The 144179-nt window shown below is 32.0% G+C and overlaps 1 protein-coding gene across 3 annotated transcripts; it reads right to left on the bottom strand.

Annotated features, from left to right (window-relative positions):
* Positions 1 to 30251: 30251 nt before the first annotated feature.
* On the bottom strand, positions 30252 to 119149 carry LOC146993127 (UPF0462 protein C4orf33 homolog). 3 transcript variants are annotated; one of them, XM_085808119.1, is made up of 7 exons: positions 118994 to 119148; positions 110044 to 110225; positions 74688 to 74745; positions 55385 to 55436; positions 49541 to 49731; positions 49353 to 49407; positions 30252 to 30318 (listed from the first exon to the last, which is right to left on the bottom strand). In XM_085808119.1, exons 2-6 carry the CDS (start codon positions 110222 to 110224, stop codon positions 49362 to 49364), a joined length of 528 nt encoding a protein of 175 aa, XP_085664245.1. In that variant the 5' UTR covers position 110225; positions 118994 to 119148; the 3' UTR covers positions 30252 to 30318; positions 49353 to 49361. The 3 variants fall into 3 exon arrangements, with proteins under 3 accessions (XP_085664245.1, XP_085664244.1, XP_085664246.1); XM_085808118.1 differs by having other exon boundaries at positions 49353 to 49456; XM_085808120.1 differs by lacking the exon at positions 49541 to 49731 and having other exon boundaries at positions 118994 to 119149.
* Between the last annotated feature and the right edge of the window lie 25030 nt (positions 119150 to 144179).

The following is a 144179-nucleotide window of genomic DNA, read 5'->3' on the forward strand; positions in this document are numbered from 1 at the left end:
AACTTTTGATACAATTGGTATGAAAATCAAGAGTAGCGCCTGCCAAAGAAGTGACTATTCCTAGATTAGAGTTGCTTGGAGTACTTATAGCTACTCGGCTGTATCGTCAAGTCATTGATGTTCTCAAATTGACAAAGTGCCAAGTGTACCTTTGGAGTGACTCGTCTGAAGTTCTGACATGGATAAAAAAAGACTCCCACTGGAGTGTTTTGGTGACAAAATCATGTAGCTGAAATAAGGAGATGCACAAATCCGGACGACTGGCATTATGTACCATACTCAAGCAATCCAGCTGATCTTAACTCTAGAGGGTGCGATACCAAAATGTTGCTACAGAGCAGATGGTGGAAGTAGCCGGATTGGCTTAAAAAGGAGCCGGATAAATGGCCTCTCTATGAAGAATCAGAGCTAGAAACTGATGAACTGAGTAGAGAATATGTTGCAATTTCCTAAAATTGCAAGGTGGGAGGATGTTCAGGAACGTGCACGAACTCAGTTAATACACAATAATTTAATATGTTCATTATAATGTAGATTTTTTGTGGCAACAGTGATGTTTTGTTATATATTACTTTGAGCGTGATAACGCATGGAATATTATTTCTTTTTATATGTTTAGAATGCTAAATAAATAAGTTCGTTGTTAATTAAAAAGGTTTCCTCTGCTAAATATATTACCATTCGTCCGAAATTATTAAATAAGTCAAGAAATTGATTAATTTCAAACAACCGCCCTCCAAATTAACTTTTGGGGGATTTCTCAACAACTTAGAGTTTAGACAAGTAAAAAAAAATTTAACTCCCCCTGCAACCACTCAAGGTCCGAAAATGTGATCGTGGCTCATGTCAATCAATGTTATTGAACACGTTATGATTCTCTAAGCAAGTATTTGGCTAGGGAATAAGTCATAAAAGTGGCATACAAGAATGTTAGTTGGGAAAAAAAAAATCGCTTTTATGCAATCTGCCCTCCCCCCTTTTTTTAGTAATATATTTCCCATTCCTGGACTGAAAAAAAAGATGGTTTAGGTATTAGATTAATGGATTTTGTACTGTAGTTAATAAATTTTGCTATGTGCTTTCACAGTGTTATTAGATAGCAACTTCTGATTCGTTAGCAGCGTTGGCATATGCAAACTTGTCAAAAATAATTGGCAATGTATCATATCAACTACAAAGTAAGGTGATAATAGAAAGTTATTGACTTTTCTACCAATAACTTTATGTAACATAGTGTCAGTTTTATATTATATGAAATGTATGTTGATTTTTGCCTTAATTTCATATATATTAGTGTTCCCAAGTAACAGTATATATATTATTTCATAAATAGTCCAAGATTCTCATTATTAAATCTAGATTACTGAAGAAATGGTTTCTTGCTTCAAAAGGAGATAATTTTAGCATTTTGAAGCAGGATGTTTTCGGAATCACGATATGAGATGTCTAAAGAAAAGATCTGTTCCATCAGTATCACAGTGGTAACAATGAAAGGATTTTGAGTCATTTGTGAGTAATAAATTTAGTGGTGAAATATTTATAATTAAAAGTGTATGAGCTATTCTTTATACTTAACACCCATCTCAGGGTGAATTTTGTCCATTTTAATATATATGTAAGCAAAACATATTCTGTGATTAATTATGGAAAGGATTTAGTTTCTTATCATCGTATTGAAATTTTAGACTTAATTTGATTGCAGAATGATTTTCAAAGAAGTCTGATTCTTTTCATCATGGAAATCTGAAGTTAAAGGATGGGTTTAAGCTTACATTTGTTGATATGAAATGACTTAAAAATTAATGGCTCATTAATTATGCTTTATAATAATGCTTAATAAGTTAAATGAATTTTGACTTTCCTGAAATATTAGTGGTCTGTATTTAAGTGATTGGAAACTGTACTTAATCATTATTTAACTTACTTTTAGTATGCACTTGGAGAATGTTTCTACAAATGCTGATCAAAACCACTTCCACTGTTACAGAAGTTGAAAATTTCTGCTCTGGAAAATGGAGCAATATTTGGACATTAAAAATGTTTCAGTGTAGCAAGGAAATTTTATTTCTGTTGTTACTAGAACCACTGCTGTGGAATTTGGAAATTCCTTTGCTAAAAAGGAACCCTTTTTAAGGCTGTTCAAGTTCCAGTAGAGCAAAGAAACTTTAAAATTCTGTAGCAAGTAAATCAAATAATAATTCTCTTATTAAAACAAATTGCGTTAAAAAATAACATTATTGCAACAAAAGCCAAAACAAACAAGATGCTAAAATTGAAAACCTTGAAAATCTCTTATGCATTGCAGTATGTAAGATGAAACTTCCTGCATGTTAGGATACAGTCCTAATTATGAAGGAAAATACTTCATGTTTCTACTCTCAAAATTCATATAATTGTATATACAGATCTTCTTATGTAATGCATTCTGACACAATCCACAGTTTGGCATCCTCTGTTGACTGTGAACCTGGTTTTCGAAGAGGAATCTTTTTAAATCTTACTGTTTACTGTTTCATTATCAGATCAATAACATTAAAGAGATAAAACTCATAATAAATATTTTGGATAAGTTGATTATATCAGTTTAATGGATGGTAAAGATGATTCTTCAGCTTCAGTTTTTTATATTTTCCAACAAAATGTTTCAAATCTCCTATAGTATATTTTCTACTCAAAAAAATTAATTTAACTGCAATCTGTGAATTCTTTGATAAAGCTGGCTGATACAGGTACCCATATTTCGCCAATTACAGCCGTTAGAGCTCCTTTTGCAATCCAGATATACCTAAATACATCCAATATTAGATATAATGCATACATTTGAATTGCTTAAGTGTAAACCAATGGGTTGTAAAAATTACAGTGTAACAAAAACATATTTTTTGCACCCTAAATTTAATATACTAATTTACGTAATGATGTATGCATGCCATAAATCATTACAAAATTAGCTCACAACACTAGCAGAAAAGAAATTATATACTTGCCAACCTATGACACTCAAAAATAAGGAGATTTTTCACAATGTTAAAAAGACTTTTTAAATGATAAAAATATAGTTTTTCATAATGAATTAACTCTAAATAGTTACTAATTCTTAAATGCAAGCAACACAAAAATACTTTACACATAAAAAACATTTTTATTACTTGCATCATTTAAGGGGGGGAAGACACTTTAATCAGTTTTCATACAAATGTTATGAACAGTGGCAGATTTTGCTTTCATTAAGAAAGAAACTTCATAATTTTGTTCATTGCTTTCCCTAATAAAAGCTTTTCTAATGTGTTATCACTAATATCAGATCTAAATTCAGTCTTTGTTTTCGCAACAACACTGAAAATCCTCTCACACTCTGCATTACTATGGGGAACGGTCAAGATGGCCAACATAATTCTAGACAGTTCACTATATTTTAAAATTCCATCAGCACCTTTCAGTTTTCCAATTAAACTCCACTGGGTGTCAATCCTAGCTGATTTTATAACTTCATCCAAGTTTTCTAATTGTAAACTGAAAAATTGTGACTGCAGTATATCAGTAGCAACATCAATATCATCTTTCATGACTAAATGAAGTAACACAGGAAATCTGTTCAAAAAGTACCTAATATCAGAAAAAGATGCATTTGCTAGAGCAGAAACATCAGCAACTTTAGCATGTAAAATCACTTCATTGTTGACTTCAAATTTATGTAGTATGTAATCACATACTCGACAGAAGTAACTTCTAACATGAAAATAAAACTTATTTTTGTCTTCTTCTGAAAGTTCTTCCACTACTTTTGTAGTTGCAGCTCCTATTACCAAATCTTCATCTTGCTTCTGATTTTCTATTTCACCATAAATCACATCATATATAGAATTACAAGACAAAACACAGATTGGTTTTTATAAACTTTGATAAAATGTCTTTAAAAAGATCATAAATCATTGATTGCAAAATATGAATTAATGGAATTATGCTTTGTAGAACTGCGTTAAGAACATCAAATGATGGCAAAATGAACTGTAGAAAAAGCAAAAAGCTTTGTTAAGGTCCGAAGAAAAAAACATAAATATTCCTTCTTCACAAGATAAACTTACAGTAATCAGAAAATGTACTCACATAATTCAGGACAAGATGAGCATAATAACTAAAGAAAATCCATATAACAGCCTTGAGTTTGCTTTGTGCTCCTTAGCTAATAAATACCAGATGACAGGCAGTGGAGCTCGATGCCCACTGGAGAACTGGAGAACGACGTTTCTGGATACGTATGCTCTCACTCACAAAGCAGAAATTCTCATCTGATTCGCAAGGTTTTGATTTAGATATAATATACAGAAAATTCAATTACTTTCACACATCCAAAATCACATTCTTTTTGTTCACATAACGAAGTATTAGGCCAAGTTCCATAAAAATCATGAGAAATTTTAAGAATAAAAAAAAGTCAGAAATATATTGTAAATCGGGTTGGCAGGAGAGCGGTCGAAAATTGGGAGAATTGGCAACTCTGAAATTTATATCTTCAAATGGTGGAACCATAAAATGGGATTTTATAATCAAATTGCATCTAATTTAAGGGCACTTTTGTTTCAAGCCATATACATACTCAAAAATTCTTAGACAATTATCTTAAGCATCTGGGGATGTTCCCCTTTATAACTATACTTGCATTTTAAGTATTTCATATCATCGATTTTCACTTAATATCCAATTACAGATTGTTTCTTAACTCAGCGGGCGGCTCGCATTCAAATCTATTTACGTCTCGAAAACTGCAGTAAAAATTAACCATGTTTACAATTTTTTTTTTTTTTCATTTAGAGAGAACCAAAATTGTCCTGAAAATGGCCCTTGTTAGATTTTCTTCCCCCCCTCCTTGTAGCATGGAGGTAGGAAAGGGAGGAGGGGCCATTCCGCGCTAGAAGTGAAGCACTGCTTTGAAGCTTGGGTCACCAGATGGGGTGTTTTTTGTTTATATTCAGAAGCTCGCTTGACAAAATTCTGATAGTATTTCGACACACGACAGTTCCATAGAAGTTGACTACCTCCATGCCTTGCAGGGCGATCAACAAGTCGTTTCACTTAAGTGATGGTTTCCTACTGTCCTTTGATTACTGCCTAGAGGCGATTAAGCAGATGGGCTGGTTTTGTCCTTACGAAGGAAGGAACACGTTTTGTGTCCATGCTTTGGTTAGACGAAAAAAGATATTTTTTTCTGGAAATCCAAAACAGAAAAGGGAGTTTTGTATTGCCTTGTTACTAATTTTGTGCATATTTCTGATCTTATTTGCCTATCACAGCCGTGCCAAGATATTTTTTCACCTGAGGCAGAATGGTAAATGCGCGTCCATATAAATATAACTACATTTGTATTAAGCAAAAGTAATTGTATTAAATCAAAATATCATAATTCTTATAGCATAATTATACCATAATTCTTAAAGTATTTTTTAATCATAGTTTTATAAATTCAGAAAAATAATGTACCCAATTATTTATAATTTTCAAATGAAAACGTTAAAAAATTCGTTTTTGATAAATAAGAAATAACACTGCAATGCATATTGCATTAATTTCCAGGTTTTCTTGCAATTTTTTTGGTTTGTTTTATTGATTTAAGTTTGATGAAGCCTATTTCCCCTAATAATTAAAGTAATTTTCGAATTCATATAGCCAATTTGGCGCCTCTTCTAGTGATTCACATGAGGCAAATGCCTCACTTGCCTGACCCTTTTCCCGGCTTTGTAGCTTATTAAGTATAAATGTTATCGATTTTGATTGCGTTTCGGTATTTTAATGTACATTTATAGAAAGTTAATTTGTTTTCATACGCATATTTCAGTAATATAATCTTACGACTAGTGAGACAGTGTAGTTTAACTAATTTTCTGCTTTTGATTCATGCTATCGAGCTTTAACGCTAAGAAAAAATTTATAAGAGGCTTAAAATGCCTAATTCCTGTTGAAAGCTACATGTAATTGATAATTAAATTACTATTAAAATAACAAACACATGCTCAGTGTCAGTCATTTCGACATAATGTTTGTAATTCATTTTACCACAAATTTATTTCGTTTATCTTGTTTCATATTTATAAAAGGAGAGTTTACTTTTATCGCATTTATTGGTTGATAGAAGTTATGAAATATTGAATATTTTGAAACAAATTTCACTCATAATAATCTTATTAAAAATTTTCTACATATAGACAAGATGTCACAGATACCTCTCAGTTTCTGAACTAAATTACATGGTACTGAAATTCGGTGCATTTTCATATGATTATTTTTGACAGATTACCTTATGTAAATCACAAAAAAACATTGTTTTCATTCTTAATTAAATATAGCACTTGTATTAAATTGCTAAAATTCATTGTTAGGAAAATCTCGCTCTAAAAAATTAGATACTTTTACCTTTCAAAGTGGAATTTTTTTGGTTTTTCCTGTGCATAATGTGGGCACGAGTAAGTTTTTCTTAGAATGTCCTCCACGGAGGCATTCCTCCCTTTAGGCAGATAGCTCTCGCGTGCTTCGAAGAAAAATAAAGCAAACCAAAACAAAAGCTTCAAAATTGGTGTTTAACATTTTTTGGGGGATTCAAATACGCAAATTACTTTGAGATCTCAATTCATATTATCAAATGTTATTATTTAAATAAATAAAAGCAAGCTGAGGATTTCCATTTAAATTGTTTGTTTTAAAATAAAAAATAAGAACAGTAAGTTTTGAATAAATCTTGTCAACATCAAGCAGGGATAGGAACATGCCAATGTAAAGTTTAATATTAGGCCAAAAAGAAACGCTTTGACGTAGCTTTTCGATAAAACTTGATCAAATTTGCAGGTAGTCAGAGACAGGCATTTCTTCAGTAGAGAGAAAAAAATGTTTCTGAAGTATTTGTGTATTTATTACATAAATGTTTTAATGCTTCCATAGCACTGCTAATCGATAAAATTTATTTGATGAAAAGTATGAAGTTTGCTCTTTTAAAATTCCGATTTTTCAACCGTTTTCAGTGCCATATGTAGCATCAAAAAACACGTCTGGCCAGGAGGCAGATTAATGGCTGAAAAATTCGTAGAATTTAAAGAGGCATCAAACAAGAAAATTTAGGAATGGCGTATTTTCTAAGAATATGGCACTTGACAACAAAAATTTATTGGACGGCATAAGTTTTAGAATGTAGAGAGCTACAGAATTTAGGCAGGGTAAAATATTTTAAATTTATAGAACATCGGTCAATAGAATTAAGATTCCACAGCGATTGCACTGAGAAGCAAAATGTCTAGCATTGACCTGCTTCTCGATTATGCGGATGGACGCAGATTAACTTGCGAAAGCCCAGTTTCAACATTTGGTTGAAATGCAAATTAAATAAATATTTACAAATGCAGAATATTAGATAGCTATTGATGATTTCGAGATTCAGTTTCTGAAATCCATTTCACGTGTCATTTCCTTTAAAAGGTGATACTGAAACCAACTTTCGAGGAGTAAAATGATTACTAGAAAAGAGTTTCCGAATTCTTTCATTCTTTTATTCCCATTATAAATTTATCCCGTAGTTCTTAGGACATTTTTCTATCCGTAAGTGATGATTTGCTTTCTGAGAAAATTTTCTGAAAGGAATAAATTACTTAGCCTTCAAACCATGCGAAAATCTTGCTATCGCCGGTACTTAATTCCCTTCATTTACCGAGATAACCTGCTTTGTTATAAGTATGGTACTTGTTTTCTGATTTTTACTGAATTTGCATGCTCAAAGCTATCTAAATAAAGAAACGCTATTGTGAATATCAGGGTATGATATTCACAATAGCGTTTCTTTATTTAGATAGCTTTGAGCATGCAAATTCACATATAAGAAAGGTTTATATAATTTTCAGAATTCCCCTATGAGCTGTTTATTCTTAGGGCAGAAAGAGGAAAAAGCTTGCATACATCGCCATTCCCGGAAACTAGACAGTATCGAAAACATTACTAGACAGTCCGGTTTACCAAACAACAGAGTTTATCTGATTCCTAGTTGTAAAAGCTGAGTTATAAATTGTTACGTTGATGGCGACCTTCAGAAGGCATCAAATTACTTTAAAAGTTCCGCTCCCTTTTCAAAACTCTCTTCTATTTGAGATGAATAAAATCATTTTGTACGTTTCTAAGTTTATTGGATAAAATAGGGCATGGAGTAAGACAGCATTTGTATACATAATAAATTTTGTTTTTACAAGTTTAAAAATTCCCATACCTGTATCTTGTGTACTTCGTATGAATTTATGAATAAGAAATAACTAAATCTTTTTGTGCAATACATTTTCAAAAATAACCCTGCAAATATAAAGTTAAACAATTTCCTGAAACAATATTCCTTTATAAAAATAGTGTGTTTAAGCAGATAAATAATAGCTGCAAAAATATCAGCATTTATATGACCATCGAACATATATGTGCAATCTATGCTCTGCGCATTCAGTAAATTTCAACAGCATCAGTACTTCTATTTCTATTGCTTTCATTGCATACAAATAGATAGTTAGATTTCAACACCGTATGAAAAAAGTTTTGTATCAATTGAAAAAAAAAATATGTACACAGATTTAAATGTTCTTATATAAGCTTAAAGAAAGTATTCAATAATTGGGTTATCCTTACCCAAAGCTAATTAATCAAACACAATCTAAGTTTCCGTAAGCAGATTTAAATATTTATCCTAATAATTTTACTATTAAAAAAGAAAGGCCCCCTAGATTCAACTGTTTAGTGTAATATTTTACCTCAGAATACTTCATACATTAACTTATTTGCGATTTCCTCAATTTCTATTTTAATTAAGTGCTGAAACTTGTACTCACACTTTACATTAAATAGCGATTCTTTTTATACTAGATAATAGAAATAAGGAAAAAATCGATATTACTGTGTTTCTAGCAATTAATTATTCTGTGCAATGTGATATTACGCAGTACACATTATTTACTTTATGAATGGGATTTCTGTAACAGAATGAATTATCTACATAACTGCATCACTTAAACTGAGTGCATAGAAGACCTACATAAGAGGAATTTAAGCTCTTCTTTCTTTTTTTTTTAAACTTCTATGGTAATATTAATTTACCATTCATCCCGAAGGTATTGCTATAGTATTAGTGATTTTATTTATCCATTGTTTATAACAAGATGAAAAAAAAAAGAGGTAGGATAGTTCACAGTTCAAATATAGGGGATGAAAAGGTAACTTATGCCAAACTTAGGTTTGTTCTTTGCTAACAGGTCAATTTTGGACTAAGGACCAAGACGTTTAAATCACAATTACATCCACGTAACCAAAAATAATTGAACAAATAATAGAGCAGAATTGCTAAGCCTGTATTCAAAGGAGTCATTCAGGTACATTTAAAGTAGAGATTTCATCTATCGAAGCGCGCAGCATACAAGGGGTAACCACTAATGGAAGTCGAGAGATAGAGCAGTTTTTCCTACTCTGTCACACATTGTTCTTAACAGCTGTAAGAACAGGCAGGGTATTCGTTGTTTAGGAACGTGTTTTTTGTACTTGTTCTCATGCTTTATCTAGCATTCTTTCTATTCCTATTATTGGTGCTTGAAAAAGCCGGAAACCACCTCCAGTGTTTCTCTGTTTTTCAATGAAACTGTAATTCCAGCCTGAGCTGGGCTGAAATCGGATATTTTACTTTATTATTTAACTTTTTGTAATTTATTTAATTTGCTAATATTTTTATTTATTTCTTAACATTTTATTTAATTTTAATCATTGATGTTTTATTATTTTATGTATGTATTTTTGTCATTATTCCGGAAGGTCTTCCATAGAGCTGTGAAATTTTAGAAATTAGACCCTGCGTAATAGGTAATGTTAAACTACGATATATAGATTTCCCTCTTCTTAAAATGCGAGGAAGGCACGAATTAGACCCGTGTATTACATCTTTCCATAAATCAAATAAAAATTTAGAAATATAATTATCGCTTTTAAGTAACTCAGTTTACTAAACTATTACAAATTAAATAAATTGAAAGGAAAATTAAAGATCTTAGACTGCAGAATGCTGCGTTTCTCAAGACGGCAGGAAGAAATACGCATGTTAGTGGAACGCAGTAGAATAAAATGAATGTAACAGTGAAAAATTTTTAGAAAGGCTCTATACTGAGGATGTTTCTAACAATAGAAATGCAGAACTAATGCTCGACCTTTTAATGCTATAATTTGTTTCGAGCTGATTTGTGTGTTAAGTAAATAGCAATGCAAATTTAGTTTTAGGAAGTAGACACTTGATATCATTTTTAATTAAAAGAAAAATAATATTAATAATAATAACAACTTTATGGCATTTCTAATTTAAAAATTATTTTAAAGATTCTAATTTTAAAAACTTTGATAGTAAAATTTTCATTGAGATATTATGCTATAAATTTTCAGACTGCAATTTTCTTCCTTTAAATTTTCGAAAATAATTATTTTTAAAGTATTTTTCGGTACTTATATTAATATTGATATAGATAATATAGAAAGCACCAAATGTAGCTATGATGTATTTCAATTTGGCCTTAGTATTTTCTCACATATAGTATTAAAACTTTGTCTACACGTTTCTAATGTTTCACCATAGTAAGGCTTCTCTTTCGGAATGTATTCACTTTCTTTTTCTTCTTCTTCTTTTTTTATTTTATTTATTTATTTATTTAATGTTACCATATCCTAAGTTTTACTCTAGCTATTACCATATCCTAAGTTTTACTCTAGCTATTAGCTAGAGTAGCTACTAGCTAGCATTCATTATAGTACATTCATTATATTTATATAGCTACTAGCTAGCATTCATTATAGTACAAAAACTAATATAGCTTGTCAATATCAACACATTTTTAACTTCAATAAAAATCCACTAATTCGATTGATGCTGTAAAAATTACAATTTAATACTTTAGCCAATTATTCTGATTATCGTGATTTAAATTCGATTTTAGGCAACATATGCATTCTTTCAGAAAACACGATATATTGAGCACCGCTGTTACAAGTAAATACTGTACATTCAACTATTTCCTAATATGTAAATGTAGCATAACTTCTTTTCGAGTGCTTGCACTGAGAGTCTCCTTCAAGTAAACCTTAATGGGACTTTATTTCATGAAAATTTAGAAGTATTATAAAAGCCTCAGAATTATTTCCATTGCAAACATTTATGAATTATGCAGAAAAATATATAAGAAAAACATCAATGAGAAAATATTATCGAATACACATTTCATGACAGTAGTAAAACATTTTTTCAGTACCGACGGTATTAAAAAGCTCAATATTGTGATAAGCTAAATAAAATAAAACGGTATTAAAAGTTTAATATTGTGATAAGTAAAAGTATACTAATCTATAACACTCATTTGATATTTTTGCCATTAGAACTATAATGTAATTCTAACCGTTAAAGTAACTGTTTGTATTAACTAGAATTATAATTGAAATTTCAATTAAATTTATCAGTACTCATTGTTTTCTGCACCTTGAGGGAGAAGCATTATTATTATTTTTTTTTCTATTATATAAAATACTGTCCTCGGAAAAAAAAATGTCTCTAGACATGATTCTGTCTCCAAAATTAATGGATGAGATGAACAGAAATAATCTTGGAACAGCCTTTGGGCAAGTGCTGCGAGTATGCGAAATGTAAGACTGTAATTAAACTCCATCCTGGAGACTACACTTTCTTAGAATATTGCCATTCGACAAATTATAAGACCTTCCATTTATCTTTAAAGCTTAAGCTATCTGTTATTGACTGAGAAAAGCTGGTAATTTATTGTAGTTACTTGGTAGTTAAAACTACAACTAATGCAGTTATAATTGTAATTGTGCCGCCCAGATGGTTTAGTGGTTAGGGAAGCCGACTGCGATACCGAAGGGCCTGGGTTCGAATCCCGGAGAAGGCATGGTTATAACTGCTCATTCTTTCATAGGAGGCGATGGTGCCTCCATAATAAAAAGACCACCCCATCTGGCCTTGTATAGACTAATGGACTGTGTTACACTGTAACTGTTCACAATCTGCCATTGGGGAAAAAAATAATAATAATAAAAAAAATGTAACAATGATTGTTCGAATTACAATATAACTTCAAAAGCAATTAGATTTTTCGCTCAGCAGAGTAATAAGTCAGCTTTTGAATACTACTAGTTCAAATCGGATACCAATTTTGGCAAACAATCTAAATGTTTAGATAGCCCCGTGGATTTCCTTATGTGTAACATGAATACAAATCATTTTATTTTAGAAAGTTCTCTATGAGTGCATCATTCTTCTTAAACGTTTCGTTGCATTCAATTAAATAAAGATCTTTTCCTGCTTTTATTAACGGGTGATGTGAACATGAGCCAATTTCCCTTAGAAAGTCCTCCACAGAAGCATCTTTGCATTCTTTACCGTAATCCAAATAATATAACAATCACAGGTGCATAAGAAAATTATACTTTTATTTGTTCTTACGTGAAACAATGATGGAAAATAGTTCATGTAAGTACTTTCCCTTGTAACTGAATAATGCATTTTAACTATTTATGGAAAATGTGTGTTATGTTGAAAAAAAGACCAATTTGTAAATTTTTTTTCCAATGGCAGGTAGTAGCCATTTATAGACATTGATCGCTACTAAGGCCGGTCATGTTATTAAGGAGGGAACTAATACGTGGGCCACTGTTGCAACCTATGAAGAGGACGAACAAATTACATTCATGCCCTATCCGGGATTCGAACCCAGGCTCTTCGGTACGGCAACCAGAGTCACGAACCACTTTACTGTCTGGGCGGTAATTCATAATAAATGGATTTAGTAAAATGTCTAGTACACACAGCAATTAAGCATACTGATTGCTGATCAGAATCCTTTTTTACCAGCTAAAGCAATAGGCTGGATAAAATTATGAGACTTGGTTTAGCCCTTGATGATCCCCTTTCTGAAAAGAAAAGGATAAATTTAATTTTTATGATTTATTTCTTGTGTAATGTAAACAAGACAAGCTTCCTGTAACAAATCCTTTGCGAAAACATCCCTTTGCACTGGCATAAACTCTTTGCTTGCTTTTCCTTAATCTTGTAATTTAAGTTCACATGTATATCGAAGATCATAAACATACATATTTGCTTATTAACGTTATGTGCATTTCGGTCTACATAAAATATTTCCCTTAAATAAACTCCAATTTATGCTGGTACCACAAACTACAATACATGTAAGATGATTCAGAAGACATGACAGAAAATATTAATATTTTTCTTATAAGTGATTATCCCCTTGTATTATTTAAAAACTCATTATCCAAAATGCAGAAACATTTCGAATATAATATTATTGACTGTAATTTTTAATATTATCACGACTTCCTTAGCCTATGTCACTGAAATTATAAGGGGCAGTTGTTTTTCTGATTAAATAGTTACAATCATCTGCTGCGCAATTTTAATTAAGAGGTCATTACAATTGCATTGTAATTTTTATTAGATTATATAATTACAGTTATACAGTTTATTCAATTAGATTTCACAATTAAAATGCATTTGCGTAAATTGTATATGTAATTAAAAATTGTTACATTGTAATTACAAAATAATTGCATAATATTATTACAATTACTATGTGTTTTCAATTGCATTCTACAATTACATTTGCAATTAAGATCATGATTTTCCTGGGCTACGTAACTGGTTTTATCAGAAACAATTGCTATCCTAATTACATTATTATAATTACTTACTGCAGTTACAATTACAGTGTTATTGCAATTAGATTATATGATTGCAGTTGCATTGAATATGAAATTGGATTTCACAAATATTGAGTAATTGTAATTTAAATGAAATTACATAAATTGTAATTGTAATTAAAAAAACAGCTACTTTTTAACTATAACTACTTAGTAATTGAATAATTTTATTACAATTGCATACTACACTTAGAATTACAATTATGATCATGATTTCACTAGGTTAAGTAATTCTAATTATCAGAAACAATTACTTTCCTAATTACATAGCTATAATTACCTACTGCAATTGCAGTTAAAATTATGTTGCAATTAGCTAATATTACCGTAGTTGTGATTAGATGCAATAAAATTTGTAATTGCAATTAGATTATATAATTATAATGTTTGTGATTATCATTGCATTGTAATGTAAGAATTAAGAATTAAAATGCAGTTACATACATTATTGCTGCATTTAAAAAGTACTTACTTTCTAACTGTAATTGCAAAGCTAATTACAATAGCAATATAATTGAAATCACATATTTCAAAATATTGTTGCAGTTTCTTGCAATTTTAATTTTAATTCCAATTACATTTTGCCAAACTGCATCTAAAATTTGGAGAATAATTAGGCTGGAAAATGAAAATTCTCTTTACGAACACATTTAAGTTTACTGTAGCTGGTATAAGCACAGAACAGCTGGAAGTTTTGAACGAGCTATTTATTCCGAGTTGTTATTGAAAACCTAACGATAAAACCCATTTGCCCCTAGCGAATAGATAGTTTCCTCTCCTCAATTACCTCCCGCAGAGAAAAATTATCACCTGTCAGTTTACATTAAGAGCAGAGAGAGGAGGGCACTCTGAGACAGGCCGTATATATGCTGCCTTGCCGCTATGAGGACCAAAATATTTGGACGCATATATGCTGCCTTACCGCTATGAGGACCAAAACATTTGGACGCATATATGCTGCCTTGCCGCTATGACAGCCATTATTTTTGAATGCATATATACGGCCTTGCCGCCTGGAGGGTTAACTGTCGTGCAACAATCTAAACATAAAATTCTTACATCTGATTATATCCTATATAGCTTAGCACATATAAGTTATGCATACTGTGTCATTTTTGGGTACTTGCAAATAAGAAAGAACCTTCATTCACCATTAAGGCGTAGTAATTGCATTCATGCTTATTCCAGATATAGCTGTTTTTTATATGTGTTAACTTTTCACATATCACATCAATAGGTTTTGCTCTCTTTTTGTGCATCACGTTTCCAACAATAGATTTTAACAGTTTTGTGTTTTATATTTTATTTCGCGCGTAAGCTGTTTTTTTCACCTTTCCATGTTAATATTTTAACAAATACTTCCATGTTAATATTTTAAAAAATACTGCATTGAACTATTTCTTGGAGCCACAGCTCCTGGTAACTTTTTAGCGATCTCACTACAATATTTCTTCCTATTATTTCATATTTTTGCAGCATTTTGCGCAAAAAATTTTTAAGAAAAATAGGTCTTACTACACATGATTTGTTAGCTTTATAATTTCTATTTCAATTTTATATACATATATATATATAATACTGTATCATCTTAAATTCATTTAGTGAGAGAACAAGTTACCACTACTTGCGCAATTGCTGCAAAGTAAGTTAATAATAATTTATTTACTAAAAAATATCAATCAATTGATTATATTATCTCCTAAGTTTAATTATAGTAGGATTATCTTAAAAGAGTGAGTCCATACTAGTAAGTTATATTTTAAGAGATGTTTTGAAGTAACTTGTAAGTAAAATGCTAAAAATGTTTTAACGGGGACTGGAATTAAATCATGAATAACAAAATTTTAATTGTAAAAGGAATAAATTAAAAGCAAGAATTAAATTAAATGCATGTAATCATTCTCATTGATCAGAAATTAGTTGACTTTTTAAGGGGAACAAACCAACTCCAGTTCAATGAACAATAATTAATAAATAAATACGAAGGTGTTTCGTCTTTACTCAAACAATAAGGCTAAGCCAAACCGGCAATTCAAGTCAGGCAAAATATTTTCGTGAATAGAAGGGATTATGAGCCAAATGCTGATATTCAAAGAACTTATTCCCATTAAGCATTTTAGCCAATTCAATTTTGAGTGAAAAGCAATTTCTGCAGTAAATTTCTATAAAGCTCGAGTAACCGTACCCCGACACCCTCGTGTTTATGCATTTGAGTTCAATATTATTTGTAAAAATTAAACATTGGAAATTGTCATTATGAAATATAATTCAAAGTAGTTGATATTAACATTAGGAAAATTACAAAATATAAGATAAGTAATGCAAACTTTGCAAAAACAAATCAAAAATAATATAAAACTAAAAAATATAATAATAAAAGTGAATGTACATGAAGATATAAGGGCCAGAAAAAGTATTAATTATCTTACGTTCTTTCTAGTGGGGAGTGGGCAAAGTGTTCTCTTCGTGTCTAACTCAGAAGTATAGTGTTTCCGAAAATTCTTAGCGGCAGCGGGGGCTTTGAATAATATCAGTTGGTAAGACTTGGGTAAAGTAATTTATGGTAGTGGGTGGGACTTGGAATTCTTGAGGGATGTATCCTGTGGAGTTCTAATTTGAGTGAAACCTTCTGTTAAAAATTTTTTGAAAATACTAGTGAATGGAAATTAATTAATTTCTGGCTAATTGTGTCGAAACGATTAAGAATTTAAGAAAGGAATTTTCACAGTCAAAGAGCTATTTGACAAACTAAAGATTATGAAATAGGCTTATTTTTTTAGTAACAGCAGAAGTCTGAAGACAATTAGCTTTTTACAATATATACAACTGAGTAATTACACTATATACAAATCCTTCAACTGATAGTCATCCAACTTATACTGCCTTAGGAACAAATTATCATATCATTTTAGGAACAAATTATCATATTCCTATCAGTTAAATGATTTAGAGTGAGTATTTAATGCCTGCTCTTTTAAGGCAATGGTTAATAAATTGATTGGGTATTAGATTATTTTTGAGAATTTTAATAAGGAGCAAAATTTCGCGTTGTAAATCTATTGTATATACAAATCCTTCAACTGACAGTCATTCAACTTATACCGCCTTCTCAGGTTTAGGAACAAATTACCATATCTCTATCAGTTAAATGATTTAGAGTGAGTATTTAACGCCTGCTCTTTTAAGGCAATGGTTGATAAATTGAATGGGAATTAGATTGTTTTTGAGAATTTTAATAAGGATCAAAATTTCGCGTTATAAATCTGTTGTATCTGTGCATATAATTTTAATTCGTTGTATTTGATTAATTATAGTATTGTTAATTACTTTTTTGGATATGTTGGAGTTCCAATTTATTAATTTGTTAGTATTGAAATTGAAGTTTCTTGTTTTGTCAAAAAGTAAAATTTTTTTGTAGTTAATGATTTGAAGATCTAGAAAGTCTATGCTATTTTGTGAGTTATTAGTTTTATTAAGTGTAAGACAATTCGGATAAATCTCGGAGTGTTCAATTTTACCTAAATTACTAATTGTAATAAGGTCATCAATATATCTGTAAGTGTGCTTGTAGTAATTTAAGTCTTGTGGTTGTAGATTTTTTTTGGAACTAGAATTCTTTGATAAATAAAAAGATATTACAGATCAAGGTGCTGGAAGGTAAGCCCATTGGCAGACCTCTGACTTGTTTAAAAAGTTGATTTTGAAATCTGATGTAGTTATGAAAGAGTGTGCATTTTAGGTAGGTTTTCCATTTGTTAAGAGACATAACTGTGAGCATATCAGGAAAGAGTTTAGGCAGATCTAGTAGATTAGTATAAATTTCTTCTAGAGGAAGGGAGGTATATAAGTTTTCAAAGTCATAGTAGTTAATGTTTTGGATGTTAATTGTCTGAATGGCATACTTGCCAACCTATGACACTCAAAAATAAGGAGATTTTTCACAATGCTAAAAAGACTTTTTAAATGATAAAAATATAGTTTTTATTAATGAATTAACTTTAAATAGTTACTAAGTTTTAAATGCAAGCAACACAAAAATACCTTAGATATAAAAAACACTTTTATTACTTGTATCGTTAAAAAAAAAAAAAAAAAAGAAAAAAAAAAAGAACACTTTAATCAGTTTTCGTACAAATGTTATGAACAGTGGCAGATTTTGCTTTCGTTAAGAAAGAAACTTCATAATTTTGTTCATAGCAATTGCCATGTAGGCCTGCTTTCACTAATAAAAGCTTTTCTAATGTGTCATCACTAATATTAGATCTAAATTTAGTTCTCGTTTTTACAACAACACTGCAAATCCTCTCACACTCCGCATTACTATGGGGAACTGTCAAGATGGCCAACATAATTCTAGACAGTTCACTATATTTTAAAATTCCATCAGCACCTTTCAGTTTTCCAATTAAACTCCACTAGGTGTCAATCCTAGCTGATTTTATAACTTCATACAAGTTTTCTAATTGTAAACTGCAAAATTGCGACTGCAGTATATCAGTAGCAACACCAACATCATCATCTTTCATGACTAAATGAAGTAACACAGGAAATCTGTTCAAAAAGTACCTAATATCAGAAAAAGATGCATTTGCTAGAGCAGAAACATAACAAACTTTAGCATGAAAAATCACTTCATCGTTGACTGGAAATTTATGTAGTATGTAATCACATACTCGACAGAAGTAACTTCTAACATGAAGATAAAGCTTATTTTTGTCTTCTTCTGAAAGTTCCACTACTTTTGTAGTTGCAGCTCCTATTACCAAATCTTCATCTTGCTTCTGATTTTCTATTTCACAATAAATCACATCATATATAGAATTACAAGACAAAATACACTGGTTTTACAAACTTTGATAAAATGTCTTTAAACAGATCATAAATCATTGATTGCAAAACATGAATTAATGGAATTCTGCTTTGTAGAATTGTGTTAAGAACATCGAATGATGGCAAAATGAATTGTAAAAAAAAGCAAAAAGCTTTGTTAAGGTCTGAAGAAAAAACATAAATTTTCGTTCGTCACAAGATAAACTTACAGTAATCGGAAAATGTTTTGTGTGTTGAGGAATTTTTTTATTTTGAGAGAAATTTGTATCAGCTATCAGTAATCGGAAAATTTTTTGTGTGTTGAAGAATTTTTTTATTTTGAGAGAAATTTGTATCAGCTTTACGCTTATATTTTGCAGTATTATTTTGAGAACTGCCAGTTGAATTGCTGAATGATGCAGAAATTACTTTATTTTCCTCAAACCTATTTTTAACAATGGAAGTAGTAACTACATCTCCATTTACTTTAGGTATTTTATAACTTTCAATAGAGCCTTTTATCTTAACTCTCGAAGCATTTACTTCTTCTTTAAAAAATGCAAGAAGTGGGTTCCATTGATCGAGGATTCTACATAAGCATTTCTTTAAAGACAGCCAGCGTGTACACACATGTTTCAAAATTTTTCTCATTTCAGTATTATGCAGCTGTTGGAACTGTTTCAATTTTTCCTTTCTTTTAGAACTCCTTTCAAGATAATAATAAATATTAGCAATGTGTTCATCCACATTTATTGGTAAAGAAGCTGCCCCTTTTTCAGCTGCTAAATTTAAAAGGTGACAGGTGCACCTCATAATCTGCAAATCTGAATTTTCCTTTCTTAAGATGCCTGCAACACCAGTCTTCAAGCCTACCAATACTGGTGCATTATCGGCACCATGCGCTAAGCAATTATCGAGAGGGACTACATTTTCTTTTAAAGTTTTAATAATTAGCTGTGCTATAGTAAAGCCTGTCAAATGTCCTTCTAAAGTGGGGACAGAAAGTAAACTGCATTCATTTTCTGAAGACTCTGGATTAAAAAAACAAACAACAATTGGATACAGTTTTGAATCGGTATTACTGCTTCCATCTGTAGAGAGGCAGAACGGAGCTATTTTAATGCAATCAATAACTGAAGATTTATTTTTCAAACCCATTTCTTTAACAATTGCACCTGTTTTGGTCCTTGCACTTGAGTATTTCTAAGCGATTTCATTATCGGGAAACATTTTTCTAAATAAAGCTGCAGCGTGATCCGATGCATTCATTGGCAGGTTATGCTCCAGAAAACACATTCTGCATTAATCACTTTTTGGTCTTTTGTTTCCGAAGAAAAATTTAATTTTTCTTTTTTCTTTTTTTTTCAAAACAACTCATGTTGTCCTTGTGTTTTTGCGTACGCACATGTTTGAGAATATCTGCCCTTCCACCATGCGAAATCGAAAAATCGCAACGACAGGCGGTACACATCGCAAATTTATTACATTTCCTTCAGGAAATAATAGAAGGAAAGTCAAATGTGTACGATTTTTGAAACGTGCATGAGTATTTCACCTTTCTCGCAGACATAACAAAAGATGATAATTTCTAAAACTATTTCCCGAAGGTACGTGCACTGACACAACTCAGGACAAGATGAATGAAATGACGAAAGAACATCCAAATAACGGCCTTGAGCTTGCTTTATGATCATTGGCTAATATATGCCAGATGACACACAGTGGAGCTCGATGCCCATTGGAGAACTGGAAAACGATGTTTCTGGATACGTATGCTGTCACTCACAAAGCAGAAATTCTCATCTGATTCGCAAGGTTTTGTTTTAGATATAATCTAGAGAAAATTCCATTGCTTTCAGACGTCCAAAATCACTTTTTTTTGTTCATATAACGAAGTATTAAGCACAGTTCCATAAAAATCGTGAGAAATATTAAGAATAAGAAGAAGTCGGGAGAAATATATTGTAAATCGGGTTGGCGGGAGAGCGGTAGAAAATCGAGAGAATTGGCAACTCTGGAATGGCATTAATGGCAGGAGTGTTGTTATGGATGATCCAGCAATAGTTATGATTAGTGTTACAATCATTGAAAATAAATTTACAGATTTTTTTTTAAGTTGAATTGAAAAATAACAGTCTACATTTTTCTTGTAATTATTAGTTTCATTAGCTATAGATCTGAATTTTAATGGTGTTTTATGGAATTTGGGAACTACATAAAGGTTAGTAAATCTGTTGTAGTTTGTATTTAAAGTAATATTGAGTTTTTTATGAAAAGTTTTAATTCTGTTTATTATAGATGTTTCTGTAAGGTTGGCTAATTGATAAGTAGTTGTGTTGAGAAGTTCTTTATGAATAATTTCTGCATAGAATTGTTTTCATATAATGCTAAAGTTATTATTTGCTTTATCTATTTTTGTAATAGTAAAAAGTTGTTTTAGTTTTTTAATATCTGATGTAAGTTGCGACCAATTCAATGCACTTTTAAACTTGAGGTGACTTATTTTGGTGGATATGCGTTGAAGAATTTTATCTTTCCATTTTAAAAAGGTATCTATAGGTAAATTCAGTTGATAGCTTTTAAATTCGTTGATGTTGTTTTCGAAAGTCTCGTAACAGTAATTTTTAGTTATGTTTCTGACTGGTCTAAATTTTGTACCATAACTCATTATTGTTTTCAGTTGTTGGTTTTGTATGATATTCAGGTTGCCAGTAATTATGTGCGGGTGATGAAAATCTACGTAATTGCTGTAAACTGGCGTCTTACAATGTCATTCTGCTGTTTCATCTATTTCATGGTGGTTAGGGAGCAAGTTGCTTTGATATTTAAATGCAACCATTGGTATTGTGTCTACTGCTGGGAAGTAAGCTTTACAATCGCTGATGATTCTTGAGAAATGAATATTGTCAAACTGCGGATGCAGAAAGTTGACTTTAAAATAAATTTTGCATTGAGTTAGACTATTAGAAAGTCTGAATAGACTAAAATCGAGAACCATGTCTTTCATGATTTGTATTTCGTCGTAGCTTTCTTGAATGAATTTTTTTAGTTTGATAAGGAATTTATTAGTACAAGAGTGTAACCAGTTGAGAAGTATCTTAGGGAAGTTGTCCGAGTCAAAAAAAACATTTCAATTGTTTTTTTTAATGCAAGTGTATCCAAAGTGGATAAAAATCTTGCGTTATTTTTAATTTGCTTCCTCTTTTTCCTCTTTGCGTTTTGTTGTTGTAAAGCTTAAAATGGCTGAAAATAGATTTTTTAGAAGTATCTCTATGACTATGTATATAAGTGTTAAGTCCATAGGGATAAAGTGGACGTTGTTTTAGTATATAGAGTGATTCCTGAAAAATTCGTGTTTTGTGATTGGGTATTATATCTAATATCTGAAGTTGAATAGAGTTGAAGTCATGGTGTTTAAAGTGCTCTAATTCTGCTACATTGAGTTGTGATGGTGTACTTATTTTAATGCTATTTTTTTGTGCGTTGAATTTTTTAATTTGAGCTCTATGGTTATTGATTCAAAAGTTAAGATTGTTTTTAGTCTGTCCTATATATTTAATATGTCAGGTGCCGAAGGTAATCATGTAAATACAGTTAAATGTTTTTCATAGAAACTGTTTTTTGGGGTTGCCCGTAGCAGGCATGGCGTTAAATTTTCAAGTTTGTTATCTAATGAAATGACATTTAATGATTTCAATTTGAGATAAACGAGCAAGATTTAAAAGTAAGGAGGCTGCTAACCATCAACACAGTAAAGTTTTTGTAGAACTTTAAAACTTAAAAATTAAAAATAAAAGGTGGAGATAATATATAAAGTAGGCACATTAGGAAAGAGATAAATAGCGCTAATAGCTGCTATTTAGCATATCAAATGTTGTATGATCTTAAATTCATTTAGTGCGAGAACAAGTTACCACTACTCGCGCAATTGCTGCAAAGTAAGTTAATAATTTATTTCTAAAAAATATTGATTAATAATTAATTCTTAAAAGAGTGAATCCATACTAGTAAGTTATATTTTGAAAGATGTTTTGAAGTAACGTGTAAGTAAAATGTTAAAAATGTTTTAACGGGTATATAATGCCATTTTTATGTTTCACATTTAATCAAAAATACTCCTAGTATTTGCACAAGTGATGAAGCTTTTTAACACTTTGTATACTTATTTTATGTTTTCAGCATATAAACCAGAATTCCCATGCTTCCTTTAGAATTCAAAAATGTTTATACTGAAGCAACTGTTATGACACTCATCTTAGCATTTCTGAATTTACATAAACTATTAAAGCATCTGTGCATATATACTAAATTCAAACTTTGCAGTTTGAAAATTTGACTATTATTGACAATTTTACTATTTTATGTTTTGGCATTTTGTTCAGCATTTTCAGAATTTCTCTTGCAACTGGCACTTTTCCCAATGTATATATAAGTGTTATGATAACAAGTACTTCATGTTGACTACTATTAAGAAGTATCTTTGCACTTTCAGATCCTTTTATAGTCATATAAAAATCTGAGCAATTTATCTTTTGAAATTACATTTGGATTAGCAGTTTGGATTATAACTGGTGTGTTAATTTTTGTTTCTTTCTAAAATATATTAAAATACTTACTAAATACTAAAAATATGAAACGTTACAACTGATATATTTGCCAAGGGATTTGGGACGGAACCTGGCGGCCAGAATTTCTCTCTCCGCGATGTGTACAGGAAATTGAGAAACACGTGTTAAGAAGAAACGCTCTTTGACAAAAAGAAAACTACGAAAATCCATTTTTAAAATTATTGCGAAAAATCCACGCAATAATTTTAAAAACGTATTTTCATAGTTTTTTTCCCACTGAAAATAACTAATCCATGAATTAATTTACTTGCGCCAAAAAATATTTTCTTTTCCTTTAGAGTTTAACCACTTGCGCTAAGACTAAACTTCACGGTTTAGTGCCGTGAAGTAATCAATGAGTGCGCTACAATATAAGTTAGTAATCAATGCCGTGCGCTACAATATAACAAGCGGTAAAGTGTCTCATTTACGCTGCTCCGCATCTGCGAGTGCAATCCAGAGCTGTAACTCGAGAAATAAACAATCTCGTTAGGCGACGTGTGCACCACGTTATTTTCATTTTTGCGATAAATGCTTATCAACGTGGTGTTCACGTCGCTCACGGTTTGAGACAAAAGCATCTTGACGTGCGTGGCACATCTTTTTAGCGCAAGTCGCTAAAGAAATTTTAAACTATATTCATTTTATGAACTCTTGATAACGTGACCTTCGAACTTCGACACCGGTTTCAAGCTTTGGCAACAGATATATCAGACACGCACAGCTGTTTCCCTCTATGATGGAACGGAGCCACATCTGTTGAAGAGAGGTTTTCCTTCTTTCCAATACATATTCTTTGATTCTAACCTCCATGGTACCGCATACTAGGATTAAACCCATTTTGTTTTATACGAGAACAGGTACTTTCTTTAGTTCATGCACTGCACATATGATTCTCGAGAATACTGGAAACCAAAAGTTGCGGGAAAGTTGCTTTGCCTTTCTAAAAGACAATCAAATTGGAGCTGCGAAAATTGGCTCTATGCCAGCTACCCGAATAACACTCACGTGATACATAATTTGCCAAAAAGTTATCTCTTCCGACGTCGGCGCAAAAATCGCTTTTTTTTGGCGGGATCGTTGTATGAACTTCCCTGACTTTTCCAGATTTTTGACAAAAATACTTAAATTCCCTGACTTTTCCCTGAATATTTTGGTCAATTTTCGAATTCCCTGACTTTTCCCGGTTCTCCTGGTTTTCCAGGTAGCGTGGCAACCCTGAGAAACACAGTAGAAAATTTTGCTACGTAAACTGCAAATTTAACTTCCCTCATTGGCCTGGACACTGCTTGACAGTGCCAGTGAAGCTAATGACTTTTTATGCCTTTAACAACTGTTATAGGTAAATCACTGTCCAAAACTCTCTTATACTCCTCTCAGCCTACCACAAACCTCTCCATAGGACTTTTGGAACACAAAATAACTCCACTACATAAAGACACTACAGTCACAAACATTTACGTTTTGCCTGCTATTTGAATCCAGGGCCGAAAGAGGATGCAGTCAGCCTCCACCGACCACCATATTGATGGGGGTCAGTTAGCTTAATTTATATAAATAAACTCATACACACATAGATTACACTAACATATGGAATGGGAAAATATTTATATAAAATGTTTACAATAAAATAATAAAAATATAAATGAGTTTGAGGATGATACAATGACTGTTTGAAGAACTTTCATGACAAATATAGGTTCAAATCCCACAAAACAACTGTTTTCTTTCTGAAAAAAAAAGATTACAAACAAATATGTTCAACACAGAGAAAATTTCTAAATTTTTAGTTCAATAAACTAAGTTCACAAAATAATAAAGACAGAACTAATTTTCTTTTTTGCAATAATGATATAAAACAAACAAAATAAAACACATATGAGAACTTTTTCTGTTCAAGATGTTTATTTCATGAAGATCGAAATATTTCCCTATTTTGTTTTCTCACTTCACAGCTTTGCAATACTCTTTTAGGAGATTCGTCCTTCTTTCTAAAAATATATTTTTTAATTATTTTTTAAAGAAATTCTTACTGAATGCACTTATTTCCCAAGAATGAACTATAAACAGAAGTCATAAATCTTATTTTCCCAGCAATGATAGCTTTGATTTATTGTAGTCAATGCCTCACGAATGACTACATGCTATTTGCAGTAACTGCACTAGTTAGAAAGATCCCTAGCTGACTAAGCCATTTAAAGCAGCTAAAAAAGCCTAGGTCCAATCTCTCCCCACCATTTTTTTTCCTCTAAATTAGTAAGGGGGTAAAGAAGTCTTAGAATAATGATGCAAACACTTTGCTCCATTTTTCTTTTCTATTTCCCTCAAAATGCTTTTGAGAAATTTCAGATACACTTCTACAAAAGATGCTTTTCTATTATATATTTTCTTCCACTTGTGAAGTGATAGGTTTTCCCTTTAAAACGTTTGTTTCAAAAATGACAGTGAAAAATATTAAAAGAAAAGCTATGACTATTGAGCATATTTTTAAAGTGGTGGATTAAAATTATTTCGGATTCAAACTGCAGATAAGTTACATTTAGCAGTCACTACTATAAATGGGATAGTTTGCTAAACTGAGATGTTATTTGTAGTTCAAAAAGGATAAAATCGAAGCAATTGTTAAAAATCAAAATGTGAAGAGAGAGGGGATAAACTGCTTAAACAAGCAAGATTAATGGAATTATCAAACAGAAAAATTGCTATGATATTTCAAAGAACTCGAGAACTAAAAAAACTCTATTATTGAACAGATAGATAGGCTTAAAAATGTCTGATTTAGTCTATTAATCCACAAACGGTGAATACAAAAGTGTAGAAACTAGCAATGCAAATAAATAGAAAATCAAGTTTTGCCAGTATATTTTTCTGGATATCAAGCAAAAGACATTTTTGACATAGATGAAATTAGATTTTCTCACATACTCCTTGCTATGAACCATTTCAGCTTTACATCCACAAAGGTGAAATATGCCATGGTGAAAGTCTAGCAAGAAACACTGGATTGTTTTGTTAGAATGTTATGTGAAAAACCCATTGATATTCACCAAATGCAAACAAATTTGGATAGAAGGCATTTGATTACATCAGAAAGTTGACATGGCAAGACTGCACTTTGTAAACAATGAGGAAGTATGTCATATAGACAAGTTTATCACAGGAAAGTGGATTGTCATGAAGCACATGTCAAACAGTTGCAATGAAAGCCGGCCTGCATCCGCAATGGTTTACGATTGTTCATGAACTTAAACAGGCTAAGATAAATACATTACATTTTTGTCATTGCTTTTAGCAATTCATTGATAAGAAGATGAGAATAACGGAGTATATGTGGTTTAGTGATGAGGTGTGCTTCCATTTATCTGGACTATTCATTCCACTTACATAAACTCCCAAAACACGTAGTGAAAGTGGTTTATGCACTGTTCGAGGAACCACTTCATTCACAAATTGTATGCACATTCTGTGCATTTTCACAGTGGTACATAATATAGCCTATTGTTTTACTCTGCTGTGTGAAAGAATAATGCCTCTCAAAATCACCAGATATGATACCACCTGAATTTTTTCTGAGGGGTAATCTTAAAGGAAAAGTCTATAAGGATAAACCACGTACCCTTGATGAGTTATGGAACAGCAGCTGCCACGAAATTCAGGCAGTGACATCTGAGGTTCAAACGGCAACATTCATACACTTGCAACATCAAACTGAACTGTGTCTAGAAGTGAGGGGAGGTTATTGACAGCATGTCTTTTGGTCTGCTTTCATTTCTTCCATATACAGGTAAACTGTGTTCAAAATATTGTTTTATTTGTTCTCCACTTGGCCATTTTACACAATAGTTTCTGGAGGCCCTTTCGAGTGGCGTACCCATTACATTCCAACAACTGTGATGAATTAAAAAAATAAATATTTCATATTTCTCTACACTGCTTTCTCTGTACCACATATTTATTTCCTCATATGTTTAAAAAAAATTGCAGAATAGTATATAAGCAGGTGTGAAAACTATTTAATGAGATATAAAATAATTGCATGTACATTCTAATTTGAAATATCTGATGCTGATAGCTCTATATATGAGAATTCATTATGCAACCATCAAAAATTTATCTAATTACTGTATTTAAAAATGCTGAAATAAGTACAAATTCTCATGAAAAGAATTCAAGAAATATTGTTCATGAAGTTTAGAAGATAAATTTTAAATCCAATTAAAAAATTTAAGACCTTGAAATGTATAAAAAGCTGTAATAAGATCAATAAATCACTTAAGATGCTTACATAAATTAGGCATAAAATATAAAATGCAAAACGAAAAATAAAAATTTTTTCAACAATTCTAAATGTGAACGTAGATTTCAACTAAGTTTGTAAACTAGACTGCTAAAAAATATGAAAGCACAATTTATGTATATCACTAATTAAAAATGTGCCATCGATTTCAAAGAATCACTGATATTTTCAGATGATATGTCTTCTTTTACATGAAATGGAAAACATTAATTTAATTAACAACGTAATTCATTTTTTTGTTAACTATCTAATATCTTCAGAAGACTGAGACTAGGAGCATGTTGACAAATCTAATGCTACAATAAAATAATTTCATAAACACCTTTCTGAGAAACAGTTTTTTTCCCCCCTTATGTTAGAAACTAAAGCATTCGGGAATGCAAAATTATAAATAACGAACACCTTTATGCATATCTATCTCTCTCCATGCTATGGATATGCTATGTTCTCTCTCTCTCTATATATATATACAACACCTATTTTAAACAGTTTTAGATCAAATTCTGAGGAATCATTTAAATTTTTTAATTTTAGCAATTTTTTGAAAAACTGTTGACTGATTATCAATTTTAGGAAAGCACACAAAGCCTATTTATGTTCAAGAAGGATTTCCAAATAAGAACTAGTTTATAGTGAAGTCAAACACACTAAACCATGAAAACCCCATATGCTGCTAGTACCAGACCAAAGTTATTATAAGCAATGATTTGTATTATGATTATGTTGTATGCTGTATATTACAGGCAAAAATGCACGAAGGTTAATGAAGAAACCATTCTTTTAAAAGAGGGTCAAAGCAAGAAAAGGATTGCAAATTCCTGATTTAGATTAACTAGTCTATAACATTATGAAAATAAAAATCTTTGACAAAAGACCTTACTTTTTCAGTACTATAAAACTGAACTGGAAGTCTAACATTTCAAGAAAAGTCTTAGCCAACACTATATTTAATCAAATCGTCAGAATTCGGAAAATCTACAGTGGCAATCAAAATATTTTGGAAGAAATCATTCTGATGCTTTCAGTAAGAAAGGCCCAGCTCCAATTTTGGTAGACTTTTAAGTCCCTGGGAAGTTTCTGCTGGAAAAAATTATTGTTTGCACTGGAGTAAAGAGAGCTCAGCTTGGAGTAGTAGTTTCAGAAAATCTCAAGAGATGGAGCTGGTATTTTTGTAGGCTTGGAGTAAAAAGGACTTATTTCCGAGTAGTAGTTTCTGAAAATCTCAAGCGATGGAGACTGTTGTACAGTTGAGCTGAACCGCTAAAGGTTAAGGTTTTGTTTACTTATTATGCTGTTTTATTTTTTCATGTGTTATAAACATTCTCTTTCATTTGCTAATAAACCTTCTCTCACAGGCATTGTCTCTTAAATTTTTATCACCCAAAAATAGGCAATTTAATGACCACTGGGGCAAGAATCCTAGCTACTAAATTTAAACAATACTGTAACCTAACAGAAGTCCCCATTCTGCTACAGTAATAGCCATTAAAAATCATTTTGAACAACGCTTTTAATAATGAAAAAAATTAGAACAAGTTAAAAAATTAGATTTTGAAATTTTTAAAAATTTTTCTGAAAATTTAAAAATGTGGAGCTGGGCCCTTCTTTTTACAGCTTTTCAATTGTTAATTAAAATATTTTAAAATATAAAATTAAATATAATTTTTTTGAAAAGCAGCTAGCCAAATTACATGTCCTTACACGATGCACTTTTACTATGATTTTCATGAAAGGTACAGATCCATCAGGGAGTATAGACTGGATTATTAATCAGTTGAATTAGACATTATATTCAACATTATTCATGTTTCACCATGTTCATCTAACCTTAGAAAGCTTTTCTTTACCTATACTGTAGATGGTAATAATAATGATCATTTTCACCTCTTACAAAGTCTGTATATTGTATACATATAAAGAATGAAATATACTTCTGAATAGCATAATGAATAACTGTTGATTAAGTTTTAATACTCTTACAATTCAAATAGATAATATTAAAAAATTTAATTAATTGCTGACCTCTGCATTCATAACAAAACCAAACTGAAAAACACAAAAGAAAAAGATGATACAAGAAAACAAATATTTCTTTTAAGGAAAAGATAACTTTTTTAACACATCAAACTGTGATAATTTCAATGTTATTACCATTATTTATAAAATTTAACATCACTAATACAAAATATTACAGCAATTATTAGAATCACAAATATAAAAAGACCAACAGCAGATATTGCAACATTCAGAAACACAACGAAACAATTATTTTGTTTCAACCTAAACTGCTAAATGCAAAGTATGAAGCGTAATATAAATAAGATACCTAGAATACTAAAATGAAATTTACGAGTTTAGGAAACTGAAAAAAGTGCAACAATAAAACACATTTTCGATGACATATAGTAATTAGCAGGCGATCGCTTAACAATTTAATATTATTTTTTAAAAAAGAGTTACTTTTTGAAGTTTAATAAAGCTGTTATTCATAAAGTTGAAATGACCAAGTATGCAATTATTTTTCTCCAGCATTAAATACCACGAATGCGATATTCATATAGTACAAGAAAGAGTAAATTATACAGGAAAGAAAAATACAGACTTTTTTCTCCATGAAAATTATCACTTTGCAACTTATGCTTCTTTTTCAGCAAGTTCTTCGCCTTACAGATACATATTAAACTAAGATATAAATGTCAAGAAAATTTTTAAATAGCAAATTTAAATAATGTAGCTGCAATAGCTATAGTGAACTAAAAAGAACTTACCTTACTGCACTTCAATGAACAAAAATACTTCATTTGGTATCACTAGCCTTGCAGCTTAACCCTTTTTCTGCAATAAAATGATACATTATACATTAATTAGAAATTTCAGCAAAAATAAATGCCCATCATTTACACTATGAAAGGGAAAAAAAAAATTAAATATCTTCAGGGTTCGTACACATTTCTGCGCACGGAAATTAAGTACTTTTTAAGAACCATTAATGAAAAAAATTGAGGACCTATGAGCAAATGGGAACTGAATAAATTCAATTAAAAATATTATTCTATGCCTGAATTTAACTTTTGTAATATCATCCTAAAAATAAAATTGATCCCTAAGTAGTATGCATTATTACTAAACATGAATTAATTAACATAATTATTAATAAGTTTGAAAATATAATAAACTTCATGCAGTTTATCAAATAGCATTAAATATTTTACGCTTATAATAGGTTGGAAATATTTGAAAGAAGATAAGTGACATTTACGTTTTACTAATAGTTAGCTTTACGTTCATTTTGTTATGTCTCATTTTGTCGCATACTTGATCAGTCTAGACCAGAGGTTCTCAACCGGTGGTAAGTGTACCACTGGTGGTACACAAGAAAAAATAGGTGGTACACAAAGAAGCAAAGTATTTCTAACTATTTATTTCAAAAATTAAAATTCCAACATCCTGATTGAGTTTTTTCTCTACCACTTGTAAATTTATGTGATCTGCCGCTTTGTTCAAGATTGGTGGTGGTAGTACTTTTTATAGTGGTGGTACTAAAGGTTTTCAATTTTTGTTTTGATGGTAAACGTAAAGGTTGAGAACTGCTGGTCTAGAGGTTTAATAAATAGCAGGAAGACTTTATGTCAAACAGCATATGCTAAAATGAGAAGTAAGATCATAATCAGCATGATTCATAAACAAAAGACAATATTATCACCGCTGCTGCTTGTCTAGAGAAAGACCTGCTGATTAGAACAAACTTGAAAGGCCTGATGTAGGCACAGTTAGAAAGTGTTGAAAGTTAGTCAGGCTCTGTTCGATGCAGTTAGTGTCATAGCTTTGTGCAGAATTCCAGGGGTTGTAACCCAGTTAATATACTTTCAGGTTCCAATAAGTAATTCAAGCACCAGAGGTGATAAGTTGTTTTGTATTATTTTAAGTCTCATTAAATGCAAAGAATAAGTTTTACTTGAATTTCTACATTTTTGTGTTTTATCTTGCGACCATAGTGAGTATTAATGAAAGGCAATAACTCACTTTAATATGTGGAGATAATTTTTAAGCGTAAGCAGTTAGTTATAAATAATAAAATTAGGTAAATAGATAACCTTAGTCATTATGGATTTACATGCTCACTATTAAATTTTATTTTTTTAACAATATTTTTAAAAAGCCCTATTAAAATCAAAATTTAATAAAATTTCATCAATCTAATAAATTTTCAAATCTAATAAAATTTTTCAGTTTAAAATGCATGTAATTTATAACACTGATTCTTAAATAATATTAGAATAATTACACATTAAAAGCTACAAAACATGTATGTTTGTAACAACAACAATCAACAAAATATTTATCCATCATTTTAATTTGAAGCCTTCTCAAACATTTTGGCTAGCTTATATTGATTTCCTTCTCTTTAAGCATCTTTTCTAACAATAATTAGAGATTTGCGTCAATATGCAAACCAATGCTCTCACTAGTTTCTGCATGCTTTATCTCCTAACTTATCAAACAGTCAAATTCAAACTAAAGATGTGGACTAGTGGTCAAAGATTATACAATTTAATTTAATCTGGCTCAGTAACCCTATCACATGAGGAAACTGAAATGGAAAATTATAGTAAACGCTGAAAGCATAAAAAATTGGGTAATTTACATAATAATGACTGCACATATCTTTGAAGAATAATTTTCTTTATGTATTCAGTTTCTTTCTTCAGCATGTTTCCTTTTCATTTTAGAATTTTTGGATTTAAATAAATATTTCTGTTTTTCTAAAAAACACTTTAAATGCATTTAGAATGTATAGAAAAAGTGACTAATTTAATTTCTTTAGTAATATGAAATTCAGAAGAAATATGAAATATATATGGTAAAGGCCATTTACAGAGCTGGTGCGGCAGAATTTTTAGAATTTAGTGACACACCAAACAACAAAGTCTATAAATGGCAAAACTTTTATAATTTAAAGCAGGCATAAGAAGCAGAATTTAGAAAGGTACTATGCAGTTGAATTTAGGATCTACAGAGATTGCATCAGAATGCTATCTCTGAAAATGCCTAGTGCCAGATCTGTGTATGATGCATTAAGACATATTAGATGGACCTTTTAAATTGTAAGTTTGCAATTTCTTTATTAATAAAAAAATCCCGTTCTATAATCTTTCCTTTCTTTCCAAGTAATTAGATTAGAAGCATCTTTGATATTTTCCATGCTGTGTCTAGTGAAAAGTAGAGAAAATAAAGGGAAGATAAACATGTTAAGAAAAAGATTCTAGTATCAGGAGTAAAACATTAAAATATTATGTCTTCATTGTTCTTCTAGACGTTCTCCAAAAAATAAGAAATTCATCGCAAACTTTCTGAAAAATACATCCATTACGTGTTGATACCATGGAGACATTTTTCATTTTGTCACATATTTCTCGAATCTTCTAGAATCGTGGATCTATAAAGCTTGCCTTCAAATCCTTCTAAATTTTCCACGCTGCAATGTAAAAAATACTAAAGAAAAGTTATCTCAACCAATTCTGTAACAGCAAAAAGTCAGAAAAATTTTGGATAAAAAAGGGGGGGGGAGAGAAAAAGTGTAAAATTAATTTTATCGAGAAAACTGATGCATATTCTGAGAATTTTGAATATTCTGAGACAATTACATGGGAAAAACGCTTACTATGAAAAATTAAAAAGAAGACTTTTTAATGAATTACATAGCTAATTTTGCTTTTGCTAAGAGCTGTTTTGTAAAATGTGCTTTATAGCATTATATATTGTTTATTTTTCAGATTTAAAATATTGTATAATAAGTTGCTAAAATGAAACTTTAAATTATAACAGCAAAAAATAAAAATGGTTTATTTTAATGTTATTTTTTAAAATGTAATTTCAATATATTACCATTATTTTAATGAAATTTATCAATGTTACGATGTTTAAAAAAATTCATCGAAAAATTCTCAGATTTTGAAATTAAAAATTTTCTATAGAAACTGATGTTAAAATCGCCAAATTTAGAACCATTTAAAAAAAGAATTCACATCCTCAAAAGCGAAAATTGTTTAAGAGCTCTTTATTACAAAAAAAAATGAATTTCGAAATGCTGATGTTTCACATCCTGCTTAAAAACTCGAGTATCCCATGAAACTCGAGTAAATATTAGAAATAGAAACAAATTACAACCCATGAACCCATTCAAAAGATAACCATATACGTCAGTGAATAGCCCAAAATATTCCTCCGAAATGCTAATTCACACTCAAAATGGCAGTCGTAAAAACAGACAGAAATTTCAAATGATTAAAATTAAGGACCTTCTACTGATTTTGGCCAAAATTAAGGACTTTTAAGGACCAAAAATCGATTCAAAAAAATTTAAGGACTTCTAAGGAATCTTAAGGACTGTACGAACCCTGTACCTTGTAAAATGTTGAACAAAATTCTCTTTACAACTATATTAATAAGTTCACAACATCAACTTATATTTACAAAAGCCTAAAATTAAAATAATAATAAATAAACTACTTGAGATCATGTAGAAGTTTGGTTTTATTTAATAAAGCAGGATTTAAAAAAAGTTTTATCATTGAAAAACTGTTCAAATATTTTTCAAGTATTTAAAAAGCATACAATTACTATATTTAAATCTGATGGTAAATCAGACTGAACAGTAAATTGTAGATATAATAATTACAGAACCATGGAAATGCTATTTGGATTAAAGTTTCTTTTTCTGAATGACAAGTACTAGTACTTTTTTTGGTTAGCTGCGCATCAGTTATTTATGTACCGATCTCTTTACTTCACCTCATGAGTAGCTATACAATGATTTCATTACACATAAGCAAGAAGAATGAACAACAACTTAGTAATTTTTCCTTAGACCAGTGGTTTACTCCATGCACCCCCTTTCACCATTGCTAGATCATCCCCCCTTCTTTCCAAAACTAGAAAAATACATGTACATTATTTATTTACATTGGGTGTTTTTATAAATTAAACAGAAAGTATAGAAAACATCGATAAACACCAAATAATGAATAAAGGTAGTTTTTACAATCATAAACTAAAACTAAATATTTAACAGCTAAATAAAAACATAAGCGTATCCCCCTCAAAACTATGAAATTTTTTCCTGGTTGATAGATTTTGCTTTAAACATTTCCAGTTAATTTCTTATTGCATACTCATTTAGAAGGGAAAAAAGGGATGAAGAATAAGTATGGATTATGCAATTTGATAAGTCCCAAATCACAAAGAATTATGATTAAATTATTCTAAGACCAAGTATTATCCATACAGAAAGACTTGAAAAGCATAAAATGTAACTATACTTTACCCGAGCACCGAAATGGCTCTGCAGCGAGGTATTATGCAAAGAAATGAAAGGTTTACATACTGGATGCTGGCCGATTCAAAGGTCTGTGCATTTCTTTTCTAATAGCTGTTCAGGTAAACTACTATACTATGTCAGCGCCGGTGACGTAAATAAGGGTATGCAAAGAATGCCGTCGCATAGGGACCAGAAGGCTTAGGATGCCCTTGAAAGTCCTGCTGAACTACATTTACATGTTTAAACTTAAAAGAAGACAGATTCTTTTATAAATACTACATATATGAATAGAATCCATCTTCTTTCAAGTTTCCATGGGGCATCTGCATCATGTGACGCAGTTAGGTGGCCCTTGGAAGCAGACAAAAAAGCTGAATTCAGTATTACATACTCTAAATCTTCCACTGACAAATACAAAGCAGAAAAGATGTATGCTTTTGTTTTGATTACCCTCCAGAAGAGTGCTTTCAAGTCATTAGTGATAAATAAGAACAGATTGTTGCTGGGCTTGTTGTGAGAACAAGTTCTGAATTTCTTGAAGCGAGCACATGATAAAGATGGCAAAATTGCAAGACTCTTAAAGTTCATTAGAATTACCAGAACTCCCCTTTTAGGAAACGATTTTGTACTGTAGCCACATGTCATTTTCTCGTAAATACGAAGAGTGATTTGGCTGGGGGTAAGAATTACTACTTTTTCTGGGCACTGTAGACCTTACACAAATTCTTGTTTAAAGTTTGATTATACAATTAATTTATTTGCGTAAATCTCATGATAATGGTTTAATCCCGAATAAAAGTTACAAACAAATCTAAAATTATCTCTCTTCTTCCTTTCTTTTCTGTTCATGTTTCTTACTTCTTTCACAGTTTTTCACATTTTTTTTTTTTTTCAGTTGTCAGGTTTAAATAGTTTATAACTCTGATGTGCATTATTTTCAATACTATTTTTTGTGTATATAATCTTATGATAATAAAATCTTGAATATTTAAAATATTTGTATTTAATTTTGTTTTACTTCAATTTACAAGTTTATATGCACAAATACAATACATGTTAATTATTAATTTTTTCCATCATTTTAAAACCATTTTGATGTATTAAAGCTTTCTTTCCCTACTCGTCATTTCCTTAGCATTAAAATGTAAGAATATCTGAAAAATAAGATGGCATGGAGATTCAATATCAGCGATACTACACAAGGCCGAAGACAACAAATCTTTTCTAAGCTAGCAACCTGGTAAGTGGCTTTGAGAGACAGAACACACTCTGTCTTATAATCTAAAGACGGAATTTAAATACATGTGAGCTAATTTGCATTCTGGCTTGGAAACGGTGGGGAAAAAGTGACAGGAAATGTATAAATCATAAAATAACTGATAAATTAATATTTCGCCATCATTGGTTGTAGTCATATCGCATTATAGACAAAATATTTTTCAGCAACGTCAAATAAAAAAAAAAAAAAAAAAAAAAAAAAAAGACAAATAACAAAATTTAACTTTTCACGTAGTCTCCTGGTTCCTATACTTACATCTGTTTTATACTTGTTATGAAAAAATATATAAAAAGTTTGACTCCCATATAAAAAAAACAGAGCGGCGGTATTTAAATCAAAATTTGCAATATTTGATTTCATTTTCAACTTGCCTCGAGGAATCAGTTAATTAATTTAGAATCATATGAGGAAATAAGTTTAAATGAAGAGCAGCAAAAATCGTGTATAACTCAATAGGCCATATAAGGAAGACATGTGGTGTCCATATCAGAGTTTTTAACTTTTAATGTAGATATGAAAAAAATCCCCATCAAAATGTTGGTTCCCGGAAACCTTGATTTGAGAGGGGATACTGAAAAGTTATTGGGCTCTGTGGTCGACTCTAACGATACAGCTCACTTTCTAGGTTGAGTCAACTGCAACAGTGAATGAAGCACTGTACAACTGTTGAATGGAATAACTACAGGCATTTTTATTTCTGAAGTTCCATATTTGTTTTTGTATTTATTTACGACTTTCAAAATATCCATTTCTTTCATGAAGCTGTTTATAATCGTTAAAGTCGCTATTCCTAATCTCTGGTTAGATTTCATACCAACATTTAACATTTGTTGCCAAATTTCACTCTCCTAACCAAAAAGTGCTGATCAGTTTATTTTGTCAAACCTGAATAATATCTGATGTTTTTCATGCATTTTTGCTTTCCTACAAACAAAGTATCTTTCATTTGTTCACTTTCAGTCAAATAAATAACGGGTTAATAGAGTGTACAATACATTAGATCCTTCCAACTGACTGATTTGAGAAGGGGACGAAAAAGAAAAAAAAAATAATAATTTTCATGCACAAACTTTACGACAATTCAACTAAAGTAACTTGGTTCCTAAATTGCATTGCCTAACTACACTAAAGTTAGGACATTTTAAGCAATATAGTTATAAAGTTTTAACATAATTGTATATAAATTTCACAATTACAGAAATAAACAAGTCATATCAATTTTAATAAAAATAATCATTACATGGGTAACTAAGATTAACCACTTTACCAACAAATCATAATATTGTCTAACATGAAAATGTAATAATAAATGCTACTGGAAATAACTGATGCTTAAATGATGGAATGTTTAAAAAGATTTTATAAATATTCATGCTACAAGAATTTACTAGTAAGTTGTACGTATATGAAAAACTTCTAACACATAATTACTGCTTATTGTCACATAACATTGAAGAGGCGATTTCAACAGATGTTAAGAAATATTAAAAAACATATGTGTATAATAAGCAGCAGAGATTTAATGATAATTTCACACAAGCCCAAATACATATTGTTACTTAAAATTCAAAATGATGTTCACATTAAGATGGAACAATCACTTAAATGACTCATATAATTTGGCTTGCATAAATCAAAACATCCTCATTAGGATTCAGAAAAGTAAGCAGGCACTGTTTCAACAAGCAAAAATGCAAATTAAAATAGTGAATTTCAGATAAGTACTAATTTAATAGCAATAAAATGACACAATACTATAGTCTATAGCCACAGCATTAAAAGTCTGAAAGCAATAAATTGTTATACACTTTCTATTTTTTACAAATGACCTTATAACGATCTATTTAGTTTTCTGTACCAACTGCCTTGATAGAAATAATTTGTTCTACAAACTAGTGCACAATGTGTCAAATATAAAATTGTGATTATGAATTTTCATCTTGGCAATAGAATATAAATTTGTGGTTATGAATTTTCAGCTTGGCAGTAGATATTATCTGCAAAGAAACTGTGATGTCATTTTTGCGCATATTTTTGTTGTTCACCTTTGGTGTTCATGAATAAACATTGGATAGAAAAATGCCATCTTTTTACTATTATTCCTTTGATACAGTCTGATTTAATATAGTCTTGTATATTTTCTTTATGGTGCCTACTTCCCAGGAATGCAACAAATCAAAATAATTGACACACTGAATATTTTGAAAACGAGGGTACGCTTGAATATTAGAAAAGGAAACAATCTGTTGTAAGGCAGTTAACAATAAAACAGTTAACCAAAGTCGAAATGAGTTTAGAAAATCATATTCCACAAAAGAAAAGAGATTGAGAATTTATACAAACAGTTAATTGAAAGAAATCAACAAACAGAAAAGTTTAGATTCAGAAATCAAAATATGAAACTGACTTTGGAGGAGACTGAAAATGAAGCTACACAAAATTAAGAATACTGAGATAAAACTGTAATAACGCAAGGAAGAATACAGTGATTTTTGAAAAAGGACTTCAGAATATTCTAGAATTGTAGTAATACATTAGAATGAAATGGCAAATGTTACATCAACAGAAGAAACAAAAGAAATGAAGCTACCATGTCTGCAAATTGAAACTCATTATGAAGACATATGTAAATGGTTGAACTTTTGCAGCAAGTATAAAAATCTGATTCACAATAGTGGACTGATGAAAACCGAAAAAAAACTGAAAAATGTGCATTCATAAAATCCTAATTTAGTGGTAATGCTTTAGTGCTTAATTTAGTGGTAATGCAATTTCAGTTTTGCTTTAAGTGATCAGAATTATGATTCAGCAATAGAAATACTGAAAGGATATCCTGGAAGACAAGGTGTAATCGTCACTTCGCATATGAATAAACTACTATCTCTTGAACTAGTGGGAAACATTTCAAATGTTAAACTACTGCATAAACTGTATGATGAATGTAAAGTCAACATCCGAAGTTGAGACTCGTTGAACTTTACTTCTGGAAGTTTTGGAAATATTCTCTGCTCTATAATTTTGCAAAAACTTCCAGCGGAATTAAATTTAGAATTTAACTAAAGTTGCAAAATAGAAGCAGAATTTGATATTAAAAAATAATCGAATTCTTAAAAATTGTTAATTGCCAAGAAGCTGCAAGTTTGGAAAAAAAATCAAGAAACAATAAATTTGTATAATTAACAACACACAATATCTTATCTGACTTATAAACTGAAAGTTCCGACTGCTTCAGGTTTGTTAACAATTGGCTACAAATGTATATTTTGTGATGAGGAGCATATGAAATACAGATGTACAGAACTGAACTCCAAAGACATGTAACTTTTTAAATGTACCAGAAAATGTTTGTTGTGTTCTGGATGTAACCAGGGCTTAATTTCTAAGATGAGAAGTGGCAAAGCTCTATGGAAGACCGTCAGCAAAGAGGAACAAGAGTAAAAAAATAAATAAAATGACTATTAAACACATTAATAATTTAAAAATTAAATAGTTAATTATTATCAAATTAATCAATAGCCATTTAATTAATGTTTACAAATTATTTAATCAATAATTATTATATAATTAATTATAATTTAATTCATAATTATCAGGTAATTAATTAATTATTTATTGAAATAATTAAAATTAAATAAATGTAAGGAGAAATTGAAATATAATAAGTGATTTTTAATATAATTTTACTATGAAAATAAAATTTTCGAGAGAAAATTTCTACTTAAATTGCTATTCAATTACATAAAAGAAGTGCTGCAGCATTCTTATTCAGGGCTCCGGTGCATTTCGGCTAGAATTATGATTTATTACAAAAATTGAGAAGTACCGGAGCCAAAATCCGGTGGGCTCCGGCCCAATTTAAGCTTTGATCATGGGGGGGGGGTGAGTTCTATTATCATCACAAACTAAATATGCTTAAAGTATAGCTGATGAAAATTCCGGGGCGAAACAGAATGAGGATATGAGTGGATGGAAACAAAAAATGAGGTGAATTTTCTTGAGAGAGACTGCGGCTCTCTGCTGATATAATTATAGCCATCAAGCAGATATATGTCAGGGGTTAAATGAGTCCTGAATTTGACTCCTAAGAATGAATGTAAAGTTGCTGGCTACGCTTCCCCCCATTAGTGGGTACTATGGGGAGACGATGTAAAGGTCGTGCTTGAGCAGTTTATCTCAGTATTTCACTCTTATTGTACTCGCTGTCACTTAACGCACATTTAAGAACACAAATTTTCCTTCCTGCGAGAATAACTAACTGTAAGCATTGGTATTGTTATCGATGCTCACCATACGATGGCATAGCGAGAATTTATGTGTTCCTAAACAAACTCCCACAAATTTATTGCATTACTTAGAGGAAAGGGTTTTCGCATGCGAGTGAGGGGACTTTACTTGAATGTCTCATGTTCTCGGATACCAGATTCAGAAATTAAGTCCAAACTCCAAACATTTGGCATTACTTTAACAGACCCCCAGCGGTGAAGACAGAATAAGTTAAGAGATTTCTGTTTAAATTGGCATGGATAATGTATGGAATATAGCAAGTGAAGAATTAAAAAGGATAAGCAGTTATGCAGTAGCAATGAAAACCTTGTTTGCTTGGTGTATACAAGGAAGATTTTCAGACTTTTAGTGCACGATGTGTGTTTAAACCTAAGTGTAGGTGTGAAGCTTTCAAGAAGCATCACATCATTTTGGGGCATTGAATCTATAGGAACAAAAAATATTTCTGATCAAGAACGAAATAAAAAAAATGGCTTTACAAATAATTGAAAACTCGATTACTCAAAGGGAGATAGATATGAAGGTAGACTTAAGTAGAAAGATGAAAATGTGACTTTAAATGATAATTTACTTCATGGGACAAATCTTTTTTCTGAGCTCTTGAAAGAGTTAATAAATTTTTGACTTCATCGAATTGCATTACCGTCAGATATTCAGAAGGTGTTTCTACAAATTTCTCTTGCTTCTGAAGATTGGAATGCTATGCGATTTTCATGGATTGACAAGAATTCAAGTTTGGTGAATGTAATTTCTGAAGCAAAATCAAGTCTACTTTTAAATTGCCTCCAAGTGGAACGGTGGCCCTACCCCTTGTAGAACTGTTGAAAAGTTTCGAATTATGACCAAAAAATAACCTGGTGATGATCTCGAAATTTTAATGAGTGGGATAAATTTTGTGAAGACAAGCATCGACGATGGTCTAGATTCAAGAAATTAAGGAAGAGGTGACATTCTCAAAATGCATCAGTTTTCGTCTTCCGCAATTTTCATCATGTAATTGACAGCTCGGAAACCTGCAGAAAGTTTATCAAGAGTTCTTGCATTGCGAATTTTTTCTATGAGCGTAACGACGTTTCTTAGGAAATCTTGCACTTTATCATCCATGCATCATTAAATCCAAGTAATTCATGAAAGGGATTGTTACAAAGTTGGAAGAAGTTTAGAAGATTACTAAAATCAATGTCAGTTGCAGACAAAATTCAACCTACAATATTTTCAAATAATTATTTTTCTCACTCTCATGATAAAGTACTTTATAGTGGTGTAAACAAAACTGTAATGCATGTAAGAGGGAAATTTGGATTTTAGATGCTAGACATTTTATAAAATCTGTGTTACATGATATTATTATTATAAATTATAAATTTTGTAAAAAAATATAATGCTGGAGTTGAACACAAGATATCGGCTCCTCTTCCTGCTGACTGAGTGGAGAACAATCAACAGTTTGAAATAAGTGGAGTAGATTTTGCTGGACATTTCTATTTAAAAGATGGTATAAAAGTGTATATTTCATTGTTTTCATTGTGTCCTTCTTTATCTTATAAAGAATTCTATTCTATTTAGTTGAGATGAAGCTGTAAGTAATTCTAGGTCAATAACTTGAGAATATAATGAACCAAATGAAACAGATCCTCTTCGTCCATCCTATTTTATAACTGTATCTAGATTGACTGTTTTACCTTCAGTTGAATCTAAACTAGAGTACACAAGATCTCAGTTGATTAAAAATTGGAAACATAGGCAGTTACTATTAGAGCATTTATAGAAAAGGTTCTGTAAAAAATATTTGCTAGAACTAAGATCAGTTATGTTTTCAAACACTCCAAAAATTTCTTACGCATTTAAAATTAATGATAATGTACATCATCATTAACTTTAAATGTGGAAACATTACCTCCTTATATAAATAAGGAGATAATGCAGAACGCTGTTATTGAAAGTTAGGTATGATTATAGAATTATTTTCTCGCTAAGACAGCAGAATTAGATCTTGTAAGATTCAGCTGGATAAGGAAGTTGTTTAAAGACCAACTGAAAAGATTTTATTACCTTGAATTTCAGTAAAATTGATGCATTCATTTACACATCCATGGAAGAAGTGTTAAATATAAGTTTGTGTTTATGTATTCTAAGCTTGCCGATACATGGTGATAGTACAGTCAAAAGTCGTTAATCCGGACTCGTCGGGACTTCAGCGATTCCGGATTATAGATCATCAGTTTAAATCTGGTAAGATGGCATGCAGAAATTACAAAATTATAAGTATGAAACCGTAATTTATGAAATAAAGAACAATTATGATCTAAAGGGTATCAAAATTTACAAAAAGAAAAAGCTTAATATTTATTTGTTTACTTTATTAAACATTTCTTTCAATGTAAGTTGCTTCGTTTCATGTGATAATACTTTCTCTTTAATTCTATTAAACAGACATAATTTCTTGTTTAGTTACAAAGTTCCGCTGTTCAAGTCCTATAATTGCTGTGTCGAGAATGCCGACTAATTTGTCAATCGAAATTTTTTCGTTTTTAATAACCTCTGTCACTTTCTACGCTATCGGAAGTGAATTATAATGACGAGGAATTTGATTTAAATCATATCAAAGACGGAGTACATCGAGGTGAAATACTACATTTAGTAAGGAATTATAAGCCAAATAAAATAAAAACATCTGTGCTGAAGATAAGGATAGTGCTGACAGATCAACTTCCAATTCACTGCGTGCCGCGGCGTTAAAGATAAACAAACGTTAAAGTTAGATAAACAAAGGATATGCCTTTATCCATTTTTTGCAGCAATTCCCCTTTTTGTTTAATAGACTTTGAAACATACTTTCGCTTTGTAGATCCTTTACATATTAGTAAATATATATCAGAAATTCTATTTGACATAATCGAAATTTCAAGCTTACTTTTATAAAATTGCTCTAACAGTCTGCAAAAAATAATAAGCCAAATCCAATTCAAAGATTAAGGAACAACGCAATCTGCAACATTAACTGAATTAGATAATTTTAGCTTAGCTTATACCATCCGTTATGCATTAAACGCACATTCGTAAACGTATTTTGCGCATGCGCACCTGCATATTCGCAGCCGTAAAGGTCTTACGCGCATGCGTCAACGCGATGCATGCGCAGAAAGTTTCTAACTTTGAGGTCCGGATTATAGATCATTCCGGATTATGGGTGTCCAAATTAACGACTTTTGACTGTATTTATTTGTAAGCGAAAGTGTGACATCATATTTGTATGTATGTAGCAGTTTGGTGTTCGTGTATAAACCTTGCAAAGAAAAATGCTCTCTGTTTACTATTATTCCTTTGATCCAGTCTGATTTAATGTAGACTTAGATATTTTCTTCATCATGATAATTATGATCATTATCATGCTACACAATTTCTGATTTCCTTCATAAATTACAATTAAATACAAGGTAGATAAAGCTGTTGCCATTTTTGATGTGGCATCTGATGAAGTGTTCATGGAAAGGAAACAAAGTTATTTGTGAATGCTATTCATATGCTGGAGGGTTACCTACCGACATAAATATAAGCACATTGCACATACACAATAACCAGCTTGCCCATAGCTGTTTACTGTAAAGTACACCTGTCCACAGCTGCATTAAGTTTAAAGTATGTTAGGCATAGCTGGTGGGGAAGCTATGAACGAATACACCACCAGGCACTGGGTCCAGAAGTTCAGGTCAGAAGGTCTGAGCTTTTTTGATGAAGCCTGCGATGGGCATGGATTGTCAGATAACAAGGCCCTAAAGACAGACACAGAGGAAGACAGAAGTCCAATATGTGGTGAACTTGTCAAATGCTTCAAGGTTTCCGAAGAAAAGTCAGACATTACTAATTGAGCAAGTGGGTATCCTATGCATTGTTGGCAGCCAAAAAGGAACAAGTGACAGCCTCTGCTTTCTTGGAACTGCAACACCTCCATATTTAATAGAATGCTCAAAGGTAATGAAAAGTGGTTAAATGACATTCCCAAACATACTAGACAGGTCATCACATGACCCTGTGCCTTACACCTCAAGACCACTTCTGCATCCATGTAAGATTATGCTGTATCTGGTGGACTAGTCCCAAGTTGTGCATTATGAGCTACTACCACCATGCCACATCATCACAGAGGGCCTGTACTCATAGCAGTTGTAACAAGTACAACATACATTGCAGAAGAGTCAGCATTGGTTAATTGCAAGGATATGTTTTGTCTTCGTGACATAGTAAGTCTACACGTGGTAAAGATGACCAAGAATACCATTCAAAGACTTGGCTGAGGAACACTGTACTCGCTAGACCTAGTACCTATAAATTACCACCTGTTCCACCGTGACCTTTGTGTGTCCAAGACTGACAATATTTACTGCCAGGGCATAAATTAGCTGCAGGAATGCTGACAGTGGTACTGGATGATGATAGAGATTATTTTGAAACTGAATGTTGAGTAGCATCTGCAGTAAAATTGTCTGTTTCTGATCTCTTTTAGTTACCTACGATTCTGCAATTCTTGCATAAATTTATAAATCAACATTTAAGAAACTGGCATTTTTACATTTTCAATAATAAGCTTAAGCAAAAATCATTTATGTCAGAAATAAAATATTAAATTTATGCATGAATAACATTGATAAGGTGGTTAAAAGCAGAACTCAAGGATGTAGAAAAGTCATATTTTTTGCCCATGGATCTTTACTAGAAAATCAGGAAACTAATTTGAAATCACGTTCTCTACAAATGTTGCAAATGCATGCAAGTCTTGGGTCTTACTGATATAAAAGAAGGGGGAAAGAGAATGAATTCAGTTCAGAAACAAAGGTTAAGAAGATCTTAATATATCATTTTTACTGCATTTAAAAGTAAGAATGATAGCCAAAAAAATTACATATTTATTTGTATTTTAGTTGCAAATTTACTGTAAATGCAAGAATTTTCAGTTACAGGCATTTTCTAACACATTCAGTATATTCAAATGACCTACAACAGTTTTTTTTTATTATTATTTATTTTTTAAAGAAAGCATTCACAGAACAGAAATTCTCAGTGAGGAAAAATTAACCAGCCACATCAAATGTTAGCTCATCAGGTCATTTCTTTTTTTACTGAAGATTTGGGAAAATTTAATCATAAAGCAAATTAAACATTTCACTCTTTAAAAAGAATATTTTTAGAGGCATGCTCTGTCTGCATTCGAGTTTTATACTAGTGAGAAATTATTGCACTCACTTAATGGTGAAAAGCATTCACGTTATCCTTTAACTGTGGAAACCTCATTACACCAAACTAAAGTGCTAAAATTATATACAATTAATGGGTGATTCTAAATTGCTTTTACGAATTAAGAGGGGTGATAGTATTCATCCAGATGAGCAATAATTACTATAGAACATAGGGTCGAATTCCATTCTGAGTGGCAGAAAAGGGGAATATTAGAATTCCAACCTGAACTTACATCAGTGATGGAAGAGCGAATGTATGAGACAAAAAGTTGTGCAATCAGTTTAGTGAAAAACTCGCAGAGAGTACACAAAACAGATAAAAGTGAAAACTTGGCGTTCGAGTGTTAATTCGAGCTCAGAGTTTGATGGCAAACACTCAGATGCATATCTCTGGTTCTCAAAGTCTCAACCTCGCAAAAGATTGCAAAAAGTTAATTCCCTAATCAAGGGCTGAATATTATCAATTAACTCTAACTTCTGCTGTATGCTGAGCATTTTATTCCTCCTTCGCCATCTTCTATTCTGTCCTCCTGGACTTACTGTACTGCACTCATTCCCCTTGAAGCGGACACGAGTTCTGACAGCCAGAACACAGCATTAACTTTTCATGCTAATCTCGGCATACAGCAGAAGTTGGAGTTTTGATAATATTCAGCCCTTGATTAGATAATTAACTTGTTGCAATCATTTACGAGGTTGAGACCTTGTGAAACAAAGATGTGCTTTTGAGTGTTTGCCATCAAAGTCTGAGCTCTAATTAACACTCGAACGGCAAGTTTTTTATTTTGTGCACATTCTGGGTATTTTCCGCTAAACCGATTATGCAACTTTTGGTCTCGTTCTTTCGCTTTCCGAATACTGTTGCACGCTTCAGGTTGGAATTCTAATATTCTTCTTTTCTGCCTCTCAGAGTGGAATGTGATCCTATGTTCTATGGTAATTATTGCTCATCTGGATGAGTACTATCACCCCTCTTAATTTGTAAAAATAATTTAGAATCACCCTGTATATGTGCATTCTTTTATTCATGCAGAGCAAAAGAAAAAAATGTATAATCTAGGAAAACACCCATGGTCCATTTGAAACCTGCAGATCACAGTTTGAGAACCCCTGACCTACATTAAGTATTTTTAATAGTACTTGAGTATTTAATTGTGTAGAAAGATGAATCACAATTTCGTTTACAATCAGTTATACCAGAATAAAAGTAGTATGAAAATGAGTATATGAACAGTACCACTGACAAGAAAATGCAGTTTTTCTACAACATTTAAATAGTTTTAAAAAATTATTCACTCACACGATAAAAAATAACAGTATTAAAATATTCTATAGAAAACAGGTACATGAATAAATACTCTAATCATCACAGACCTTTAAATAATTACTACAAATATTTCTACATCATGGTTAAGAATATTAGAAACATCATTGTGTAAAATAAAAAAAAAGGTATTTGCTAGAATGAGATCCAAATAAAGGGGTAAATTTCTTCACCATTAAATTTTTTTAAAAAATTAAACAGAAACATACTGATAAGAGATAAATTTGACCAATTCATGTGCAATGGGAATATTAAAGAGTTAATTGTAACCCCATTTCAGAAATCCTGAAAATTATTTGTAAAGATCCAGCACGATTTTAAATAATTTTATACGAGGGCCATCCAGGAAGTAGATTACGTTTCCGTCTGTGTCCGCTAGGGGCGGGGCTAGCGCGGCCATCTTGGGGTCAGAGCGTTGCGCAGCTCAGTCTGCATCTAGCCGTGCTAGTGACAGGTTCGTGCTGTGCTCCGTTCAGATACTGTGACGGTTTGAAATGTCTGCGTTAATTGAAAATCCCGCGAGCTGCGCTCAGTAATAAGGTTTCTGACTGCAAAAAACTGTAAACCGATAGAAATCTATCGGCAGCTTCGTGAAGTGTATGGGGACAACATTATCACTGAAGGTGGAGTGCGTCAGTGGGTCATAAGATTTCAAAATGGCCGAACCAATGTTCATGACGAAGATCGAAGTGGGAGACCCAGCATAGTGACCGCCGAACTTCTCGAAAAAGTCGATGCTAAAGTCCGTGAAAATCGAAATTTCACAATAACGGAACTTTCTTTGAGTTTTCCACAAATTTCGCGAAATTTGTTGCACGAAATCATCAGCGAAAAACTTGGTTACCACAAGTTTTGTGCAAGATGGAAGGCAAGAAGAGGTAACGAAGTGGTTGAAGGCGCAGGCGGCCGAATTTTTCGACGAAGGAATTTCCAAGCTCGTACATCGCTACGATAAATGCCTTAATTTGTATGGTGACTATGTAGAAAAGTAGTATTTGAGTGTGGCTTTCATCTGTATATAATAAAATTTGTTTCCTATACTTTGTTTATTTTTTTATTCCAAAACGTAATCTACTTTCTGGATAGCCCTCGTAAATGTGATACGTATACATACAATTATACACGAATATTTTCAAACAATTTCATAAGCTAGGCAAAAATATAATTTTCTTAACATATTACAAATTATGTTTCTACTGCATTATTTCCCAAAGCAACCAGCATTTTTGGCTTTTTTTATTTGATTATGGCAATGCACATTCTGGTATCTGAAGGGATGACCTGTGAAGGACTTTTGAGGGAAACTGGCTCGTATAAACGTTACACATGGAGAAAACCATGAAAATAAACATGCAGGCCAGTGTTTTCACTGGGATTCAAAACCCAGACTAAATTAATAACTGTTTAGCGATTTAATTACTTGGTGGACGCTAGTGGGCAACAATTTTAGTTTCCAACATTTATGCATATAAATGAAGTTTAGCTTCCTTTCTTTTAACGGGTGACTACAGCATTTACATTTTCCATTCTTAACAATTTAAAGTTCAGTATAGTCAGCAAAACATTTTAATGTAGATAATGGCTTTTCACTTTAACCTTTAGGAATAGATCAGAGCTTGAAGTATGCATATCAGCAGATGTTGGAGATAAGGTACTGCTAGAAAAAAACAGAATGACATATGGAGTATGAAGAATTTTGGTCAGCTATGCAGCTATTCCAAAAGTTATCTTATCAGAGGGACTGTATCCAATCAAAGGGATTTTCTGCCCTAAAAGCTTCGCACGTATTTTTATATATGAAAATAAATATTTTATGGCCTCCATAACAAGGCTAACACAATTGAAGCATGTTCATTCTTATCAGCGATATATTAAATGGGTCCATGGAATCAAGTTGAAACAAATGTAATCAATTTTGCCAATACTGGGTATTTCTGTTTTCAGTCTTTTCGCAGTCCAAAATATGAGTGGTTTGTATTTCTCTACAATTTAACTGTTTAAATTTCGATTTAATTGTCTAATATGGTGTTATATTTTTACATAGTCCATGAGTTTTCAATTTATGTAATCTCTGAATGATAAATTTTATCTAATACGAAATTTGAGAAAGATGATGATTGAACATTTAACAAATCTGGAAATTCCGGATTTGAGAATGTAAAAAATCCCTAATTCTGGCTATACACAGATCACAATAATCTCTGCATGAGCAAATTTCCTTCAGAAAGGTTCTTCATAAAGCATCCTTCACCTTAGTGTGCTGTGCCATAATTAACTAAGACAACGTTCATAATTCCATATAAATTTCTAAATCAATTCTAAGAAAAGTACTGTTGTAAAAAAAACGGTTTTATAAATCCCAAAAATTTATATGCATTTTTAAAATAAAAATCCAACCTTGAGATTTTAATTACTTTCTGTGCAACATACCATGATTTTCTACAGCTTCACGCCATACATCAGACAGGGTAAGGGCAGGATTAACCTGAAAAATTATCGAAAAATAAAGCTTCCCGAAGGCCCTTATTCTGTGCCTGAAATGCAAAATAACAACATTAATATAGGCTTTATCTAAACTGTTAAATAAGTAACCAGAAAATCCGAACAAAGAAGCTTACAAGTCTGGTTGCTTAAACCGATTTCTTGGCACCGGAAATAAAGCTTCGTAGTGACGACCTTCGCCTGATCCATGAAGAGCATACACATTAAAATGATATGTACGAAGAGGGAAGTAAGCTTTAGGAATTCTGGCAGTACCATGCCAGCGGTTACAGATGAACTGTACCTCATAAGTCATAGGCAGACCCATCTATTTAAAATTGAGCATTTAAGAGATATAAGAATTCTTCTTTACATAGACAAGTTTAAACTAGAAAATTAAAACAAGAGCAGAAATGATAATATTAAAGTACAGTGGCTTCCAAAAATTAAGCATACAATGCAAATCACCAGTTTCTGAAAGTTAGCAAAATTTAAGCGGCTACTAATCGCTGCAGATGTAGTTGGCAGTATGCAAATATTGTACATTACAGCCATATACTCGTTAGGCAGTAACTGAAGGTATTCTGAGGAATTTAAGGAGGTTCATTTATAAATGCTGATAAAGAGTGTTTATAACTTTTTTAAGATGATTTTTGATGCTATTTCATGTCTCTAAGGTTGAAAAAAGATATATGGCAGGCAGTATGCAGACATGCTATAAGATAAACCGAAGCAGGTCAGTCAAAGATGTCGCTCTTTTCTTTAGTGTTGAATATTGGCGACTTCTCGAATGTGGAAACAATTCTAACTGGTTGTCTGGATAATTGTGCCCGGTCAACCAAGGGTTGCCACCCTTTCTGAAGATGGGTGTCTTGCACCTGTAGCCAAGCAGAACTGTCATGTAACTACCACAACTGTTACATCCATGTTGCAGCATTACTTACACGATATCCGCCAGTACTTGCCACCGAAGGCTTCACGTGAAGATATTGTAAGCCTGACTACCACATTTTTAGGTTCCATTAACCATTCCAATCCAGAAGGGCAAGATTAAAGTTGTGTCATCACTATTTCAATTGGACTGTCTCAGATTGATGAAACCTCCTGTTCATAGACAAATCAAGATTCACCCTGGAATCAGATGATAAGAAGGTAAGGATCTGGACAGAATGAGACACATGAAATCAGACCCAGAACATCCCGCATTCAGAGATGACAGCATCGGGGTGTGAGCTGGTACTTCAGAGGGATATCACACCCAGCTGCACATCTTTAGAGAGTTCTGCGACAGCTGCATGGTATCAGGATGAAGTCTAGTGCTACATTTGTTTTTGCAATCCAACTATATGTTGCTACAAAATCATTCTTGCCATTGTGAGACAGTGCTGTATCAGTTGGTCCTAATTTCTTCCTTACAGAAGATAATGTCTCTCTGCATTGACACATCATTAATGAGCATCTGAACGGCAAAGGCATTTCTTGTATATGGAGTGGCTACAGTATTCTCCTGACCTTAAATTTATTAAAATCTTTGGGATACCCTCAGGCATGCTGTCTCTTCACTTCTACCTCCTCCAGCCAATCTCAAACAACTGCAAACTACTGCCATAACAGATGAATGCCATTACTAGCACCTCTGAAACTTTAACACCTAATTGAAAGCATTGGCAATCACTGTAAAGTTGGTCAGATACCTGTTTTGCAAGTTTTATTTCCTTGTTTTTAGTTTAAACCAGAGCTTACTAACCATTTCCCCCCCCAACCAAATCAACCCCTTCACATTTATATTTACTTGCTTTTAGCTTTAAACCAGGGATTCCTAACACTTTTTCTTGCAACCAAATCAACATCTATAGATTTTTCTTTATAATATATATCTTACAATGTAACAATACGAAGAACTGCACATAGGTAACTTACAGATTACAAACTAAGAATAAGATAAACACTTTTGAAAAAAAAAATGGTTAATTAGACTTATGTTTTATTATTTTTAATTTTACAAATATAAACAAGTTGTCAGACACAAAATTACAGATTCTAATTGCACAAATGTTCGATTTTCATTAATGTGATGGCTGTGCTTGATGTAATGAAACAAGTTTTTGAATATTTGGCAAAAATTCCTTAATGTAATTCTTAAATTGCCTTGTCCAGAAATATTCAACCTGTTTCTTGGTTTTTATGATAATTTATAGGTTTGACTAAAACCTGTTTCCAATTGGTAAGAGGGAAAAGTCAATAATTTTCGTGCAGTAACAATTTTTAGTTTGGGTTTAAAAATTCCAAAACTTAGCATACCCATGTTTTTTGAATCAGACTTCACTTATTTGTAGAATTAAGCTTTATATCAAAAACAGTTAATTATTAACTTTATTAATATGTATCATCTAATCAAATATTAAAAATTAAATCTTCATTATGCTGATGAATTGCCAATACATATTTGGCTATCCATGCCTTAATAATCCAGACCCCCTTTAAAATCTCATCAAACCCCAGAAGTGTATATCGAACCTGTAGTGAATTCCTGCTTTACACATTAATTTATTAATGACTCAAATATGACATCTTCATATAATTTGTAAAAATAAAACATAAAAATAATTCATCAAATCTTCATCATCATTCATATTCATCTTCAAACATATTGCTTGTTTTCTTTCATGCATAAGCACATTTGCAGCCTACATCAGGAATTTGGGGTTGATCAAAAGCTTTATTTTCCCAATTTTGTTGATTTTACTATAGCATGTTTAACTTTTGGAAGCTTGTGTATTTGCTTTAGGTCTTTCTAACAGTTAAGAGCAGCTAAGCTAATTGTTAACATTATTAGCAATTATATTAGTGAAGAACATGTTCGGATATTAAGTTTTTTAGTTTTTGATTTTACCATCGTATGCTTAACTTTTCGAGGCTAATGCAGTTGCTTTAAGTCTTTCCAAAATTTAGAAAGTAGCTATAAAATCTTAAGAATATCTTCAGAAATTAGTTTTTTAGTTTATCTTCAGAAAGTTATATTTTTACATAATGATGCTACATTTTCAATCATTTAAAAGTTCATTTGCATGTTTCTGTAAAACAGGATTATATAGTTTTAAGACGTATTACAAACAGATGTGATTCCACAAAAATTTAAACAAGCAGTGAACATACATAAAATCTCAGTTCTAATACAAATCCCACAACTATCATAATGACCATAAACAAATTCCAATCTAGTCACTCTAGCGCAGTTATACAATAAAAATACATTTTTTATTAAAAAAACAATACTGAAGCTGAGAGGTTACTTTTCAAACAGAATATTAAATCCGAGTGTTGATTTAAAATGGAAGATGCTTAAGTTCTACAAGGAGATACCATATCAGCACTGCTTAAACTTCTCTTCCTTCATGACCCATTTTAACATGAATATTTTTTGCGACCCCAAACATTAAAAATAAAATAAAGCTACAAAAATAAATATTTTTTCAAAATACTTATAACAAATACACATATGAAAAGAAGTAGTTTTAGGAGTTGTTTCAAGTATGCAAAAATTAGTGAAAGAAAATCATGTTTTAATGAGACAGATGCACTTCTGTTTTCCTACATAACAAATTAGACCTTGGTAACACTTGATGCTGCTTGATATAAAGCAGCTTCCAATGTTTTCCATTATTTAATGATATTTGGATTTACTAAGCATTAAAACCGAAAATGCAATTTCACATGTGTTTACTGAATGGCAGAAGAATATCTGCCATTTCAGAAACTTAAGGAAATTCATTTCTAGGTCCGATCTACAATTCGCACAAGGGTTATTGAGGAAATTCAAATTTTGAATCCTTCGATAGCTCAACAAATTCCTCTTGGGCTTTATATGGCAAGGGCTTAATCTCATCAATATCAATTCTAAAGTAGTTTTGAATCCAAGCTAACTTTTTTAAATCAAGATCAGATGTAAAAAATTTGCAAAACTTCATGAAGGCTTCTAATTGATCCATAATTATTTTTGCAATTTCAGCTTTACAATCATATTTTTCAGCTATAAAACACACAGTGTGTTGAGATATAAATGCCAAACTAAAACACATTAAAGTTTCACAACAAAGAACACAGATCTTATGTTTGAAAAGGCGAAATTAACGAGTTTTCGACAGCTAATCATAGTTGGGAATTTAATCACAATTTTGACTTCGAGTGTGCAAAAATAATACAGAAAACTTCTTCCATTGGTGAATTGGACTTTCTTGAAGCTATTCATATTCAGTAGCCAAATTACAAATTCAATTTTAATTAAATTATAATTTGAATTATAAATTTAAATGCCTTTTCCTGATTGCTAGTTCCTGCTTGAACAGACTTTGTAGCATTATCCCCTGCATCTTTCATTACCTCTGTTATTCAAGTTTAACCATTTACCATGTATAAAAAGTACTTTTTCTCTGAAATATCAATTAAATAACATATTTCATAATAATCATTCAAATGAATATCAACCTTAGTCACGTAAAACAGCAAAATACAATACTGTATAGTCATTGTGACATACACACTCGTTATAGAGAAACAGAAAAAACTGACAATCTACTCGAAAAGCTTTATCACTACACTAGTCATAGCAGTGGTGACCTTATTCCCCGCACACTGTATGGTGCAGAACATTATGTACTTTATGTTTCTGGCATATTTTGATTCTGAAATAACTAACACGTGAAAGTTGCAATGCAACACTGTTATGATGATGTGCTTATTGATATTTATCAATATACAAACATAATTTATAGCTCAATTTGGCAAGTTTATAATCTGGCAATATTATAGTTGGGCGTTTGGCAATTCTATAATTACACTATACAGAAAATGTAATACAGTCAAAAGTCGTTAATCCGGACATCCATAATCCGGACCTCCAAACTACAAACTTTCTGCGCATGCGTCAACGCATAATGCACAGACACATGCGCATATGCATTGACGCATGCGCATAATACGCTTATGCATGCGCATTTTATGTATAATGTGCGGTATAAGCTAAGCTAAAATTATCTATTTCGGTTAATGCTGCAGATTGCGTTGTTCCTTAATATCTTCGATTTGGATCTGGCTTATTATTTTTTGCAGACTGTTAGAGCAATTTTATAAGAGTAAGCTTGAACTTTCGATTATGTCAAATATAATTTACGATGCTGGAGCTGCCAAAGATCGACAAAGGGAAAGCATGTTTCGATGTCCATCAAACAAAAAGTGGAATTGAAAGAAATAAATAAAGGCTCCTTTCTTTCTCTAACCATTCCGAAATCTGTTTATCAATTTCACGCTGCTCTGCGCGGAGGGACGTCGCGGCGTGCAATGAACTAAGAGTTGATCTGTCAGCACTATTCTTATCTTCAGAGCAGATGTTTTTATTTTATTCGGCTTATAATTCCTTACTAAATGTAGTATTTCATCTCGATGTACTCCGTCTTTGATATGATTTAAATCAAATTCCTCGTCATTATAAATATCACGAATACAAATCAAATAGTTTTCTGGTTGCAATTTTCTAATTTCGACTATCCGTAATGTATGCTTTATGCATGCGCGCGTTGAAAGAAATGTTTAATAAAGTAAACAAATAAATATTAAGCTTTTTTTTTTTATAAAATTTCATACCCTTTAGATCATAATTGCTCTTTGTTTCATAAACTACGGTTTCATATTTTAAATTTTATAATTTCTGAAGGCCATCTTACCAGATTTAAAATGATTATCTATAATCCGGAAAAATCGATAATCCGGAATCGCCGAAGCCCCGACAAGTCCGGATTAAAGACTTTTTGACTGTATTTTAAATTAAAGATAAGGGATTGCAAACAATGTTTCTTTAAATTCATGCATCTAAGTTAAATTTTCACCATCATTATATTTTGCTTTGCGATCCCGTTTGGGGTTGTGAATCATAGTTTAAGAAATGCTGCCTTAGATTATGATATAAAATTATAAAAGTATACAACCTTAATAACATTTCTTCTGCCAGAAAGAAGCGATATTAGGTACTGTCCATGCCTAAAATAAAATTTAATATGGATAAAAGTTAAGGTTATGTAAATAAAATGATAAAGCACAGATTTGGAAAAGATAATACTTTTAAAACAGCTCTTTAAAAGTCTATAAAAATGAACATAGTGAAACAAATTTAGAACTAAAACAAAATAAATAAAGAAATTTGTCCTACATTTTAAATCCTTTAGTAATTCTCTAATATTCCTTTAGGAAACAATTTTCTTCTTCTTTTCAAATCTTCAGAAATGAATTCTTACACACAAAAAATCAAAATAAATACTGATACTTTACTTTTGATGATTGCACCAAAAGCCACAGTCAGAGGAAAACTGGCCTAGTCTCACTGGCACGGCCAATGTGAAAAAAGGTGATAGTAGTACCTTTTCCGTAATTGATCATTGTTTATGAAAGTATAGGGGTACCCCAACATAAGACCAAAGGTTCATGGCGCTCGTACGAAGTTCAGAATCAGTATCATGAAGATTATAACCTTAATGCTTGTATGAAACTCTTATTTTTTGCGAATAGTCTCAGATTTCCATAAAAGTGCAAGCATCTTTAAGACAAGACTTTGTTATGAAACTGTTGGGGGGTTGCAGGACATGAAAATTCCCTGTTTTTATGCTATGTAGTAAAGAATACGAAGCTGTTATGAATTTGTGATGAAATTAACATGATTAGTACATTCACAATTAGTTTATCTTTCGTTTTTTTTGGGGGGGGGAGGGGGCTATCATAAAATCTTTTTCTTTCAAAGAGTTTATTCTTTTTTGCAGCATGATTCTTAGAGTTATGATTAGTACTTAATCTGCTTTAAACCATCAGCAACAAGTAAAGAAGTGGTTCAATTCAACATACAGTGAAACAGAAAAGAATGAGTTAAGTTCTAAATTAGGAAGCCGAAGACTGATTGTTAGGTATAGAATATAAAAAAAATGAATTGAAAGTCATAGTGGCATTAAGATAGTGCAGGCAATAAAGCATGGTTTGAAAAAAAAGCAAGCAAAATAATAATAATGATGATGATGATGATGAAAATGGAGAATACTAAACATCACAAAATGCAGTTAAAAATCCAGAACAATGACATTTTGCATGCATTCTAAATACTTGTTAGAATTATTCAGGAACCATAAGTATATATCATAGACACCACTTAATGTGATAATGTTTGTCCATGACTATTTTCATAACATTAAGTAATGAGCAAAATGTAAATAGAATTAATTTACTACAGTATAAATATGAATAGAAACATATCAATACATTCACAGCATTTTTAATTAGGGGGTTGCCATTAATAGTGCTTGCCTGCATTTGTTAAGCAAAAGTTCCTTTATGAGCTGTTCATATACATAATGTGAATAAATGTTCCTGGAAATTATTTTATCAACACTGTACCCCTGATTTTAACACTTGTAGGGCAATCTTATCTCAGTATTTGTAAGAAATTCACTAATTTTCTCATCTTCTTCAGAAAGTTTATTATATGATGAGCTTGGATTTGTTTCAGAAAAGGACTGGCATATACCTTCTTCTGCCACTGATGCAGCATTTTAACTTTTTCATCAATATCCACCCAAGCATTAAATTCCTGTTAGTTGGAGACGTTTTATATCTTTTCCTTCCTCTATTTTATCATTTATTAAAACGTTGGCATGCTTAAAACTGTTCCAATACATGTTCAGAAAATGCAGCGCATCAAGAAAGCTAGTTTTCTTTATTAATTCACTTGCACTATATCCATATCATTTTTGTTATAAAGGGCACTCACTTCATGGTGATTAAGTTATTTCATTGTTCTAATTATACCTTGATCACATGGCTCAAGTATGGCTGCAGTGTTTCCTGGAAAATATATAACTACAATATGTTTAGAGTATGTACTACACAGTTATCAGTTCAAGACATCATTCTTAAGTTCATTATCCCATTTCAAAAGACATTCATTAAAAATTACTAATGTCATTCACACCTTTAAATTATACTTATAGTCCACTAGTAAACTCTTTACTTCTTTAAAGAGAGCTTTTGTTCTTTTTCTGACTACTAATTTTTTAACCCCAAATATTGATGCAGCATGAGAATCGTGTGATCTTTTGATAATTTACATCCTTTCAAACTTTCAGTTTCAAATAAACATGTATGTTGTGGCAATGTAGGATAATACAGTCCTGTTTTTTAATTATAAATGTTTCCTGGACAGTACTTCACAGACAATTTAGGCCATTCATTTGACAACCATGCTTCTGAAACAGGTAAATTAGCATCTTTTTCTTCACCATGAATGTATCTATAAATAACATTTTTACTTTTCTCTCATCATGAAACCAGCCATCTGCAGCTACAAAATTCTCTTTGCCAATTTTTACAACTAACACTTCAAATTTCTGCAGCATCAATGGACAATGACTGCCCCACCTTGGTCACAAAGATTTCCAACGCTTCCTCAACACTATGATCTCTTTCACTATGCATCGGTTTCATGTTTTCATCTGAATTTTGCTTTGTTTTGGTTGAGAAATATTCAAGTTAACAGCAACAACCCACTAACTCATTATTGGTATTTGCTCATAGTGGTTTGAAAAGTTGACACCTCTTAAAAAGTTGACATCTTCATGATAAAAATGATTAAACACATAAATGATATAAAGATGAGCATTTTCCAAACAGAATATTCAAAAAACTGTATAATTCAAAACAAGCAGATATTTTGGCATGAAAAAACAGTCATCTAGAATTCCACTCCATTAAATAGTTTAGTCTAGTCAATCTTGCCATTTTTGTAGACGGTTGCCTTAAATCAAAATCAAACTGTTTGGCAACTTAATCCCTTACAAGTCTGTCATTTGGAAATTTTTACAATCTATTTTGTGGCAATTTTATCTTTTGTTCAAATCTGGCAATCTGATCTTTTATTCTGAGACTTAACTTCAGATTAAAATCATTCTTCATCATCACACTTCAGATCATTCTATAATATTTGGATAACATTAACTCACTTGTTGATCTCAATAAGCGATGTATTTTCAATGTTTCTGTATAGAAATGTTTAGGACTTTGGTAATCCAATAACATTAATTGCGATCACATAACGCAGTGCCTCCTACAGCTAGTCAAATAACTATCATTACAGGATCATACTCTCTTTGGCCACATAAACTCTACTAGATCCTACTAAAGAATCTGGTGACTTCTCGCACAAGCATAAATGATAACAACATAGAAGAAGGGTAAAAATAACCCTTTATTATTATTATCAACTATGGAATGAAAAGCACGTACTTCGTGCTTTACAATAACACCAACAACTTGCAGTGGAACTTAAGAATCGTTACACAATAAATTCAAGGCTAAAGAGTAGTGCTGGACTAGCACTTTAAGTCAAGGCAAACTAGGTTGATTCGACAACTTACCCGGCGTGATAATTATTTAAATGGCCAAAAAAGGCTTAGCAGCACTTCGCGTAACAGCAAGGACAGACTCGTAATGTGCGCTGGCTAGCGAAAACTTGCTCTGAATAAACTCCAAGAGTCACCCATTTAAAAACTCACTTCACTTAACTTTAAATTTGCATCCTGGCGAAGAAATGCGAGGGAAAGTTGCGGAGTTTACATTACAAAAATTTGAATAATTGGTTAATTGGACTAAGGGAAACCCTACATCATAATGCAAATATAAAAGTAGTTCTTATCATAAGCACATAGCAAACTAATGTAGTAAGCATGTTTAAGAATAAATACTTCATAGGGATGGATGGATTCCTTTTACTTTTATAAAATTTGAATAAAGATAATCATGTATCATTTTAATAATGCATAATTTTAACACCATGCAGAGGAAAATACATTTTCTCAAAAAATTCGAAGGGAAGAAAAATAAACGATTTCAAAATCTAAAACGTTAGATCAAGTGTGCACACATTTGTAGAAAAAGAAAAGGATTCAAATATCCATCATTTTCTCACCCACCCTCCAGCCAAAAAATTCAGGAATCAAAAGAACATCATCCTGTCTGAAGGTCTTCCTTTACTTGAATATGTTATTCACACAGAACTTAAATGGATTTCAACAAAATGAAAACACCTCATAACCTCACCTTAAAAATAATTTTGTTGCACGACCAACACAAGAATTCATACCGGTACAAGACTGAGTCTTTGAACCCATATAAGTGACTAAGACTCCTTAATGCTGGTAGTTAAGGGCAGGTCTGGCTCCCAGTGACTGTACAGCCTGGCTGCAAGGGATTTTCAAGGCCCAGCATTTCAAGGTATCCTGCCTAGCATGAATATCAGCCAGTTTTTCTCTAAAGTCCTCTACGAAACGATTCCTCCTAGAGCTCATTTAATAGACTAAAGTTTTTCCTGCATAAATAACCAAATCATATCTTTAAATGGAATATTTCAGACATGGTTTATAAGAAATGTGCAATGAAAGGTTTGTAACTTTATGATCTGCTGCTGCAGAATAGTGACAGAAAAAATTTCATATGGACTGAACAATTAAAGAAATTATGCTGCGACAATTTCAGAATCTGAGTAGAGACACTTAGCAATCTAGTAACAATCCAGTGATAATAGTATAAAAATGATACTGTCGCAATCCACTTACCAGCTCTTGCATTTCAACAATTTTATAAGGTACTTTCTCCCTCCTTCCCACATGCCTTTGTGATGTAATGAGAAGCATACTGAACGCGTATTTGAGAGGTCCAGGGTTTGAGTCCTGGCAAGAGCACTGCAGACTTGCTTCAAAAAAAAAAAAAAAAAAAAAAAAAAAAAAAAACAACTAATGACGATACAACTTTAATTATCATAAAAGTGAGGTCTCGGTATAAAATGACTTGAGAATATTATCGGACATTTTAATTACGTAGGAACTACTATCTTCAAACTGTATATGCTGCATATTTAGCTAGAAAATTCACAATGCTTTGCCATGACTGCCAGCACTATACTGACATGAAAGCAGTTCTTTGTAATATCTAAATAATAGCATTTGCCTTGCCAAAGAACCTGAGTATTTATCCAAGATTTTGTTATAAATTTTACTGGTTAAAAAACTTTATAACTATTATGCTTCTTTCACTGTATGTAACTACCAGATGCTGCAGCTTTACTATCTTCTTAGTTAGAAACTGAATCATAAAGCTCAAAATTTGCATGGTGAAAATCAGAAATAAAAACCAAATAATGTTGGCTCTTCTATTTTACAAATTCTACTTTTACCATGAGCTTGATTGAAATTTAACTGCAACCAACACGTAAATGAAGTGACAGCATCTAATAAAATTATTTTTTCATACGGTCTTTATAAACTAGATACAATTGGACCAACAAATGACATTAACAGAACTGGGGAAATACGGTTTACCATTAATTGGTTCAAGGCCTGTTGACTTAAGTTTTCTCCAGAATCACTTACAAAAATTGTGTCAGGCATTACTTGTTACAAAACTTCTGCTTTTATTTAAAATCTGTCATTTAAAGTTATCTAGCAAAACAGAAAGCAACTCAAGCCAAACCATTTTCAATTTTCAGCCTTTCCTGGCGAACCTGTGGTGCATGTAACTACATAATTATTAATATTGGCAATAATTTTTTAAATTAGACTGATTTCAATTAAAATTACATAAAATTGTACAATTTTTAATGCCATTAATATGTAATTACATTGTTTTATTTTAATAAAGTTTATAATACTTTTATTTTGCAAGTCTACTGTCCCAATAAAATTATGTTATATTTGTCCCATCAGGCAGAGACTGTCATAGTTGCTGAGATAGATAACTTCTTTATTTTCTTTTAGAATGGCAAATCAATATATTTATAAATAATTTTCTGAAAAATAATTATAAATAATTTGTTATGATTTTAGGATGGCTCAAAAATGAGACTACTAACAAAAGAGATAGTTGTTCTCACAGCATGGCTAGTGAGGAGAAAAATAATTCTCTTTTCATGACACCAAAAAAGGGGGGGAAGACAACTCTGAATTTAATTTAGAGTCTAAGCATAATGATGCTTTTCCAGCAGCATGTACATCTATTATTAATAACAAGTAATGCCACAAGAATATGCATCTGGTACAGCAGAAAAATGAAATTGAAAGTGATTGTCATAGTAATGTTGAAGATGTTTCTGAAAATAATAGAAGTAATGTCTACAGAAATAACAAACATTTCTCGGATTGTAATACCTATGAAGGAGTGATATAATAACAACAGATATTTGAGATGCAAAAAATTAATTCCTGATAAACACAGAGTGCAATATAGATTCAGTATGATGCTCAAATCCACCAAATACAAAATATTTACAACACTATGTATTAATGTCAAATTAGTTATCCTTACTGTGAATAAAGTAATTATGCGTGAAAATCTGAACACTGATGAGACAGATATTGGGGAAATAATGATTGTTTTGGTTCCTTGGTGAGAAACTGCTGTAACAGAGTTCCAAATAAAAATTTTTACTGGTAAAAAAAATTCGGCATCAGGAAAAAAAGCAGTATTTTGAGAGAGACTCAAATGTTTGATATCTAAGTTGTATTTCCACAAATTTGAAAAACTTAAAAATGATTGTAAGCTAGTATCACACTGATGTAGGTAGAGATGTATATAAACTAGGAACATAAATTAAGACCTTTGCTGAAAATAAATTACTAAGAAATTTATTCAAAAGTGCATCTCACTTGGAAAAATTTGCTTAATATTTGTTTGGAAACGTAGCATAAATAAAATTTTTAAAAAAATGAAAGAACACATCATTAGAAATCCCCATTTTTACGTTTTTAAACTAAGCCTAAAAATGGCCTACCATAAAAAATACAATTTACTCTTCTTGGCATAAATAATGGCTTCAGTTTATGAATTTATTTTTTTTTAATGAGCCAATTTTTAACTGTTCCTGATTATTGTTTCTCTTTAGAATGCAGGTGAAAATTTGAAAAGCCTGTTAAGTTAGGATTTACTTGTCAATGACTAACAAAATCATTTTACAAAAAAGCACTAATTCAGAAGCTGCATCTGTAAAAGCAGAGGGTGTAAATGCGCATATACATTCTTTGTCACTAAAACTCAATTCAAATCAAAATATAAAGAAATTTCACTTATCTGTCAGACACATTTTCGCCTTTTATCTTTTTCTCTATATTTTATTGATGACACAATTAAATACATTTACAAAGAGAAGCACATATAAACTTTAGTTCGTGTTTCGCGTTCGTTTTACACCTTTCACAATCCTCAAAGTTCTGCACTAGTCCAAGGAATTCAAGCGCACACAGCGCCATCTGGTGCAATAGTTTCTACAGACTGCCCCCCGAATGACCAGGGGTTCATTCAAACACTAATACAAATTTAACAAAAGAAACTCTTACAATGTAAAGTTCAATTAATTCACATATTAAAGAAACTACACTTATTTACTATATAAACAAATCACTTATCTTTAAACAATTTGTAAAGTTATCTGCAATAAAGCATAATAAAGATAATAAGCTGGCAACTTAACACCAGCACATACATTAAAACTTTCATCACATATCTGTAATATTACTGTAACAATAATGCATATTAATACACATATAATAAACAATTAAATTTATTCATTCATTTCAAGATTATATAAATGCTGCACAGGTCTTTTAATAACTGATGTACCTGTTTTAATTTCACAAGACCTTACCTTTCCATCTCTGCCAGGAAATACTGTTACAACTCTTCCTAATTTCCAAAAATGTCTAGATAGCTTTTCATCATAAATTAATACAATATCATTAACTTTAATCAATAATTTTACCTGAAGGTTTAACATAATGAACAGATCTCAGCATTAATAGGTATTCATTTTTCCATTTATTCCAAAACATACTTACGAATCTTTCTCGATAATTAAATCTTTTAATTAGCATTTTCCTATTAACTAAATTAGAATCAAAATGAAGCCTGGCAGGAGGCAAACTATTAATCCTGTGCCCCAATAGCATATTAGCTGGAGTTAGAGGCATAGGTTTCTGTAATTCAGAATAAACATAAGTTAACAGACGAGAGTTAAGAACACTTTCAATTTCAATAATTAGAGTTTCTAACTCATCTAGAGATAAAGTAGTTTTTTTTGAGTTTTTCGTAAAGCAAGTTTTACAGATTTAATTAGTCTTTCATAGAAGCCACCACATCACGCAGCTTTCTCAGCGATGTAGCACCACTGGATTTTGTGGGAGGCATAAAAGTATTTTACTGATGGCTGACTAATGACAGTCCACAAATTTTTAAGTTCAAGCTCTGATCGTCTGAAAGTTTTAGCATTGCCTGTCAAAACCTGAGAACATAGACCTCGAAGAGCAATGAATCGTCGAAAAGCAAGAAGAAATGTTTCTGTGGTCATGCTGCCAACAAACTCTAAATGAAGAGCTCACGTTACTCCAGAAGTAAACAACACGATGTAGTTTTTCTCATCACTGTCTTTGGCATAAGGTGGTCCACCGAAATCTATACCTACTACAGAAAAAAGAAGGTAATGCTTCTGTTCTATTTACTGGTAAAGGAGCAGTAACTTGCACACCAGGAGAAGAATTAAATCATTTACACAGAATACATTTTCTTAAGATATTTTTAACAGTTTGTCTTCCTTTAATTATCCAGTACCTTTCGCGTATTTCTATAAAAGTTTCAGAATTTCCACCGTGAAACACTTTGCTGTGTGCATCCCACACTAATAAATTCACAAAGTGATGTTTTGAGGGCATAATAATTGGGTGTTTTTGAAGGTAAGAAAGTCTTGACTTCTGAAGTCTTCCACCAACATGCATTATCCCATCATTATTAAGAAAGGGATTCAGTTCTAGAATAGAGGAAGTCCTAGAAATTGTTTTACCCTGTCTCAAAGAGGACAGCTCTTCCGCAAAAGCTTCACTTTGAACAGTTTTCGTCCAGATAATTTCAGCCTCGTTAAGTTCTTCAGTGCTTAGTTCACCACATCGTTTAGTTTTAAATTTAAGGTTGTACATAAATCACAGTACCCAACTTGTAACATGGTATAATTTTCTTAAACTACTATATCTATTCAAATCCATTAAACGTGTCAAATTCGATTGCACTTTGCACACAAAAGACGATACTTCTTCCAGTTTACTTCTTTTTTCACGATATACTTCTGGAGAAATCTCTAGACGAATTTCAGAATTAGAGCCTTTTGGCCAATTCTTCAACCGAAGCCATTCTGGACCTTGCATCCAAATCGAACTGGACGTAAACGTTTCCACAGTAACTCCTCGAGATATGAAATCTGCAGGATTATCCTGCCCACTACAGTCGTTCTAATCAGCAGGATCAGTTCTAGACTGGATTTCGAATACACGGTTCGATACAAAAGGTTTCCATTTTGAAGCTTTCCCTTTAATCCAATGAAGAACGATTAAGGAATCTGTTAACATATATATATACCCTAGACACAGGAAATTTAAAATTTGTTTTCAAATATTGGTAAAGTCTAGAAGCAATAACAGCTCCCATCAGTTCAAGCCTCGGTAATGTCAACCTTTTAAGTGGTGCGATTCTAGATTTTGCAGTGATAAAACTTGTATAAATACAATCATCACTTGACACGTAACGGAACTATGCAACTGCTCCGAAAGCTTTAGGAGAAGCGTCAGAAAATATATGTAGGTCTAATTCTTTCACCAACTTCCATGGTATGGAGAAATATTTTCTTTCGATTGTCAAATCTTTCAACAGATAAATCTGAGAGCACCAATTATCCCATTTTTTTTTTCAAGTCAGTTGATAGCTCATTATCCCATCCTAAACCAAGTTCCCATATTTCTTGCATTAATAATTTTATGAGAACAATAAAAGGTGATGCAATTCCCATACGATCAAATAACTTCGAAGCTGTCTGAAGTACACTACGTTTTGAATTCTTCCTATCACAGACATGTTCAGTAGGGGTTTTGCATCTAACTTAAAAGTATCTTCGGTGTTCCATATTATGCCTAAAACATTCAAAGGACGTTCTTTAGTTTCTGTCACATCAGACAAACCTCGTTCACTCCATAAATTCCTCAACTCATCCGAATTAGTATTAAATTTTCTTAAATTCATGTTCGCATCTTTAAGAATTTTTACAGCGCTCTGTGAAAGTTCTAAAGTTTTCTCTATTGTATCTGCTCCGTAAAAAAGATCATCTATATAAAGTGCCGAGTCAAGCATTTCACAAGTTTCACTTTGTTCAAGTTTATATTTTCTAATGTGGTATTTAATAGTCGCAGCAAGGATAAATAGGCTTGATGTCACTCCAAAGGGAACGCGAGTCATACGTAAAATCTTGTACGTTTTTGAATTACTTTCATCTGGAAGCCAGAAAAAACGTAAACAGTCTCTATCCTCTTTCCCTATTCCTATGGTAAAAAATGCTCCCTGAATATCACAGCTGAATGCATATTCATATTCGCGAAATCGCAAGATTACTTCCAAAATTCTGGGATTCAACGGTGGCCCAGGATTCGAGCATTCATTAAGAGATTTGCACCCATTATATTTTGACGATGCATCGAAAACCAATCTGACTTTCGTAGTGTCCCTATCCGATCTTACTACAGCTGAATGAGGCATATAATAAGAATTCTTTTCTAAGCCGAAAGGACATTCTTCAACGATATTCAGTTTTAATTGCTCCTAAACTATATTCTTATATTCATTATAAACTCAATCATTTTCTTTCATTTTTACACTTAAGTTACAAAATCTTCGTTTTGCTACCGCTAAATTGTTAGACAAGTTTTCAGATTTACCATCCCAGAATAATTTAGTTGTATACATTCCATTTTCATATTTTAAATTACTTTCGAATCGAGAAATAAATTTCTCATTAAATTTGAAATCTCCACTATATCATTTATCCCCATTGAATCTAACTGCCAAAATTTCGTTAATTTTCATTTAATGCGGCGCAACATTCAATTTTCATAACAGAAATATCCCGATTCGCATTTAAATCTGATGGAGGGATTCAACCTTGAACAACCCTTCCAAACAGAGTATCAATCAAATACAAAGATTTGTTTAATTGCTGTTTTTCTCCCGTATGAATATCCCAAAAATACTGTGCTCCAATAAGCAGAGACAATTCATTTCCTGGCAATTTACTTAAGTTTGACAATTGAATGATCTTCCTCGAAAGTATTTGCATTATTTTGTTATGTGACAATTGAATGATCTTCCTCGAAAGTATTTGCATTATTTTGTTATGTGATACTTTAAACTGCGATCCAGAAATACAGTCAGTCAAAAGTGCTTCAATCGTTATTTTCTTGTCTGAATCACATAAATTACAAAGTGTAAACTGAACTACGTCATACGTTTCTTGTATTGGCACTCTAGAGCCGAAAGTGTAAATAGGTACACTTTCTTGTCTAATAATGGGTAGTTTCATTTCTACAGCTAATTCTTTTTTCAAAAAACATCTCTGTGATGCATTATCTAACAAAATATTAATCTTTTTACTTTTATTACTGCCGAGCATGTTTCAAGTAGTATGTCGCAATCATCTGATTCATTCACACATGCTACGGAAGACACAACATTTAATTTATTTGCGTTGACGGTCTGACAAGACTCCAGAGCGGGGGAAGAAGAATAAACATTGGGTTGATCACAAATCAATTCGTGATGCATAAAACATTTACAAATTCCACAAATAGATTTCTTTTTACACTGCTTATGTACGTGCCCCTTTGAAAGACAGGCATAACATATAGTACCATATTTTCTAAGAGCTAATTTCCTCTGTTCTACCGATAAGGGACAAGAGGTAGAATCATGCTCTATTTTCGGTTTTGTACAATATATATATTTTTTTACGTCAACGATAAATGCAGAAGTAGTAGGAATGTTCGAATTTAATTTATTTTTCCTGCTATATTCAACTGTGGCTTTATTAAACCTCCCATACTTTTGATTAGGTTTTCGTAAAGGAAATCGCGAATCTGAAGTGTTTAAATTAATGTCTCTACTTAAGTACACGTTACGTTCATGACACTGAATTCCAATCTTTAAAAATTCCAATAAATCAGATATTTTATTTTCTTCTTTCGAATGTGTTTTACGAGAAAATTCTAAGGACAAATCTTTGGGTGTCGATTTTAACAACACGGGATACAATAGGCAACTGTAACTATTAGGATTAATTCCGTTATTTTCTAATCCTCGAATATGTGTTTTGCATTCTGAGTAAAGTCTATGCAATGCTACAATGTCATATGATAACTTTAAACTTAAGTTGACTGGACTTAAGTTTAAAAGTCTTGCCTAATGTGCATCTATAATAATATCTTTTCGACCAAAGCATTCTTTTAATATGTTCAAGGCAATTTGATAGTTTTCAGAACTTAATGCTAAATCACGTAGAGCTACCTCAGCTTCGTCTGTTAAGTACGATTTTAAATAACTAAACTTCTCTACATTACTAAGATTCAGATTTTTATGGATGCTACTTCAAACTGAGAATAAAATTAGTTAAACCTTAATATATTGCCATCGTATTGAGATATCTGCAAGCGAGGAAGTTTTACCATATTCTGCTCACTTCTGGTTTCTACCACATTCGTTCTTTCAGTTTCACGAACAATTTCGCTTCTTTCGTTTTCAGGATTCTATTCGCGCAAATTTTCGAAGTAATAATATTATCTTTATATTCTTGCTGTTTTTCAATTTCCTTTTCTATTTCTTCCGTTTTGCAGTTTTAGAATTTCTCCATTAAGATACTTTAAAATAGCTTCCTTATCTAAAGGTTTCGCTAAAAGTACATCAATTAAATCAACTGATCTTTCCTGTTTGTTTATTTCAGTTTCTAACAATTTTATAGTGTCAGTTGTTGCGCGTCCGACAGGTAATCTAATCATTTTTAAGCTTATCTGTTCAGCATTGTATTAAGTACCTATCGCTAATGTATGTTAAAGTAGCACTTACCTAACGCTTGGGTACCCACTGATTACTGCGTACTTAATACACGTGTTTTAATATCTTTGTACATTGGTTAATGTACTTAGGAAACAGCACAAATAATCCAGTAGCAAAACACTGTACCACACAGTACTAACCTAGGATCTAACTTTTAATTCACTGTACTAATTACTTATTCCAGCATAATATTGCACACGTAATATTTCAGTATGTACATGTCTTGTGTATCTAATGATAATGCTTCAAAGGATTATACACACATTATGTATATATGCTACCGTATCCATGCTTTTGCATACACCTTGTAACATGGCAATGTTTTATCAAGTGTCTAACATTAATTAGCTTTATCGCCATTGTATTGAGTATCAAATTTGTATGTATGTTTATGTATTAGTGTATTAGCACAATGACTGCGCATGGTTATCTAGATAAAGGTGGACGTGGCACTATTCCGATTAACCGTATTGGTAGAGAGGTGGTGCCCACGTCCTCCATCTCATGTCTTGCTCTAAAACTTGCTAAAAGCAGTAGACATAATAAAGTAGCTTTTGATTTGACGGAGTTTTTACTTCTTTCAAACTTATCTCGAAAATATCATTTTCAGCAGATGAAAAGTATAATACAGTCAAAAAAATCTCTGAAATTAAACAGAAATTGAATCAAGGTGAGATTATGTTAACCGATAAAGGCAAAGCAACTTCAGAGCCATCTACCAATGGGAGGAATGCCTTTGGCAAGAACTTTTTAAGGGGAGCTGGCTCGTACCCATGTTACACATGGGAAAAAACATGAAAACTCCCATGCAGCAAGCCCATTCATTGGAATATAACCCAAGTTCAGCCACCAGTGTTGAGTGATTTTACCTCACCCACTGGTGGTATCTAAATCAAGGTCATGCAATTTTATAAATAATGAAAATAATGAGAAGGGTCCTATTTCAGCAACAGAGATAGGTGCTGAAGATGTGTATGGTGGGGTAAATGCTATATTGTTAAGATATTTACTGTCTTGTCTAAACAACAGGTTGGCAATAAGATTGCTGTCTTATTCAAAGAACTAATACAGTACAAAGTCCGATATCCATACATAAACTATCAATTATCTTGACATTTTTTTAGAAATTTATTGCAAAAGGGGAAAATTAGATTCTGAAAGTAGTGTCTTGCTTTACTATTTGCTTAACACTTCATGCATGCACAGTAGACATTTTTTCATCATGTTACGAAATGCCCAGCTTCAGTAGGATAGGTTCCCCGGATAGGCTCATTTGGCAACATGCTATAGACGGAACAAGAACATTCTAGAATGATTTCTTACCAGACTTAGAATTTTACTGAGAATGTTCTCAAAGGCAAATCAAAAGCTATATATATACCCCTGCCTGTACACACAGTAGAGCAATACAGTCAAAAGTCTTTAATCCGGACTCGTCGGGACTCGGCGATTCCGGATTACAGATCATCAATTTAAATCTGGTAAGATGGCATGCAGAAATTATAAAATTAAAAATATGAAACCGTAATTTAAGAAAAAAAAGAGCAATTATGATCTAAAGGGTATCAAAATTTACAAAAAAAAAAAAGCTTAATATTTATTTGCTTACTTTATTACACATTTCTTTCAACGCGTGCATGCGTAAAGCATACATTACGCATAGTCGAAATTAGAAAATTGCAACCAAAAAACTATTTGATCTGTATTCGTGATATTTATAATGACAAAGAATTTGATTTAAATCATATCAAAGATGGAGTACATCGAGATGAAATACTACATTTAGTAAGGAATTATAAGCCGAATAAAATAAAAACATCTGCCCTGAAGATAAGGATAGTGCTGACAAATCAACTTCCAGTTCATTGCGCACTGCAACGTACCCTCCCCCTGCAGAGCAGCGTGAAATTGATAAGCAGATTTCGGAATGGTTAGAGAAACAAAGGATATGCCTTTATCCATTTTTTGCAGCAATTCCACTCTCTGTTTGATGGACATCGAAACATGCATTCGCTTTTTAGATCCTTTGGCAGCTCCAGAATCAGAAATTCTTTTTGACATAATCGAAAGTTCAAGCTTACTTTTATAAAATTGCTCTAACAGTCTGCAAAAAATAATAAGCCAGATCCAATTAGAAGATTAAGGAACAACGCAATCTGCAACATTAACTGAAATAGATAATTAGATAATTTTAGCTTAGCTTATACCGTCTGTTATACATTAAACGTGCATGCATAAACGTATTATGCACATGCGCAAAAAGTTTGTAGCTTTGAGGTCCGGATTATAGATCATTCTGGATTATGGACGTCCGGACTTTTGACTGTATCAGGAATATGTTGAGTTCAGTAGTAGTGACTTGAGTTAAGAGATTAGCTTGAGAGCAATGAACTAAGTCAGGAGCTGTACTTCAGTGCTTTGCTGTGAAGCTGTCTTCACCATTATAACTTGATAGTATGAAGGCTGTGCTGCTGAATGTTTCAGCGTGTTTATCATATTTTATTTGTTTATTTTTTTATGAGTGTAACAGGTCTTTGGAACTATGGAACTATCTAGAGTAATACTCATGAATAAATTCTGTTTTGATTCTTCATTAAATGGTTGTCATCAATCACTGCAAATCCACGAACACGTAGAATGCAACAATAATAAAGTATGTCACAGACAGTGCTTCTTAATTTCAGTTTGGCACTAAATTAACATTCTACAAAAGTTCATTGCTGATTTACACCTATTGAATAACTTACATCTCTGACACCAACCTGACAATAATTTTGTATTATTTGTACTTTTATCACCATGTGACTGTCACCTCATAGCACCTTGATAAATTACCCACACAGAGATGCCTAAAGCATTCTTTTTTTAATACAATACAAAGTCCGAAATCCGGAATGATCTAAAATCCGAACCTCAAAACCACCACCATCTTTTTTCTGGTAAGCTTTATGCATGTGCATTTGATTCCCCCCCCCCCCAATTTGCGCATAATGAAACATCTGGAGAGTCAAAATTCTTAATTTCACTTCGACACTAAATAAAATACCTTGTTAATGTAGACACAATCATTTTAGCATAAAATTGCCCGATCAGTAATTTGCTTCCGTTGCTGCGTATCTCAAACCAAAACATTCCACATAGATACATCGTTCATTTGATGCCAACCTGGCGAATCATTATTTATTATACTTTCTTTTCAACCCCTCATGTTTATCAACACATGACAACTTGAGTAATGACTCATGTAGCGATGCCTAAACATTTTTTTATATTAGTAATTGAATAATAAAGGAGTATGGTAACCTTTTATGTTGATATTACGCTTGGCAATGATTACAGATTTAAGTTAAATGCACTAAAAAATGGTGACGAGGAAAAATTTACTAAAAATTTCTTTCTATATGCTAAAAATAGATTTTGTTGATGATACACATAGACCCAAAGATTACATTTACAGCTATTTGTATTAAGAATAACTGATTTGTTATTCACATAAACCCAGAACCAGAGCTAAGGTTCCATATGGCCACAGAATTTAGGACCTACAGATACTGCATCAGGCGGTAAGATATCTAGCACCTGCCCTCAAAAAGGCTTAAGTATATGCGGGAATTTATTTACTCAGAGCTCTGATAAGCCTTAAGCATGTGCAAGAAATAGACATAAGTATAATAAATAACTAAACTAATACAATTCAGGCTTAATTGTGTTGGTGTGAGATAGAAGCAAGATAAAATTTAAGGGAACAACTTGTCGTTAATCGCCAAGCTCATGATGCATAGCCAAATATGGATAGTGAAGGAAATTTGATGATGATAGCTGCTAATTTTAAAGGTTTTCGGATATCGCAAAAACAAAGGTGAAATTTTATAATGAACGGATTTTATAAAGAAATGTGGTGAAGCAGTAATAAATGAAGACGGTATAAAAGAAGTTTTTCATTGTGATGACAATGCTTCTCAATCATCAATCAAGTAATGAATGGCGAAATCTGTAGTATGGTTCTAGATCCAGAAAATACCAGATAGTGAAGAAAGTGACAGAGAACTTACTGAAAACATGAAAATTTCAATTGACAAGTTAGTCGGAATTCTCAAAAGAGCAGTTACAAAACTTCAACAATGTAACTAAACAAGAGATTATGTCTGTCTACAGAATTAATGAGAAAGTAATAGTACAAAAAACGAAGCAACTTAAACAGGTTACATTGAAAGAAATGTTTACTAAGGGAAACAAATAAATATTAAGCTTTTTTTTTCAAAATTTTGATAACCTTTACATCATAAATACTTCATTATTTTATAAATCACAATTTCATATTTTTAATTTTAGAATTTCTGCATGCCATCTTACTAGATTTAAACTGATGATCTAATATCTGGAAAAATCCCAAATCCGGAATCGCCGAAGTCCCGACAAGTTTCGGATTTCGGACTTTGTACAGTATTAGCAACTGAATACCAAACACCATGGTAACCTTTTATGTTTATTGCTTGATGATGATTACAGACTTCAGCCAACTACACTGTGAAGCCTTCAGTGTATAGACAAAAAGAAATTTAAACAAGATTTATTTCCATATGCAAAAAAAAAAAAAAAAAAAAAAAAAAAAAAAAAAAAAAAAGACTATGTAAATAACATCCTAGGCTTAAAGGTTACATTTAATGCTATCTGAGTAGAAAAAAAAAATTATCTGTTATTCAGATAAGCCTTATGTATATGTGGGAATTTATTTATTCAGGCTAAGATATAATTATAATAACTAATTAGATTAGTAATTCAGGCTTATCTTCTGCAATCCATGACAGAAGCTGGGCAAAATTTAGCAAAACACCATGTCTTTAGTTGCCAATCTCATGATACATCGCCAATAGTGCATACACTAGCTAAGCATTGAGGTAATGAGCTAAAATGAGACACTACTTGAAATCTGTAGTATAGTTTTAAATGCTGTAGTATGGTTCTAAACGTTATGGATGAAGAAAGTGTCAAAGAGCTTGCTAAGAGTGAAAAAATTTCAACTGACAATTTACTGGTAATTCTCGACTTGGCAATTGCAAGATTTTAACAATGGAGCAAAGGAACTTTGTAACTGAATAAGAAATTATGTGATGCAACTTAAACATCATATACTGAAAGAAATGTTTAATAAAGCAAACAAATAACACTGAGCTTTCTTTCTTAAATTTTAATTCCTTTAAGATCATAAATACTTCACTGCTGCATAAACTACTATTTCATATCTTTAATTTTATAATTTCTACATGTTATCTTACAAGATTAATGATCACAATCCAGAAAACTCCAAAATTTGGAGCCACTGAAGTCAAAATAAATCTGGATCTCAGAATTTGTACTGTGCTTATGGGTACAGTTGATTGTATAGATCAAATGGCAAACATGTACGAGAAGGAAAATCTATAAAACGGTGGGAAAAGGTTTTCTATAAACTGCTAACGATATCAGTCATCAATGCCATCATTTTGATGAAATCAGTTGAAACAATACACAATTTGTTGAGTTTCTTCTTATGGTTGAAAGATGTCTCAAAACTAGAAAGAATACATACTTCCATTAAAAAAGGCCAATTCAAAGGAAATCCACCAAAACAAAAACAAAAAAAAAAAAACAAAAAAAAAGATTTCTTCTGAATATAGATTAGATGCTGAAAGCAGAAACAAATGTGCTAGATGGATGAAACATGAACTATCGTTTGTAAAATATGCAATATATCACTATGCAAGACTTGCTTTACCCCATATAGTACTTAAATGCATTGCTATAATAAAGAAATCTTCATAATTTTTTTTAAACATATTGTATATATTTATGTATGTGTGCGTGTATGTGTGTCAAAGAAATTCAGAATATTTTCTCCGTGAAGCACAGATTTTCATAGAAAATTCAGCAACTAGCGAGTAGATATACTCACTAGTTACTTAATTTTCTATGAGATCTGACATACTAACTTGTATAATGAATTCTCATAAATTCAAAATCAGATAATTTGAAGATCCAGTGAGTTTGGACAGAAAATAAACTCCCAAATCTCACTGAGAAGAAATAATTTCTAAAAAGGTTTTGACACTTTGATCAGTTTTAGCTAGTCTCTACTGCTTGAATTTATAATAAGTCTAGGTTAGATTTATAAATAAAGGAACCTTAACCCGTGAATCTTGAAGTGAAATTTCAGTACATTCTAAATTATATTAACTGTGAGATCAGAAGCCCCACATTACAATTTACAAATGAACCAAAAACTTTAAAAGTAATTACAAATATTTCACTTACGGAGATACTTCAACTTCTAAATACTTGTCCTCTTCCCCACGGAAGAATGCTGCCACAACTGTAAATAAACATCTAAGACTATATATACATATTAAGTAACACACACTTCTAGATCAGAGCATAAAATGTAACAACTAACATGCAATTATGAAAAATATTAGCACATTTATTTTAAATCAAAACTGATACTTCGAAGATTATCTAAATAATGTTTTAGTTTGTATGTCAAACTAGTAAAACTCTGATTCTCTAATGAATCAAATAAATAAATGCATGAAACTGTATGCTATGGTATGATGTGCATAGAAATGAGAAAGGGAAAATCAAAAAGAGAATACATCAAACTTTATTTGTAAATACATTTGAGATTTGGCAATAAGGTTAAATGAAGATTAAATTAAATAATATTAAATAGATATAGTAAATGGAGGTAGAAAAATTATTTTATTGTTTTATTTTTCAAAATAGCTGCACAACAATGAGCAGTAAAGTAAACAAAATTAATCAGGAAAATTTATCAAAAACTTCACTGTGCAAAATGATTCAGGTAAAAACATTGTTAAATGCAGGTAGCCCTCCTACACAACAGGGCATTCTGTAACACAGTTTTGCTATAACACGATTCATAAATTGCAATAAACCTCCTATAACACGATAAGAAAATTGCCCAAGCAATCCGAAGAAATTTAATGAATTCCGCAGAAAGATTTTTTATGTTGAGCAAAGAACCCATATAGTCATTTAACCCCTTCGCGCTGACTGTCACGTATACGTGCCAGCAACGAACACACTTATCTACCGGCCGACACGCAGGCGTGACAGAGCATTTTTCCGTGTGCTACCGACTGTCACGTATACGTGCCAGTACTTTGGAATGTTTTTCAAACTATAATTTCTGCCACAAGATGGCACTGTATGTCCATATGGTTTCGGATACATGTACATTAGACCTTCTACTCGAAATGAGAGAAGCATGACTCACATACATGTGTTTTTGATTATATACACAAACGGGGAACTAAATGTTTCCGAATGGCGTGATTTATGACGTCTCTTTAAATCACACTTTATTCGCATGTGGTAGTTGTTTATTTAAATAGAGCAGTTTTATTTGCGCTGTTGGGTATTTCGGTTTGCAGTTCAGTTTTTAGAAAATAATTAGATCTAGTTAGATGTGAATTCTTTCTGTTTTTACCGTTGCAGTGTTGAAGCGTCGAAAATGTTTAACAGAGCATGAAATAGCAGAAATGATGTAAAATATTTCAGATATTGATTCTGAAATTCTGATATTCTGATACTGATTCTGAAAGAATAACTGAAAGACATTTTCCAAAACTTTGTTCAGAAGAGACTGATAAGAAAATGAGACGACGATGCTTCGTTTGTTCACATTCCCGGAAAAATCCTCCAAAACGGCAAATGAGTTATTACGAGTGCAAGGAAAGTAACGTAGGACTGTGTGTAGATCCCTGTTTTCAAATTTTTCATACGAAAAGAGAATTTTAAGTAATATATTTAGTTTTCAGATGTATAATGTTAAAATTCATAAAATGGTGAGTAATTAAAATAAAATGTGTAAAATATGCATTTAAACAAGAAATAAGGTAATTAAAGTATATATATAAAAATATTTATAAAGCCGTTTAAATACTCTATAGAGCATTATTAAACAATGCGTTGATACTTTGGAAATTTCATGGATTTAGGCTTAGTAGCAAAAAAGCCCCCGGCCCTGGAGAGAAGCTCGCGTAAGACACTGCCGGCCTCAGCGATAAGCACGCGTTTTCGCTACCCGGCTCGAAAGGGTTAACACTTAAGATTCCTTGTTCCGTAAGTTCTGCCAGTTTTCTTCCAAGATCCTGTACCTGTAAGAACAAATGTCCTCAGGGAGACGAACCACATGGTAGAGAGAAACTGTTGAATTCTTAACAGGTAATGGAGGAAAATCTTTTCCTTAAATGACCTTCAAAGCATAATAGCAAAACAGAAACAATACCCAGTCTCAAGAGAACACAATCACCATATAATAATGAAGAAACTTCACTATAGCAGAAAATGAACAACATGAGGTCACAATAAGCGATCTAAAAACACATAAACTGCATGTTCGGCTTCCAAAATTCTAATCCTCATCTCCATGGCCTGAAAATAAAAGTGTCTCACCCTACTGGTCGGCAGTCTGCGTCTAGCCACGGTGTGTTAAAGAATACCTTTTTCATCTTTAAGACATTAAGTTTCAGTTTCAAACATCGTATCTTTGTCTCTGAAAGAACTGAAAGCATCAATGTTAAATGCATGTTGGAAGAAGATATGGCCCTCTTCAGTTGAAATAGAAAAGTACGTGAATCGTCAGAAAATGAAATTGGTGGCTTATTCGAACTTGCTAAATAGATCGGAGGCGAAGGCTTTGTCGACATGGCTACTCAGGACATTCAAGATTTATTAGCAGAAGAAGAAATTGGCAGATTTGATGAAAATGGCATTCGAAGCCGTAAATCAAATAAATTATGAGTGCACTAGCACTGATGAAGATCATGCAGTTAATAATTTAATGTTAAAAAATTAAATGAAGGCCCATGCTTAGCTGAAAATCTTGAATCATTTTCCTTGAGTGCAGAGCCTTCTGCTGAAATAAGTCAAAAATTTAAAAAGGAGCTGCAAAACTGTATATCTCCATATAGAGAAATTTACATTGGCCTGGTAAGAACTTAAGCAAAGTAAAATTACAGATTTTTTAAAGAGAGAAGAAAATGCTAGATCTTTAATTGAAGAAAGAAATTTTGAAAGTGAAAGTGATATCATTCCAACAAAAAAAACGTTCTCGGTTGATTATACTGCGCAGTAACAACAAAGAAAATTAAACTAAACTTGGCTTAAATTAAAATATATAATATTTTTTGTTTTGTGTTGTTTATACATATATGTGTTTAATAAAAATTAAGTTGTTTATGTAGAATTTAAAAAATATTCGATTTTAATAAGTTTTCGAAATATAAGTCTCCTTTCTACACTGGCTCTGGGTCTCATACAACATAGTTTCACACAACATGGCATTTTCTAGGAACCAAACTACCATGTTGTACAAGGATTACCTATATTAATAAACATTCATCAGCTGAGAGCTCCTGCTGCACACATTTCTTTTCTCTTTGCCTTTTCTGATACAAGCTATATAAATAATTATTAAAGAATAAATTTGAAATACTGTTTATTCAATTTGATAAAATTCTCTGAACAGTTGCAGTTTCAATGCAATATTTCAAGAAAGTGTACATGGCTTATAAAGCAGTTTTCTACAACACTAAGTAAAATTCAGCCAATTCTTCTTAGTACCCAAAGTCTCAGTGAAAAATGGTTGACTTAAAACCTGTTTCCAGTTATTTTGATACACATTTTATGGTAATTGTTAAACATTTAAAATGTCGTGGTTCGAAAAACAAACATTTACTACAGAGCAATATGCAGAGACACACGCTGAGAAATACACACAGAGAGTGAAAAAGTTTACAGAGGTCATATATATAACTTTACAACTGATCATGTTTTAACAAATCATAAACAAGACACAATAAACAACCAGTCAAAAATAACAAAGAAAATATAAACAAATAGAATAGGATTATTTTAGAATACATCAGACCTGGCAGAAAGCTAATGCATTGGACATGACAGAAAGCTATACGTTTTTTTAACCAATACGAATGCGATTACAAATATCTCAACACTCCTCCTTAATTGCACATTATAGAAAAGATAGAAGAATTACACATCTTTTAAACAGCTTAATGACAATAGTTCATAGAATTTTGTTTTGGACAGAGCCTTGGTTAACATATCTGCGATTTGTATACTTGATTGCACATATTCAATTTCAATATTATTTTCTTTAACAGTCTTTAACAAGTGAACTTTAATTTTATATCTATATGTTTCAACCTACCTGAAAAGTTTTCATTAATAATACTTTTAATGCATGACTGGTTATCTTCAAAAACATAAACATTTTTAACACTGGAAAATTCATTTACTATATTTTTTATCCTGAATACCTTTCCATAAAGCAATTATTTCAGCTTCTGTTGATGAAAGTGCAATACACTTTTGCTTGTTACAGCACCACATAATTGGACAGTTTGAAAACATTATAAAGTAACCAGTAATTGATTTCCTATCTTGAGTATCTCCCTCCCCCAATCTGCATCTACACACAAAAATAAGTTCGCCCTTTCCAAATTATACTTTTTATATATCAATTTTAAATTTAAGATGTTTTTCAAGTACTTGAGAATTCTCTTTAGAGCACACCAGGCAACATCAATAGAATGCTCCGGCAGTTGGCTTACGCAATTCACTGCAAATAAAATATCTGGCCTTATAATATATGGTTAGTAAAGTAAAGATCCATTTAATTTTTTTTGTATTGGCCATGAAATGCATTTCCTTTCTGAAAATCAGCTACTGCAGATTTTGGTTCAATGGAAGTTTGGGCAGTTTTCCAATCAGACATTTTAAATTTATCAAGTAATTTTTCAATATATTGTTTCTGATCTAAACAACAGGTCTAATGCCTAAAAATTCTGAGACACTTTCAGAGTCTGACATTTGAAATTCTTTAGATAACAATGATATTATAATACTTGTTTCTTTTACATCCGAACCTGCAATTAATAAGTCAGTCACATAAAGAGCCCTAATTACTTTCTTACAATTTAGATTTCTGATGAAAATACATGGTTCAGAGTCCAACTGATTAAAATCTAATTTAATAACAAAATTAAGAAATTTCTGATACCATTGTCGAGGAGACTGTTTAAGACCATAAAAACTCTTTTTAAGTTTACATTTCTTACTATTCGTATCATCATATCCTTTGGGCTGGTCCATATAGATGGTTTCATCTAACTTACCGTTCAAGAATGCTGTCTTTGACATCTAAAGTAAAAGTTTGTAAACATTCATTATTGATAATTACCAGGATTTAACGTAAAGAGCACATACTAATTACTGGAGAAAATGTGTCTGTATAGTCTATGCCTTCCTTTTGCATGAAGCCACGAGCAACAAGCCTGGTTTTATAAGTTCCATCTTGTTTTTTCGTAGAACCCATTTGCAGGAAATGGCTCTTTTACCAGGGGGTAAATTTTGTTGATCCCAGACGTGGTTGTCTTCCATAGATTTCATTTCCTCGTCCATAGTTCTTGTTCTACTTGTGGTAGATTTACAATATCTTCAAACGTCAGAGCGTCTTGTTGTGCAAACATCACTTGGTAAGTCTCAGGATTAGGACACCCAACTGTTTGTTTCTTTTCTCTTGAAGATTTTCTCTATCCCTCCTTCTTATTTGAAGCATTTAATTTGCCATTGTCAGTGTTTGAAATTGATTTGTCTTCATTTTTAATGTCACCATTGTCATTTTCACTCAAATATGAACTATCGGAAATGTATTTTTGATTTTCTACTTTCTTCTTTCCTTCATTAAATTTATCATTTCTGGAAACAATGATATGTCTTGTTTCTGGAATCATTAAACAATATCCCATTGTGGAATAACCTACAAATATCATTCTGACAGATTTTTCATCTAGTTTCTTTCTTTGGGATGGTGGCACAAGAGTATAAGCATCACAGCCAAATACACACGTTTGTCAAATCAGGATTTTCACCGTACTTCAGAATATAAGGAATACGATTGTCAATTGAACTATTTGGGAGTCGATTATTTATATAAGTAGCTGTAGGTACTGCTTCACCCCAAAGGAATTTTGGTAAATTTGCCTCAAGTGTCATTCCTCTAGCTTTTTCCAATCCAGTTCTATTTGCTCTTTCAGCAACACCATTTAGAAAAGGTGTATAAGGAGGTGCAGGATCAATTTTTACACCTGCTCTTTTAGCAACTTCATAAAGTTTCTCCACTGACATATTCTTTGGCATTGTCACAGTGCAGTTTTGTGACTGTTGGATTCAATTTAAAGAATAGTTTAAAGTCGTCAACAATGTGACTTTTTCTTTTGAGTAATCTTATTTCCATAAATTGCAAGTAGTCATCAATTATATAGTCACGAAATACTTTTCTCCATGGAGTGTGTGAGGTTTTATTGGACCACACATATCAGTGTGTATAGTTATAAATGGTTTGGATTCTTTTTTATGCGAGGAACCTTTCCTATAGGCAATGCACTTTGGGGCGAACTCAGACTTCACAAAAAAGTTTCTTTTGCGGGAAGATTCATTAGTTTTAATTTTTTATCACAACAATGTCTTAGTCTTCTGTGTCCATTCTTAACTGCTACAGCTGTAAATAGATTTGGTGAAAAATCACTAAAATATTGTCCGCATTTCACCAAATCTAAAACGTTTGTTTTTGTTTTCAATGTAAACTATTTCATTTTTAAAAATTACGCTGCTCAAACCTGCTGCTTCAATATTTTTTACAGGAATTAATTGCCCGTTTAATTTCGGAACGTAAAGAACATCTTTTAACATTATTTCAACACCCTTCTTAGTTTTGCCACAAATATCACCAATGCCTTCCACTTTTAAAATCGCCTGTTGGAAAATATGACCTATTGTAACCCTTTTTCTGCATCATCTCTCCTCCTTGAAATGATTCTAACTTTTACATAAGTTACATATGTAGAACATCTAGTTTAGTTCTTATTTTAAAGGGATATAGTAGTTACTTCTACTTCGTTTTTCATTGTTTCACTGTTTTTATTAAGAACGGACTGTTTCAGCCTAATTAAGATGCAAAAACGAAACTTGATGTTACGTCATCTGGAAAGCCGAGTTGTGCCGATAGCTGATTGGTTGCCGTGAGATGACGTCATGTCTACTTTTGGTATAAGTATCTCACGTCGCTCTGGCTAATTCCTTCTAGTTCCTGTTTTCTTGGCTCCTCGGCGTGCAGTTTCCAGCCCCTACTGGAAGACGTCTTGCGATGCGTGCAGTCCGGTGATAAGTGCCGTGCTTCCAGTCTACAAGATGACTTTTCCTGCATAAGTGCCGTGGTTCCAGTCTACAAGATGACTTTTCCGGTGATAAGTTCCGTGTTCCAGTCTACAAGATGACTTTTCCTGGATAAGTTCCGTGGTTCCAGTCTACAAGATGACTTTTCCGGTGATAAGTTCCGTGGTTCCAGTCTACAAGATGACTTTTCCTGGATTCTCAAAAGAGGCTACGATGTGAGTGACTGCCGTGGGCGGCATCCATGTTCTTCATGAAGGCGGCATTTAACACAAGTTAGCGGCGATGTTTTTCTAAGCTGTGATTCCTCGTGTTTAACTACAGTGAGCGACGTTAGGCCGGTTTAAGTGCTCTCAAGGATTTAATTTAATTTTCAGGTGCCTTCTTGACCATTAAGCATGGACTTATTGATAGTGTAGCTAATTTCATTAAAACAGCATAATTTCTGTTTAGGATATGTTTTTCGCGTATTGAATGCCAGTATTTTGGAGATCAGGTAAAATATTATTTAATATATGAAATTTTTGATAATGGTTATATTCTAATTTTTAAGTTTCTGATATTGATTAAATGTATTCATTGTGTTTTTATTTTTTAATATATTGTTAATAAATTGGTTAAGTTTAAAACCTTTTATTGTCTTCAATGTCTGCACAGCACATAACCTTAGGGAGCTTCTATTGCTACTCTTGTTAAAAGTTTATTTTTACAACTTTAAACTTTGCTTTTGCATCATTTTGGTTATGGGCCCAGCCCCAGAGTTATCTGTAGTGCAGACTTTTGAAGTTTAAAAATTAATTTAGGACTTAAGAGACTGGGGGGGGGGCGGTTTTTGTTGAAATTCAAATATGGCTACTGCTAATGTTATGCATAATATTGCTAAACTTGATGCATGTAATTATTTTACATGGTCTAAAGATATGAAGTTTGTTTTAAATGAGAAAAATGCATGGCTTTTGGTTAAAGATATTGAAAAATGTCCTGATTTAAATGATGTTAAGGATATTATAAAAGAAATTGTTGCCAACTATCAAAATAGAAGTCGTTTGGCGTTATCTTTGATTTATATGAATGTAAGCACTGAATATAGAAACTTAATATGTGAAATGATGACCTGGTAATTGCATGGAATACGCTTGCCAAATATTTCCAGCCAGATTATTGATCTAAACATATGTCCTTGTTTTCAGAGTTCTTAAATTGAAAAATTAAGCCAAATGAAAGTATTAGTTTCTTTTTTTCTAGATTAAAACAGGTAACTGAACAATTGGCTGATGTTAATCAGGCTGTAAGAGATGTATACATATGTTTTCACTTTCTTAGGTTCCTTCCAGAAAATATGATCAGGTAGTTCAGAATGTTTTGAGGTGGAGAGATGAAAAGTTCACATTTAAAAATGTTGAACTGGAAATACTAGCAGAGGAAACGCGTCTTAATTTAAGAGAGATAGATAGGGAAAATTCCAATAAGACTATAGAAGTTCAAAGTACTCACTTTGAACCTAAATTTATGCAGATCAAAGGGCTCAAGTGTTATAAATGTGGCCGTCCAAGTCATATTCAAAAATACTGTAGAATGAAAGGTAATTTTTCCAGATCACCCTCGCCTGCTTCTTCTGTTTCCTCAGCTGTATCTAGTAGTAATAAAACATCCCCTAAGTGTAAGAATAAATCCAAGTTGTGTAAAGGTAAAAATAATTCCCATGCTCAGTCCCATTTTATAGCTCAAGCTAATGTTAACAATTTGGAGGAAAATGATGATAGTTGAATTTTTGATACTGCTGCATCTCATCATTTTTGTAAAAATCGTGAATTGTACGATACCTTTTCTCCTGTGAAGAACGAGAATATGCTAGTAGCTGTTGATGGGGCAACTTTTCCAATTCATGGGAAAGGTACTGTTAAAATGAAATTCGGTGATAGAATTATTTTGTTTAAAGATGTTTTATACTCACCTGAACTAAGACGAAATTTAATATCTGGACCTAAGGTGGATATCAATGGAGCGAGATTTTATGGTAAAAATGGCCAAATTAAAGTTACTAATGATGAAAATGAAACTATGTTCAAGGCTAAGTTGATAGGAATTAACTATCATGTATTCCCGAAAATAGTGAAAAAGGGGGGCAAATCTGTGAAATTTGAGGCATCCATAGTTCAGCATAACAATAATGAATTATGGCATGGTTGGTTTGGTCATATAAATTATGGTGCTATTGTCAGGACTAGTAACAGACATTTAGTTCGAGGTCTTCCTGTGTTAAAACACTCACCTAATTTGTTTTGTGAACATTGTCAAATCAATAAGCAAAGACGAATCTCCTATAGACCTTTAGAAGGTATTCGAGTGAAGAGACCGCTTGAAAGGGTTTTTTTCTGATGTATGGGGACCTATTAACATTCCAAGTAGGAATAGTGAACGTTATTTCGTTTCCTTTTTTGATGACTATTCTCGTTATGTGGTAGTGTACCCCATTGTAGAGAAAAGTCAGGTGTTTGAAGTATTTGAAAGGCATATAGCACGTGCTGAAAGATCTCTGAACCTTAAGTTGAAATACTTTAGGACTGATAATGGACGAGAATATAACAATGAATAATTCAGGTCATATTGTAATAAAAATGGTGTAAAGCACAAACTTACAGACGTATATACTCCGGAACAAAATGGAGTTTGTGAGAGATTCAACAGCTCTCAACAATGTACGTGCAATTTTACATGATAGTGGAATGAGTCCCGAGTTTTGGTCAGATGCAGTGATGTATTTTGCACATTCATTTAATAGAATTTGTCATAAGGGCCAAGATAGAACCCCATTCGAATTGTATACTAAGCGGAAACCATCAGTACGTCACCTTAAGGCATTTGGAACGATTGCCTATGTGGGAATTCAAAAGGCTAAAAGAAATTCTAAGCTTGATCCAAAGGCATACTTGCCAAGCTATGACACTCAAAAATCAGGAGATTTTTTTAAGAAATCGGGAGATTTTTCACAATGTTAAAAATACTTTTTAAATGATGAAAATATAGTTTTTAATAATGAATTAACTTTAAATAGTAACTAATTCTTAAATGCAAGCAACACAAAAATACCTTACACATAAAAAACATTTTTATTACTTGCAATCGTTTAAGAAAACGGGGGAAAAAATTTAATCATTTTTCATACAAATGCTAAACAGTGGCAGATTTTGCTTTCTTAAGAAAGAAACTTCATAATTTTGTTCATAGCAATTACCACGTAGATCTGCTTTCGCTAATGTGTCATCACTAATTTTAGATCTAAATTTAGTCCTCGTTTTCGCAACAACACTGAAAATGCTCTCATACTCTGCATTACTATGGGGGAACTGTCAAGATGGCAAACATAATTCTAGACAGTTCACTATATTTTAGAATTCCATCAGCATCTTTCAGTTTTCCAATTAAACTCCACTGGGTGTCAATCCTAGCTGATTTCATAACTTCATCCAAGTTTTCTAATTGTAAACTGCTGTTGGAAATGTTTCAATTTTTCCTTCCTTTTAGAACTCCTTTCAAGATAATACTAAATATCAACAATGTGTTCATCCACATTTATTGGTAAAGAAGCAGCCCCTTTTTCAGCTGCTAAATTTAAAAGGTGACAGGTGCACCTCATAATCTGCAAATCTGAATTTTCCTTTCTTAAGATGCCTGCAACACCAGTCTTCAAGCCTACCAATACTGGTGCATTATCGGTACCATGCGCTAAGCAATTATCCAGCACTAAACATTTTCTTTTAAAGTTTTAATAATTAGCTGTGCTATAGTAAAGCCTGTCAAATGTCCTTCTAAAGTGGGGACAGAAAGTAAACTGCACTCATTTTCTGAAGACTGGATTAAAAAAAGAAACAACAATTGGATACAGTTTTGAATCGGTATTATTGCTTCCATCCATAGAGAGGCAGAACGGAGCTGTTTTAATGCAATCAATAACTGAAGATTTATTTTTCAAATTCATTTCCTTAACAATTGCACCTGTTTTGGTTCTTGCACTTGAGTATTTCTTAGCGATTTCACTATTGGGAAACACTTTTCTAAATAAAGCTGCAGCGTGATCCGATGCATTCAGTGGCAGGTTGTGCTCCAGTAAAAAGGCAGAGAACAGACATTCTGCATTAATAACTTTTTGGTCCTTTGTTTACGAAGAAAAATTTAATTTTTCGTTTTTTTCAAAACAACACATGTTGTCCTTGTATTTTTGTGTACGCACATGTTTGAGAACATCCGCCCTTCCACCATGCGAAATCGAAAAATCGCAATGACAGGCGGTACACATCGCAAATTTATTACATTTCCTTGAGGAAATAATGGAAGGAAAGTCAACTGTGTACGATTTTTGAAACGTACACGAGTATTTCACCTTTCTCGCAGACATAACAAAAGATGATAATTTCTAAAACTTTTTCCGAAGGCACGTGTACTCACACAACTCAGGACAAAATGACCGAAATAACTAAAGAACATCCAAATAACAGCTTGCTTTGTCCTCATTGGTTAATATATGCCAGGTGACACGCAGTGGAGCACGATGCCCATTGGAGAACTGGAGAACGACGTTTCTGGATACGTATATGCTTTCACTCACAAAGCAGAAGTTATCTAATTCGAAAGGTTTTGTCTTAGATATAATCTAGAGAAAATTCAATTGCTTTCAGACGTCCAAAATCACTTTTTTTTTGTTCATATAACAAAGTATTAAGCCAAGTTCCATAAAAATCGTGAGAAATTTTAAGAATAAGAACAAGTTGGGAGAAATATATTGTAAATGGGGTTGGCGGGAGAGTGGTCGAAAATCGGAAGTCTCCCACAACTCTGCAAAGGCAACGAAGGGCCGATTGATTGGATACAGTGTTCGAACAACAGGGTACAAGATTTGGTTGGAAAATGAACAAAATGTAGTAGAAACCCTAAATGCTACTTTTAAAGTGTCAATTGGAATGCAGAGAAGTGGCAGTGGAGCTGCACTGGGCACCCTTCCTGATTTGGAATCTGAAGAGAGGGTCGAGTTCCAATGTACTGATACTCCAGTTGGCTAATTTCCTGAAATAGAGGAAAGAATCGATACCAGTGTACCCTCTTCTATACCTAGCACTGACACTCAATCTACATTGAGACAGGTAACTTGGCTTCGTAAACCTGTTCCAAGGCCAGACGGCACTCGTACGGATGTGTACTATTTTGAGAGGGGGTTTAATCAAAGACTACGATCATTTTGCACTGAGCATAATATTCAGTATGATCCTACCTTGTTTGATTTCAAGGGAAGCAATACTTATAGTGGTGAAATCGACCCAACCGGCACTCCTTCAACGTCATATACCGAAGATAGCTGACTAGAGGTTTCAATTCTAAACACTTATAACCAGGCAATGAAATCCACAGAAAAGCATAAACGGATAGAGGCAATGGAAGAGGAAATGGCCAACATGCGAAAGCATAAGGTATGACATCTTGTTCCACTTCCTAAAGACAAGACTCCAGTAGGTTGCAGGTGGATTTTCAACATTAAACATGACGAATTTCGAAACATTGTTCGTTTTAAAGCTCGTTTAGTGGCTCAGGGTTATCAGCAAATTAAATATGATACCTATGATGAAACCTACTTGCCTGTAGTCAACTTTTCAGTAATAAGGCTCTTTTTCTCTCTTTTAGTTGCACACCTTCGATGGGCAAATATACAGTGCGACGTAAAAAGTGCCTATCTCTACGCTCCTTTATCAGAAGAAATTTACATATCCCAACCTCAGGGTTTTGTAGAGCGAGATAAAGAAACTTTTGTGTGTCGTTTAGATAGAGCCTTGTATGGTCTGCATCAGAGTGGGCGATTATGGTACTACGAGTTGGATAGAACACTATGTAACCTAGGGTTTACTAAGTTTGAGTGGTGTAATTGTGTCTATCGTTTTAAAGACTTTGTCATTCTATTTGGTTTATGTTGATGATATTGTTGTGTTTGGAAAAAGTGAATTTCAGGCTAAAAGGATATTAAAAGTCCTGAATTCACATTTTGATTTGAAAATTTTGGGTAAAACAAGAAAGCTTTTGGGTGTGGAATTTGAATATGAGAACAATAGTGTTTTGATTCATCAGCAATTATATATAGAAGACATAGTTGATCGATTCAAGTCTTAAAATACAAATTACTTCCCTTCCAATAGTTAAAGGTGTGAAATACTCAAAGTCTCAAAGTCCCAGTACACAAGAAGAAACGACTGAAATGATGAATTATCCTTATAGAAATGTTTTGGGATGTCTCTCGTTTCTCTGCAATCGTACTCGTCCGGATATAGCCTACTCTGTTAATATATTTTCTCAGTTTCAAAGCAATCCTGGTAAGTTTCACTGGGAAGGATTACTTAAACTTTTGGATACGTTTCCAATACCAGACATCACAAACTTAAACTGGTATGCAAGGAACTGAAGCTCAATATATATTCAGATTCGGATTTTGCTTCAAGCAGGGATGATATGGTGTCTATTGGTGGACAAATAGCTTTGTTGGGAGAATCACCTGTATCTTGGTGTACATTTAAAGAAAAGGGAGTGAGTTTGTCTACTATGGAGGCTGAATTTATCTCCATGACTGAATCAGCAAAATAATTAGTTTGGTTTAAAAACATTTTGGATGAATGCATTCAGTTTAAGATTGCAAGTAACTATGTTTCAAAACCAATATTGTTTGCGGATAACATGGCTGCTATATGTTTTACAAAATCACCCATTGAAAACTCAAGGATAAAACATATAGATGTAAAACTATTTTTCATTCGTGATCTATTGAACAGGGAAATTTCTTATCTAAAATATGTTCCAAGTAAAGATAATCTGGCTGATCCCATGACAAAACCGCTGACTAAGCATAACTTGATAAGATTTTGTGGAGCAATTTTCTTGGGAAACTTGTTTTTGTGTGTACTTAATTTTAAATTAAGAGTTTTGTTTAGTTGAAAATAATATGTTATAAGTCATATTATGATGAGTATTAGATAATGTAAAACTGTATAGTGTAGAATGTTGTATGATTGACCAGGGCCCTGGGTAAATGCATTGAATGTATGATCATACATATGTCTTTGTATTGTTTTGTAACATGTTGGACTTTCTTGTTATGGTAAAATTTTGAAAAATAGGATAAGATGTTCCCAAAGGAAAATTTTTCTTAAAAATTTCTGAATTGAATGGAGTTGTGATATTTATTTATTTTTGTTCTGAATTTTGTAAAGATACTGGCGTTCAGTTTTATTTCAGGTCGAAGATGATGATGTGGAGGGCATTTGTTGGAAAATATGACCTATTGTAACCCTTTTTCTGCATCATCTCTCCTCCTTGAAATGATTCTAACTTTTACATAAGTTATATATATAGAACATCTAGTTTAGTTCTTATTTTAAAGGGATATAGTAGTTACTTCTACTTCGTTTTTCACTGCCACTGTTTTTATTAAGAACGGACTGTTTCAGCCTAATTAAGATGCAAAAACGAAACTTGATGTTACGTCATCTGGAAAGCCGAGTCGTGCCGATAGCTGATCGGTTGCCGTGAGATGACGTCATATCTACTTTTGGTATAAGTATCTCGTGTCGCTCTGGCTCATTCCTTCTAGTTCCTGTTTTCTTGGCTCCTTGATGTGCAGTTTCCAGCCCCTATTGGAAGACGTCTTGCGATGCGTGCAGTCCGGTGATAAGTGCCATGGGTCCAGTCTACAAGATGACTTTTCCTGGATAAGTGCCGTGGTTCCAGTCTACAAGATGATTTTCCTGGATAAGTTCCTTGGTTCCAGTCTACAAGATGACTTTTCCTGGATTCTCAAAAGAGGCTACAATGTGAGTGACTGCCGTGGGTGGCATCCATGTTCTTCATGAAGGCGGCATTTAACACAAGTTAGCGGCGATGTTTTTCTAAGCTGTGATTCCTTGTGTTTAACTACAGTGAGCGGCGTTAGGCCGGTTTTAAGTGCTCTCAAGGATTTAATTTAATTTTCAGGTGCCTTCTTAACCATTAAGCATGGACTTATTGATAGTGTAGCTAATTTCATTAAAACAGCATAATTTCTGTTTAGAATATGTTTTTCACGTATTGAATGCCAGTATTTTGGAGATCAGGTAAAATATTATTTAATATATGAAATTTTTGATAATGGTTATATTCTAATTTTTAAGTTTCTGATATTCATTAAATGTATTCATTGTGTTTTTACTTTTCTATATATTGTTAATAAATTGGTTAAGTTTAAAACCTTTTATTGTCTTCAATGTCTGCACAGCACATAACCTTAGGGAGCTTCTATTGCTACTCTTGTTAAAAGTTTATTTTTACAACTTTAAACTTTGCTTTTGCATCATCGCCGATTTAGACGTGCATTTAACAGTTCCAGTCTTAGCCTTAATTGAGGTAAAGCATTCCTTGTGAGAAGTTACGCCAGAATCAATAATAAATTGATCATGCACAAGATTTCCAGCCATAAAAGATATTGCAGGTGATGCATACTTATTACTATTTGAATTTCCCTGCTTTTTAGGATTATCAAAACATTCACTTTTGAAATGACCAGTTTTTCCACAGCTATGACAGATGAAGTTCTTTTTTTCTACAGAATTTAGCAGAACGTCCTTTTCTTTTATAATAAGCACAAGGCAGTTCTTTAGAAGCACTAATAAAAACAGAGTTGTCCATATTTGGTTTAGAATATTTATTTTCATTTTTGTAATCGAACATAAGGGATTCAGAATCAATAAGTCTGTAACAAAATCCAAACTCAAATAATCACATTGTTAATTTTCTAGTGACGCCTTAACATTTTCATATTCCTTTGGCAATGACATTAAAATGTAAATAATAACATCAGATTCACTCACTACAGATCCAGAGACGCATAGATTACTAACCAATTTCATTATGTTGTCAATGTGTTATCTCATTGACACATCTTTAGATTTTCTTATGGTAGCTAAAGGAGCAGTGAGTCAAATTTTAATGCCTAAAATATTGACTCACTGCTCCTTTAGCACTATACGTAGCTTACAGTTTCTTCTATATTTTATATGCTGTGTATTCACATTGAAGAGAAGCAATAATATTATCACTTAAAAGCGCAAGAATTAAGGCGTAAGCTTTTTTTTTTATTTCAAAACATCTGCAGTTCTGTCCGCACTTGCTTCTGTTTCTAAAAATGTATCCAATTCCTTTGCAGTAAACACTGCTTGAACTCTTCGACACCAAACACTAAAATTAGTAACACCATCAAATGGTGCAGCACCAAAAACTTCCTTCTCACTTCCGCTTGAAAAAGGCCATCATTCACGTAAAACCAAAAAAAAAAAAATAAAAATAAAATGAACAATAAATTATGGCACTGGTATAGAAGGTTTAATGAAAAAAAGATCAGAGCATTCTAACTTTTGACGAACCACGTTCTGCTGTTGAACATTTAAAATGCCATGGTTCGAAAAAAAAAAACATTTGTTACGGAGCAATACGCAGAGATACACGCAGACAGTGAAAAAGTTTAACAGAGGTCATATATATTACTTAATAACAGATCATGTTTTAACAAATCATAAACAAGACACAATAAACAGCCAGTCAAAAATAACATAAAGAAAATATAAATAGAATGGGATTATTTCAGAATACATCGGACCTGACAGAAAGCTAATGCATCAGACATGACAGAAAGCTATACTTCTTTTTAACCAATAAGAATTACAAATATCTCAACAGTAAATAGCCAAAGCTTTTCAAGCTGTCACTTACTTTAAAGCATTGCTGTTTCAAAGCTCCATGGTACCTTCACTATTTTCTACACAATACATTTCATTTTCTATGTCACTTATTTAAAGAACTCCGCTTATTATGTCACTTAAATTTATACTTTTATTTGCAAACCAAGCAAAATCATTCAAATTCCAAAACTTATGAGTCTAACAGGCTTGGACAATATAATCAAGAAGGCCAAAAGTTCTTTATTTTCTTCCATGCTAAAGTAAGCCCACCAGCGGCCGAGCAGTAAAGTCGCTGAACACTGGTAGTTCGGTCCGAGGTTCGAATCCTGCGAACGGGCTGGCTGCATGGGCGTTTTCGTGGTTTTCCCCATGTGTAACGTGGATACGAGCCAGTTTCCCTTAGAAAGTCCTCCACGAAAGGCATCCCTCCCCTTCGGCAGATAGCCCTCGTGTGCTTTGCCATAATTAAATACACCAATTAAATACACCACCATGCTAAAGTATTCCACAGAGCTCTATGGAATTGCACTTTAAAGAACGAAATCTAGTTCTTTTCACAGGGCTGGCACCAGAGCCATTACAACCAGTGCAGTCACACTGGGCTACAGAAATTAGGGGTGGCAAAATTTAGATAGTTTGGGGAGGCTCCGGATGACAAAATCTAGGACTAGGAGACATTGCGCCAGGAAGTAAAATGCCTAGCACCAGCCCAGTCTCTTCTTGGAAACTTTTCTTAGAATTCTTTAGTAATTAATAATCAAAACGTTTTACTGCTTAAGAGAAAAAAGGGGGGAATGAAAAAGATAAGAAAAAAAAAGAAAAGAAGGCTAAAAACTTGAAATTTTTCACAGCTCTAGACGACAGTAAAGTATCCTTCACGCTGTCTTCAATTTGATTTCTTCTGACAAAACAATGACTTTTTAAATCATCAACATTTTATAAGAATAATTACAGAAACTTGTTTTACTATGCATTTTATGTTCTCCTAAAAGCAATCCTAAGTTAAGAGAAAATCAAGAACTTCTGTTAATTAGACTACAAGAGGCCTTGCGAAGAAGCAAAAGCCACATATTACTCAACCCATCTCATATACAGTCTTGAGAAAGGACATATAGCAGACACTTTCTTAAATTATCTCAAAAGTGCTCAGGAGTAAAGAGGGCTAGTTATGGAGCATAGCAATTCACATCATAAATACCTTTAACTTCCAAAAACTGGTAAATAGAGCTTCTCAGTGAGACTGTACATTAATGTCTGTTAAACGAAAAAAAAAAAAAAAAAAAGAAATTGGCTGCAGGAACAGCAGCATGTAATTAGACTTAGAGTGCAAAGATTTCAACTTGATACTTATGAATATTAGCATTTAATGAGTAAATACACACAGCTGTGAATGACCAGACAGAGATCTCTGTTCTTACGATACTCTACTGCTTGTGTACCATATATGACTAACAGTATCATTTAAATTTTATGGCTCTCCAAGTCAAACATTAGTTATCAATATTGACAGGATCTGCTATAAACTATGATATTGACAGCATGCCCTTCTTGAAAACAGAAGAGGCCACATCTGCCACTGATGTGGATCTTAGGGCTCTGGTTCATAGCAAACATTTTAGTTCTACCCTTAATTGTTCAATAAGATTGAGCTCCAGGATCTAAGAGCCCACATGCTTAATGTGGATTCTTCAATATTTTTGTCAATAAACTAGATGCATAGAGCATGCTTCAATGTGTTTATCAGTTCTTTAATACTATGTATGTCAACAAAACAGGTATACATGCCATGAGCTCTAAAGCGCCAGAGCCCGATCATGCTAAAACAGAAATGGGACCTCGCCAAACTGTTGCAATGGTATGGGCAGCACAGAATATGCTTAAAATTTGCTTAAAATATAAAAAAAGTTTCCCATGTTCACTGTTACATGTGCAGGAACTGGCAGAAGGGGAAGCAAGTCCCTATTAGAAGGAATGACCATCATCGGAAAACTTAGTGAGCTTTCATTGGAAAACTTCACTATGGCATAACACACTCCAGTTAATACTGGTAATCAGACACTGTATTCATAGGCACCCATCAGATTGTCAAGTAATGTAATGTGATTCGTTGCCCCATGTGATACATCACCACTGCTCCAAACTCTAACAGTGGTGAGCTTCCCATCACTAAAGGTGGTACATGGCATAGTTTACATTAGTTTTTAGTTTAAATATGGCAGCTTATGAAATCCTAACATTCAGAACTCTAAGCGAGTCCACTGCCATATCACGAAGCATGAACTGTCACTCCAGGCACCACTATTTCAAGCTCCAAAATGATGAACTGGAAGAGAGATTTGCAAGTGATTGCATTAATCTCCAGTTTAAACTGCCTGACCATGAAATTTTAACCTTTGGATCTCCCAACGAATGGTAAATGTATCCTTCATTTACACACCAGTCAATTAATACTTTTTTCCCTTTCATTCCAAATCCTAGAGAAACTTCAAATTAATCTTACTACATTCAGTCAATTTACCAGGTAAACAACAAACTAACAACATACTTATCCATCACACACAAGCCCTTACCCTAAATCCGACACATACTTTCCAAATTTTTCCCTTGATTCAAATTCTTCGCAACCAACTACGTCATAATAGGGTTTCCATAGCATTCAACTACTCAGGTTGTCATAAATGAGAGCGCAACTTGGCGATAAATGAAACAGCAATTTTGCAATAATACAAGCGGGACCCTAAAGTCAACTCTAACCAAAATATTTATAGCTATACTACAATTAAATGAATTCCCTTTACCATAGACTAAAGTAGAGTCTTTTACAAAATAAGTGACAGCTTTAATTTACATACACAGTAGTACCTCGCGATACGATGGGTTCACGATACGATGTGTTCAAGATACGAAGTGGAATATCGCAAATATTCGTGCTCGCGAAACGATACGTTTTTCGCGATGCGATCCCTATATCTCTTGCCGCTTGAAATTGTTTTGAAGTTGGCGCGCTACGGGCAAACCTCATGCGTCACTAAGCAAGCCTCAATACGTCACTATTTAAGCTGTTCTGGTATTGGTTGACGTGACGTCATCTTCCTTTCTCTATAAATCCTGTTCTCCTATTGGTCGGCATCACGGCATCGTAGGATACCGAGTCCACACAAAGCGTCGATGTGATATCGTTCTCTCCTTCTCGAGACCGCGTGGCGTTCGTACAGTTCATACGATATTCTTGTGATTGTGTGATCATAATATTATTTTGTGATAAACTTTATTTGCCATGGGTCCTAAATGTGCTTTTAGTGCTGGTGGTGATAAGGGGAAAAGAAAGTCATCGATAACCATGGAAGTGAAGTTGGAAATTATAAAAAAATACAAAAGTGGCATGCGCATCATGGCTATTGCTAATGCATATGGACGAAACCAATCGACGATTAGTACCATTATAAAGAATAAAGAAGCCATTAAAGCCAGCAAGTCTGCAAAGGGCGTTACCATCTTCTCATACAACAGAACTACCCTTAATGACGAGATGGAGACTCTTCTTCTTATTTGGATAAAAGAGAAGGAAATTGCTGGTGATACGATAACACAAGCTGCTATATGCCATAAAGCCACTGCGATCTTTGAAGACCTCGCAAAAGCCCAGAGATACGAAGGAGGCGAAGGGACATCAACACAAGAGGCCCCAACGTTCAAAGCATCTCATGGGTGGTTTGAACGATTCAAGAAGAGATTGGGAATACATAACGCGGTCAGGCATGGGGAAGCTGCCAGCGCCGATGAAAAAGCAGTGCAAGAATTTATCGAGGCCTTCAAAAAGTTAATCCTCGATGAAGGCTACATCCCTCAACAAGTCTTCAACTGTGATGAAACGGGGCTTTTCTGGAAGAAAATGCCCCGTCGTACATGCATCACAGAAGAAAAAAAGAAACTTCCTGGACACAAACCCATGAAGGATAGGCTTACTCTTGCCCTATGTGCGAATGCCAGTGGGGATTTAAAAATAAAACCCCTAATGGTATACCACTCAGAAAATCCTCGTGCCTTCAAGGCACATAATGTGTCGAAGGATAAGCTCGCCGTCTTTTGGAGGTCCAACACCAAAGCCTGGGTCATGAGTTTTTTATTTGTTGAGTGGGTTAATTGCTGCTTCGGACCTGCAGTGAAAAAATATTTAGAGGAGAATGGTCTTCCTCTAAAATGCCTCCTTGTGCTCGACAATGCCCCTGCTCATCCTCCTGGCCTTGAAGAACAGATACATCCCGACTTCGACTTCATCAAAGTGCTCTATCTGCCACCGAACACCACTTCCATCCTCCAGCCTATGGACCAGCAAGTCATTGCTAATTTTAAGAAGCTTTGCACGAAGCACCTTTTCAAACGATGCTTCGAAGTGACAGAGAGCACGCAACTCACACTCCGTGAGTTTTGGAATAGTCACTACGACATTGTCCATTGCTTAAAAATCATAGAAAAGGCATGGGGTGAGGTCTTAAGGCGCACCTTGAACTCAGCATGGAGGAAACTCTGGGCAGCTGTAGTTGCAGAACGAGACTTTGAGGGTTTCGAAATCCCTACTGAAGAAGAAGCTGTGGATGATCCTGCTCCATTGGAGGAGATTATTTCTCTGTCAAAGTCTTTGGGGCTTGTTGTCGATGAGGCTGACATTGACAACCTACTCGACGAGCACAAGGAGGAGCTCAACACTGAAGACTTGAAGGCATTGGAGGCGATGCAAATCAGCGATCTTCAAGAGAAACATCATTCGAGTATTGAGGAGGAGGTGGAGGTGGCACTGACATCTACGGAAATACGGGAAGCCATCGGTTGGTTTGAAAACTTAAACAGTTTTATTGAAAAAAAGCACCAAAAAAAAAATGCGTACAGCTCGTGCAATGGACAATGTGAATGACATTTGTACGAGTCATTTTCGAAACATTTTGAGGAGTCGTGAGATACAGGCTTCTTTAGATAGATATTTTTCGAAGAGAAGTGCCCCAGAAAGTGAAGAAGCGAGTGTTTCAAGTAAGAAAACTAGAAAGGAAAGTGAAGACGATGATGTATCACGTCAAATTTAAGTTCAGTTAGTTAAAAAAAAAAAGAAAAGCAAAAAAAAAAATTACAAAAGATAAAAATTATAAAAAAAAAATTGATTTTAAGTTTTCATTACTGTGTCTGTAATTTTACATAAGAAATTTAATTTTAAAAGAAATTTAATTTAATTTAAAGTTTTCATTACTGTGTCTAAGTTTTATAAACGCTGTGCGCAATTTATTAGTGTCGTAATAAAAGCTATCCCTCGCTGACTGTACAGTACTTTACGGTAAGTGAAATTAATTTTTATTTTTATTTTTTATTTATTTATAAGGTTATTTTAATTTATAAATGTGGTAATGTTTATTGTGTGTATGTGGTACTTAATATACTATTTTGTGACTAATTATTATTACATATAGACGATTTTGGTGTTTATATATGGAGCGTTGCACGAATCAATTAAATTACATAAGATTACATTGTTCATTATACGATTTTTTTATGATACGATCCCGGTCCAGGAACGGATTAAGATCGTATCGCGAGGTACCACTGTATTTAGTTTATCAATGCACATTTTTAAAGCAATTAATACACTCTATTTTGCTGTTTCAGAAATGGCTATTTCAGCATTAAATTTATCTTAAATACATATGCTCTAAATATAGTAAAATCATGCCTGAATTCTTTTTTAATTCATGACAAATATGCATTATATTATAGTGTAAATCAAAAGGAAACATCAGTAAAATAAAGTAAATAACCATCAATTTAAAAGCAATATGTAATAATAATATAAAGTTCAAAGCAATATGCAGTATACTCCCCATGAACTGGTAATGACAAGTACAGTTAATACCAGTTCACCGCTGATATGAAAGTAGTTAAAAAATAAAAGAAAGAGGAATAACCATACTATAATTAATTATTAGAAATTTACCTCAATTAACCTGAAAAATAAGTTCACTTAGTTACTTAAATGAATATTTAAAACAAAAAGAATACACTATAAATAATGAAAAAACAACAACACTGGAGAGAAAAGCAAGTTAAACTAGCATTAAAGAACTATATTTACAATAGAATTTCAATAACATTCAGATCAAACTTTCAAACTTCCATAAAATAGTCAGACCAAACTTCTCTCTCTCTCTCTTTTTTTTTTGGGGGGGGCAGACCTTTAAATCTATGGTCTTATTTTGAGAGATGCATTTTGCTACTCAGCAGACTATTGTCTTGCAATTTTAAATAATTCAGAAAGCAACAATAAGTAAAATGACTTAAAATAGTAGCATTAATCACCACAAAATATACTTCACAGTGAAATAATCAAAGCTAAAGTTAATGTACATAGATGTCATGATTCTTCTAAGAATTTGAAGGATTAGCATGCCAAGATGAAAGGGATGCATCCAACAGGAGCATGGAGGTAAGAAAGGAGAGGCCAAATCTGGCCTACAAGTGAAGCACTGCTCTGGGCTTCGGTCTCCAGATGGGGTGTTTTTTGTTTATATTCAGAAGCTCCCTTGACAGCACTTTGATAGCATTTCAACACACAACAGTTCCATACAAATCAAAAAACGGGATACTTCCGCATAAAAGAAAAATTCATTGTTTGATAGACAATAGCAATTTCTATAGTTTAGACACATTTACACAAAAATCACATCTTTTATTATTGATGGTAATACGGTAGAAGTCCAGAAATCCGCAAAGCTTGGGACCATAGGTTGTGCGGATTTCAGGACAGAAAACATAAATCATAATATTGAGATTAAAAGTACAAAAATAAATAAGACATATTAGATACATTTAATTATATTAGTATATGCATTATTGCAATAACTTATTACATGCATTAAATTATTATTACATATATAAATTGATTATATTATTCATTGTATTATATATACACAGCATTGAAGTTTGTCGATTTCGCCTCTTGCAAAGATTTCCGGTTTCGGATTCCGATGTTAAAATCACAGTTGCTGTAAAATTTCAACAGTTTTCTTTATTTTTCCATATATCATACACAATCGTATCAAAATTCTATACGATTCTGCTATAAAATGCACCTATCTCCATCTTTTGCAGAATTTGCACTTTTTGCATTACCCTCAATACAACGTGTTTACGTGTTTCAACGTTGCAAGCAGTAAAATCATGAGTGTGTTTCTTACCTGTAGTTGTATTAAAAAGGGCTGAAATCTAAAATATTCTTAATTTATCCACAAAATATATGGATTAAAAAAAGGCAGCACTAAATGATCTCGTGAAATAACAAAGCTCAGAAAATACAACAATGTGAATTGTGAACTTGAAAGAAGAGTTGAGTGAATCATCTGCTTTCTTACCTCGATGCAGATTAGAGGGGGAAAAAACTTTTATCATGATGTCAATAATTTGGCATTTCCGTTATGATGCATTATTATTCGGTAATTATCACGTCATTATTCTGTACATATTTTTTCTTCGATATTTCGTACTCAATGTTGCGGTTTCCGGAACCTATAAACCGAATGTTTATATTTTGAGAGGCAACACGAATTTTCGGTATTTGACTGTACAACTTTATTATATTATGTTGGTTATTTTTCGATAACTAATAACAGTGATTTTGATTATGAATTTGTTTTATAAAATTCTTAGCTGTTGAACTATAAAAATACAGATTTTTACCAAAAATGTTATGCTTAAAGAATGAAAAATACTTTGCGGTACCTTTAAAATTGTATACGTCTTTCAATACCCTTGATAGAGTATTCGCTACTTTTATTTTATGTTTCAACAGACATAATATTTTAAATAAAATAAATTTTTTCTCATCCACATATATGAAATACGTACTTTTTAAAAAATTTTAGAGGCCAGGCTTTATAGTTGCTCATTTTAAACTAATCATTTTATTTTTATAACTGAAAAATAATCACTTTGGGTTTACACTTTTTATTAATTTAGTTTAATTACTCATTTGGGTTAATTAAAAAATAAAATTACCACCTAATGCTCCAATTCTCATCAAAATTTATAAATATACACACAGATATGCCAATAAGTTAACTTTCCCAGAACTACACATTTGTGTAAAATTATGTATTTTACACAAATATGTAGAACAGAAGACGGATACAGTTGAAAATTCCGTGGAAGTACGATGTGCCGTCAAAATGATGCGACCATGTGAACGTGCCACATTATCAGGACAGCTTATTAAGAATTTCAAAATAGGGCAATCGACAGAGGTGAAAACATTTGTAAATTACTTTATTCAAAAACGATTATTGTAAATTACTTTATTCAAAAGAGATTGTGAATGCACAGAAATTAAAAATTTGCACATGCCGAAAATGAAAAATATGAAATATGTATGGGTACTTATGCATATGCTTTCAAAAAGCATCTATCTGCCTTTAACAAAATACATAAATATGTATTAAATTATTTAAAAATGCAGTTGAAATGAAGGATTTATTCATTCATAAACTCCTGTGAAAGTTACTGTGAAGAAATCTAATTATTAAATGTATCTAAATTTAAAATGATTATAAATATTATCTAAATATGTTAACCTTAACACTGAATTGCAAACATAAATTGAAATCCTGTAACAGGGTTCGTACACATTTCCTTACATGAAATTTAAAGACTTTTAAGGACCATTAAAAAAAAAATTAAGGACCTATCAGCAAACAAAAAAAAACAAATAGAATAAAGCAATTATCCATACAACCAACTTCATGCTTGTAATTTCACTTTAAGAAACTAACAGAAGTGTGTATTATGCACTATTATTAAAATCACTTTAATACTTACCATAAAACAATTTTGAAAATTAAACTAACTCCCTACAAGTTATGAAGTAGATAACATTAAATTAGGAACATAATTTCTTTAAAAATATGTATAAGTGTATTTTACACTAATAACAGTCACTATTTTAGAGATTTACATGATTATTATTAACTTATTTGATATTTATTTAAACACAGTCAACTACTATTATAATCACAATGTAAGAATATTTTTCAGATTAAAATAACTGATTTGTAAACAAACAATTTATTTCCTTGGTTTTCTGAAAGATACTAGAATAATAAACTGTGCAATAAAAGATACAAAACATTTGCGCTTTTTTTAAATCTGAAATCTTTTCAGCTATTTTAACATCTAATTTATTTATGTCTATTTCCTTTTCTTTAACTATTCTTCTAAGTTCATTTGCTTTGATAAACAAATCAATGTTCATGCTGGTCTCACCTTCATCTGCTAAAGCATCTACTTCTTCATTAATATCTTTAATGTACCTTTGAAGAAATTTTTTCTTCTGCTTCATATAATCAATTTCTTTCTCAATGATATTTCTTTTCCTCTTTGAATTTTCAGATTTAGTTAAAAGATTTTTGTTCTTCTAAATACTGCATATATTTAGACCTTGCAGAAGCTGCTGCTGATCTCATTTCTTTATTAATTTCGATATTAAGAAAATCTCCAGAAAATTTTATGTAATCAAATACTGTGCATTGAAAAATGTATGATGAGTCACTTAAATTTTCAATTTCAATTCCTTTATTTACAGAGAAGCCCCTTTCAACAGAGGCCTGTCCATGTGACAAGATAAGAATCATTTTCACTATTTCCATACTTTTGAATAGTGAAAATCATGAAAATAAGAAGTGAGAAATGTGTCAAGAGAAAGATTTTGAGGATCAAAAGTAGAAAATTCATGTAAATTTGTCTTAACTACTTTGTCTAGAAACTCTCCAAACTGCAGCAGAATTTCATCCCAATCATCTTGTAAAACACGTTTATTCTGCATTAATACCGTTAGAAATATTTTCATTTTGTTCTGGACTTTTAACCATCAATCGCAGGTCTATACAAGATGCATTTCGAATAAGAGAATAATTTATTGGACATTTAGACATTAAGTGTTGTACTATTGTTAAGACACATTGTTGACCTTGTTTCAACGCAAAACTTTCAGCTTGTGAAATGTCCTTCTTACGGCATTTATCATTCATTAACTGCTCAGCAATGAATCCCAAATAAACTTTACTTTTATCATTATAACAATTTGGATCATTAAAATTAAATTTATAAAGATTTTCTGCTTTAGTTATTTTTGAATATTCTAGTTTCAAAATTTTGAAGTGCTGAAGGCAATCATTTACAAGTTTTAAGATATCTTCAGCAAAAAAGGGAATAAGTGGTTTATCACTTTGATAATATTCAAGGAAAGGCAAAAATATTTTCGACAGAGAGAGATAAAAATTTAATTTTATAAGAAATGTTTTATCTTTAGTTGCCTCCAAAATATTTGAGAAGGATTTCGATTAATTTTTTTTAAACTTCCCCATTTCAACTTCTTTAATGTACAGTAGCAAGTCATCCCATATTTCAATGGCTCTTTCAACTGCTGGGACATTTTGCAACCATCAGTAAAAGCAGAACTTCACAGGTAGCTTTTTTAAGCCAGATATACTTAAAAAATCTTCACGTCTTGCAGGAGAATCTTTAAAAATCCAATATAAGGAGGATAAGAATGATGGAGTGTCCCAGCCAGTGGATGACATCCTATGCTTGAAAGCATTGTTAAGAATGTGTAAACTACATGTCCCTAATGTCAAGCATTGAATGTTATATTCCTTTGTCAAGTCCTGTTGCTATAAATCATAAAATTTCCAGTTTACTGCAGGACCATCCATCGATATTTGTAAGAGTTTTGACAAGTCTAGTTTTTTTACACATTCATAAAATTTGGATAAAATAATTTTACTTTTTGCATGCCCTATAAATGCAGAAGTAAGGATTTCTGACCTTATTTTCGTGATGCCAGTACCTCACATAAATATCTAGTTGCTTCTTTTGATTTGTCAGATTAAGACTCTCATCAAATAGCAATGTAAAAAACTTAGCATTTTTACAATGCTTTGGTAACAAAGTTCTAAAATAAGGGCCAAGACCAAAATAACAGATATAAGCACATTTCTTTTAACCACATGAAAACTATTTTGCAATGGAACTATCCGGGAACATTTTAGTGAATAAAGGCCCAATATCATCGCACGATTTAAAAGAATAGTGACGCACTTAAAAGCCCACAATATTTCTGCATCTGTAACTTCAGATTTGAAAACAAAAGAATTTATTTTATTATTTTCTACACTTATTGATGTTGAATTAGCAGTTACACCTTTTCCTGAAGTAGATGGTTCTTCTAACTTGACAAAATTCATGATACTGTTAGAAGAAACTCTGCAGTTGAGAAGGGAGAGATGTTTTGCAACTAAAAAGGACATTACATGCAAGGCATTAGTAAAATTAAATATTGCATATATTTGTATATAATGTATATATATATATAATAAGAAATATATATATATAATAAGAAATGTATGCTGAAAATATACATTTTTTACTATATATAATACAATACATATATATATAGTACATATATATATACAGTACAAATTCCGAGATCTGGACATCCAGTATCTGGAATGATCTAAAATCCGGACCTCAAAGCCATCACCAACCAATTTTTTAGGGCTTTTCTGGAGGGAAGGGGTATGCTTTACGCATGCGCATTAGATTTTTTTCCTCATCATAAAAAAACATGTCGGAAATCCCGATTCTTAATCTCAGTTTGGCGCTAAATAAAATATCTCATTATTGAAGAAATAATTATTTTAGCATAAATTTGTGTGATTAGTAACTTGACTCCATAGCTGCGTATCTGCTTGGCATAATCTCAAACCGAAACATTTGTTAATTTTATACCAACTAATATTTTATATCCTTGATGCCGAAATTGCGAATCATTATTTATTGTATTTTGCTTTCATCACCGCATGTTTATCAACGGATGACAACTTGAGTGATGACTCATGCAGCGATGCCAAATAACGCCGGAGTATTATCCGATTACAGATTTAAGTTTAATGCGCTAAAATGTTAACAAGGGGAGATTTAACAGAAATGTCTTTCCTTATGCTGAAAATAGATTTTGTTAATGATACTCATGGGACAAACGATTATATTTAGTGCTATTTGAATTAAGAATAACTGATTTGTTATTCACATAAAGCCAGAACCAGCGCCAGAGCTCGCATGGCCGCACCAGGCGGCAGAATTTAGGGAAGTTAAACAGAAGTTTTTCATTGCGATGACAATGCCCCAATCATCAATCAATTAACGGAGGGCGAAATCTGTAGTATGGTTTGAAATCCAGAAAATACAGCTACCGATAGTGAAGAAAGTAAGAGAGAGGTTACTGAACGAGAAAAAATTTTGATTGATAAGTTATTCGGAATTCTCGACACAGCAATTACAGGACATGAACAATGGAACTTAATAACTCAACAAGAAATTATATGTCTATAGTATTAGTCTAAAGTATCAGCAGAGAAAACAAATCAAACAACTCACATTGAAAGAAATGTTTAATACAGTAAACATATAAATATTAAGCTCTTTTCTTTTGTAAATTTTGATAGCCTTTAAATCATAAATGCTTCATTATTTCATAAATCACGATTTCATAGTTTCAATTTTATAATTTCTACGTGCCATCTTAGTAGATTTAAAATGATCTAATATCCGGAAAAATCTCAAATCTGGGATTGCCGAAGTCTCGACCTCGGACTTTGTACTGTATAAATATATATATATATATGGAATGTATATTTTCAGTTAAACTTCTACCCAATAATTTTTTAGTAATTCATGAAAGTTAATTTTGCGTCTAGTTAATTCAGGAAAATTAGTTTCAATTAATTGTTTTCAGCTTTAAAAATATTAAAAAATTTTTAATTAGTTAGTTGTTTTCAACTAATAATTGTATCGCCATTAGCAAAAATAATGCATTACTATCAACAGGACAGGATTAAACCAAATACTTAATAGTCTATTGAAGCTTCAAAACGTATTTCCGAACTTCACTTTTTCTCGGCTACCGTTACCGAATTTGCCCTTGGCAACCTAAAATCGAAATGGAGCCAACAGATTTTCCGCGAAATCGATAACAGACCCTCTGCAGAAATAAACTCATAATCCCGATATCCCATACATATAGTATGTGAAAAAGAGAATAAACTCCGTAGAAGGTGATAAAAAATTAATTTATGGCTTAATTGAAACAAACACAGAAATTAAGCTAAGCAAAACCGTGTAAAAACAAATTGAAATGATAAAACGAAACTTAATTTTCATGTGAATTTTTAGCACTGACTCTCCCATTATAGAAATTTCAATTTGTTTCAAACAAAGACCACATTTAGCTTTATAAGGATTATCATCCATCAATATCCAGTCTTTGTAGTCAGCTTGATGAAGCCACAGTTTATTGAAAATGCACTTTCCAGGCATCTCGTTCCTATTGGCGTCGGAAGGGTTGTGGCCTTCCAGCTTGGAATTGCTCTAATTTTGGCAAATATTTTCAGAATCCCCCCCCCCTTTTTTTTCTCGAGCACCTTCATCATCACTTTCGCCTCTTAAAGAACTTCCAACTTCACGCTTTCGTCACAATCTGCCTAAATTTATGGATAACACCTGTTTCGAAAGATTGGGTGAATAGCCAATCAGACACCGATACTTTCGTTCGGGTAGCAATTTTTTTTTTTTTTTAAATCATTTGCAACGCAAATCCGCCAACAGATTGGTTAAGAGCCGTGCAATTTTAATTCCATATTCATGAGAAATCGCAATTCACATATAGAATGGCAATCATTAGAAATGATAAGAAATGTCAAATCAGCAAAATTAAGGACTGTTTATTCATTTTGGCCAAAATTAAGGACTTTTAAGGACCAAAAATCATTTTTGAAAAAATTAAGGACTTTTAAGGACCGTACGAGCCCTGTGTAAACAAATACGTTATAAAACTATTTAAGAAAGAATTAAGCAATCTGTTAAAAGGTTGTAAAGCAAATTCTATGGAATGCATATTTAAGGAAGTAATAAAAAAAGAATAATTCAGAAGTCCAATGTTTAAGTGGAGGGTGCATTAAGATGTCTAGAAACCAGACTTCGCGAATTTCATTTCTCTTGGATCGAAATTGATGAGCTAATTTCTCTCACTCAACTCTGTTTGAAACAAACACATTTTGTTTTCCAAAATAAATATTACAAGCAAACTGAGGGATTAGCTATGAGAAGCCCCCTCAGTCCCATCCTGGCTGATATCTACATGCATTATTATGAATCAAAATTGTTCGAAACTTTAAACTTCCCAGGTATGGTTCCGCTATGCAGATGATACTTTTACCCGATTTGAAGGTAATAAAGGTGATTTAAATGAAGTTGTTTCAACAATGAATTCTATTGATCTTGCTATTCAGTTCACTTTTGAACTTGAGACTTGCAATTCTCTTCCGTTTCTTGACATTATGGTCACACATAACACATCCAACTTCAGTACTACAGTTTACCGTAAACCTTCATCGGTTTGCCTTCCACCACACTTTAAATCATGTCATCCGACAAAACAAAAGTTAGCTTCATTTTATTCCTATGTTTTCCATGCTCTTCACATTTGCTCCTCCAAACTGTCCCTTGATGAAGAACTAAATTTTTTAAAAGCAATAACTATTGACAAGGGCTTTTCACCCAACATTATTAATCAAGCAGTTAAAAAATTCTTATTTCAACACACCAAAAGGCACACTCTTGTTTTAGGAGATTATAAAAATTCTGTTGTCATTCCCTTCTTTCCATGAATTAGCTATAAAGTTGCACGTATTTTGCGGAAATGTAACTTTCGGGTCGTTTATTCACCTATCAATAAAATTCAGAGTTCCACACTCAAGGACCCCATTCCGGATATGAATTCCTAGGGTACTTGCAGGATTCCTTGCTAGTGTGGTTTAATTTAGATTGGTCAAACTAAGAGAGCCTTAAAATTTCACATCAAGGAACATGATGCATATGTTAGAAAAAAAGGAAACACAGAGGTCTTCTGTTGCCCAACATTTTTGGTCCGAAAATCACACTTTCAATTTTTCAGCTTTCAAAATTATTCAAAAACATTTTCCATTGGTGAACTGGATTTTCTAGAGGCATTTCACATTCAAAAAAATGTTTGTGTTCTAGTTAATGACCCTAATTCCAATCCTTCTTTGCCTTCAACCTTTAAAGAAATTATGTTTTGGTTCTGGTTTCATAACAGATGGCGCCAGTAGCTTATCTACTGTCCAGGCTTTCTTATCTTATCTAATCATTATATCCTAATTCATTTATTTGCCCTTTTGCAGCTGAGGATGATGGTTTGGTAAAACTATCGAAACTAGTCCTGTGAAAATTTGAAAATATAACGCCGATTTTTGTTGTTTGACTTCTGAATTAGTATTTGTTCAGGGTATTATTGTGTCTTAATTAATAAAGAAGAGTTTTAGGATATGTATTGTTGAAATTAAGGGTGAAAATATCTGATAAATATAATTAAAATAATTATTCCATTACAATTTATAATAACTCAGTTAATTTTAAATAATATTTTTAAAAAATAATTTTTTTATTCCCTTTCAGAAATATTCAGAGAAAGTTAAGTACTATTTTTAGTATTTTACTATTAAAATAAAATTTACTCTAATTTGAAATGGACTGAATACAGCATTAATTATAAATTGACTTAGAGGTTAGAGTAGATTGAAGGGTGCCCCTTGGATTATGGCCAAGTTGTTTCATTTATGGTAACATGAGTAGTTGAATGATATGGAAACCCTATTATGACGTAATTGGTTGCATGATTGCGGAGAATTTGAATGATGAGACGTATTTTAGATAACAAGTACATTGTTATTTCAGGGTTTACATGGTAAAATGGCTGAATGTTGTAAGATTAATTTGAAATTTCTGTACAATTTGGAATGAAAGGGAAAAAAGCATTAATTGACCTGGTGTGTAAATGAAGATTTACTCAGTTGCCATTATAAGTGTCCTGTTTGTAGGAAGGAAATTTGTACGGTCGAACGTCGGAGGATACCTGGTATTAAAGAGGATATTTTTTACTCTTATTTTTGTGAATTTATATGGCGACACCAGTATATAGACTCTAGTTCAAATAATTTTAGAAAGTTTTTGGATGCTGGTAAAGAATTTTGATTGAAATTTGTAAATAAGGTAAGTTGATATTTCCTTTGTGTAGTGCTATGATGAATTTCTTTTATGTTATTTCATTGTTTGATTTATTTAGTTTTTGATTTATTTAGTTTATTGAGTTATTTGATTAGTTATTATATATTTTTTTATTATTTATTATTATTATTTGATTAGTTTATTGAGTTATTTGATTATTTATTTAGTTATTTGATTTATTTAGTTTATTGAGATTATATATTTTTTGTTGGCTGCTCTTTTGACTTTTTAAGTGAATATAGATTGATGTGTACATAGACAAGCCAGTGCGCAATGCCTAGTTTGTGCAATTCTCTGATTTTTTTAAAGTGAAAATATGTCGATGTGTACATGGATACTGAGTTTGTGAAATTCTTTGACTTGTTGCACAAATTCGGTATCCACGTACCGTCAGTTATCGCCAAGAGGCACCTGTAAATATATTTTTACTGACTTAAGATTTTTCCATTTAAAAGATGCCTCAGAAGCTAAAAAATAATGTCATATATGAGACAGTATTTTAGGAAGAAGCTCTGTAAATAGAAAAGAAACAATGCATATTTTTAATATTAACAATATAATAAACTTTGATCTTAATTTTTAACCTTAACTAACCTTTATCTTAACTAAACTTTGATTTTAATTTTTAAACTTTAACTAACCTTTTTAAACCTAACCTTTATCTTAATCCTTAAACAAATACAATTGAATAACCTTAAAAATTTTTTCTAATGTATTTAACGAAAACTTGTGAAATATTTCATTTAGATTAAATCATACTGAGGAAACAGTTCTGTGAAAAGTACAGCCTTTAATTCCGTTCAGAATGAAATGTTTAAAAATGTATGCTTTTCATATACTTAGGTTTCTGAAATATTGTAGAAAAAGAAAATACAGTCAAGTACCGAAAATCCACCGATCTGAAATCCGCCAACTCCTGAAATAAACGTTGCCTCTCAGAATGTAAACATTCAGTTTATAGGTTCCAGAAACCACAACATTGAGTATGACATATCGAAGAAAAAAATACTTACCAAATAAATGATAATGAGTCAAAACGCAAATACCAAATTATTGATATAAAAAAAGTTAAAAAATAAGATAAAATAAATAAGATAAGTTTTCCCCCCTCTAATCTGCATCGGGGTAAAAAAGCAGACGATTCACTCAACTCTTTGTTCATGTTCACGATTCACATTGTTACACTTTCTGAGCTTTGTTATTTCATTTCATGAGATTGTTTAGTGCTGCTTTTTTTTTTATCTGGATATTTTGTGGATAAATTAAGAATATTAATTTCAGCCCTTTTTTAACACAAGGACAGATAAGAAACGCACTCGTGATTTTACTGCTTGCAACGTTGAAAAACATAAACACGTTGCATTGACGGTAATGCAAAAAGTGCAAATTCTGCAAAAGATGGAAGCAGGTGCTAATCCTCGATTTATAGCAGTATGGTATGGAATTGCGACACGATTGTGTATGATATACGGAAAAATAAAGGAAAGCTGTTGAAATTTTACAGCAATAGTGATTCTAACACTGGAATCCCAAACCGGAAATCTTTGCATGAGGCGAAATCGGCAAATCTCGATGCTGTGTACATATAATAAAATGAATAATATAATCAATTTATATATGTAATAATAATTTAATGCATATAATAAATTATTGCAATAATGTATATAATAATTTAATTAAATGTATCTAATATACCATATTCATTTTGCACTTTTAGTCTGAATATCATGCTTTATCTTTTCTGTCCTGAAATCCGCAAAATCCTAAAATCCACACAACCTCTGGTCCCAAGCTTTGTGGATTTCTGGAATTCTACTGTATATACATTTATATGTATATTTACGAATTACAAAAAATTTACATCCGATTGTATCAAAACCCATTGATCTTAATCGCAAATTACTCAATGTTTTGGTCACCACGAAGGGATCACTAGTGCTTCAAAGCAGTGTATGGGGCAAACCGGTTAGGGCCTCTCCATCTTACTTCCTCCATGAACAGGAGTACACCATAAATTACTCAATGCAAAGGCGATGCACCTGCTATTTGTTTCTGTTTATACTACTCTTGTATTTCAGTAAAAGCCAATGTGAAGTGCAAAATTCATGATTCTACAATTGGTCATTTTCATTAATGAACATTACTGAAATGATTTAAATGTTTACATAGTTCAGATTAAGAATAGTTAATTTTCTAAATATTATAACATCACCTGTTAATACTGCTGTTATTTCATGAGTTCTTCTTTTCTGTTTTGTATTTCTCATAAATAGTTTTGTTTTATAAGATGGTTTGAAACAGTAATCTTTCCACTTTTCTGCAGTAAACAAACTTAACTTTTTTCCTAGAATGGGACAATTACTTAGGAGTCTACTGTATATCAACCAGTGACCATAAAGCTACTTCAGTATTTCAAGCATTTTTTTCCCTTCAAGTAAAAAACTATAAAAGAACACTAAAGTAGAAAAAGATAAACTGACCTTCATAATCAGACAGATTTTCAAATGGCTGTCCTGCAGCACCACTTGGGGGAAGAGGATCTTCAAAAAAATGTGCAAAAACATCCATGATGACAACATCTCTACCATCTCGGAAATAAATTTTAGTGACGTCATGGTCTATTGGCCTGCTATCCCACGTCTTTTTAATTTTGAACTCCATTCTAGGAAAGAAAAAAATAATGTTAAAACTATATTTTTCTAAACACGATTCTAAAACTTAACTTCAGAAATCATAAGAAAAAAAAAGTGTAAAGAAAGCAGATTAGAGTTTTGACTGAGGGCTTTATACGAGCCTGAAATTTTAATATGAATTAAAATATTATTAATATTGCAATACAACAGTTTTAACAAATCTAAATGACTATTTTTTAAAACCAAACCTTGAATTGTAAATCATGAAAATTAAAATGTTAGAAGTTTCTGAGTACAGAAGTTTTATATTAATTAAAGCTTGATCAGCCTGCTAAAATTTGGTCCGATTTATCTTAATAAGTGCAAACTAAAATTTAAGCAAATTAAATTTTACAAACTAAATTATCCAGTATTTATAACATCTTCATTACTGTATTTTGACTCCACATACTTTATGCAACTGCTTTTGTTTAGTTTATGTGATTGAGGCAAACCCTAAATGGCTATCTGCCTGAGGGGAAGGATGCCTTCATGGAGGACTTTCTAAGAGTTACTGGTATATATACATGCTACACACAGGGAAAAATATGAAAACGTCCATGCAGCCAGCCCATTCACAGGATTCAAACCTTGGACTGAACTATCAGTGTTCAGCAGCTTTACCACTCGGCTGCTAGTGGGCCTATGCAACTGCTTAATCCAAGAATTACAATATACTAGTATTCCCAAGTACACTAAAATTATGTTATTTAATTTACAGATCCTGCTGTCCTTTCCTCCCCCCAAAGCATGGAAATTTCTCAACAGTTTCAAGAAAACAATTTTCTTTTAATTTAAATATGTTTCCAGAGATACCACACACATTTAAAATTCCTTCTTGTAAAATATACTTTCTTGGTATATTAAGCGACATCCTTACACGCATGATCTAAAAATAATCCTTCTGTAATAAACTTCCCATTTAAAAACATCAATCATTTAATCCTAACATACTAAAGACACAATCAAATTTTCAATTATTTCCCAATATGCATTCCTTGTATAATGTTGACTCCTTTTCTTGGTTACAACAACAGATAAATTATCATTCCCAAATTGATATTCAATTTCATTTTTCTTTATCAGCTCCTCCAGATTTTCAGTATTTATATATAGACAAGAGATTCCCAACCTTTTTCTTGCCTTGATCATTTTTAAGAGAAATGTTTTCTTCATTGACCCCTTTACATTTTTCTCTATAATATACAGCAATTGAAACAATCATAATACAAATAACTATACATAATGATGATAATTAGACTAAGAACAAGAATAAAAGTTTTGAAAGAAAAATGGTTTATTAGATTGATGTTTTATCTTTATTTATTTATTTATTTATTTTTTTATTATTATTATTCTTACTATTAATTTTATAAATAAGTTTTCAGACACAAAACCAAGATTCTCTTTGTCCAGAAGTTCAGTTTTAATGAATGCGATGGCTGCACTTGATGTGTGGATGCAATATTTTGAATATTTGGCATATAAGTGCTGAACTGACTTCTTAAATCGTCTCATGCGAAAATATTTAAACTCTTTCTCTTTTCTTGCAGTAAGTTATGGACTTGATTAAAGCTTATTTCCTCAGGGTAACAAGAGGGGCAAGTCAATAATGTTGGTCCAGCAAAAGCTTGAGGATATTTGTTTTCAGATGACTAAATTCCAAAACTTAGCACGCTCATGTGATTTGAATAAGACTTGTATGATAAAGGTTTTAATCAATAAACAATTGTTAATTATCAATGGGACCTTGATTGTGCTGATCAACTGTCAGTGCTTATTCAGGCATTGGCTGCCAGTCGACCTCTTGACAATCATAGACAAACTTTAAAATTTCATTGACCCCCAAGGAGTCCATACCAAACCCATTAGAAACCCCTGATGTAAACAGTAGTCATTTTCCAGAAATATACATGTAAGACAGGTTTTATGTGGCATAGTAATCCTATTCACAGCAGCACCCTCGTGTTGCATATATTTTTGAGAGAATAATTGGTACTATTAAGCTTTGAGGACCATAAAGAAATTACAGCAAAAATGTATGCGCAAAAGCGCCAAATCTAGCAAACGTGCCTATTTAACAACGCCAAATCTAGTGTACGCACTGATTTCAGATTGCATAAGTTTATATAGTTCTATATTTCTTAAGATGCCATTGAAATACTAGTTTAATTTTTAAGTCCTTTTTTGATACCCTATGGATTTAACAATTTGGGAATTGCACATGACGAAAAGTCTGCAATAGAATTTTGGGTAAAGTGCAGAATCACCCACTGCTTGACACGTTTTTAAGAATTGCACATACTCAATATCCATGTACACAGCGACCCATTTTTCACTTAAAAAAACAATCCAAGAATAGCACAAAACTGGCACTGCACACATCCTTGACTTTATCTATGTACACATCGACCTATTTTCACTTAAAAAGTAAAAGAAAATTAACAAAAATACAATTGTTTTTACCCTTGTAAAAAAGCAGCAAACAAATAAGTGGGCGATTCTGCACTTTACCGAGAATTTTTTCAAAGAAAAAGCATCATTCTTTATAGAAAATTATATTTGAACAACCAACGAGATGAAATTATGGTCTAGTGATAACTCAGTAGCGAAATAGCAATACAGGCATCCATTCAGTTATGTTTAGCAATTTTTATATAAATTATAATAATGAACTGAAATAGTTGTTTACTCTTATGCTTCCATTCAGTCATGTTTAGCCTTTTTTATATAAATTATAATAATAAAGTATTATATGAAATTAACCTTTCATCTAAATTAAAACATCAATCTTAGATAGTTATTTACTAATATACTTCCTTTCTCGCATTAGGGTTGCCGCAATTATTTTTGACAGCACTGGCATCAGCAATAGTTTGGCGATTTTTACAGCCTTTGAAACTGAATAATTTAGTTTGAAACCGCATAACTTTTACTTGTATCTTTTTCACAAAAACTAAGGTACTGCTGTCATTGCATGTTAAACAAAGAAGTTCAAGCTAAGAGATTCAGATTAGTATTAGATTTCAATAGGAAATTAAAATATCAAGCTTATTTCTTTCACTGTATTTGTTTATATGAATTAAGATAGTAGTTCTTTTTTTTTTTTTTTTTTTTTTTCCTATTACCCAAATCTGCATAAGCAAGCTTGTCTGTTACATGTATCTACATCTGCATGAATGGTTCGATTCGATTAGATTATTTAGGTTCTGGCCAAGCACTCGAAGATTTTATGCCTAAAGGAAGAGATACCTTTGTAAAAGGCTTTTTAAAGATAACTAGCTCATATTAACTTACAAATAGGGAAAACCATGAAAACTCAAACTGTCAGCACATTCCCCAAGATTTGAGCCTGGGTCAAACTATGCGTGTTAGGCATTAGGCAGTTTTACCACTTGGTCACTCGTATGTCTTCATGTGAAAAACTCAGTGGTATCTAATCATGAAATATGAAACACTGGAAGTTTCCAGGACAATTTCATGGTGTGTGTAAAGACCATTTGGTTAGAGTAGATTAAAGGATGCCCCTAGGATTATCGCTAAGTTGTTTCATTTATGAAAACATGAGTATCTGAATGCTATGGAAACCCTATTATGATGTAATTGGTTGCATGATTGAGGTGAATTTAAATGATGGGATGGATTTTGGATAAGAAGTACATTGTTATTTTGTGGTTTACACAGTAAAATGGTTGAATGTTCTAAGATTAATTTGAAGGGCCCTTTTCCGTTTTGCCCGCGCAGGCATTAAAGTCGCTAATAATGGCACAACTGATGCCAAACATAATATCCTTACTGGTAACCTTTAATGTCTCATTTTCAAAATAATTTGCCACCATTTCTTATCAAATTGATTGTTTCTTTCAATACTGGCATACAATTAATAGAATTTTTCCCAGATAGTTCAATTTTATGCCCTAAGGCCATTCACGGCAATTAAGTCAATTAGGATGCAATCACACCGCTTACACAAAGGCGAAAATATAGAAAAGGCAAAGTCACGGGTTAAATTCATCAATTCTAATGAAAATGCACTAGCGAAGTAAAGCACCACAGATTTACATAATTTCTGAGTAAGCTATTCGTACAGATTGAAATAATTCTTGCATTTAAAGTTATATTCCAAATTAAGACTTGACTTGAAATTAATGTAGATAATTACTGAGAGAGATTTTTGTAGTTTATGTGAGACTTGGGCTTACGTATTATGAAAAGGTGAATCAGTATGTTGAACCATGAAAGCATACTAAATTCTTAAATTAATATCTTTTTACAAATTTATTGTCTTTATTTATTGGCTTTTTTACAATAAATTTAAACGATATTAAAATGTTTATGTCTTCAAAATAAAAAATTCTTAGAAATAACATTTACTAACATTTTTATTTGTATACTGTAGGTTGTCGTCAATAATGTCTGCTTGACGAGATTTGCGCCGACGAAACGGAAAAGTACCATTTGAAGATTCTGTGCGATTTGGAATGAAAGGGAAAAAGCATTAATTGACTGGTGTGTAAATGGAGGTTTACTTAGTTGCCGTTATAAGTGTCCTGTTTGTAGGAAGGAGATATGTATGATCTAACGTTGCAGGATACCTGCACTATGAAGGATATTTTTTTACTCTCATTTTTGTGAATTTATGTGACGACGCCAGTATATAGATTCTAGTTCAGATAATTTTTAAGAAGTTTTTGGATGCTGTTAAGGAATTTTGTTTGGCTGAAGACAGGGAAATCTGTAAATAAGGTAAATGGAGATTTCCTGTGCGTAGTGCTAAGATGAATTTAGGTTTTTATGTTATTTCATTGTTTGATTTAAAATGTAGTTTATTGAGATTATATATTTTTTGTTGGGTGCTCCTTTGACTTTTTAAGTGAATATAGATTAATGTGTACATGGACAAAGACAAGCCATGCGCAATGCCTAGTTTGTGCAATTCTCTGATTTTTTTTTATTGAAATTATGTTGATGTGTACATGGATACCGAGTTTGTGCAATTCTTTGACTTGTTATTTTGGATTTGTGTAGTGATGAATTTTGGCACAAAATTTGCTGCTACATAAAGTAAAAATAACAAGTGAAAGCATTGCACAAACGCGGTGTCCATGTACCGTCAAAAATCACCAAGGGGCACCCATAAATATATTTTTACTTATCATTTTAAAAGAAATTCAAATTGACTTGCAGTTGTTTTATAACACATGATCCACGTTAAAGAATTATTTGGTAAAATTGTAGTTTAGGGTAACCCTTGGCGAAACTTGGCGGTACATGGATACCGATTTTTTGCAATTCTTTGACTTGTTATTTTGGCTTGCGAAGCGGTGATTTTTGCGCCAAAAATCGTCGTTACACAAAGCCAAAATAACAAGACAAACAATTGCACAAACTCGGTATCCATGTACACATCGACTTATTTTCACTTTAAAAAAATCCCTGAATTGCACAAAAATGGCATTGTGCACTTCTTTGACTTTATACATGTACACGTCGACTTATTTTCACTTTTAAAAAAATCCCCAAATTGCACAAACATGGCATTGCACACTCTTTTAACTTTATCCATGTACACATCGACCTATTTTCACTTTAAAAAAAATCCCAGAATTGCACAAACTTGAATTACGCACTTCCCTTACTTTGTCCATGTACACATCAATATATTTTCACTTAAAATGTCAAAGGAGCACCAAATTCTACAATATAGGCAATCAAAAAATATACAATCTCAATAAAATACATTTTAAACCAAACAATAAAATAACATAAAAAAGGAAAAACATGTTATACATTTAAGCACTACCAAAAGCAAATATTCACTTACCATGATTTTCGAATTCGCTTCGTACACCCAGAGACACATAAAAATCAAATATCAATCATACTCAAATGACATTTTTCAAACCAGGTACTCTTTCTGATCGAACGCTTCACATAGTGACCATCTGAACCTTTTTTCCTACAAACCCATTCAAATCCATCTAAACGGTTTTTATGTTCGACTAGACGCATATCCTTTCTACATACAGGACACTTATAATGGCTACTAAGTAAACCTTCATTTACACGCCAGTCAATTAATGCTCTTTTCCCCTTTTACTCCAAATCGTACAGAAACTTAAAAATAATCTTACTACATTTGGCCATTCTACCGTCTAAAGAATCAAACCAATACACACAACAAAAACGCTTACAAAGCATCCCATGATTCAAAATTTCCCAGAATCATGCACCCAATTACATCACAATAGGGTTTCCATAACATTCAAATACTCAGGGTACCATAAATAAAACAACAACTTGGCAATAAATCAAACAACTTCGCCATAATACAAGGGGTACCTTAAAGTCTACTCTACCCGAATTATTTATATTATGATTCTGACATAAAATATATTTAATTAACAAATATTCTGTATACGTATAAAGGTAATTTAAAGTAAATTTAAATTCAAATTTTAAATTATGAAATTTTAATTGCATACAAATAAAAGATTAATTATTGCTGCGAACTAATTTATGATATTTAAATTTTGGGAGCATATGTAATTAAGTGCACGTATCTAAAACCATGAAAAATGTATAATATTCCAAAAAAATTAATACCAAAAATTTTTTTAAAGAATTTTTAAGATTAAATTAATTTGCATAAGTGAATAACTGTTGAGCAGGCAGGACACAGATCTTATTAAGGTAGAGTTGCCTCCAAACCTAACTCTTCAATTACTCAGTTCGTCTTTTCTCATCCATATGGGTATAGTAATATTCAAAACCAAAAGTAAAACCAAATGTAGAGAATTACTCAAAAATGAAATTTAAACTGCTAGGAACTTTGAGAAATTTAGTAAGCAAATTGACTGGGAATTAAAATATTAATTAAATGTAAATTACCAATGTAATTAAGTTGATAGAGTAGAAAACCGAAGTTTTTTAGAAAACCAAAGTGATTTAGAAACCTTTGCCTCACAGATATTCTAAATTTTATAATTTTTGGCAAATTTTGTTTTGAACTTTCGAACACTTTTATACAGAAAATACACCCAGTAGAGGATAAAACCTTTCATCATTAAAGTACTTTTAAATGTGATGTAAATAAAACTATTAATTAATGCATGTACTATGGTGTGAATAAACTCAGTAATGTACTGCAAAATTAAATATAAATATTAATGGATTAAACCTTGGTTGAATCTTTATATAAAGTTTTATAAATATCTACATATCATTAAGAAAATTCAGATCAAAACAAATTTAACAAGGAAAATTATGCTGAAAATTACTCGACAGTGAGGTAATGCAATTTGCACAATTTAATTTTCATTAATTAAATAAATTCTTTTATCATTGTACAATATTTTCCTTTGTTAAGGCTACAAATCAAAATCCTGAAGATTCAATGATCTACAGAAAGACTGGAAGATGTGGTAAAAAAACTGCAAGATTTGGAAGCTATGACATCCTTACATGATCAAATCCACAGCAGGAACTCTAGAAATATTTCAATTTAAAATAACATGTGAAACAATGTCAAAAAGCTCACATTCTTCCTACTTACAAAATTTTCCTGTTGAAGTGTTTTTTAACAATTCTCTGAAAACTATAGAATATAAAATTAGTAGCACAACAACCTTGACTTTGGCGTAAATTTATGCCAAGGTCTCAAATGATTTCGAGAGAGATAGTCTTGCAGATTTCTTCACTCCTGGTGAAGAGGGATCTGTACCTGTTTGCTCTCAAAATCAATTGAGATCTTGACATAAATATACACCAAACTCAAGGTTGTGGTGTTACTAATTTTATGTTTCACTTGGCATGTTTCTCTTCTGTTTTCAAGTACAGTATATCTCTACAAAAAACACATAACTTTTCTGGAAGGGTAAAATTTTTTCACTGCATGCAAACTCCTGGAGGTAGATTATAAACATTTTTTTTTAAAAATCAGACTGAATTATTTGAATTAGTGCAAAACAAGTGAGGGGTATTTGCCTTACTGTAATTACTTACTACATATCTTACTTCCTATTATCTTACTTTAATGCTATCTATCTCCTTTTAGAAAAATAGTCACATCTCACACAGTTTTCCTTTGTTTAAATATTTAATATCTCTAAATGATGCAAATTCCATCCACTTAGCATTTAACACATAATAGGTTTTACAACAATACATAATTTGTTAAATGTAAATGGCTCTTGTTAAACTTTCTTTCAGAAAACGGTGTAAATTTTTATATCTGACAAAAGATATGAATGCCAATTTGAACTCTAATTACAGATGATACTCTGTCTTACATTAACTGCATTTAAACAAGGTGCAATATGTTTTGATAATCAACAAATGGAAATTTTCTGGGAGATGGGGGGGGGGGAATTTCCATTCCTATCAAATCTTTATAGTTTTGGGGTACTAAATTTTTATATCTGTAGGGCAAAACTGCTTCTTTCGTGAATTCGTGTCTAAAATTTGCGTAATGCAACTGATGTAGTTCAAATCCATACATTGACAAAACCTTAAACATAACTAAAAATTAATACTTATAGGAAGCAAAATAAACTCTATTTTCGAATTTACTTTTAATATTTCAACTTGCATAAATGTAACTTAACATCATAATTTTATTGCGATTTCTTAGAATTTCAGTGCTACTAAAAATCATTTAAAACTTTTGCTCTTTGAAGAAGAGGAAACATCTCGAGTTTGGTTTAATTTAAAGCAGAAATTATTGGTTCGGATATAGCATTATCAGAAAAAAAAATACCTTCCAAAACAGAATCAACGATTTCTTAGATAAGTTTTCCGAGGTTCGCTCTACTTTAACAAATGGACGAAAAACACCGGCGTCTGGTTTTGCACCAGGAAGTCTTTTGGTCGTTAAATTTAGGAATTAAAATACAACGAGAGCTGACTTCTAGCACTGACGACGTAGGTAGTTGCCTTAAATCAAGGAGGTTAAATTTAAATTATTCCAACCTTTCCAACCTTCTTGGCCTAAATCGCTATTTTCACGACCAGCAAGAAATAATAATTCTGAATTATTGATATATTTGCCTAAAGCACCGAAAATGCTGAAGCTGGGCTTGAATATATCATTTTAGACAAAATTACGAGACGAGATAAGAGATTAATAGAAGACAAAGTTTAACGAAAAAAAGAATGTTAGCCTATATTTTAGGGTGCCCTTGGATTATCTCCAAGTTGTGGTTTCATTTATCGCCAAGTTGTTGTTTCATTTACGGTAACCTGAGTAGTTGAATGTTCAGGACAGACAGACAAATCAGACAGATGTCTTGTTTTGCACTCTCAAAGTCTTTCAGCAAAGATGTGCGAAAAATCCGCAGTGCTTCAGCAAAGATGTGCGAAAAAGACTTCATTCGACTGGTCAAGGATCAAGGAAGTTAATTTACGCAGTGGCTATTCGCACCGTTAGTCTTTTGGCTATTCGCACGATCTATGTTCGCGCATGCTCACAAACCGCCCCAGGTACTAGCATTTGACACCGATATCCGTGGCCGATGCTATTCGCACCACCTTTGCGATTAGCCTATTAAGCTATACGCACCAATATTAACCACGCATGCGCATTAAGTTGTCAAAGGCGGGTTTCTACCTTGGCGCAGTTTATCATTTTTTAAGCCTTGGCGACTTTCAAAAGTTTAGAAAGGAAAATTGGTTCCTTTTCTTATAAAAAGAAGGAACACATTTCCTTTTATTAAAATATATATAAAAAAGGGCAGATTTTTATGTTCGCAATGTTTATCCTTTTCCTGAACGGTTTGAATAGTTTAAATGACTGATTTGAAGGGGGTGGGGGGCAAAATCGTGTTGACAGTTTTTGTACTTCTTAGAATACATTTAGCTTTAAAGATGTGCTTTGCTCAATAAAGCCTTTAATTCATTCCTCTTTGAAAAATTTCGTCCGATAAAAAATACTAAAAATTAGACAGCGGATAGAAAATTTAGACATGAAATAAGTTAAAAGAGATTATATGAACTATTAAATGAATTATTCTGTATGCCTGCTTATTTTTTTTATGGAAATACTTGGCATTTTTAGGACACAAAAAGTGCTTCAAAGAACTTTGAAATATTAGTGCAAACACATTAATCAATTAAATTGAAATAAATAAGGGGATGTAATTTAAAAGACAGAAATAATTTAACGTAAGAGATTTAGATTTAAAAATTTGCACACACAAATGATTTATCAGATTTTGTAAGGTTTCATCTCATAAATAACTTTGATTTTGAAACATGGCATTTGAACCTGTGAACCTGTGAGGATACTGAAAAAGTGATGAATATATAAGAATATTATCATTTTCAGTAAGTTTTCTTATTGAATAATGAATTCTGACAGTCCTATAAGAATAGGGTCTAAGTTTGCATAAAAATTCCTCTGATAAATAAAAGAATTTAAATAATTTATGTAGCCTTTTTGTCAATACACTAAAGATTTTTTAACTAATTACTCGTCCTCGCTTGCAATTAGAACTATCATTAAATCCCTATTTTATCTAATCATTTTCTGAACATTATCATGTATATAGATTGACCTCGTCTTTGTAACTGAGAATTATTTCTTGCAAATTATTCTCTTGCTGATGAACTATTAACAGCCCTTTCTATTGCTGAGTTAGGTTTAACAATCTTCTCTCTCACTACCGCCTGCCTTACGGAAATCGGCGTAAAATGCTGGTACTTGGGCTGCTTGTGCGTATGCGCAAACGTAGGTGGTGTGAATAGCCTGTTAGCTATTCGCACCGTCGGTGCGATTAGCCACTGCGATATCCGTAAAGCAGGCGGTTGCGAGAGCTAATGTTGTTAAACCTTGCTCATCAATAAAAAGCGTTTTTAGTAGTTTTTGTTTATCTTTCTTCTATGCGATTTCTTTGGTAATTAATTTTTAGTTTCTCTTACTGAAATTCACGTGTTTGACATAACTTGAGGTACGATGGATATGACAAAAAAGTTCTTGTCTTTTAAGTGTGGAAACAAGTTTTCCACATATTTTGAACTTGAAAGGGCGAAAGAAATGTATGAAAAATCAAAGTTTCTCTGTTTTCATTAAAACAAGATCAGAAAAATTTCACGAGGGGCATAAACATCGTGAAACGCAAATATGTTACATTTGAATATAAAAAAGGACAGATTATATATAACAAATATATTATATATAACAAATATGTTACATTTGAATGTAAAAAAGGACAGATTCATAAACAGTCATCGGCAAAAGGCATTAGGCCGAATGTTAAAACTGGGAAACTTGGATGTAACTTCAAGCTGAAGTTAAGCTCTAGTAATGGCTTTTTAGTCGTTAAAGAGTCGTTTTTGGAACACTGTAATCACGCACTTAGTGAAGAAAGGTTCAGACATCTTCCAGAAAGTTGAGATTAAATGCAGAGGAGATGAAAGAAGCTGAACTTAGCATAAAGTCAGGAGGCAAAAAGAAAAAAATTCAAGCACATTTGATAGAGCAGAGAGGAGGAAAACCTGTAATACTAAAATCACTGCATAATATATCAACAAAATTGCAACAAAATGAGAAAAAAGATGGACTGACAGATTTGGAAAGAATGCTCGACTCCATGAAGTGTATACCAGGAGCTGTCATAAATGTCGCATATGAAGAAGAAACGAAAGAGTCAATAGGTGTGTATTTTCAAGATACTAGAATGCAAGTAGTGTTTAGGAAATATCCGGAACTTCTAATTTTTGATGCCACATACAAACTGAACAATTATAAGTTGACACTATTTGTTTTATTAGCTGTAGATGGCAATGGTGAAAGTGAAGTTGTTGCTTTCTTCATTATTCGCTCTGAAAGCAAAATGTGTATAGGGGCAATGCTGGATTTTTTTTAAAGAAAGCAATGAAGCCTGGACAGAAGTTAAAGTCATAGTGGGAGACAAAGACTTTGCAGATAGAATTGTGTTTCAAGAGAAATTTCCCTCAGCAAAAATTCAGCTATGCCTTTTTCATGCTCTGCGTACGTTTAAACGTGAAATACCTTTAAAACTAGATAAATTAAATTCTACTCTCAAGAATCAAGTTCTAGAGATTTTGACTAATTTTGCCTATTCCGAGTCTGAAGAGGATTATGACATTAATTATAGTAAATTAATGTCATTAAATATCCATGATTTAACTACATATTACAATAACAACTGGCATTGTAAAAAGGATGAATGGGTTCTATATGAACAAAACAGAAACTTTATCATTAAAAACAGGACTATAAACAGACTGGAAAGCTTAAATCAGAAGCTGAAAACCGTAATTACCAGATATAGTTCTCTAGGTAAATTTTTTCAAAACTTGATAATTTCTGTTGTATCCACGAATGTTGAGCGAGACCACCGTGCGATAACAATGATGGAAAAAGTGCCTGTTAAAACTGATAATCTTGATGAAGTTGAGATAGAAATTAATAAAAATCTTACTCAGTTTGCTGCTGGTCATGTCTGCACTGAATATGAACAGTCAAAAAAGATAACATTCTCAACTGTAGAGAATAATGTTTACATTTTAAGAAAACGAACTGCAATTATTATAGCTACAGAAAAATCATGCAGCTGTGAATTTTATTCTTTCGTGGGTTTGCCATGCCGTCATATTATGGCAGTAAGACGAGAGAAGAATTTACCAATATATTTAAGTTCACTTGCTCGTGTCAGGTGGACTAGACCATATTACTTGTCTTCTCACCCTGTGTTCGAAAACATGCATCCACAGGGAGGCTTGCATATTACTGCAAAGCAGAAAACTGAAAGTAATAAATATAGCGAAACAAATAAAATAACACAAAACATTAACTTAATTATGTCCACTTTGCCTAATGATAAATATCAATATTATTTAGGGAAACTTAAAGACTTCGAAAATTTATTAACAAGAGATAAATTAATTAATGTATCTGAATTTTCACATGATCAAAATGAAGATATGACAGAACAGCCACACAATTTACTTTTAGTAGATATACCAAATGAAGACCAAATAAAATCTTCACAAGATCCCGAGAAAACGATCCTGCAAAATGATGCACAAGAAACTATATCACAAACAAACTGTGATTTGTCGTCCATAAAATTGATACGGCCTTTAAAAAAACTAGGCAATGCAAAAGGGTTTTGACAAACTGTTATTGGTTTGAATCGAGGGCAGAGGAAAAAGAAACCACAAATTGTGCGTGTGCGAGAGGACACATTTGAAAGCAAGACGGATAAGGAAAAGCTTGACATTGTACTAAATTATTTTGTGGATTCAAGAGTTGCCATGCGAGCAGCTTCTGGCAAATTAATTGAAGAGGATGAAGTATCTGTTATTTCACAAATTGTACCTATGCAACGTATGAGAGATGAAAGAGTAAACATTGAATCTATTCGAAAGTTTTTTCAACCAGATGCTTTCCTGATAATTGAGCAATTAAAAAATGCAGTCATTTGTATGGGGTGGAAATGCTGTGACTGTTTGGAAGATTTGGAAGATAATTGTATTCAGTGTGATTTGTGCCTTAATTGGTATAACTGGACTTGTCAAAATATTGTAATTTATCCACTATCCAAATATTGGTTTCGTCCAAACTGTAGGCAACTGTTATTTGTTGCAAATTCTATTGATTGAAATCTTTTTATTACTTAATTAAAGATTACTTAGTTTGTAGAATGTATTGTCTGAGTTCTATTTCATATTTTTGAATTTAATTATTTTAAAATAATGTGTGTTAATGAGAAAGGTGACATTCAAAGAAAATCAAAATTTGTTTTAAAGCAGTGAGTAAGTTAAATTTTCAAAGTACTAATTTATAACACAAACTGTTGACATAAAGCTAATTAACAGTATACGTTCAACAAATGTGTTTCATACAATGATTGGGTAAACGTTTACAGTTGGGTGCCCCTTCTTTTTTGACGTCAAGATCGGCACCAGGAAGGCACAGTTTCAAGATGGCCGCTACAAAAAAAAAAACAAAATGAATTGCACGAACTCAGTGTCCATGTACACATCAATCTGTTTTCACTTATGAAAACATCCCAGAATTGCACAAACCAGGCATTGTGCACTGCCTTAAATTTGTCCATGTACACATCAATCTATTTTCATTAAAAAAAATCAGAAAGCTAAAACAAAGTTAAAATATCATGGTAACGAGAAATGAGGTTTCATCGCCAAAATTAAAAAAAAAAAAAAAAAAAGGATTGCTAATCGAACGGGCACCCAATTCTATACTAGAGCTCGATGATTTTACAAAAATATGACATTTAATTATTACATATTGTTTTAATCACGCATAACTAATTTAAATCTTAGTTATAGATTAAATTGCAAATAAATAAAATAATTGTTAGGTATAATTTTACTCTAACAAAATGAGCTATTAACTAATGTGAGCTATAAAAAAATTGGTACCTTTTCAAAGCATAAGTACTAATCTGATTAAAATAAGTATTAGAGATATTTTAATCTCTTTAATAGTGAACATATATATTCATGATTTAAGGATTTGATGAAACAATGATATTGATTTGACTTTCATTACAACAATGAGAAATTTAGTCATTGATAATATAATTAGTCATTGATAATGCAACAATTCAATTATATATACAATTAATACAACAAAAATATAAACGTATTGCAGCAATAATAAAATATGTCATAGTAATTATGCTAAATATATAGTATAATCAGGGTTCATACAGTTCTTAAGAGTCCTTAGGTTTTTTGGAATCTATTTTTGTTTCTTAAAAGTCCTTAATTTCACCTACAATCGCAAAAGGTCCTTAATTTTAATCATCTGAAATTTCTGTCTGTTTTTACAACTCCCATTTTGAGTGAGAATAAGCATTTTGGAGGAATATTTTCGGTGATTCACTGACAAATATGGTTATCTTTTTAATGGGTTCTTTGAATCATTTGAATGGGTATAATTTGTTCCTATTTCTAATAGAAAAGGGTGCAATATTCAAGTTTCTAGGTAACAAATAAAAGTTCGAAATTCTTTTATTTTTTCTAATGAAGAGCAGTTAAAACAACTTTTTACTTTTGCAGATGTAAATTCTGTTATTAAATGGTTCTAAATTTGGCAATTTTAAGATCAGTTCCATAGAAAATTTTTAATTACAAGATTTGTGAATTTTTCGCTGATTGCTTTTATACCAATACAATATTAAAGTTCTTAAGAACTATTCACTTTTCGGGATGTAAATTCTAAATTTGGTGACTTATCAAAATTTTGGCGATTTTAAGATAAATTTCTATAGAAAAATTTTAATTGCAAGATTTGTGAATTTTTCGACAATTTTTTAGAACATTATAATAATAATAAATTTCATCAAAATAGTGATAATATAGTAAAACATAAGCTTTTCGAAGTCATTTCATTTTTTTCTAGTAAAGAGCTCTTGAACAACTTTTCGCTTTTAGGGATGTGAATTCTTTTATTAGATGATTATAAATTTGACGATTTTAAGATGAGTTTCAATACAAAATTTTTAATTCGGAGATCAGGGAATTTTCGCCAGTTTTTCTTAAACTTTATAACATTTAAAGATTTAATGAAACTAATGGTAGTACAGTCAAAAGTCGTTAATCCGGACTCGTCGGGACTTCCGCGATTCCGGATTATCGATTTTTCCGGATTATAGATCATCAGTTTAAATCTGGTAAGATGGCATGCAGAAATTATAAAATTAAAAATATGAAACCGTAATTTATGAAATAAAGAACGATTATGATCTAAAGGGTACCAAAATTTACAAAAAAAGCTTAATATTTATTTGTTTACTTTCTTAAACATTTCTTTCAATGTAAGCTGTTTAAGTTGCTTCGTTTTTTATGTGATAATACATTCTCTTTAATTCTATAAACAGACATAATTTCTTTTTCAGTTACAAAGTTCCGCTGTTCAAGTCCTATAATTGCTGTATCGAGAATACCGACTAATTTGTCAATCGAAATTTTTTCGTTTTCAATAACCTCTGTCACTTTCTTCGCTATCGGAAGCGAATTATAATGACGAGGAATTTGATTTAAATCATATCAAAGACGGAGTACATCGAGATGAAATACTACATTTAGTAAGGAATTATAAGCCAAATAAAATAAAAACATCTGCGCTGAAGATAAGGATAGTGCTGACAGATCAACTTCCAATTCATTGCGCGCCGCGGCGTTAAGATAAACAAACGTTAAAGTTTAGATAAACAAAGGATACGCCTTTATCCGTTTTTTGCAGCAATTCCACTTTTTGTTTAATAGACTTCGAAATATACTTTCGCTTTGTAGATCCTTTACATATTAGTAAATGTATATCAGAAATTCTATTTGACGTAATCGAAATTTCAAGCTTACTTTTATAAAATTGCTCTAACAGTCTGCAAAAAATAATAAGCCGAATCCAATTCGAAGATTAAGGAACAACGCAATCTGCAACATTAACTGAATTAGATAATTTTAGCTTAACTTATACCGTCCGTTATGCATTAAACGCGCATTACACGCGCATTTTGCGCACGCGCACACGCATATTTGCAGCCGTAAAGGTCTTACGCTCATGTGTCAACGCGACGCATGCGCAGAAAGTTTGTAGCTTTGAGGTCCGGATTATAGATCATTCCGGATTATGGGTGTCCGAATTAACGACTTTTGACTGTATAATGAAATTATACTTCAGAAATAGTATTAAAATAAAACATGTTTATTTTTTTCCGTAATATTACAAAGTGACATTGTTTTCTATTTTACTAACTTATTATACAATATTTTGAATCTAAAAAATAAACCAACTAATAAATGCTATGAAGCATAATTTACGAAATAATCTAAACAATTGATAGCAAAAGCAAAATAGCTATGTAATTAATTAAAAATGTTTCCCTTTTGAATTTTTTCATGGTAAGAGTTTTTCTGATATAATTGTGTCAGAATATGCATCAGTTTTCACTACAAAGTAAATTTTACACTTTTCCCTTTTATATTTGGGTGGGGGGGCAATTTGCCCAGAAGAGCTATTAATTTTAATTTGCCGTTTTGCGTCATCCACTCTAAAACAGCATTTCACTTTTCAAATTTTTGCCACCAAAAATTAGAACCCTGCATTATATTTAAAGAAATTAAATAATGAAGAATCTGGAGGAATGTATGTATGTATCTCCAATAGTGAAAAAACAATGGTACCTGTAAACATCAAATTTTGAATAACATAGTCCTCTACTCGAATCTGGGCATCTGGAAGCCCAAATTTGTAATCTGTTTTATTATCTATTTCATATTTTGTAAAACTTTAATGAATTTTTGATTAAAAAACTCAACGATTTCAAAGCGAGCAATGGCAACGCTGTATGAAAAAAAAAGCCCTTTTATCTTCAACATGCGAGACTGTGTAATGAAAATTCTAAAGATATGCTCTTTTTTAATATTTTGTAATATTGTTGTTGAACCGTGGTTAAGTGAGAAGAACATGATATTTAATAAAGGTAACACACAAATGTTTAAAAAAACCCCTTTGGGCATAATTATAGAATCCGAAAGCTTTCAGATTTATTATTATTATTTATTTTTCCCAAAAAACATTTCTGGCTTTTTGCTTTGCTGTTTCAGAATTGGTAGGGGTAATTTTTCTTTAGGATTTCTGACATTGCAACTTGGAAAGTTTAGAAGGATTTGAAGGCAAGATTTATAGACCCATGATTCTAGAAGATTCCAGAAAAATGTGACAAAATGAGAAATGTCTTCATAGTATTAACACATAATGGATGTATTTTACAGAAAATTTGTGATCAATTTCTCACTTTTTGGAGAATGTTTGGCAATGAATGCATAGTATTTGAACGTTTTACTTCTGATACTAGAAGTCATTTTTTTAACATGTTTTATCTTCCCTTTATTTTCTCTTTTCGCAAAGCACAAGCGTTAAAAATATCATAAATATTTCTAATCTTATCACATGGACAGTTATTTGTAAAAAGGAATTTTTGTAGTTATAAAGGAATTAAAAACTGACAATTCAAAAGATTCATCTTATATGTCTCAATGCATCATACATAGGGCTCGCACTAGACATTTTCCCACCTGATGCTATCTCTGTGGATCCTAAATTCTGCTGCCTAGTGCCTGTCCTAAATTCTAAAAGTTTTGTCATTTCTAGATTTTGTTGCTCGGTGTGTCACTAAACTCTAAAAATTCTGCCATACCGGCTATGTAACCGGACGCATATAAGCAAAATGTACACTGCTAGGACAACAGCTTTCAAGTTGCGCAGCCGCGCGACATTTCGGCAATAGCCGCACAGACTAGACTCAGGGATAAATAGAAGGGCTAGGTCATTTCTTTGTTCGACTCCTCGCCGACGCGAGTCTCATAGAGGGGGGGAACCGGAAGTAATCTGACGTATCTCTGTTGCACCTGCTCTGATTTCGCGCCTTTAAAACTGTAGTTTCATTCAGTTGCGAGACGATTTTCTGGAGATCGCATATCCCAAATTAATTTTAATCATACATATTTGTTTTCGGTACTTTTCCGTTTTGCCGGCGCAAGCGATAAAGTCGCCAATAATGGTACAACCGATGCCAAACGGAATATTCTCGCTGGTAACCTTTTACGCCTCATTTTCAAAACAAGTCGCAGCTTTTTCTTATCAGATTGATTGTTTCTTTCAATACTGGCATATAATTACATAGAATTTTTATCAGATAGTTCAGTTTTATGTCTAAGGCCATTTTCGGTAATTAAGTCAATTAGGATGCAATCACAACGCTTACCTGAAGCCGAAAATATAGAAAAGGTAAAGTCAGGGGTTAAATTCATCCATTCTAATGAGAATGCATTAGCGAAGTAAAGCACTACAGTTTTACATAATTTCTGAGTAAGCTATTCGTAAGAATTGAAATATTTCTTGCATTTAAACTTGTGTTCCAAATTAAGATTTAACTTGAAATTAATGTAGATAATTACTGAGAGCATTAGATTTTTGTAGAGTAGTTTACGTGAGATGAGATCGCTTGGGGTCACGTGATATGAACCGGCGAATCAGGATGTTGAACCATGAAAGCATAGTAAATTCTTAAATTAATGTCTTTTTACAAATTTATTTGTCTTTATTTATTGGCTTTTTATAAAATTTTAAGCGATATTTAAATGTTTATGCCTTCGTTTTTTAAAAGAATTCTTAGAACTAATATTTTTTAAATATTTTTTATGTGTATACTGTATGTTGTCGCCAATAAAGTCTTCTTGGCGAGATTTGCGCCGGCGAAACGGAAAAGTACCTTGTTTTCTAATAATGCAAATATTTAAAATAATTTGTGTATATATAGTTTTAGTCAGTTTTCCTTTTAAATTCTATATTTAAAGTATCCTTTATGAAATATGGCTTCTTGTGCTGTAGCAACGTGCCGTAACACTTATAGAAATACGAAAGGAAGAGATATTGTATTTCATGCTTTCCCCAAGGACAATTTGCTTTTGACGAAAGAATGGATACATAAATGTCGAAGACAGGATTCTATTAATGTGAAAAAAGCAAGAATTTGCAGCGAACATTTTCTGTGCAGTGATTATGAAGATGACATGAGAAATCGCTTTCTTGGATTGCCGCAAAAGAAGCTGTTGAAATGCAATGCTGTGCCGAAAGTAAATTTATCGTGTGCAGTAAACAAAATAACACCAAGAAATCGGAGACATTTGAAAAAACTAATGGAGAGTGCTTTTGAAAGACTACATGAATTAAGCCCAAAGAAAATTTATTTTGAGGCCGAGAACGAAATTGAAGCTGACAATAATAAATCAAATGTGAATGATTTTGAAATAAAACTCACAAGTGACAATGCCCTATGTGACAATATCCCTGAGTGCCCTAAGTGTAAAGATAAACAAGAATGTATTGATAATTTGAAGAACAAAATAATATCCTTAGAAAATTGTAATAAAATATTGAAAAATAGAGAAAAGAAAGATTTTAGAATGTTTGCTCAGCGACAAAGAAGGTGGACGACATTTAGAAAGAAATTTGTATCGGAAATTCAGAAATTAAAATCCCAAACAGCGAAATTTAGGAAAAAACAGAACAGATCGGAGAATTTGGAAAAACGTCTAAAACATATTTTTACAAAGACGCAGATTAACGCATTGCTAGAAAAGAAGGAAAAAATCCGGTGGACTAGTGAAGATATTTCACGTTGCATTGTCATAAGAGCTTTGTCATCTAAAAGCTACGATTTTTGGAAAGAAAAAATGGGAATTCCTTTACCTATCACTAGTACATTAAAGAGATGGTGCGCTAAATTTTCATGTAGTCCAGGAATTCAGAGTGATGTTCTTGCTGTAATGAAGGAAAGATACCAATATTTGAATTCTGTAGAAAAAATATGCGTTCTCAGTTTCGACGAAATGCACATAGATTCTAAATTCTGCTATGATTCTAAACTGGACCAAAATCGGTCCTTTTCAAAAAGTGCAGTTTATCAGAGGTCTCATTTCGCAGTGGAAACAACCAATATTTTTTGATTTTAACACTCCAATTAAGAAAGAACTTTTTTCACTCATAAGACATATTCAATTATCTAGAGTAGAAGTGAAAGCAATAGTGTCTGATTTAAGAGGATCTACTACTTTGTGGAAAGAGTTACAGATTTCGATTAATAGTTCTCATTTTCCAAATCCAGTATTCCAAACGAAAAAAAATATGGGTTTTTGCAGATTTAGTGCACTGCCTCAAATTACTGAGTGTTGGTGTATTTAATTATGACAAAGCACACTAGGGCTATCTGTCTAAGGGGAGGGATGCCTTCGTGGAGGACTTTCTAAGGGAAACTGGCTCGTATACACGTTACACATGGGGAAAACCACGAAAACGCCCATGCAGCCAGCCCGTTCGCGGGATTCGAACCTCGGACCGAACTACCAGTGTTCAGCGACTTTACCGCTCGGCCTCTGGTGGGCTCAAATTACTGAGAAACCACTTTTTAGATAAAGGATTTGTTTTAGGAGATGGAATTGTTTTAAATGTTTATATTATTAAAGAGAATTAAATTGTGTCACAAACTAAAACCAAATTATTTAATGGTCAAGGGAAACGAGAGACAAAAAGTAAGTATATATAATATGTTTTGATTTGAAATATTTCTAGATTGCATTTTAGAAGTTAATAGCGTAAAGCATATTTTAAATGAGAACTAATTCTGTTAAGTTATTGTTACAGTTATTTTTATTATATCCTGTGTTATTATTGATTCGATTTTGTGCTAGCTTAGCATTCTAGATAAAATATTTATAAAGTATAATATTAAAGTAATTGGCATAAGAAGACCTGCCCCCTTAACCCCCACTTTTGAAAAATTAAATAATTCTTTTAGGTAGTGTGAATAAAATTGTTTTGTCTAAATTAAGATAACAATCTTACATGTATTTATTTAAATGAAATATTGATGTAAGCCTAAGTTACAAAATTATTTTAAAAAATATATATGTTATTATAATGAATCGGGAGAAAAATATGCTAATGTAAAATTTACAATTAGGCTGAAACTCAAACTTAGATTAGCAAAAATTTTGCCATATATAACCATACACGTTTAAAACTATGCCAATTTAAGGTTATTTTTTTTGATTAATTTTAAATAGCTGTTATTATAGTTATCTTAGCAGTAGTACAGTTCTCTTAGTTAACATGCAGATAAAGAAATGATTAGAAACAAACTGGCATTTAAAGAAAAAAAAAATCCCTGAAAATAAAAAAGGAACTTTATGCTAAGAGTAGCGCATTTTATCTATTATTTTAAAATTGAGTAAGTACTATTAAATTTTTTAATGTTCAGTGTAAAATGCATACTGCAGTAACATTGTCTCTTCCAAATTATAGCTATCTTTCACACACAGCTCATTTTAAACGCTGATTCTTCAAATTTAAAACGCTAATTTCTATGTTGTCAATTGCATCTCCGCGCTCAGTGCCATCATTGCTACGTCATCACTCCTCACTGCCTGTTTCAGGGGGGAAACGCTCTATGAGCTAGCCCTTCTCTTTAGTCCTGGACTAGACTAGGACAACAGCTTGAATTTGGCCAATGACAGTCCAGATGAGGGTCAGCATTAACTCCGCCCACATGAGTGATGTCACATTTCTGACGTTTGTTTACATTCTGCTGTTCGGTGTTACGAAGGGCGTTCTTTGAATGTGCATTTAGTTTTTCGGAATGAAAGTGTTTATATGTATATATGCGTATATATCTAATAATTTATTTACTAAAGTATAACCATTTAATGTTTGTTTCTGAATATTAAGGATTACTCTATTGTTCCAATACAAAATTAAATCTAGTTGGATGGAAGTTACTGATGGCTGGAAGATGCATGTAAAGTGTGGTTTACAAATTATTCTGCATATTAATAATCAGAGACTTTTAAGTGATAATGAGTTAAATCAGCTAATATATATAATGTACATGCGGTAATTAAACCAAGTGAACTTATCTTTCCTTGGTTAAAAATGCTAATTTGTGTCAGCAATTAAGCCACCAGTTACCATTGCAGTGAATTAACATAGTGTGTGTCAAGAAATCCTTAAAATACATTTCATATATATAGATCTGAGTATTTGCCGCATTATAAACTGTGATTTGATTTCTTTTCTGGATTCAACATCTTTTCTTAGAAATAAACTTCATTTTATTATTAGAACGTAAAGAGCATAAAGATGAAAAAGTGTGACCACTCTAATGAACATATTGAAATGTAATTTAGCTGTGAAACTACTGAAGTTAAATGATAAACAGGTTGATCTTTACATTATGGTAACTTGGCGTTTTTTTGGCGAAAATTTGGCGACCAACTCTCCTACAGCAACCCTCTATTTTTTTTTTCCCGCCGCCATTTTGTCTTCACGAAGTAAAGACATGTTTCTTTTCTTTTTATCTACTGAACACTTCCAACAATCTACTAGCCGAATTACACTTATGCTAGAAATTTTATCTAACAAAACTGCTTAATCATGACAAATATTCACTGCAAAATTGGGAAAAAGTGCACAATACCATACTCCTTACGCGTTTTTCAAAATAACACATACACATAAACCATGTACACGCCGACTTATTTTTACTTAATAAAACATCCCAGAATTGCACAAAAATGGCATTGCGCACACTCTTATTCACAAAATAACTATCATTTAATTAAAATATAATTAAATTCAAAAACACTACTTAAAATATAAATGAGCACATACATTAAATTAATAAAAATTACCTTCCAATCCTAATTACTTTAAATTAAATCATTGCTAATAACAATTTTCCCAATAATACCAAATTCCTTTACTTCCACCTTACATTTAGAACAATGCATAAAAATAATATCCTCAAATAATTAAAAATACTAACTTACCTCATCTTCTTCAGAATCTTGATTACGTGTCCGATAAACTTTTCTTTAGTTACGGCCATGGGATCCAAAAATTCACGAACACTGTTTCACACAACACAGAATAAACCAAATACAAAATTTCCAGATTTTTTCCCGATTTCCCCCCTTTTCCGATTAAAGAACCGTAATTCGTCCATTAATATCACATGACATATCCCATGATCTCTCATTTCCCTCACACAAAATAATGCGTAATCGGAACTGAGTACTGCTCACATTATTACCAAAGTCCCAGGTAGTAACCTTTATCGCCTCCAAAATGTCGCCAAACTACCAGTTACCATATTGTAAAGATCAACCGATAAACACGTTATTTAATAAGAACTGAATATATTTAAGATATGCTACCAGCTCTGATATTTCAAGACTATTGGATATGCATGTCTATAAAGAGTAAATCACTATTAACTGACAAATTATGGTTCTGGTAAAGCATATATCATATTTGGCATTTTCATTGTTCAGTATGCATTCTTAGAAAGGAAGTTCATTGTTTTGCTGAAATGTAAAGAAAATAATACTGAATAACTGTAAGTGCTTAGTGTAATAGACCCACTGAAATCTAATTTAGCTATAGAACTGCAAATGCTAAATGATGTTGAACATAATTATTACCAGTTATGATATTTCAGAACTATCAAAAATGCCTAACAATGAGGTATCATTACCTGTTCTAAGGTGTAACACTGAATTGAATCCAATAAGTATACTTTTATTTCTCGGAAACATACCTTCAAGTGAATTGAGTGATTATAGTCCTTTACATCTGGTTAAATACAATAAATCTTACATAAGCTAAAACTGAATGGATTAAAAAAAACTAAAAATAATATTTCAAATTTTACGTATTAAAGACTGATTACCTGGAGTTCTACCGACTTGATAAAATGTCTTGAACCGACAATTTTTTTTTTTTTTTGAGAAAAAGCATTTAATATTGATTTTCTTAGATTAGTATGTATTTTCAACTGTGAAGCTTGTGCATTTATAAAATTTAATGAATGCAGATACTTTCATTTATTTCCAAATTCATCGAAAGTATTTTTTTTTTTTTTTTTTTTTTTTTTACAATTTACTGCCTGATTTTATACATTATATGTACGAGTAATAAATAATTATTGTAAATATGCTATGTAACTAACTATGTCTTTATACTGAAACATCTTATTTATATATATATATGTGTGAGTCATGAATCAACTCGTGGCAATTGAAATTGAATTGTTAGTCAGAAATTAATGATAATAAGATGCATTACTGATGTATCTAATAATATGTATTATTGATGGCAATACATAAAATTAATCAAAACTGTAAGATATATGGTTAAAAAATACTATTTTTGGGATCAAATTCAGAAATGTACGTATGTATTCATGTACATGTGTACACATAACACACACACTTTTACATATGTGCACAGGCCCACCAGTGGCCGAGTGGTAAAATCTTTGAACACAGAGTTCAAATCCAGGCAAATTGTCTGGCTACATGGGCGTTTTCATAGTTTTCCCCATTTGTAAAGTGTATACCAGCCAGTTTCCTTTAGAAAGTCCTCCACAAAAGCATCCCTTCTCACAGGCAGATAGTCCTAGTGTGATTTACCATACTAAATTAAAATGAAACCAAAACCACTCGTGTATACATACTTTACATCTCTGAATCTTGTCCCAATAACAGAAGAGTACTGGTTAAAATTCGGCTTTTAAAGATATGTGAAAAGAGTTTTGAATTAAAATCCAGACTATATTTCGTTATCTTGTAATAAATAGATTGGACTTAAGATCCCACTGTAACTATTTAATACGAGTTCCACTAAGCTGTTAAGGCTTTATATTTACATTAAGTATCGAAATCAAGCTCAGAATGTTATGAATTAATATTATTGTTCATATAAGTGCTTCACATTTAGAAGTCCATTCTATTATCCATAATTTAATATAAATTCTTAACAAATAAGAACAATATGATACTAATTATCGCATTTATTTATTTACGAGTTCTATGAATTGCAATAATTCTCTTTTTTGATATCTTCTGTTGCAAAATACTTTCAGTCTATAATTCATTTTTTTAAACATTAATTTCTCCTCATCAAGCTCATCAATAATGTGTGTAAAATATATACACACATTATTGATGAAAAATTATTTAATTAAAATGTTCAAAGTATATGTTACAGAAAACAAACATATTGACATCTATAATACATTTATTAAAACTTATTTGGTACTTTTCCGTTTCGCCGGCGCAAATCTCGCCAAGCAGACTTTATTGACAACAACATACAGAATACACATAAAAAAGGCTAACAAATGTTAGTTCTAAGAATGTTTTATTTTGAAGGCATAAACATTTTAATATCGTTTCAAATTTTGTAAAAAGTCCAATAAATAAAGGCAATAAATTTATAAAAAGCTATTAATTTAAGAATTTATTATGCTTTCATGGTTCAACATCCTGATTCGCCTTTTCATATCACGTGACCCCGAGTGATTTCGTCTCATGTAAACTACGCTACAAAAATCTAATTCTCCACGTTAATTTCAAGTTAAATCTTAATTTCAATACAAGTTTAAATGCAAGAATTATTTCAGTTCGTACGAATAGCTTACTCAGAACTTATATAAAACCGCAGTGCTTTACTCCGTAGTGCATTCTCATTAGAATGGATGAATTTAAGCCTTGACTTTGACTTACTCTATACTTTCGCCTTCTGGTGAGCTGTGTGATTGCATCCTAATTGACTTAATTATAGCGAATGGCTATAGGGCATAAAATTAAACTATCTGGTAAAAATTCTGTGTAACTGTATGCCAGTATTGAAAGAAACAATCAATGTGATAAGAAATGGCTGCGAATTGTTTTGAAAATGAGACGTAAAAGGTTGCCAGCGAGGATATTATGTTTGGCATCAGTTGTATCGTTATTGGCGACTTTAACGCTTGCGCCGGCAAAACGGAAAAGTACCACTTATTTATTTATTATAGTGAAATAATCAAATTCCCAGATTAATAGATAGAGTTTAAAAACCAGAGGTCTAAGACAGGGTTTCTTAAACTTTTTTCAGTATCTAACCCTTTTTATCACTGAGATTTTTTCGCGACCATAATATTTACGAAAATTTTGTGGGATCCCATAAGCATTGCGCAAATCCGACACATACGTGAGTGAAACTGCCAATTTTTTCACGTGTAATATACTATTGCAGTTTTAGGTCATTAATTTCTAATTTTAAGACATAGAACAGTGTGAAAAGTTTAAATAAGTAACAAACGAAATGACAGCGCCATGTGCAAAGCAAGTAAACTGAACGTTTATATTATAAAAGAACGCATCGAAGCGCTTTCGTTTTTTTCATTGTCTATATTGTATTATCTTATCTATTTTCAGATATTGTATAAAAATATTTGGTAATTGTAAAATTATTATAAAAAGTTAAAAAAATATCAAAACTGGTAAAAGTTTTCGCGATCCCCTGCTGCAGGTCCTGCGATTCCTTTGGGAGTCGCAACCCACAGTTTAAGAAATGCTGTTCTAAGATATCATGTAACATTTATTTACTTAAGAATGACTGTATATACATAATGATCACAAGTTATCTTTTACTCAGACATTTCATGGTAAGCTGTTTTTATTGCATTAGAGTTTTAAAAAATAAGTATTTTTAAGGATTTTTCTACTACTGTTTCAAAATTCTGATTTTAAAGCCAGTCAGAAATGATTTTCTTCAGGTATACAGAATTAAATTATTTATTTTTGGACTAGTCATCAAGTAATTTAAAATATAATATTTAGTACTGTTACCAAATTTAAAAACTCCAAAATATTCGTCTTAAAGTTTTTAATGTGCTGCTTTTTATCACATAAAAAAAATTAACCAAAATGTATGTTATATATGTAACTGTAACTGTATCTATTATTATCTTTAACCATAACTGTAATATATAGTATAGTAGATGAGTAATGTAGAATAAACGATGTTTGTGTACATCTTGTAATCATCACTGAGCACGTACCCAACACATATAAAATACAACACATGGCGCAGCCCGTCGTTGATTAAAAAAGAAAATCTTTTTTGAAGAACCATGCAGCCTCGGTAAATATGTTCTAAACAAAAACATCATGGGAAGTTGTTTACTGTGAAATCGAAACTGATATCGCTGGTAAGTGAGTTGTTTATTTTTATTGGAAGTGGCTAAAAATACGTATATATAAACTATTTAAAGTCCTAAATTAAATATGGATGGATTAAAGCCACCAAGTAATCTAAGTTTCGAAGGAAATTTAAGCGAAAATTGGAAGAAATGGAAACAAAAATTCCAAATTTATATGTTAGCGTCTGGTGGTATTACTAAATCACCTGAAATTAAAGTAGCTATTTTATTGCATATTATTGGTGAAGAAGCACTTGAAAAATTTAATACTTTTAATTTAAGTGAAGAAGATAAGAAGGATGTTGACAAAGTAATTGAAGCTTTCGAAAATTTTTGCATACCGAAAGCAAACGAAAGTGTTGATAGACATATATTTTTCTGTCGAACACAACATGTAGGTGAATCGTTTGATGATTTCTTAACCGATTTAAACAAATTAAGTAGCAACTGTGGATTTGCAGAATTAAAAGATAGTTTAATAAGGGATAGAATAGTAAGTGGAATTCTAAATAAAAATCTCAAAGATAGATTATTAAGGGAAGATCAGTTAACATTGGAGAAATGTATTAAAATGTGTAAAGCTTCTGAATTAGCAGAACTTCAGCTGAAAACTTTAACTGAAGAAAATAAAATAGAAGCTATCAAACGTAATAAATTTCGACCTTCAGAGGAAAAAAGTCAGCCTGATAAGAAAGACTATCATGTAAAACAAAAGCAGCAAAGTACTAAATCTTCTTCAAACTATCAAGGAAATAAGTACAATAATCCAAAACCATGTAGAAAATGTGGAACTTTTCATAAGTTATACAACTGTCCTGCTTATAATAAGATTTGCTTGTACTGTAAAAAGAAAAATCACTTTTCTAAAATGTGCACTTTTAAAAATGTTAATGTTGTACAGAATAATTTAGAGCATGAGTTACATAATAATGGTAATGAATATATTTTAGGGTCAGTAGAAGATATAAATCCATTTTCTAAAAATAAAACCGAATGGTTTGAAAAACTAAAAGTAAACATATCTAAATATTTATTTGTTAAGTTGGATACTGGAGCTCAGTGTAATGTGCTACCATTGCCTAAATTTAAACAATTAAATTTAAGAGAGAAATGTTTGACTAAATCAAAAGTCACTTTAAATAATTACAATGGTACTACAATTGATGTAGTTGGAAAATGTAAATTATTATGTGAAACATCAAAAGGGGACAAGGATGAAATAGAATTTCAAGTCGTAGCATGTGATAAAACTGTTCCAGCTATTTTAGGTTTACCTACATTGCAAAAATTAAACCTAATACAAAGGATTTGTACAGTAAATCCTGATTCTAATGAAAAGTTACCAGAACTTTTAAAGGATATCAAGATTTGTTTAAAGGAACTGGGAATTTAACTGGATATACATATCATATTAAATTAAAACCAGGAGCTGTTGGTAAAATAGAACCCTGTAGGAAAATTCCGCTTAGCTTATTAAATCCATTAAAAAAGGAATTAGCAAGAATGGTAAAAGATGGTATTATAAAGAAAGTTAACCAACCAACAGAATTCGTGAATTCATTAGTGGTAGTAAGGAAAAAGGATGGAAATTTAAGAGTGTGTTTAGATCCTCAGCACCTTAACCAAAATATACTGAGAGAACATTATCACATACCAACCTTTGAAGAAATTTCATCTCAAATGACAAATGCAAAGGTCTTTAGTATTTTAGATGCAAACAAAGCATTTTGGCAAATTAAACTGTCAGATTCAAGTTGTGAATTTACTACATTTAACACTCCGTTTGGTAGATATTGTTTTTTGAGGTTGCCATATGGACTGAGTTCATCACCAGAAGTTTTCCACAGAAGTTTTTCTGAAATTTTTAGTGATTTAGAAGGAGTTCAAATATATATAGATGACTTATTAGTTTGGGGTAAAGATAAAAAAGAACATGATTCAAGATTAAAGAAGTTGTTGGACAGAGCCAGAGAAAAGAATGTTAAATATAATTTAAATAAATGTAAATTTGGGCTGAATGAAGTGAAATATATGGGACATATATTTTCTAAAGATGGTTTAAAACCAGATGAAGACAAAATTAAGGCTATTCTAGATATAAAACCACCAAAAAATGTGAAAGAATTAGAAACTTTCCTAGGAATGATTACATATGTTTCTAGATTTATACCTAATGTATCAGAATTGACATCATGTTTAAGAGATTTGTTGAAAAAACAAGTTATTTGGAACTGGAATGCAACACATGAAAAAGCATTTAGAAGACTAAAAGATGTCTTGGTAAATAAACCAGTTTTACAGTATTATGATATAAACATGCCAGTAGTTTTATCTGTAGATGCATCTCAAGAAGGACTAGGAGCAGTCTTACTGCAGAATAATTTACCAGTGGCATATGCATCTAAGGCATTAACAGATACACAGAAGAATTATGCTCAAATTGAAAAGGAAACTTTAGCTATTGTATTTGCATGTGAGAAATTTCACCAGTATATATTTGGAAAAAATATTACTGTGGAAAGTGATCATAAACCACTGGAATCAATTTTTAAAAAGCCATTAAATAAATGCCCTGTAAGACTACAAAGAATGCGTATAAGATTACAGCCATATCAGTTTGAGATAAAATATAAACCAGGAAAAGAACTTTTTATAGCGGATGCATTATCAAGATCATTCACTGATAAAGGATCTGATTTCTTTGAAGGAGAAATAGAAGCTCATGTTGGATTAGTTGTAGAATGTATACCAATGTCTAATGGTAAAATGGAAGTTTTTCAACTGGAAACAGAAAAAGATGAAGAACTACAAGTTTTAAGAAAATTAATTAAAACTGGATGGCCAGATGAAAAATGTATGGTTCCAGAACTGGCAAAACCATATTTTAACTTCAGAGAAGAACTATCAGAAGCAAATGGATTAATATTTAAAAATTCCTGTGTTGTTGTACCAAGAAGTTTACGAAAAGATATGTTAAGCAGAATTCATTATGGTCATTTAGGAGTAGTAAAATGCAAGATCAAAGCAAGAGAAATATTATATTGGCCAGGAATGTCCAAAGAAATTGAAGATTTGGTACTGAATTGTCAAACATGTTTAAGTTTACAAAAAGCTAATACTAAAGAACCAATGATATCTAAAGAAATACCTAATGGTCCATGGGAAGTATTGGGAACAGACCTCTTTTACTTTCAAGGAAGGGATTATCTAATAGTTATAGATTATTTTAGCAAATATGTTGAAATTGGACATTTGGAAGATTTGTCAAGTGTAGCAGTGATAAAGCAATTGAAATCAATTTTTGCAAGACATGGTATTCCGAAAATAGTATATTCGGATAATGGTCCACAATATAATTGCAGGAAATATAAAGATTTTGCAAGAAGATGGAATTTTGAAACCAGAACTTCAAGTCCCAAATACCCACAGTCTAATGGAATGGTTGAAAGACATATTCAAACTGTCAAGCGAATGTTAGAAAAAGCTGTAGTTGACAACAAAGATCCATATTTAGTTTTACTGGAATATTGTAACTCTCCTATTTCAGATGAAATTAAGTCACCTTCAGAATTGATGTTTGGAAGAAAAGTAAATGGATTGATGCCTATAAAAGAGAATTTTGTCCAAGCTAAACAATATGAAGACCATAAACAACATTTACTGAAGAGACAAACCTTACAAAAAAGTTATTATGATTGGAATGCAAGACCATTAAAACCACTGGAAACAGGAGATCATGTTTACATAAAAGAGAAAGGGAAAAAACTAAATGAAAGAGGGAAAATTATAGAAGAAGCAGAAAGACCACTTTCATATAGGATTATAAGAACAGATGGAAGAATTGTAGAAAGGAACAGAAGAGACCTTCTTAAAGGAACTAATCAGGAAGAGTTTGCAATACAAAGCAACTATGAGAATGAAGTTATAGATGAACCCGAGATACATGAAAATAGTAGGAGCACTACAAATTTAGATGTGCCTGTAAGTCCTTCAAAATCTAACAGAAGTGTTGTGTCACCAAATAGTGAAAGAGGTATAGTATCATCAAATTTTTCAAATGGACATAACTACGTCACTCGATCTGGTAGGACTGTTAAGAAACCTTATTATTTAAAAGAATATGTTTAATTTTACTACTATTATTATTTTTTATAAAAAAGGGAGATGTTATATATGTAACTGTAGCTGTATCTATTATTATCTTTAACCATAACTGTAATATATAGTATAGTAGATGAGTAATGTAGAATAAACGATGTTTGTGTACATCTTGTAATCATCACTGAGCACGTACCCAACGCATATAAAATACAACACAATGTAAACTTGTAATATTGAAAAATTTCTGTCTTAAGTAAAATTATTGTCACTACATAATTTCAGCACAAACTAAATATTACCAGAGTGCCAAACTCTGGCAACCAGTATATAAAAGAATATTGTGTACCGCCTAAAAAATTAATGAGACTTGCGTATTAACACAACCACCTTGGCTCAATTTGGATTTAACACATGAAAGGTAAAAGTTATTCATTGGCTACAAGATGATGGTTTTCACAAATTTTCTTAAATAGATACCCAAATTATTGATATCTATCATAAGTTGGCTAACATTATCAAATGATGAAAAAAAAACATATTTTAGCAATTTGAAATATAAATTTTAGTTATTAAATAAGGAAATAAAACACGTTCATATTCAAAACTTTCTGTAATTGTTTTGCCCTATTCTTTTCCCCAAGCAGTTTGAAAAAAAAAAATTAAAGAATTTCAGAGACTCGCCATCGCAGAAACCTCAGCAGCATTGGCTACCTACCAAATGCATTCCCTTTTTGTTTCTTTTAGAAATGGCCCACCAGCGGCCGAGCGGTAAAGTCGCTGAACACTGGTAGTTCGAATCCCGCGAACGGGCTGGCTGCATGGGCGTTTTCGTGGTTTCCCTTAGAAAGTCCTCCACGAAAGGCATCCCTCCCCTTAGGCAGATAGCCCTCGTGTGCTTTGCCATAATTAAATACACACATTCTTTTAGAAATGTTTTGGCAAAATTTTGTATTCCTGTAGAATTCTCACTGTAGTTTTTTTCCATTGTTGATAAATTCCAAAGAGCATATTTTAAAATTAAGGCAAAAAATATCACAATTTGTTCATAAAAATGTCAAAACTTGAAATACAACACAAAGAATGTATACGAAAACGGCGACATTGTCCTATTAAAAGATTGTTATGAGCATTGGTTTGAGTTTGACACATTTTAAAAATTTGACGAGTTCTACTGAGGTGGTTGCAAGTAATAAATTAATTGCATTGTAATATGTGCATTTTTACTGTTAAGAATATAAAATTTTTGCTTATAATAAATATCTGAATATGCTAATTATTTATTTGCCCTCTTATGTGATTTTGATAAATTAGATACTATTTATTTTACATCAGTAATCTTCAGACTAATTTTAAATTTAATTTCAGTGTGAATTTCTTTTGTTCTCTGCTTTCTTATGTTTAAATTGACGTCATGTAAAGCAATATAAAAAATAAAACTATTAAAAATATATGAAAAGCAAACAAATGAACAGATATAAAAATTTATCAGTTCAGTTTCATAGATATTCTGTACAGTAATACCCCTAAGTTTATTAATAGGTTGGACTAATGAAAAGTACAACTTCACATACAGGATCTGTCAGAAAAATACATATAGACTTTAACAGATGATATCTATATATTGGATTCAGAGTTGAATTATCTTTATAATATGTAGTATGATATTTCCTTAAAATGTTGGTACTCTCACATATATGTGACACTACAATGAACCAAATAGATTTGGAGGACTTTGAGGGATGTTTTGTAGTACAAGAAATCAGTTAGGCTAGAGGTCGTTCATCAAAAAATTATAGCAGAAGTCCCCTCAGACACATCGACTAAACATTGTTCAAATAACTGCTCAGTATTGTGCTATATGTTAGCTGTTAATGGTTACCGCTGTAACACTTTGAGCAATCTAAGTAACTGTACAGGTACATAGTTATGAATATTATATTAAACCTAGCCTAGCCTCTCATATGTATGATTTAATTAACTTATAATTAAGTTCAATACTAAAGCACAAGAATTTTCTTTTATTATTAAAGTGTATGCATTTTCCTGATAGGCCCTTTATAAATGTAGATGAATTTTAGTTTAATAAGACTGAGGGCCAGACCACCAGCACCCGAGTGTTAGTCTCTGAATACTAGATATTCAGTCCAGGGTTCAAATGTTGCCGAATGCGCTGGCTGCATGGGCGTTTTCATGGTTTTCAGCATGTGTAATGTGTATAAGAGCCAGTTTCCCTTTCAAAGACCTCCACAAAAGCATCCC

This window comes from Stegodyphus dumicola, chromosome X1 (genome assembly GCF_044657685.1).
Source record: "Stegodyphus dumicola isolate Sdum_Otavi_A_Nest chromosome X1, ASM4465768v1".
In the NCBI taxonomy this organism is placed as follows: Eukaryota; Metazoa; Arthropoda; class Arachnida; order Araneae; family Eresidae; genus Stegodyphus; species Stegodyphus dumicola.

Excerpts from the sequence above, each read along its gene's own strand:
- LOC146993127 (XM_085808118.1), bottom strand. The coding sequence starts at position 110,224 with ATGGAGTTCAAAATTAAAAAGACGTGGGATAGCAGGCCAATAGACCAT. Across the intron at positions 55,437-74,687 it reads TTAGAAGTTGAAGTATCTCC|GCATGGACAGTACCTAATAT; the intron begins GTAAGTGAAATA and ends ATTTTATTTTAG. Across the intron at positions 49,732-55,384 it reads GCAGAAGAAATGTTATTAAG|ATGGGTCTGCCTATGACTTA; the intron begins GTTGTATACTTT and ends AATTTTAAATAG.